The 144,179-nt window shown below is 44.1% G+C and overlaps 24 non-coding genes across 24 annotated transcripts; all 24 read right to left on the bottom strand.

The window, feature by feature from the left end:
• Nucleotides 1-19,181: 19,181 nt before the first annotated feature.
• On the bottom strand, nt 19,182-19,263 carry TRNAS-AGA (transfer RNA serine (anticodon AGA)). The gene has a single exon. It is a non-coding gene; the product is annotated as a tRNA-Ser (tRNA).
• Nucleotides 19,264-51,305: 32,042 nt separating this feature from the next.
• Nucleotides 51,306-51,387, bottom strand: TRNAS-AGA (transfer RNA serine (anticodon AGA)). Its single transcript has one exon. It is a non-coding gene; the product is annotated as a tRNA-Ser (tRNA).
• A 2,691-nt stretch (nt 51,388-54,078) lies between these two features.
• TRNAQ-UUG (transfer RNA glutamine (anticodon UUG)) lies at nt 54,079-54,150 on the bottom strand. Its single transcript has one exon. It is a non-coding gene; the product is annotated as a tRNA-Gln (tRNA).
• Nucleotides 54,151-54,878: 728 nt separating this feature from the next.
• Nucleotides 54,879-54,960, bottom strand: TRNAS-AGA (transfer RNA serine (anticodon AGA)). The gene has a single exon. It is a non-coding gene; the product is annotated as a tRNA-Ser (tRNA).
• Nucleotides 54,961-58,234: 3,274 nt separating this feature from the next.
• On the bottom strand, nt 58,235-58,316 carry TRNAS-AGA (transfer RNA serine (anticodon AGA)). Its single transcript has one exon. It is a non-coding gene; the product is annotated as a tRNA-Ser (tRNA).
• Nucleotides 58,317-59,221: 905 nt separating this feature from the next.
• TRNAQ-CUG (transfer RNA glutamine (anticodon CUG)) lies at nt 59,222-59,293 on the bottom strand. The gene has a single exon. It is a non-coding gene; the product is annotated as a tRNA-Gln (tRNA).
• Nucleotides 59,294-61,808: 2,515 nt separating this feature from the next.
• On the bottom strand, nt 61,809-61,890 carry TRNAS-AGA (transfer RNA serine (anticodon AGA)). Its single transcript has one exon. It is a non-coding gene; the product is annotated as a tRNA-Ser (tRNA).
• Nucleotides 61,891-71,499: 9,609 nt separating this feature from the next.
• On the bottom strand, nt 71,500-71,581 carry TRNAS-AGA (transfer RNA serine (anticodon AGA)). Its single transcript has one exon. It is a non-coding gene; the product is annotated as a tRNA-Ser (tRNA).
• A 904-nt stretch (nt 71,582-72,485) lies between these two features.
• TRNAQ-CUG (transfer RNA glutamine (anticodon CUG)) lies at nt 72,486-72,557 on the bottom strand. The gene has a single exon. It is a non-coding gene; the product is annotated as a tRNA-Gln (tRNA).
• Nucleotides 72,558-73,283: 726 nt separating this feature from the next.
• TRNAS-AGA (transfer RNA serine (anticodon AGA)) lies at nt 73,284-73,365 on the bottom strand. Its single transcript has one exon. It is a non-coding gene; the product is annotated as a tRNA-Ser (tRNA).
• Nucleotides 73,366-74,269: 904 nt separating this feature from the next.
• TRNAQ-CUG (transfer RNA glutamine (anticodon CUG)) lies at nt 74,270-74,341 on the bottom strand. The gene has a single exon. It is a non-coding gene; the product is annotated as a tRNA-Gln (tRNA).
• A 2,493-nt stretch (nt 74,342-76,834) lies between these two features.
• TRNAS-AGA (transfer RNA serine (anticodon AGA)) lies at nt 76,835-76,916 on the bottom strand. The gene has a single exon. It is a non-coding gene; the product is annotated as a tRNA-Ser (tRNA).
• A 904-nt stretch (nt 76,917-77,820) lies between these two features.
• TRNAQ-CUG (transfer RNA glutamine (anticodon CUG)) lies at nt 77,821-77,892 on the bottom strand. Its single transcript has one exon. It is a non-coding gene; the product is annotated as a tRNA-Gln (tRNA).
• Nucleotides 77,893-89,379: 11,487 nt separating this feature from the next.
• On the bottom strand, nt 89,380-89,461 carry TRNAS-AGA (transfer RNA serine (anticodon AGA)). Its single transcript has one exon. It is a non-coding gene; the product is annotated as a tRNA-Ser (tRNA).
• An 888-nt stretch (nt 89,462-90,349) lies between these two features.
• Nucleotides 90,350-90,421, bottom strand: TRNAQ-CUG (transfer RNA glutamine (anticodon CUG)). The gene has a single exon. It is a non-coding gene; the product is annotated as a tRNA-Gln (tRNA).
• Nucleotides 90,422-91,149: 728 nt separating this feature from the next.
• Nucleotides 91,150-91,232, bottom strand: TRNAS-AGA (transfer RNA serine (anticodon AGA)). The gene has a single exon. It is a non-coding gene; the product is annotated as a tRNA-Ser (tRNA).
• Nucleotides 91,233-92,935: 1,703 nt separating this feature from the next.
• On the bottom strand, nt 92,936-93,017 carry TRNAS-AGA (transfer RNA serine (anticodon AGA)). The gene has a single exon. It is a non-coding gene; the product is annotated as a tRNA-Ser (tRNA).
• A 902-nt stretch (nt 93,018-93,919) lies between these two features.
• Nucleotides 93,920-93,991, bottom strand: TRNAQ-CUG (transfer RNA glutamine (anticodon CUG)). The gene has a single exon. It is a non-coding gene; the product is annotated as a tRNA-Gln (tRNA).
• Nucleotides 93,992-102,218: 8,227 nt separating this feature from the next.
• TRNAQ-CUG (transfer RNA glutamine (anticodon CUG)) lies at nt 102,219-102,290 on the bottom strand. The gene has a single exon. It is a non-coding gene; the product is annotated as a tRNA-Gln (tRNA).
• A 15,870-nt stretch (nt 102,291-118,160) lies between these two features.
• TRNAQ-CUG (transfer RNA glutamine (anticodon CUG)) lies at nt 118,161-118,232 on the bottom strand. The gene has a single exon. It is a non-coding gene; the product is annotated as a tRNA-Gln (tRNA).
• Nucleotides 118,233-118,960: 728 nt separating this feature from the next.
• TRNAS-AGA (transfer RNA serine (anticodon AGA)) lies at nt 118,961-119,042 on the bottom strand. The gene has a single exon. It is a non-coding gene; the product is annotated as a tRNA-Ser (tRNA).
• A 905-nt stretch (nt 119,043-119,947) lies between these two features.
• TRNAQ-UUG (transfer RNA glutamine (anticodon UUG)) lies at nt 119,948-120,019 on the bottom strand. The gene has a single exon. It is a non-coding gene; the product is annotated as a tRNA-Gln (tRNA).
• A 728-nt stretch (nt 120,020-120,747) lies between these two features.
• On the bottom strand, nt 120,748-120,829 carry TRNAS-AGA (transfer RNA serine (anticodon AGA)). The gene has a single exon. It is a non-coding gene; the product is annotated as a tRNA-Ser (tRNA).
• A 13,937-nt stretch (nt 120,830-134,766) lies between these two features.
• TRNAS-AGA (transfer RNA serine (anticodon AGA)) lies at nt 134,767-134,848 on the bottom strand. Its single transcript has one exon. It is a non-coding gene; the product is annotated as a tRNA-Ser (tRNA).
• Between the last annotated feature and the right edge of the window lie 9,331 nt (nt 134,849-144,179).

The raw sequence follows: 144,179 nt of genomic DNA, 5'->3' as shown, positions 1-144,179 counted from the left end.
CATTGACAATATGGAAAGGAGTCTGCTGCTCACTGAGCAGCAGCTCACTGGGGTAGATGTGGGGGAGGGTGGTAGTCGGGAGCTGCAGGACAGTGAGGTCGCTAGTTGGGTGACAGTTAGAAGGGGTGGTAGAGGGAAGAGTGCCAGGGAGGCTAGTCCTGATCTGGCACACCCCAATAAGTTTGCAAAGTTGGCAGATGAGGGGAGTGACGGTACAGGGGTAGCACTACTGCAGCAAGGCATGTCCTCTGAAAGCCGGAGGAGTGTCAGCTCCAGTAAGGGGGGGAATAGGAGAGCAGGGCAGGCCAGGCAGGTGCTGGTAGTGGGGGACTCAATTATCAGGGGAACAGATAGGGCAATCTGTCACAAAGACAGGGATCATCGAACAGTGTGCTGCCTACCTGGCGCTCGAGTCCGGCACATCGCTGATCGGGTTCACAGATTACTGGGAGGGGCTGGTGAGGACCAAGCGGTCATGGTGCACATTGGCACAAATGACAAAGTGAGAGGTAGGTGGAACGTCCTTAAAGATGATTTCAGGGAATTAGGCTGCAAGCTGAAAGCAAGGACCTCCAAGGTGGTATTCTCTGAAATACTACTGGTACCAGGTGCCACGCCAGAGAGGCAACTGATAGTGGTTTGTTATAAGTCTCCAAAAATAATGGAAGTAGCGAAGAATATCCTCGTAAAGCAAATAGATGAAGCAGCGACTCAAGGAGAAGTCATTATTATGGGAGACTTCAACTACCCAGAAATACATTGGGGGACAGAAACATGTAGTTCAAGCAAAGGAAATAGGTTTTTGACTACTATGAGAGACAATTACCTTTCACAACGGTTCATGACCCAACAAGAAGGGGGGCACTGCTAGACCTAAGATTAACCAATAGGCCAGACCGCATATCAAATATACGAGTTGGGGGTCACTTGGGTAATAGTGATCACAAAATAATACGTTTTCATGTAACCTTTAATAAGATGTGTAGTAGAGGGGTTACAAGGACACTAAACTTCAGGAAGGCAAATTTCCAACAGTTAAGATATGATCTTAGTGCAATAAACTGGGACAATATCCTGAGACATAAAGCTACACAAAGCAAATGGGAGACATTTATTAACATCCTGAATAGGACCTGTGCACAATATATACCCCTTGGGAATAAACATGCTAGAAATAGGAGGAAACCACTATGGCTAAATAGAGCTGTAAGAGGCGCAATAAGTGACAAAAAGAAAGCATTTAGAGAACTAAAGCAAGTAGGTAGTGATGAGGCATTAAATAAATATAGAAAATTAAATAAATTATGTAAAAAACAAATCAAGGCAGCAAAGATTGAGGCAGAGAGAATCATTGCCAAAGAAAGTAAAAATAATCCCAAAATATTCTTTAACTACATAAATAGTAAAAAACTAAATAATGATAGTGTTGGCACCCTTAAAAATAGTCTGGGTGAAATGGTGGATGAGGATGAGGAAAAAGCCAATATGCTAAATGATTTTTTTTCAACCGTATTTACACAAGAAAATCGCATGACAGAAACCATGATTAGTGATAACAAAAATTCTCCAGTAAATGTCACTTGCTTAACCCAGCAGGAAGTACGGCGGCGTCTAAAAATCACTAAAGTTGACAAATCCCCGGGCCAGGATGGGATACACCCACAAGTACTGCAGGAATTAAGTAATGTCATAGATAGACCATTATTTTTAATCTTTAAAGATTCCATAATAACAGGGTCTGTACCACAGGACTGGCGTATAGCAAATGTGGTGCCCATATTCAAAAAGGGGACAAAAAACGAACTTGGAAGTTATAGGCAGGTAAGCTTAACCTCTACTGTGGGTAAAATCCTGGAGGGTTTCCTAAGAGATGCTATACTAGAGTATCTGAAGAAGAATAATCTCATGACCCAATATCAACATGGGTTTACGAGGGACCGTTCTTGTCAAACTAATCTGATCAGCTTTTATGAGGAGGCAAGTTCTGGACTGGACCAAGGAACTGCAGTGGATGTTGTGTATATGGACTTTTCAAAAGCTTTTGATACGGTTCCACACAAAAGGTTGATACATAAAATGAGAACAATGGGGATAGGGGAAAATATATGTATGTGGGTTAAGAATTGGCTCAGTGATAGGAAACAAAGGGTGGTTATTAATGGAACACACTCAGACTGGGTCTCAGTTAACAGTGGGGTACCACAGGGGTCAGTATTGGGCCCCCTTCTTTTTAACATATTTATTAATGACTTTGTAGGGGGCATACAGAGTAATATTTCAATATTTGCAGATGACACTAAACTCTGCAGGGTAATCAATACAGAGGAGGACAATTTTATATTGCAGGAGGATCTATGTAAACTAGAAGCTTGGGCTGATAAATGGCAAATGAGTTTTAATGGGGATAAATGTAAGGTAATGCACTTGGGCAGAGGAAATAAAATGTATAATTATATGCTTAATTGTAAAACACTGGGCAAAACTGTAACTGAAAAAGACCTGGGTGTATTGGTGGACGACAAGCTCACGTTTTGTGGCCAGTGTCAGGCTGCTGCTACAAAGGCAAATAAAATAATGGGATGCATTAAAAGAGGCATAGATGCTCATGAGGAGAACATAATTTTACCTCTATACAAGTCATTAGTGCGACTACACTTAGAATACTGTGTACAGTTCTGGTCTCCGGTGTATAAGAAAGACATAGCTGAACTAGAGCGGGTGCAAAGAAGAGAGACCAAGGTTATTAGAGGACTGGGGGGTCTGCAATACCAAGACAGGTTATTACAGTTGGGGTTATTTACTGTGGAAAAAAGAAGGCTTAGGGGTGATTTTATTACTATGTACAAGTATATGAGGGAACAGTACAAAGACCTTTCTACTGATATTTTTACTCTGAGGCCTGAGACGGGGACAAGGGGGCATCTTCTACGTCTGGAGGAAAGAAGGTTTAATCATAATCACAGATGGGGATTCTTTACTGTAAGAGCAGTGAGTCTATGGAACTCTCTGCCGCATGATGTTGTAATGAGTGATTCACTGTTAAAATTTAACAAGGGCATGGATGCCTTTCTTGAAAAGTATAATATTACAGGTTATAAATACTAGATTCCTTGATAGGGCGTTGATCAAGGGAACTAGTCTGATTGTCGTATGGAGTCGGGAAGGAATTTTTTTCCCCAATGTGGAGCTTAGTGTTTGCCACATGGGTATTTTTTGCCTTCCTCTGGATCAACAAGTTAGGCTATGGGTTGAATTAGATGGATTTAGTCTTCCTTCAACCTTAAATACTATGTTACTATGTTCCTCCTTCTCTTTCTCCTTTGCCACCACCTTATCCATCATTCATCACCTGAAGCTTTGTTTTAACAGGAGTCATAGAACTGGGATAGTAGCAGGAAAACATCCAGCAATCCTTGGAGGAGGTAGGATATGCGCCCAAACGCTGACCACCTCAGGCCTCGCCGCTACTACATACCTGCGCTTGCATTCCAAGGAACAGAAAGCTAAGGAGATGGATGGCCTCATGATCATGAATAATTTACTCATTATGTAGGAGGCTGACCACTGCTGCTGTCTACCTTCTGAACTTTGTGTTGAAGCCTGATTGACCCAGGACCCGCCATCCTCTATGTCTGGAGGATGTGTTGCATCCCAGTATCCAACTGTGTCCCGGCTTCCACAATATTAACCCAGTGTGAAGGAGTAAGTGAGATGGACCATCCCTTTCCACATTCACTTGTTCACATGTTTGTGGTTAGGCTGTCCTTCCCACTAAATGCACTGGGGAGGGCACAGGTAATGTTTTGGTATGCGCGCTTGTGTATAAGGCGCACCGGGACAAATAGGGGCGGCTGGGGACCGTTTATGGACACCCGGCCGCCCCCAGGCGACTGGGGACCGAGTGTGGACACACGGCCGCCGGGCGGCTGGGGACTGAGTATGGATAACAGGCCGCCGACGTAGCCATGACATGGTGGCCGGCGTCTGCCTCCACAAGCATAAAAAGCCTCATTTAAAGTGCAAGCAAGCTAGCAGTATGGTATTGCAGCCTGGGGGTGGGTGGGTGGCAGGCTGCACACTTACGCTTGCATTCTAAGAAAACAAAGCAGATGCTAACTTCTATCATCATCATCATGCTCCTCACCTTGGCACTCTCAACTCCCTTGATGGAGAAGCCAGGGTCCACCGGAGGAGTCTCTAGGTGTCTGGTGGGCTCATCCAATGCTGCCCTAAAGCAGGCCAGACTAAGAAAAGTGTGGGGAAGGTTACCGGGACAAATAGTGGTGGCTGGGGACTGAGTATGGAGACCTCACCGCCGACGCAGCCATAAGGTAGTGGCCAGCTTCGGCCTCTCCAAACTAAAAGGCCCCATTTCAAGTGCAAGCTAGCAGTATAGTATTGCAGCCTGCGGTTGGATGGGTGGTTGGCTGCATATTTGCGCTTGCATTGCAAGGAATGGGGGAGGTACAATTGAACACTGCCCTGTGACAAGGACTTGCACGGGGATAGTTGCAAGTCTGCATCTTCTGATGCGACAAGGAACACTTCTGATGGGCACACTATTAGGCAGTGACCTGGGTGTCAGAGATGCCTCCAGGGGTCTTCCCCATGCTGTTCCCATGTCTTTTCAGCACTGCATGCATGTGTCACACAGCACATGGCCAGATAAGGTTGTAAAATGTTAAAATGACATTTCCCGGTGAATGCATTTGTCACGGTTGAAAGCAATGCAAAAGTGCAAAAACGCATAAAAAATGCTACTTGTGAACATAGCCCAAGGTGTGGAGGAGTATTTTTGTTCTTGGTTATTCATTTTACCTTATACACAAGTCTTTAACCTGGAAAGGATGCTCCTTAACATATTTCACAGGAAAACAGTTTCAGTTTCATTTTTGTATGTTTTATTGTGAGCCTGTAAAAGTGGCTCAATACCTCTGACCACGTTGTTGACAGCAGTGACCTGGGTGTAAGAAATGCTTCCTGGGGCGATCCCTATGCTGTCCCCATATCAATTGAGCACTGTCACTATCGTTTTGGGCACTTGTTAGGCTTTTAAAAAACTGCCGGAGGTGCCACCCCAAAAATGCTCGGGTCTCCCATAGACTAACATTGGGCTCGTTGCTCGGGTCGAGCACATGAGTATCACGGCGAGCTCGGCCCGAGCTTCGAGCACCCGAGCATTTTAGTGCTTGATCAACACAAGTGATTATCCTTCTGGAAGACATTTTAGAAAATGGAAGATTTCAATTGGAAACAAAATTCCAGGCCTCACTGAAATGTCAAAATCTGATTTAAAGGTATCATCAATTGGAACCTTGTACAGTTCAAGATTTTTTAAAATTCATAAGGTGGATTTCGAGTGACTTTGTTCCAAACACGTCCTGAAAAAGGCTTTGAAAATGCTCAAAAGTTTGAACAGATTCATTTCCATGCAAAAAGACTTGCTGTTCATATAATCAGGTATTAAGCATCTTTTAACCTCATCAAGTTTCCCAAAACGCCAAGCCGTTAACAGAAGTGAGCATATCATTTTAAGGTATATTTTGCTTGTTTTATACTTGCAATACAAGTCAATGAGAAGGTTAGAAAGACCCCTGGAAGGTTCCTGAGTGACGTTCGCAGCATTTTGCGAGCAAAAAAAATTGTCAGTTTCAACCACCTGGAAAAAGTGTCATGCGAACATTGGCACAAGTCATAGAGTACGGTTGCTTGGTATGGCATAGATGGTTTGAGTTTTGCTTCATGAAGTTAAGATTCAGCGTCCAGAGTGCTAACCATTGCATCATGGAACCATATGACCAATAGAGCTGGCTGGATTTTCTTTTGAAAATGGTGAAAGACCATGTATAAAATGTGGAAATGTGAAAAATTCCCTCTGAATTCAGTGATCTGAGTTCAAATCTCAGTGGAACCTGGGAAATGAATGCATTATGATGAAAACAGGTTCTAAAGCTGTTCTGCAAATGTATATCTAATTCGCAGTGGTAAAATAATATCTCCTCCCTTTTTATTCCACAAGTGTGCTTAAAGTTCCATGATATCACAAGGACAGTTTTAAAATGTTGATGAAATATGGCTAATAATTAGCGTGCTGGATCTATTAGCTGGAAAAAGGGTGAGAAAAAAAGAAATTGCAAAACTTCTGCTCATCCAGAAGTCACTAAAGATTTTTCATGGTGTGCTAAAAGGTTCCTTCAGAAAGATAATTCAAGTAGAGTTGCACCATGACAAAATTCCAGGCCTCAATAAAATGTAAAAATCTGATTTAAAGGTATCATCAATTGGAACCTTGTACAGTTCAAGGTTTTTAAAATTCATAAGGTGGATTTCGAGTGACTTTGTTCCAAACACCTCCTGAAAAAGGCTTTGAAAATGCTCAAAAGTTTGAACAGATTCATTTCCATGCAAAAAGACTTGCTGTTCATATGATCAGGTATTGAGCGTCTTTTAACCTCATCAAGTTTCCCAAAATGCCAAACGGTTAACAGAAGTGAGCATATCATTTTTCAGGTATTTTTTGCTTGCTTTATACTTGGAATACAAGTCAATGAGAAGGTTAGAAAGACCCCTGGAAGGTTCCTGAGTGACATTCGCAGCATTTTGCGAGCAAAAAAAAAACGAAAACAAACTCAATCGATGCCCAAAACAATTCTTAGAAAACATCACCAAACTATGTTTACAAAAATGCTGGAAAACACTAAAAATGGTGATTCAGGAAAAGAATCGCTGTCGTTTCTTGAAGCCGTTTCGGCTTGAAATCCTTGTCAGTTTCAAAAACCAGGAAAAAGTTTCATGCAAGCATTGGTACAAGTCATAGAGTACGGTTGGTAGGTGTGACATAAATGGTGTGAGTTTTGCTTCATGAAGTCAAGTTTAACTTTTAAGTTAAACTTTTTTGATAGATCTTTTTTGCCATGTGGATTTTAACTTTCTCTTTTTATGTTAAACCATGTGCATTGGCAAATTGAGAGTGAGCAGAAAATATAATACCACTGTGCACAAATAATTTCTCAGGTCCCACTGAGATTTGAACTCTGATCACTGGGTTCAGAGTCCAGCTAGCTAACCAATACACCATGGAACAATATGATCAGTGTAGCTGGCTGGATTTTCTTTTGAAAACGGTAAAAGAGCATGTGTAAATTGTGGAAATGTGAGAAATTCCCTCTGAATCCAGTGATCTGAGTTCAAATATCAGTGGAACCTGGAAAATTCATGCATTATGATGAAAACAGGTTCTAAAGCTGTTCTGCAAATGTACATAGTTACATAGTTTATAAGTTTATAAGGCCGAAAAAAGACAAGCGTCCATCCAGTTCAGCCTATTTCTTGTGCACTGCAGCTATTCCGCAGCGTTGATCCAGGGGAAGGCAAAAAAAAAAACATGCTGTATAGGCCAATTTACATCATTGAGGAAAAATTCACTTCCCGACACCAATCTGGCAGTCAGATTATATCCCTGGATTAATTAACTAAGCATAAGATGTAAATGTATATCTAATACACAGTTGTAAATTAATATCTCTTCCCTTTTTATTCCACAAGTGTGCTTAAAGTTCCATGATATCACAACAAGGACAGTTTTAAAATGTTGATGAAATCTGGCTAATAATTAGCGTGCTGGATCTATTAGCTGGAAAATGGGTGAGAAAAAAAGAAATTGCAAAACTTCTGCTCATCCAGAAGTCACTAAAGATTTTTCATGGTGTGCTAAAAGGTTCCATTGGAAAGATAATTCAAGTAGAGTTAGTGCAAATCAAAGTTCATATCCCAGTCCATCAGTCACGGCAGTGGTCTGTGTTTGCTGGAAAAAAGGAGGAGTTGCACCACATACCTGATGGCACCCTCTGAGCTTTTTTTGATTGGTGGTGTGACGCACAAGTGAAATCGCACCAGGCTGAAAAATCAATAGAAGATCTACAAATGCTGTTAAGCTGGTTCTACCAATCCGATCCAAAGATTACAGACCATTTCCATGGGGGACAGACTTGGGAAAGTGAAAATTGATCTACTCAGATAATTAGTCAAAATTTTTCATGAAGTTAGATGCAGTCGGCAGGATTTGAACCTGTGCGGGGAGACCCAAATAGATCTCTAGTCCATCGCCTTAACCACTCAGCCACAACTACTCAGACACTGTTTCATCCTTATAAGTTTCACTCCTTTTCTTATTGCACCATGATCAATATCAGTGATTATCCTTCCGGAAGACATTTCAGAAAATGGAACATTTCAATTCGAAACAAAATTCCAGGCCTCACTGAAACGTAAAAATCTGATTTAATGGTATCATCAATTGGAACCTTGTACAGTTCAATGTTTTTTAAAATTCATAAGGTGGATTTCGAGTGACTTTGTTCCAAACACCTCCTGAAAAAGTCTTTGAAAATGCTCAAAAGTCTGAACAGATTCATTTCCATGCAAAAAGACTTTCTGTTCATATGATCAGGTATTGAGCGACTTTTAACCTCATCAAGTTTCCCACAATGCCAAGCGGTTAACAGAAGTTTGCATATCATTTTTCAGGTATATTTTGCTTGCTTTATACTTGCACTACAAGTCAATGAGAAGGTTAGAAAGACCCCTGGAAGGTTCCTGAGTGAAGTTCGCAGCATTTTGCGAGCAAAAAAAACTTGAAAATAAACTCAATCGATGCCCAAAACAATTCTTAGAAAAACATCACCAAACTATGTTTACAAAAATGCTGGAAAACACTAAAAAGGGTGATTCAGGAAAAGAATCACTGTCATTTCTTGAAGCCGTTTTGGCTTGAAAAAATTGTCAGTTTCAACCACCTGGAAAAAGTGTCATGCGAACATTGGCACAAGTCATAGAATACGCTTGCTTGGTGTGACATAGATGTTATGAGTTTTGCTTCATGAAGTCAAGTTTAACTTTTGAGTTAAACTTTCTTGATAGATAGTTCTTTTTTTCCATGTGGATTTTAACTTTCTCTTTTTATGTTAAACCATGTGCATTGGCAAATTGAGAGTGAGCAGAAAAGATAAAACCGCTGTGCACAAAGAATTTCTCAGGTTCTATTGAGATTTGAACTCATATCACTGGAATCAGAGTCCAAAGTGCTAACCATTACACCATGGAACCATAAGACCAATAGAGGTGGCTGGATTTTCTTTTGAAAATGTTAAAAGACAATGTGTAAAATGTGGAAATGTGAGAAATTCCCTCTGAATTCAGTGATCTGAGTTCAAATCTCAGTGGAACCTGGGAAATTAATGCATTATGATGAAAACAGGTTCTAAAGCTGTTCTGCAAATGTATATCTAATACACAGTGGTAAATTAATATCTCCTCCCTTTTTATTCCACAAGTGTGCTTAATGTTCCATGATATCACAACAAGGACAGTTTTAAAATGTTGATGAAATCTGGCTAATAATTAGCGTGCTGGATCTATTAGCTGGAAAAAGGGTGAGAAAAAAAGAAATTGCAAAACTTCTGCTCATCCAGAAGTCAGTAAAGATTTTTCATTGTGTGCTAAAAGGTTCCTTCAGAAAAATAATTCAAGTAGAGTTGGTGCAAATCAAAGTTCATATCCCGGTCCATCAGTCATGACAGTGGTCTGTGTTCGCTGGAAAAAAGGAGGAGTTGCACCACATACCTGATGGCACCCTCTGGGCTTTTTTTGATTGCTGGTGTGACGCACAAGTGACATCGCACCAGGCTGAATAATCAAAAGAAAATCTACAGATGCTGTTAAGCTGGTTCTACAAATCCAATACAAAGATTACAGACTATTTCCATGAGGGATAGACTTGGGAATGTGAAAATTGATCTACTCAGATAATTAGTAGTGTTGAGCGAGCACTAAAATGTTCGGGTGCTCGAAGCTCGGGCCGAGCTCGCCGTGATACTCGGGTGCTCGACCCGAGCAACGAGCCCAATGTTAGTCTATGGGAGACTCGAGCATTTTTGCGGTAGCACCCCCGGCAGTCTTTTAAAAGCCTAACAAGTGCCCAAAACGATAGTGACAGTGCTCAAATGACATGGGGATAGCATGGGGATCGCCACAGGAAGCATTTATGACCCCCAGGTCACTGCTGTCAACAACGTGGTCAGAGGTATTAAGCCACTTTTACAGGCTCACAATAAAATGAAAGTGAAACTTTTTTCCTGTGAAATATGTTAAGGAACATCCTTTCCAGGGAAAAGACTTGTGTATAAGTTAAAATAAATGACCAAAAACAAAAATACTCCTCCACACCTTCGGCTATGTTCACAAGTAGCATTTTTTATGCGTTTTTGCACTTTTGTATTGCTTTCAAGAATGACAAATGCATTCACCGGGAAATGTCATTTTAACATTTTACAACCTTATCTGGCCATGTGCTGTGTGACACATGCATAAAGTGCTGAAAAGACATGGGAACCGCATGGGGAAGACCCGTGGAAGCATCTCTGACTCCCAGGTCACTGTCTAAAAGTGTGCCCATCATAAGTGATCCTTGCCGCATCAGAAGATGCAGACTTGCAACTATCCCCATGCAAGTTCTAGTCCCAGGGCAGTGTTCAATTGTACCTCCCCCATTCCTTGCAATACAAGCGCAAGCATGCAGCCTGCCACCCACCCACCCCAGGCTGCAATACCATACTGCTTGCTTGCTTGAACTTGAAATTGGGCCTTTTAGGCATGCGGAGGCAGAATCTGGCCACCACGTCATGGCTGTGATGGCGGCCTGGAATCCATACTCAGTCCTCAGCCGCCCTGCGGCCGGGTGTCCATACTCAGTCCCCAGCTGCCCCGCGGCCGAGTGTCCACAAGGTCCCCAGCCGCCTGGGGGCAGTGGGGTGTCCATAAACGGTCCCCAGCCGCCCCCATTTCTCCTTGGAACATCCCCCCACACACTTTTCTTAGCCCGGCCTGCTTTAGGCAGCATTGGACGAGCCCACCAGAGAACCAGACTCCTCGGGGGGCCCTGACTTCTCCATCAGTGGAGTTGAGAGTGCCAAGGTGAGGAGCATGATGATGATGACAGAAGTTAGCATCTGCTATGTTTTCTTTTAATGCAAGTGTAAGTGTGCAGCCTGCCACCCACCCACACCCAGACTGCAATTCATACTGCTAGCTTGCACTTGAAATGCGGCCTTTTAGTTTAGAGGAGGCCGAAGCTGGCCACTACCTCATGGCTGCTTCGGCAGCGAGGTATCCATACTCAGTCCCCAGCCGCCCCTATTTGTCCTGGTGTGCCTTATACATAAGATTAAGCGCGTATACTAAAAGATTACCTGTGCCCTCCCCAGTGCATTTAGTGGGAAGGAGTGTAGTGTGTGCATGTAGTGTAGTGTGTGCATGCCAAACCCCTGTTAATGGTACATGCGAAGATGCCTCCCACCTTGCACCTGTTGTTGCAGACTTGCAACTATCCCCATTCAAGTCCTTGTCCCAGGGCAGTGTTCAATTGTACCTCTCCCATTCCTTGCAATGCAAACGCAAGTATGCAGCCTGCCACCCACCCACCCCCAGGCTGCAATACCATACTGCTTGCTTGCTTGCACTTTAAATTGGGCCTTTTAGGCATGTGGAGGCGGAATCTGGCCACCACGCCATGGCTGTGTCGGCGGCCTGGTATCCATACTCAGTCCCCAGCTGCCTGGTGGCCGGGTGTCCCCGCTTGCTCCCCAGCCTCCAAGGGGTGGCCGGGTGGCCATACTCGGTCCCCAGCCACCCCTATTTGTCCCGGTAACCTTTCCCACACTTTTCTTAGCCTGGCCTGCTTTAGGGCAGCATTGGCCGAGCCCACCGGACTATCAGACTCCTCCGGTGGGCCCTGGCTTCTCCATCAGGGGAGTTGAGAGTGCCAAAGTGAGGAGCATGATGAGGATGATAGAAGTTAGCATCTGCTTTGTTTTGTTGTAATGCAAGCGCATGTATGTAGTAGCGGCTAGGCCTGAGGAGGTCAGCGTTTTGGCGCATATCCTACCTCCTCCGAGGATTGCTGGATGTCTTCCTGCTACTATCCAAGTTCTATGACTCCCGTTAAAACAAAGCTTCAGGTGTTAAATGATGGATGAGGTAGTGGCAAAGGAGAAAGAGCAGGAGGAACAGGGACCATTCACATCAATATCAGGCCAGTCTACCAGATATATCTTGTAGCATATGTTTCTGTAACAAAAGGAGCGGTTCGGCTACACAGTTATAGGGCATACAGTGAGTGCAATGCCTACCAAAAATTTCGAGGCTCTCCAATGCCCCTTGGAAATGACATGGAGGTCAGAGGGCGTTAACTGAACCATTTTTTCCATTTATAGCAACTGGGTCTCCTGTGCACTGTTGGCCTAAGCAGTGAATGGAATGCTTTCCAAAAACTATGAGGTACTGCAATGCCCCTTACAAGAGCCATGTGTGGCACCCCAGGGGTCTGGTCACCACAGTAATAGTCATTACATCGGAGAGCAAGTGGGAGATTTCCTGGTCAGGATCCCTTAAACATGCAACATCCTCCTGCCCCAGTCCTGGGAGGGGAGAATTCTGCCCTTATAAACTGGATCTGGGGTGGGGTTGAGTGAGTCAGAGAACAGAGAACAGTCAGAGTCAGAGTGAGAGCTTGGGAAAGTAACAGCAAGGAGCTCTGTAGGAGCTAGGAGCTAAAGATGAGGGGCTGGAAGCTGAGCAGAGCTCGCCATGGCAGAATACAATAGGAACCGGACACAGGAGTCCGAAGCTGTGAGGACTTATATATCCAGCAGCAGAAACCAGCCGGCAGGGGATTTCAGGTCCTCTGGCCATAGAAGCCCGGAGGCTCAGTCACAAGCAAGGGACCAGCACCGCCGTCATGGAGCGGAGGCTAACAGAAGGCCCCAAGTCACCAGCCATACGGGTGAGCACTACACGGAACACTCAGGGACGTGGGATACTTCTACCCGCTTACAGCAAGGTAGCCAGGAAGAGTGCAGACAGACGGGGAGGCCTACAACTCCACCTGGCCAGGGGAACTCCTGCTTGCTCACAGACTGACCAGGCCTCTTATGCTAGCCAGTACTCCCGGGAGGGTCTACCTTATAATCATCAATAAAGACCCTGAACTGCAGTGCAAAGACTCTGAGTCATTCCTGCTGCGCTCGTGCACCATCACCCCCATCATCCACACTCACTACCCTGAGGCTATTCTCCTCCCGAGGGGAGTTATCCCATTTTATGCTGCGCACACAACACCAGCCTCAGCGGTCTTCCTCGCAGCGGTGGTACTCCCTGACCGCAATCCACGGGTGGCGCAGTCGGACAATTAACCTCAAAACCTAAGAAAGATTGCCACTGGTTTGACCAGCCTGAGCCACGGGACCGGGTCACCGCCACGGAGACCACAGACCCCAGAGACCCGGCACCGGGTATCCCACACAGTGTACACACGGCCCAGGGGGCGCGTCACATGCAGTACAGCATATTACAAACATAAGTCGCATTATTGGGGAGTGGGTGTCCCATAGTATTTGCTTATGCCTTGCAAGCAAAAGCTGCCAAAAATTAGGACAGAGGAACTTGCAATGCCCCTTACAAGAGCCATGCAGTACAGCATATTACAAACATAAGTCCCATTATTGGGGAGTGGGTCTCCCATAGTATTTGCTTATTCTTTCCCAGCAAAAGCTGCCAAAAATTAGGACGGAGCAACTTGCAATGCCCCTTACAAGAGCCATGCAGTACAGCATATTACAAACATAAGTCCCATTATTGGGGAGTGGGTCTTCCATAGTATTTGCTTATGCTTTCCCAGCAAAAGCTGCCAAAAATTAGGACGGAGCAACTTGCAATGCCCCTTACAAGAGCCATGCAGTACAGCATATTACAAACATAAGTACCATTATTGGGGAGTGGGTCTCCCATAGTATTTTCTTATGCTTTCCCAGCAAAAGCTGCCAAAAATTAGGACGGAGCATCTTGCAATGCCCCTTACAAGAGCCATGCAGTACAGCATATTACAAACAGAAGTCCCATTATTGGGGAGTGGGTGTCCCATGGTATTTGCTTATGCTTTCCCAGCAAAAGCTGCCAAAAATTAGGACGGAGGAACTTGCAATGCTGGCACCCTGGTGGTATAGTCGTGGTGGAGGCTGAGGATAAGGAGAAGAAGATTAAACAGCCGAAAAGAGGAAGCGTATACCCTTGTGTGGGTGTGAAGCGGTGCATGTGAATACACCTCCCGAAATAACACAGTGGATTCGACTTTATATTACTCTGCTGTCATTTGGTGGTGATGAGAAGTCTGGCCCAATCCAGCCCTTGTTCATTTTGATAAGGGTCAGCTTGTCAGCATTGTCAGTTGACAGGCGAGTGCGCTTATCAGTTATAATTCCCCCAGCGGCACTAAAAACACGCTCCGATAACACACTAGCGGCAGGGCAGGCCAGGACCTCCAAGGCGTACAGAGCGAGTTCATTCCAAGTGTCCAGCTTGGATACCCAATAATTAAAAGGCACAGAGGAATCACGGAGGACGCTGGTACGATCGGCAAGGTACTCCCTCACCATCTTTTGAAACTTTCCACTCCTTGTGAGAGTACCCCGCGCCTCAGGGCCTGTAAGCTGGGCGGGTGTCAGAAAACTGTCCCAGAACATTGACAGTGTTCCCCTGCCTCTGCTGGATTGGAGTTGCATCTCTCTCGCCTGTACGCCTTGGTTGGGCAACGAACTGTGACCTCTGCCGCTAGCGTGTTCAGATGGGAATTTTTTTAAGAGTTCCGCAGCAAGGGCCTTCTGGTATTGCCCCATTTTTGTAGACCTCTACACCTCAGGAATAAGAGAGTGAAAGTTCTCCTTGTAGCGGGGGTCTACAAGTGTCACCAACCAGTAATGACTGTCACCCAACATTTTGACAACGCTAGGGTCACGGTTAAGGCAGCGTAGCATAAAGTCAGCCATGCGTGCCAGACTGGTAACGGGCAAGATTTCCGTGTCCTCACCAAGATGACGACTGACCATGCTCTCCTCCTCCTCCTCCTCTTCCTCCTCCCCCCTGTCCTCAGGCCACCCATGCTGAACCGACGGTATGACAATTGTACAGGTACTAACGTCTACAACGCATGATAGCAGCTCCTGTTCTTCCTCCTCCTCCTCTCCCTCATTGTCCCCCAATGCACGTTGGGATGAGATGAGGCTGGGCTGTGTGTAATCGCCCGCTACGACTTCTTGATCCATCTCATCATACTCTGGCTGCAATGCCTCCTCTTTAATTCTCTGCAGAGAGCGTTGCAAAACTCGGGGTACGATTTAAGAAACCGCTGAACCACGAGGTTAAGCACATGAGCCAGGCATGGTACGTGTGTGATCCCACCTCACCTCAGAGCCGCCACCAGGTTACGGCCATTGTCACACACGACCATGCCGGGATGTAGGTTCAGCGGTCTCAGCCACAGATCTGCCTGCTCTTTCACAGCTGTCCACAACTCACAAGTAGTGTGAGGTTTATCACCTAAGCTTATGAGTTTCAGCACAGCCTGTTGCCGCTTGGTGGAGGCAGTACTGCAATGCTTCCAGCTTGCAACTGATGTGGTGATATCTGAGATGGAGGCTGAACATGAGGAGGAGGAGGAGGAGGAGGAGGATGCGCAGGAGCTGTACACTGTGGGGGCAACTCTGACTGACATAGGCCCGCAATCCTCGGTGTGGGGAGGATTTGTTCCGTCCCAAGGTCCGACTGGGTCCCGGCTTCCACTATGCTTACCCAGTATGCCGTCAGAGAGATGTACCGTCCATGGCCACAAGCACTTGTCCACGTGTCCGTTGTCAGGTGGACTCTCCCAGTAACTGCGTTGTTGAGGGCACGGCAGATGCTTTGGGACACGTGCTTGTGTAGTGCGGAGATGGCACACCGGGCAAAATAGTGTCGGCTGGGGACCGAGTACCGAGGGACGGCCACCGCCATAAGATTGCGGAAGGATTCCGTCTCCACCAGCCTAAAAGTCAGCATTTCCAATGCAAGCAGTCGAGAAATGTGCAAATTTAGAACTGTGGCCTGTGGGGCGTTAGCTGCGAATTTCCGCTTTCGTTCAAAGGTCTGGGATATGGACAATTGAACGCTGCGGTGGGACGTGGACGTGGACGTTGATGCTGTTTCTTGAGAAACTGCCATAACAAGTGAAGACTGAGAGGAGGGGGCATCTTTACATGCAGTATGGACAGGGGATTGCCTTGCACACACAACAGGGGGTTCTATTGCACGCACAACAGTGGAAGAAGCAGTGGTGACACCCGCTGACACTAGTCGTGGACCCTGGGTTTCGCCCCACAAAGTCAGGTGCTTTGCTGCCATGTGCCTGATCATGCTGGTGGTGGTCAGGCTGGTAGTTTTGTCACCCCTGCTGATGCTGGCATGGCAGGTGGAACATATGGCCTTTTTGGGGTTATCAGTAGAGTCTTTAAAAAAATTCCAGACTCTGGAAGACCTACCGCTTGTACTGGCAACGTCCCTCGTGTTGGTGTTACGGGGAACGGTTACCTGCCTTCTGTCTGCGGCCGCCACACTTCTTCTTCCTGCCTGTTGGGGTACTCTGCCTCCCTCCCCCTGTGTGCTGCTGGCCTCACTCTGCATGTCCTCCTTCCACATTGGGTCAGTTACTAGATCATCCACCACCTCCTCCTCTTCCACTTGCGCACCACGATCCTCCTCCTCCCTTCGTGGCAATTGTGTCTCGTCATCGTCCACCTCTTGTGACAGATTGCCAACGTCGACTTCCTGTGGCCGTGGCTGTTCAAATATTTGGGCATCGCAACATGGGATCTCCTCTTCCACCACTTCAAGCGTATCAGGCGAGGGGCCCAAATATGGAAATGGACCAGTGAACAGCTCTTCAGAGTGTCCAAGTGTGGGATCACTTGCTGTCTGACGACACTCGGCATGGTGGGAGGAAGGAGCATCAGGGTGAGGAGGAGTATGCGGTCGAGACTCACGGCTACTAAGAGTTGACCGTGTGGAAGACAGACCGGAGATGGTGGTGCCCAGGTAACTGGAAGTATTGTCTGCTATCCAATTAATAGCCTGTTCACACTGATCAGTTCTCAATACTGGTGTTGTTCTGTGCTTCCCTAGTAATTCGGTCAAGAAGTGGGAGCGAGAAGATGTGGCTGTTGGTTGTGGCACATTTTCACCTTGGCCACGGCCCCGTCCTCTGCACGAACCATCACCAGAACGTCCACTTCCACGTCCCTTGCCACGCGCCTTGCCCATTGTAAATGAAGTAAAATAGCTTACACTTGCACTATCAATGGAAAAAGGGTAATAAAGAGTAGATTAGAACCGTGGAAGAGGTAAACCACAGTTATTGTTTACTGGGGTATACCACACTTTTTTAAATAGAGATATTTGCGGCTGAACAGTGAGCGACACACTCAAACTGCTTTTTTTTTTAGATACCAAAGGCCCAAAACTGGATAGTACAGCGATTTGACCCGTGGAACTGCGAAACCACACTGGGATGTCTGGCCTACACAAGACTATTTTCAACAGATATATTTTTGTGTCACAACAGTCAGGAGAAACTACTGTTTTTCTTTACGGAAAAAACTACCAAAACCTGAATAATAGAGATTTTTTACCGTGGAACAGCAAAACCACAGTTATAATTTACTGGTGTATACCAGGCTTTTTAAAATATATATATATTTGCGGCTGAACAGTGAGCGACACACTCAAACTGTTTTTTTTAGATACAAATGGCCCAAAAGTGGATAATACAGAGGTTTGTACCGTGGAACTGCAAAACCACACTTGTATTTCTTGGGCCTACACCAGACTATTTTCAACAGATATATTTGTGTCTGAAAAATCAGGGAGACACTATTTTTTTTTTTTTTTACAGCAAAAAATGCAAAAAGCAGGATAATAGAGATTTTTTACCGTGGAACAGCAAAAGCACACTTCTGTCTCTCTGGCCTACACCAGACTATTTTCAACAGATATATTTGTGTCTGAAAAGTCAGAGGGACACTTTTTTTTTTTGGGGGGGGGACACCAAAAGGTTAATAAGATGGGTATTTGTACATTGTGAAGGAGGAAAAAAAAAAGAGGATTTATATAAAAAAAAAAAGATTTTTCCTGGCCCCCGGGACCTGGAGCTAAGTCCAGCAATTTCAGCAACAGGAGCAGCACACAGGACTGTAATGCAGCGTTTGCTGGTATAACCACTGTGTCTCCTATACAGCCTGCCTGCCTGCCTGATATACCTGGGATGGATTTAAGTCCTGAGAAGGACTGTTTGTTTGATCTGGCAGCCTTTACAGACCCTACACTAACTATTTTGCAGGGTATATCTCTCCCTAAATCAGCAGCGCTGTCCTACACTGTCTGATCCGGAGCGACTGCGTCCAAGATGGCGGCGCCCGGTTTTAAATACTCGAGGTGACGCTGTGCGGCCAGCCAATACTGTAATGCCCACAAACAACAAGGCTGTGGCATTACAGTGACTGGCTGGCAATCCCTGCATGTTCATTGGCTCTGTAAAGAGCACCAAACATTCAGGGCGGAGACCCGAGCTCCCGCCTGAGTAACCCGGAAATGCTCGGTGCTTGCCGAACATCCCGAGTAGCGTGATGCTCGGGCGAGTACCGAGCAGTGTCGAGCATGTTCGCTCAACACTAATTATGATGAAAACAGGTTTTAAAGCTGTTCTGCAAATGTATATCTAATACACAGTGGTAAATTAATATCTCCTCCCTTTTTATTACAAAAGTGTGCTTAAAGTTCAATGATATCAAAACAAGGACAGTTTTAAAATGTTGATGAAATATGGCTAATATTAACGTGCTGGATCTATTAGCTGGAAAATGGGTGAGAAAAAAGAAATTGCAAAACTTCTGCTCATCCAGAAGTCACTAAAGATTTTTCATGGTGTGCTAAAAGGTTCCATCGGAAAGATAATTCAAGTACAGTTGGTGCAAATCAAAGTTCATATCCCAGTCCATCAGTCACCGCAGTGGTCTGTGTTCGTTGCAAAAAAGGAGGAGTTGCATCACATACCTGATGGCACACTCTGGGCTTTTATTGATTGGTGGTGTGACGCAAAAGTGGCATCGCACCAGGCTGAATAATCAAAAAAGATCTACAGATGCTGTTAAGCTGGTTCTACAAATCTGATCCAAAGATTACAGACCATTTCCGTGACGGATAGACTTGAGAATGTTAAAATTCATCTACTCAGATAATTAATCAAATTGTTGCATGAAGTTAGATGTATTTGGCGGGATTTGAACCTGCGTGGGGAGACACCAATGGATTTCTAGTCCATCGCCTTAACCACTCGGCCACAACTACTCAGACACTGTTTCAGCCTTATGCGTTTCACTCCTTTTTCTATAGCACCATGATCAATATCAGTGATTATCTTTCTGGAAGACATTTCAGAAAATGGAAGATTTCAATTGGAAACAAAATTCTAGGCCTCACTGAAATGTAAAAATCTGATTTAAAGGTATTATCAATTGGAACCTTGTTCAGTTCAAGGTTTTTAATATTCATAAGGTGGATTTCGAGTAACTTTGTTCCAAACACCTCCTGAAAAAGGCTTTGAAAATGCTCTAATGTCTGAACAGATTCATTTCCATGCAAAAAGTCTTGCTGTTCATATGATCAGGTATTGAGCGTCTTTTAACCTCATCAAGTTTCCCAAAACGGCAAGCGGTTAACAGAAGTGAGCATATTATTCTTTAGTTATATTTTGGTTGCTTTATACTTGCAATACAAGTCAATGAGAAGGTTAGAAATACTCCTGGAAGGTTCCTGAGTGACGTTCGCAGCATTTTGCGAGCAAAAAAAAAACGAAAACAATCTCAATCGATGCCCAAAACAATTCTTAGAAAAACATCACCAAACTATGTTTACAAAAATGCTGGAAAACACTTAAAAGGGTGATTCAGGAAAAGAATTGCTGTCGTTTCTTGAAGCCGTTTCGGCTTGAAATCCTTGTCAGTTTCAACCACCTGGAAAAAGTGTCATGTGAACATTGGCACAAGTCATAGAGTACGGTTGCTTGGTGCGACATAGATGGTATGAGTTTTGCTTTATGAAGTCAAGTTTAACTTTTGCGTTAAACTTTCTTGATAGATACACTCCCTGACAGAAGTTATGTCGCTTATCCATGTTATGTAAATGAAAGCTTATAACCTGACGTTAAATTCATCCATTGGTTTTATAAATTACTCTCTTGTAAGCTGAAACCCTCCCAAATTTGGTATAGGTTAAGAAAATAAATTGGCATCAATGCTGAAATATTGATCATTTAATGAACACAGAATGGTCAGATTTTGGCAAGATAAAAGTTTTGTCGCCTGGTCATTTAATGCACCCAATTCTAGTTTACGTCCTCACCATTGCTCAGTAAATGATCGTTTAATTTGTGTGTGTGTATGAAAAGAAACTCAGCACCCCAGACCTTCACTTGAACAGCAACTTGAGCTCTGACAACATGCCAAATAATCACCCTGTGACCAAAGAATTGATTATCAAGAGGCTGAAGACCAGATCCACTTCAGAGGTGGCTGGTGTTAGAACTAGTGTTGAGCCACCCCCGTAGTGTTCGAGTTCGGTTCGTCGAACACCCGTGTGTTCACCGAACTGTTCGTCGAACACCTTCGAACACCGTTAAAACCAATGGCAGGCAAACAAAAACACATAGAAACACATAGAAAACACCTTCAAAGGTGTCCAAAAGCTGACAAACTGCTCAGAAGACACAACTAACACATGGAAAAGTGACAAGTACATATAGTCATGCGAAAATAAAAGAGGTGGAGGAGTAAAAGGAGGGGGAGACACAGATATAGGCATGTCATGCCCTTCTAAAATCCAAAAAGTGAGAAGCCGACACGGCCAGTCCGCTCCTGCCCGTGCCACCTCCGTGTCGCCGGGTTTGTGCCAGAGCCGCGGTGAACCCTGATGGCCAGCCCCCCTCTCCCAATACTGGTGCCTGTCCGCTGGTGGGTCGAGCGAGCCCCCCTGTGGTGGAGGCAGCTCTAAGCTTTTTAATTTAAATTGTCTCTCTAATTTGAATGAATACACTTTAAATCCATTTACAAGGATCTATTGGAGGGCAAGTCTCATGCCAGCAGCCGCGTAATTCCAGCTCCAGTAGCGTCCACTAAAACTGCTGCAGTTAAAAAGCTTTTATAAGGATCGAGCTCGGCTGTCCACCGCAAGGCATCCTACTGCCAGTCCCAGCCCCTATGCCTTGGGGTGCCTCCTGATGCTCTTCACTGAGTATCCCATGGTCCCGAAGCATTTCCCTTGAAAAAATGAAGTGTCTAAACTATTGGTGGTGTAGCTTGCTTAACAGCCGGGATAATCCGCTGACTAGCAGACACTGCTACTAGGCACAAAGTATTTCCCGGGCTAGATGCAGTTAAAAATTTGTAATTAGATACTCTCGTTGGATGCTGAGAAAGCATTCCATAGAGTCTCCTGGCACGCCATATATGATTCTCTTAAAAAGCTTGGGGTAGGGGTCTAGGGGACCCTTTTATAGCCAAAATCACGGCCCTGTATCGCAATACGTCACCTAGGCTGAAGATAAATGGAACTGTAGCACCCTGAGGGCTCGGTTGCTACAGACGTATTGCACCTCACCCAGAGGTGTGATATCTCACTCTCAGGTAAGGATGGAGTGTGGATCAGGACCCGACACCTGCATGCATTACACCACATTGCCGTGGGGCAGGGCGACCAATATGCCCCTGAGATGGGCACGACAGTCCCTGTCCCTGGCTGGAGTGGGGGGAGGGAACACTGAGGAAGGGGAACCCTGTAGTGCAGGAGCAGGGAGGAAGCAGTTCTTGGGTGCATTGAGAAGGGAGTATAAAAGGTGGGCACCATCTTAGTTCAGTGCAGAGAAGTCTGAGCAGAAGTGTCAGGGAGCAGGGGCTCTGCATGAGCTCTGCTCCGGAGGCGGGCCTAGTAACAGAGGCCCAGGCCTGGAAGAGGGAGAAGGAAGGAAGAGGAGCGGAGATGGCTCCAGGAACGAGGAATGAAGGGATCCCAGGGGTGCGGACGGGCGAGTCGCCACCGCACGCCCGAATCCACCTGCGTGGAGGGGTCAGGCCAAAGGGGGAGACCGGTCCCCGAACTAGTGGAGGCAGGAAACGACCCTCAGCTAGAAACTGGAGGCTCTGACATTTTATGTGGCGCAGCCCCTCGCTACACCCGCTAGGAAGGCACCACATAGGGTCAGGGAAACTGGCGCCAAGTTTACCAAGAGGAGGCCCGAGGCAGCCGGACAGAAGTGTTGGTAAGAAAGGCCAGACAAAGGACACACAAAGGGGGTCCTGTGAAGTGCTCCAAAGTTATCTGGGAGTTGTCTGAGCCCCTCACCTGGTGAGCACAGTACGACGTGGGCAGCCGTTACCTGCAGACGTGGTCTGGATAATAAGAACTGTGAGTAAAGGCCCTGGACTGCATCACTGACTCCGTGTCGTTACTGCTGCTGCCCTGCACCATCACCCCCATCCTCCGCATACACTGCCCTGAGGCTATACTCCTCCCGTGGGGAGTTATGCTATGCTCTGCTGCACCCACAACACCAGCCTCAGCGGTCTGCCCTGTAGCGGCGGTTCACTCTGACCGCAATCCACGGGTGGCGTAGTCGGACATTTAAACATCAAAACCACATAAATAGTTCCGCCACTGGTTTGACCGCCCTGAGCCACGGAACCGGGTCGCCGCCACGAAGACTACAACCACCAGCATCCACCAAAAAGGGTCCGGCTCCGGGTGTCCCAAGGCCCAGGGGGTGCGTCAGAACATTTTCATCACCTTTCACAATCACCAATGGGACAAGGCAGGGATGTCCTCTGTCCCCTCTCTTATACATCCTAGTGATGGAGCACCTGCTCTCATCAATTCGCCATAACCCCAATATTAGGTGGATTGAGGTGGGAGGCACCGAGTACAAGTGCTCTCTATTTGCTGATGATGTCCTAGTATATATCACTCAATCACATATATCCATCCATGCTGTTATGGCTGAAATAGATCACTTTGTTACATGGTAAAATTTTAAAATCAATGCAGCGAAGTCTGAGGCCCTCGATGTCTCCCTCCCCAAATCCATATAGGATTCCATCCAGTCCAACTTTCCCTTTGCCTGGCCCTCACAGGGTATCAAAGACTTAGGAATTCCTATTCATAGAGACCTCTCCCATCTATGTTATCTTAATTTTGGGCCCTTTATTGAACAATTCCATACAGACCACGGTTGGCAAGTTAGAACTGTAAGATTCACTACGTGAACCGCTGGTGTTTTGTGGAAAAGCACATGTACACCGCGTTCCAAATTATTATGCAAAAAGTGTTTAGGAGTGATAAGGGAAGAATATGTTTGTTTGTCAGTTAAACTCATTGATGGTGATGTGTGCCAGGGCTCTTTATATCACTGTAAGCAATTGCAGACACCTGTGCTAATTAGTTTGGCAGGTGTGTCCAATGAAAGGCAAGACTACTTAAGAAGGCTCTCTCACATTATTAAGCAGCCTACATTTTCTGCCAAAATGGGAAAGAAAAAGGATGTGTCGGCTGCTGAGAAGCAACAAATTGTGGAGTGTTTAGGTTAAGGCATGACTACAATCAACATTGTGCGATGATCAGGATGAAGTGTCTTGGCAATCAAGAAGTATGTAGCTGATTCACAGTACACATGTGTGCGTGCTGATAAGGGCAAATTGAGGACTCTTTCCTACAGGCAATTACGTCAGGTTGAAAGAGCAGCGGCAAAAAAGCCTTGTCATAGCAGCAGACAAGTTTTTGAAGCTGCTTGTGCCTCCAACGTCCCCCGAACAACAAGATGCAGGGTCCTTCAGAGGTTTGCAGCTGTGCATACGCCATCCTGTCGACCTCCTCTATCCACTTCACACAAGCAGAAACGGCTCCAGTGGGCCAAACATTACATGAAGACTGATTTCAAAACTGTTTTGTTCACGGATGAGTGCCGTGCAGCGCTCGATGGTCCAGATGGATGGAGTGGAGGATGGCTGGTTGATGGACACCCCACGCAAACACGGCTACAGCGCCAACAAGGAGGAGGTGGAGTAATGTTTTGGGCTGGAATCATGGGGAGAGAGATTGTCGGCCCCTTTAGGATCCCTGAAGGCGCTAAAGATGAACTCCATAATGTATGTGGATTTTCTCAAACAGCACTTGCTGCCATGGTTCAAGAAGAAGAACCGTGTATTTCACAGCAAGATCATTTTTCTGCATGATAATGCACCATCTCATGCTGCACATAAAACATCTGCATCTCTGGCTGATATGGGCATAAAAGGGGACAAACTTATGGTGTGACCCCCATGCTCCCCTGACCTCTACCCCATTCAGAACCTTTGGAGCATCATTAAAAGGAGTGTCTATGATGGCGGGAGGCAGTTCACATCTAAGCAACAGCTCTGGGAGGGTATTCTGTCCTCATGCAAAACAATTGAAGCAGAAACCATCCAAAACCTGACAAATTCAATGGACGAGAGAGTTCAGAAGCTCCTTTCGAACAAGGGGTCCTATGTGAAAATGTAACATCACCTAGAATAAAGTTTTGAGTTGAAAACTGTTTGATTTCAGTTTCTAACAACCTGCTAATGCTTATAATTTCAAAAATGACCATTTTTTTGGTCTTTATTAAAATGAAAAGGTTGATCGAAAAGTTTGGGGGATCTAAGAGTGTGGCAACCCAGTAGTCATGACTACTTCGAATTCTGACAATATGAGGGTCATGCTGCAGGTAGTGCAGCAAGAAGGCACTTAAGTGTCTTGCGCATCTCGGAGCCCCAAAATTATTTTCCGGGCTAGATTCAGCTAAAAATTATTTTTAATTTTAAATCTGGTGGAGCTTATTATAGATGGCCTAATAGGATCAGTGCTGCACACTGCTACAAAGCCCAAATTATTTTCCAGTCAACATAGAGATAAACATAATTAGTAATTTGAAAGCTTAAAACGTTTGGTAGGGTGATTTTAACCAATCATCAAGCTTTTACTCTCCCCAGGATGACACAGGGGTAGAAAAGTCGTTTCGGATCCATGATTTGTTCATCTTTATGAACGTGAGTCTGTCTACATTATCAGTGGAGAGCCGCGTGCGCTTATCTGTCAGCACACCACCAGCAGCGCTGAACACACGTTCAGACAGAACGCTGGCTGCGGGGCATGACAAGATCTCCAAGGCGTAAGTGGCTAGCTCCGGCCATTTATCCAGATTGGAAGCCCAAAAAGAGCAAGGGTCCAGTGACACAGTCGTGGCTTCAATGTTTACTTGGAGATACTCCTGTACCATCGTCTCTAGGCGTTGACTATGTGTCAGACTTCTTGACTCCTGTGGCCTTGCAAAGGATGGGCTAAAAAAGTGGTGAAATGATTCCGCAAAATTGATGTTACCAGCAGATACTGTGGTTCTGTTACGGTTTGAGTGCTGAACACTTGACGGTCCCACGGTTGGCAAGTTGGAACTGTGAGATTCACTACGTGCACCACTGGTATTTTGTGGAAAAGCACATGTAAGATTCTGCAACAGTCTCTGCTGATACTCCTGCATGCGTGCATCCCTTTCTATGGCAGGAATAATTTCTGCAAATTTACTTTTGTACCGGGGATCTAACAGTGTGGCAACCCAGTAGTCAGGATTATTTCTAATTCTCACAATTCGAGGGTCATGTTGCAGGTAGTGCAGCAAGAAGGCACTCATGTGTGTTGCGCATCCAGGAGCACCAAGTCCCTGTTGTGTTGGTGGCGAGGTAACAATCATGCTTCCTTCCTCTGTCCTCTCCCCCCAACCTCGCACAACAGAAATGTGATCAAGGTCTCCCTCATCTGATGAGTCTTCCATCAGTTCGTCCTCCACTTCTTCCTGGGCTCCTGCACCTTCCTCACTAGTTTGGCTGCTACCATGCGCCCTGGTAAAACCATCTCCCCCACCCTCACATGCCTGCCGCCTTGGTGCTGCCGACCTTCTGGACCTTGCAGATGTTAGCCCTTCCGCATACAACTCCTCCTCCTCTACTTCCTCCACCTCCTCTTGTGCCACCACCTGACTCCGAATTCTGTTTAACATGTGCTCCAGCATGTAAATCACCGGAATAGTCATGCTGATAATGGCATCGTCAGCACTAAACATCTTCGTCGCCATTTCAAAACTGTGCAGAAGGGTGCATAGGTCCCTGATCTGAGACCACTCCTCCAGCGTGATTTGCCCCACCTCTGAATCTCGTTGGCCCAGGCTATACGTCAGAACGTATTGCACCAGGGCTTGTCGGTGCTGCCACAGTCGCTGCAACATGTGCAGAGTTGAATTCCACCGGGGAGGCACATCGCATTTTAGCCGGTGAAGTGGCAGGCCCAACGACTTCTGTAGAGATGTAAGTCGCTGAGCTGCGGGATGCGAACGGCGGAAGTGAGCACACAGCGACCGTGCCCTCTGCAGAAGGCCATCTAGTCTGGGATAGTGGGCTAAAAATTGCTGGACAACCAGGTTCAACACGTGAGCCATACAAGGCACGTGTGTGACATTGCCCCGGCGAAGGGCCGCACCCAGGTTTGCAGCATTGTCGCACACGGCCTTCCCTGGTTTCAGGTCCAGTGGAGACAACCATTCATGAAATTGGTTCTCCAGAGCTGACCACAACTCCTCAGCTGTGTGACTCACATTTCCCAGACATTTCAATGTAAAAACCGCCTGATGACGTTGAGCCCTACTGCCAGCATAGTAAGGAGGTGTGCAGGATCCCTTCTGCGCAGTTAGAAAGCTTGTGGCATGACCAGACAGGCTTTGGGTGCAGGTGGAAGACCGAGAGGAGGTTGAGGAGGCAGAAGCAGTGGAGGAACTTTGACATAAAGAGGATTGACGCACAACTCGTGGGGACGGCAAGACTTGGACAGCAGCCCCTTGTCCTGCTGTCACCATAGTTACCCAGTGCCCAGTCAACGACATGTAACGCCCCTGTCCATGCCTACTCGTCCAAGTGTCTGTGGTGAAATGCACCCTGTCACACACAGAGTTTCTCAAAGAAGCGGTGATGTTGTGTGCGACATGCTGGTGGAGCGCAGGCACACCTTTCTTTGAGAAGTAGTGCCGACTGGGCATCTGGTACTGGGGCACTGCGACGGACATAAGGTCTCGAAAATCCTCTGTGTCCACCAGGCGGAAAGGCAGCATTTCTGTAGCCAAGAGCTTGCAGATGGTGAAATTCAACCTCTTAGCTTTCTCATGGCTAGGAGGAAATGGTCTTTTACTTGTCCACATCTGAGGGACCGAGGGCTGGCTATTGTGCTTAGACGGGGTTGATAAGGGTGTCCCCGGCAAACTGCCGGTCTGTGAGGAAGATGCAGGCGGACATGTTAGGTTGCCTTCATCCAAAGGTGGTGCTATCGATGTCGGACAGCGCTCAACACCAGCTGGTGTTACCACCTCCAAAGAAAATGATGACCTGCCAATCACGCTGGCTGTTGCGGGTAAAGAGGTGGCAGGTCTGCGCCCCAAAACAGGTGTGACTGCTGTCCCCCCAGTCACAGAGGATGAAGAGGCCGCGGATGCACAAGATATGGCAGACGGTGGTTGGCCCGGCCGGCTAGGCCGCATTGTAGCACACTGAGCTTCCCACTGCAACTTATGCTTCATGTCCATGTGCCGGTTCATGCATGAAGTACTCAAACTATGTATTTTTTGGCCTCTACTTAGCTTTTGCTGACAAATGTTACAGATAACACGAGTTGGGTCATCTTTATCGATCTGAAAAAATGCCCAGGCTATGCAAGGCTTAGCACCCATGCGACCTGAAGAGCCACCACGACTTGTGGTGAGAGGCAGAGTTGTGTTTGAGGATGCAGTTGTTGACGTGCTTCCAGTACTACGTCTCTGTCCAGGAAGGCGCAACCTGACCTCGTCGTCACTAGCATCTTCCTCCACCTCCTCTGCTGACCTCATCTCTTGGCTGACTGTGGGTTGACAGTAAGTGGGATCTCCGACCTCATCATCATCACCCTGTGCGTTATCACACCCGTCGTCCTCAGAGCCAACCTGTTCCTGCCCTGACAAAAAACTAAAGTTGTCGCTCCAATCAGGTATTTGAGTCTTATCATCGTCTTCCTCATTGTCTCCACCAACAGGAGTTACAGTTTGGGAATGAGGGTCTACATTATGGTCAGAACCTTCTGCGTCTGGTCCTGGATCCGACTCATAAAGATTCTGGGCATCAGTGCAGATCATTTCCTCGTCTGGATTCACAGAAGCGCTGGAGTCGACCTCTGATTCCCAGGCTATAGTATGAGTAAACAGCTCTGCAGACTCAACCATCTGTTCTACCTCATACTCAGACGGGCAGCTGGAGATTTGGGAGCTGTGAGGAAGCAAGTGCGATTTGGGTGACACCTTTGAGGACTGGAGTATTTGTGATGTTGAAGTTGATGTGGAGGAGAGCCCACTTAAAGGAGCACTTGATATCCGTTGAAGCACCTGCTGTTTTTGTGCCTCATCTGGAATTTGTAGCGATTGGCGTGGCCGTAAGAAAGTGATCTTATCACATTGTCCGCTAAAAGAAGTAGACATTTTAGTTTGGCTGGAAGATGGTCTTTCTTCTGCAGATGTTACTGATGCTTTAACACCTACCCCACGGACACAACCTTTTTTCCCCTTCCCAACACGCCTATTCCCCTTTCCACCAGCAGCAGGCCTTTTTCCACTCATTTTGGTGGTTAACTAATTCACAACTCTGGAGTTGTTTGCACAAAAAAACAATGGATGGTAACCGAGCAGAGCTGAGTGGCCAAACTGTGGTATTAGGCGAAACTATTGGCTGGGTTAGATGCAGAAAAAAATTATTTTGAATTTGCAACCTGATGGAGGTCAGTATAGATAGACTAATAGAGAAAGTCCGACACACTACTAGAAGGCCAAATATTTTTTCAGAGGTAGATGCAGAAAAAAATATATTCAGTTTGCAACCTGATGGAGGTCAGTATAGATGGACTAATACAACAAGTCCCACACACAGCTAGAAGCCCAAATATTTTTTCAGAGGTACTGTAGATGCAGATAAAAATTAGTTTTAATTTGCAACCTGATGGAGGTCAGTATAGATGGACTAATAGAGAAAGTCCGACACACTACTAGAAGGCCAAATATTTTTTCAGAGCTAGATGCAGAAAAAAATTATATTCAGTTTGCAACCTGATGGAGGTCAGTATAGATGGACTAATAGAGAAAGTCCGACACACTACTAGAAGGCCAAATATTTTTTCAGAGGTAGATGCAGAAAAAAATATATTCAGCTTGCAACCTGATGGAGGTCAGTATAGATGGATTAATAGAACAAGACCCACACACAGCTAGAAGCCCAATATTTTTTCAGAGGTAGATGCAGAAAAAACTATATTCAGTTTGCAACCTGATGGAGGTCAGTATAGATGGACTAATAGAACAAGTCCCACACACTGCTAGAAGCCCAAATATATTTTCAGAGGTACTGTAGATGCAGATAAAAATTAGTTTTAATTTGCAACCTGATGGAGGTCAGTATAGATGGACTAATAGAGAAAGTCCGACACACTACTAGAAGGCCAAATATTTTTTCAGAGCTAGATGCAGAAAAAAATTATATTCAGTTTGCAACCTGATGGAGGTCAGTATAGATGGACTAATAGAGAAAGTCCGACACACTACTAGAAGGCCAAATATTTTTTCAGAGGTAGATGCAGAAAAAAATATATTCAGCTTGCAACCTGATGGAGGTCAGTATAGATGGATTAATAGAACAAGACCCACACACAGCTAGAAGCCCAATATTTTTTCAGAGGTAGATGCAGAAAAAACTATATTCAGTTTGCAACCTGATGGAGGTCAGTATAGATGGACTAATAGAACAAGTCCCACACACTGCTAGAAGCCCAAATATATTTTCAGAGGTACTGTAGATGCAGATAAAAATTACTTTTAATTTGCAACCTGATGGAGGTCAGTATAGATGGACTAATAGAGAAAGTCCGACACACTACTAGAAGGCCAAATATTTTTTCAGAGCTAGATGCAGAAAAAAATATATTCAGTTTGCAACCTGATGGAGGTCAGTATAGATGGACTAATACAACAAGTCCCGCACACAGCTAGAAGCCCAAATATTTTTTCAGAGGTACTGTAGATGCAGATAAAAATTATTTTTAATTTGCAACCTGATGGAGGTCAGTATAGATGGACTAATAGAGAAAGTCCGACACACTACTAGAAGGCCAAATATTTTTTCAGAGGTAGATGCAGAAAAAAATATATTCAGTTTGCAACCTGATGGAGGTCAGTATAGATGGACTAATACAACAAGTCCCACACACAGCTAGAAGCCCAAATATTTTTTCAGAGGTACTGTAGATGCAGATAAAAATTAGTTTTAATTTGCAACCTGATGGAGGTCAGTATAGATGGACTAATAGAGAAAGTCCGACACACTACTAGAAGGCCAAATATTTTTTCAGAGCTAGATGCAGAAAAAAATTATATTCAGTTTGCAACCTGATGGAGGTCAGTATAGATGGATTAATAGAACAAGACCCACACACAGCTAGAAGCCCAATATTTTTTCAGAGGTAGATGCAGAAAAAAATATATTCAGTTTGCAACCTGATGGAGGTCAGTATAGATGGACTAATAGAACAAGTCCCACACACTGCTAGAAGCCCAAATATTTTTTCAGAGGTACTGTAGATGCAGATAAAAATTAGTTTTAATTTGCAACCTGGTGGAGGTCAGTATAGATGGACTTATAGAATGATGCTATGCCCAAAAGATTTTACTTCACTAGGTGCAGTAAAAAAATTGGTATTCTATACACAGGTGGTATATCTTGCAACACAGATAGGCTACTCCACTGACTAACACACTCTGCAATAGGCCAAAAAGGATTAGCTTTGCTAGATTCAGCCAAATGCTGTGAAAAAAACTTGCACAGCACTGGCACAGACCTGCCTGGCAAAAACTGATAGGAACTCATGTAACCTAGTCCTGAAAAGGACTCCAATTACAATTAGTCTTTACTCCCACAACCTATCTATTTAAGAGCACAGACCTCCCTGATAAAAGTCGTAGGAAATGCTGTAACCTAGTCCTTAAAAGGACTGCAATCACAACTATTCCCTACTCCCAAGCTATCTGTATATTTGTGCGAAAATTGGCTTGAAATTAACAAGGTATAGCGCACACAGCAACAGCGGTGCCGTCTAACACGCAGCTGCAGCAGTGAGAAAATGGTGGCGACGGGGAAAATGGCTTGGTCTTATAGGGCAAGGACATGTGACATACACTGCCAATGACACATGCCCTTGTTTGTGTGAAAAAAAGCACTTCGCTCCATGTGTGCGCTGCTGATAGGCTGACAGATTGCACCTTCCCACTGTAAATGCGGGAAAGAGAAAAAAAAATGGAGATCTTCATTGTTCCTGCAGAGATCCATCCCCTGCCCCTCCCCCCACCCCGCTGTACACTCAAACTGCGTATTAACATTAATTTTCATCATTACTGAGAAAAAATCCAGTTATGATTTTGGTGCACGAACAGTTATCGAACATAACCTCGAACAGCCGAATTTTTCTCAAATTGTTCGTGTTCGTCGAACGGCTCGAACACCGCCCAAAACAGCTCGAATTTGAGATTGGCGAACAGTTCGAGTAGAACAACGCTCATCTCTAGTTAGAACCCTCCTGTTAGTTTTTTTCTATTTTGTGGTCACGTGACCTGCTGCCTCTATATTCCAGCTCTGCCCTTCTGGCTTTGCTGGACTTCAGTGTTACTTTGACTCTTAATCTAGCCAGGTGCTTTGTACCTATCTCTATAGCTTGCTTGGTCCTTGGACCTCTAAGTACTTATTGTCTGTTTGTCTTTTTGCTCTGCTACAACTTCTGCTAGGAGGTGTCCAATTTTGTCTCAGTCCTTAGTAGAGATGAGCGGTGTTCGACTAGAACTGTTCGCCAATCTCAAATTCGAGCTGTTTTGGGCGGTGTTCGAGTTGTTCGACGAACCCGAACGATTTGCAAAAAATTCGGCTGTTCGAGGTTATGTTCGATAACTGTTCGTGCACCAAAAGCGTGTCCTGCATGTCTGGCGCTATTTAGAGCACCAATCATGCAGGGATTGTCTGCCACTCACTGTAATGCCACAGCCATGGTGGTTGTGGCATTACAGTGATTGCCCAAAACGATGAGAACAGTGCCAACAGTGAAACATGAAAAGCCGGCAATTCAGCAGCGGCATACACCTGTACCCGACAATTTAGAACCGAAAGATTAGAGCTTCACACATAGATTAGATAGATATAAACATGTCAGCCACATATATACGAAGTACAGTGAAAGTGCGGCTTACTGTACTTGTCATTTAGCGTAAAGGATTTATCAAAAAAAATAATAGTGTTTTCATGCACCGTCTCTTTAAAAAAGCCGGCCGGCAATTCAGCAGCGGTACCCGACAATTTATAACAGACAGAATAGAGCTTCACACATAGATTAGATAGATAGAAACATGTCAGCCACATATATACGAAGTACAGTGACAGTGTTGCTTACTGTACTTGTCATTTAGCGTAAAGGATTTATCAAAAAAAATAATAGTGTTTTCATGCACCGTCTCTTTACAAAAGCCGGCCGGCAATTCAGCAGCGGTACCCGACAATTTCTAACAGACAGAATAGAGCTTCACACATAGATTAGATAGATAGAAACATGTCAGTCACATATATATGAAGTACAGTGATAGTGTTGGTTACTGTACTTGTCATTTAGTATTAAAATAAAGGATTTATTATTAAAAAAATTGGCGTGGGGTTCCCCTTAATTTTAGGCTCTAGCGGAGGTTAAGCAGACGGCTGGGGCAGATGTTTGAAGCCTGGGAAGGGGGTAATACCCACGGAGCTTCCCAGGCTACTAATATCAGCCCCCAGCTGAATACATAGCCTTTACTAGCTATTAAAATGGGGGACCCCCCAAAAAAAATGACGTGGGGTCCCCCCTAATTTAATAGCTAGCAAAGGCTAGGCAGACAGCTGGGGGCTGATATTAATAGCCCAGGAAGGGTGCCATGAATATTGGCCCCCTCCCAGGCTAGAAACACCAGCCGTCAGCAGCCCCAGAAATGGCGCATTCATAGGATGCGCCAATTCTGGCACTTAGCCTCGCTCTTCCACGCTGCCCTGGTGCGGTGGCAGGGGGTAATAGGGTTGGGGTTGATGTCAGCTTATAATGCCAGCTGACATCAAGCCCAGGTTAGTAATGGAGAGGCGTCTATAAGACACCCCCATTACTAACCCCATAGTCAAAGTTAAAAAAAACACAAACACACAGAATAAAGTCCTTTAATTGAAATAAAGACACAATCCTTTATTGTTCTAAATTAAACCATACTTACCGTCACGCCCATTCCAGCTGAAGCCAACGATCTCCTGCAATAAAAGAAAAATAATAAAGCAACCTCATCCTTACCTTTCCATGGTTCCCACGACAGCTTCAGCTCTGCTACATCGAGATGACAGGCTGGACCACAGCAGAACGCTGCCATCCAGCCTCTCATCCCGCAGACACTGAGAAGCGCAGGCTTGCTTGCGCTGCTCAGCGTCTCTCTGTGACGACATCCAGATGAGCCGAGTTCATGTCCAATGAACTCGGCTCACCTCATGCACGTCACTGACAGCGTGGGAAAATTCTCACGCTGAAGCGGTGAGTGCAGGAGAATTCTCCCACGCTGTCAGTGACGTGCATAAGGTGAGCTCATGTCCAATGAACTCAGCTCACCTCCTGCACGTCACTGACAGCGTGGGAGAATTCTCCTGCACTCAGCGCTTCAGCGTGAGAATTCTCCCACGCTGAAGCGCTGAGTGCAGGAGAATTTTCCCACGCTGTCAGTGACGTGCATAAGGTGAGCTCATGTCCAATGAACTCAGCTCACCTCCTGCACGTCACTGACAGCGTGGGAGAATTCTCCTGCACTCAGCTCTTCAGTGTGAGAATTCTCCCACGCTGTCAGTGACGAGCATGAGGTGAGCCGAGTTCATTGGACATTAACTCGGCTCATCTGGATGCCCTCACAGAGAGACACTGTGGAGCGCAAGCAAGCCTGCGCTTCTCAGTGTCTGCGGGATGACAGGCTGGATGGCAGCGTTCTGCTGCGGTCCAGCCTGTCATCTCGATGTAGCAGAGCTGAAGCTGTCATGGGAACCATGGAAAGGTAAGGATGATGTTGCTTTATTATTTTTCTTTTATTTCAGGAGATCGTTGGCTTCAGCTGGAATGGGCGTGATGGTAAGTATGGTTTAATTTAGAACAATAAAGAATTGTGTGTTTATTTCAATTAAAGGACTTTTTTCTGGGTGTTGTGTTTTTTTTAAATACTTTACTAGAAATTCATGGTGGTCATGTCTAATATTGGCGTGACCCCATGAATTTCGGGCTTAGGGCCAGCTGATAATGCCAAGCTGGCCCTAACCCCTTTATTACCCAGTGAGCCACCGCATCAGGGCCCTGGATGAGTTGGGTACAGCGCCAGAAGATGGCGCTTCTATGAACGCGCCATTTTCCGGGGTGGCTGCGGACTGCAATTTGCAGTGGGGGTGGCCCAGAAAGCTTGGGCCTCCCTGCGCTGCGGATTCCAGCCCCCAGCTGCCTAGTTGTACCTGGCTGGACACAAAAACAGGGCGAAGCCCCACGTCAATTTTCTTTAAATTATTTCATGAAATAATTAAGAAAAAAAGGGCTTCCCTATATTGTTGTGTCCGGCCAGGTACAAATAGGCAGCTGGTGGTTGGGGGCAGCCCGTTCCTGCCTGCTGTACCTGGCTGGACACAAATATAGTGCGAAGCCCCACGTCAATTTTTTTTAAATTATTTCATGAATTTCCTGAAATAATTTAAAAAAATTGAAGTGGGGCTTCGCACTATATTTGTGTCCAGCCAGGTACAGCAGGCAGGAACGGGCTGCCCCCATCCACCAGCTGCCTATTTGTACCTGACCGGACACAACAATATAGGGAAGCCCTTTTTTTCTTAATTATTTCATGAATTTCATGAAATAATTAAAAAAAATTGAAGTGGGGCTTCGCACTATATTTGTGTCCAGCCAGGTACAGCAGGCAGGAACGGGCTGCCCCCATCCACCAGCTGCCTATTTGTACCTGGCCGGACACAACAATATAGGGAAGCCCTTTTTTTCTTAATTATTTCATGAATTTCATGAAATAATCAAAAAAAATTGAAGTGGGGCTTCGCACTATATTTGTGTCCAGCCAGGTACAGCAGGCAGGAACGGGCTGCCCCCAACCACCAGCTGCCTATTTGTACCTGGCCGGACACAACAATATAGGGAAGGCCTTTTTTTCTTAATTATTTCATGAATTTCATGAAATAATTAAAAAAAAAGTACGTGGGGCTTCGCCCTATTTTTGTGTCCAGCCAGGTACAACTAGGCAGCTGGGGGCTGGAATCTGCAGCGCAGGGAGGCCCAAGCTTTCTGGGCCCCCCCCCGCTACAAATTGCAGTCCGCAGCCACCCCGGAAAATGGCGCGTTCATAGAAGCGCCATTTTCTGGCGCTGTACCCAACTCATCCAGGGCCCTGGTGCGGTGGCTCACTGGGTAATAAAGGGGTTAGGGCCAGCTTGGTATTATCAGCTGGCCCCAAGCCCAAAATTCATGGGGTCACGCCAGTATTAGACATGACCGCCATGAATTTCTAGTAAAGTATTTAAAAAAAACACAACACCCAGAATAAAGTCCTTTAATTGAAATAAAGACACAATTCTTTATTGTTCTAAATTAAACCATACTTACCATCACACCCATTCCAGCTGAAGCCAACGATCTCCTGCAATAAAAGAAAAATAATAAACCAACCTCATCCTTACCTTTCCATGCTTACCACGACAGCTTCAGCTCTGCTACATCGAGATGACTGGCTGGACCGCAGCAGAACGCTGCCATCCAGTCTGTCATCCCGCAGACACTGAGAAGCGCAGGCATGCTTGCGTTCCTCACTGTCTCGCTGTGACGGCATCCAGATGAGCCGAGGTCATGTCCAATGAACTCGGCTCACCTCATGCACGTCACTGACAGCGTGGGAAAATTCTCACGCTGAAGTGCTGAGTGCAGGAGAATTCTCCCACGCTGTCAGTGATGTGCATGAGGTGAGCTCATGTCCAATGAACTCAGCTCACCTCCTGCACGTCACTGACAGCGTGGGAAAATTCTCCTGCAATCAGCGCTTCAGCGTGAGAATTTTCCCACGCTGTCAGTGACGTGCATGAGGTGAGCCGAGTTCATTGGACATGAACTCGGCTCATCTGGATGTCGTCACAGAGAGACGCTGAGCAGCGCAAGCAAGCCTGCGCTTCTCAGTGTATGCGGGATGACAGGCTGGATGGCAGCGTTCTGCTGCGGTCCAGCCTGTTATCTCGATGTAGCAGAGCTGAAGCTGTCGTGGGAACCATGGAAAGGTAAGGATGAGGTTGCTTTATTATTTTTCTTTTATTGCAGGAGATCGTTGGCTTCAGCTGGAATGGGCGTGATGGTAAGTATGGTTTAATTTAGAACAATAAAGAATTGTGTCTTTATTTCAATTAAAGGACTTTATTCTGGGTGTTTGTGTTTTTTTTAACTTTGACTATGGGGTTAGTAATGGGGGTGTCTTATAGACGCCTCTCCATTACTAACCTGGGCTTGATGTCAGCTGGCATTATAAGCTGACATCAACCCCAACCCTATTACCCCCTGCCACCGCACCAGGGCAGCGTGGAAGAGCGAGGCTAAGTGCCAGAATTGGCGCATCCTATGAATGCGCCATTTCTGGGGCGGCTGACGGCTGGTGTTTCTAGCCTGGGAGGGGGCCAATATTCATGGCTCCCTTCCTGGGCTATTAATATCAGCCCCCAGCTGTCTGCCTAGCCTTTGCTAGCTATTAAATTAGGGGGGACCCCACGTCATTTTTTTTGGGGGGTCCCCCATTTTAATAGCTAGTAAAGGTTATGTATTCAGCTGGGGGCTCATATTAGTAGACTGGGAAGCTCCGTGGGTATTACCCCCTTCCCAGGCTTCAAACATCTGCCCCAGCCGTCTGCTTAACCTCCGCTAGAGCCTAAAATTAAGGGGAACCCCACGCCAATTTTTTTAATAATAAATCCTTTATTTTAATACTAAATGACAAGTACAGTAACCAACACTATCACTGTACTTCATATATATATATGACTGACATGTTTCTATCTATCTAATCTATGTGTGATGCTCTATCTTTCTGTTCTAAATTGTCGGGTACCGCTGCTGAATTGCCGGCCGGCTTTTTTAAAGAGACAGTGCATGAAAACACTATTATTTTTTTTAATAAATCCTTTACACTAAATGACAAGTGCAGTAACCAACACTGTCACTGTGCTTCTTATATGTGTGACTGACATGTTTCTATCTATCTAATCTATGTGTGATGCTCTATTCCTTCTTGTCTAAATTGTCGGGTACCGGTGTATGCCGCTGCTGAATTTGCCGGCCGGCTTTTTTAAAGAGAGTGTCTTCTGAGCAGTTTTTCAGCTTTTGGACACCATTGCAGGTGTTTTCTATGTGTTTCTATGTGTTTTTGTTTGCCTGCCATTGGTTTTAACGGTGTTCGACGGTGTTCTAAGGTGTTCTGACGAACAGTTCGACGAACAGTTCCTCGAACATCCCGGTGTTCGACGAACCCGAACACTACGGGGGTGGCTCAACACTAGTCCTTAGTTCTTTTAGGGACCCCTTCCTTATATCTATAGGTCTGCGTTCAGACTAGCTGAGGACAAAGGAGGGTCTGTTCACAAGGAACAGGTTGCCCGCTGCATCGTAGAGAATCAGCTTAGTCCTATTGTAGGGACAGTTTTCCTTTCTTTCCTTAGTTCTTGTAGCAGATCATAACAGCTGGCACCTTTAATGTGTCTCAGCATCAAGTACAAAGAATTAAAAAAAAGATTTGAAGAGACTGGAGATGTGTTTGACAAGCCCAGGTCCAGCAGACCCCGCAAGACAACTGCTCAGGAGGAACATTTGTTGGTTAGAAAATCCAAACTAAGCCCCTCTTCCACTGCAGGAGAGCTCCAACAGGCCTGGTCACCTCAAGTCCCTGTGTCAACTAGAACAGTTTGTAGGATTCTGTCTCGAAATGGCCTCCATGGTGGAATCAGTGCCCAGAAGCCAGCATTAAGCAAAAGGTAAATAAAAAAACTTGTGGCATTTGCAATGTCCCACAGACTGCTAAACAGATGGAAGCTGGAAAAGTGGCAGAAGGTGGATTTCTCTGATGAATCTTCAGTAGAATTACACCACAGCCGCTGCAAATACTGCACGAGATCTACTGGACCCCGCATGGATCCAAAATACTCCCAGAAAACAGTTACATTTGGTGGTGGAAATTTCATGGTCTGGGGTTACATTCAGTAAGGGGGTGTGCGACACATTTGCAAGGTGGAAGGCAATATCAATAGCCTAAAATATAAAGAAGTATTAGCTACCTCTTACATTCCAAATCTTAAAAGGGGTCAAATTCTGCAGCAGTATTGTGCTCCATCTGATACATCCATCTCTACAAAAGTTCCTCCAGGCAAAAAAGATCAAGGTGCTCAAGGACTGGCCAGCCCAGTCACCAGACATGAACATCATTGACCATGTTTGGGGTAGGATGAAACAGGAAGCTTGGAAGACAAAACCAAATAATCTAGATGAACTCTGGAGGCATGTAAGACTGCATTCTTTGCTACTCCTGATGACTTCATTAATAAATTGTATGAATCATTGTTGAACCACATGGATGCAGTCCTTCAAGCTCATAGAAGTCACAAAAAAATCTTAAATATGACTCTAATAGCACCACAACTTCATTCACAAATGTTATGCAACATAAATTTTTATTTTAAGATAATTATTTGTTTGAATATCACATTACTTTCTGTGGGCGACAAAACTTTTGTCTTGCCAAAATCTGACCATTCTGGGTTCATTAAATGATCAATATTTCAACATTGATGCCAATTTATTTTCTTGATCTAAACCAAATTTGGGAGGGTTTCAGCTTTCAAAAGAGTAATTTATAAAACCAATAGATGAATTTAACGTCAGGTTATAAGCTTTAATTTACATAACATGGATAAGCGACATAACTTCTGTCAGGGAGTGTAGATCTTTTTTGCCATGTGGATTTTAACTTTCTCTTTTTATGTTAAACCATGTGCATTGGCAAATTGAGTGTGAGAAGAAAATATAAAACTGATGTGCACAAAGAATTTCTCAGGTTCCACTGAGATTTGAACTCAGATTGAGGGATTCAGAATCCAGAGTACTAACCATTACACCATGGAACCATATGACCAATGGAGCTGGCTGGAGTTTCTTTTGAAAACGGTAAAAGAGAATGTGTAAATTGTGGAAATGTGAGAAATTCCATCTGAATCCAGTGATCTGAGTTCAAATCTCAGTGGAACCTGGGAAATTCATGCATTATGGTGAAAACAGGTTCTAAAGCTGTTCTGCAAATGTATATCTAATACACAGTGGTAAATTAATATCTCCTCCCTTTTTATTCCACAAGTGTGCTTAAAGTTCCATGATATCACAACAAGGACAGTTTTAAAATGTTGATGAAATATGGCTAATAATTAGCTTGCTGGAACTATTAGCTGGAAAAAGGGTGAGAAAAAAAGAAATTGCAAAACTTCTGCTCATCCAGAAGTCACTAAAGATTTTTCATGGTGTGCTTAAAGGTTCCATCGGAAAGATAATTCAAGTAGAGTTGGTGCAAATCAAAGCTCATATCCCGGTCCATCAGTCACGGCAGTGGTCTGTGTTCACTGGAAAAAAGGAGGAGTTGCACCACATACCTGATGGCACCCTCTGAGCTTTTTTTGATTGGTGGTGTGAGGAACAAGTGACATCTCACCAGGCTGAATAATCAGAAAAAGATATACCGATGCTGTTAAGCTGGTTCTACAAATCCGATACAAAGATTACAGACCATTTCCGTTGGGGATAAACTTGGTAATATGCAAATAGATATACTCAGATAATTAGTAGTGTTGAGCGAGCACTAAAATGCTCAGGTGCTCGAAGCTCGGGCCGAGCTCACTGTGATACTCGGGTGCTCGACCCGAGCAACGAGCCCAATGTTAGTCTATGGGAGACCCGAACATTTTTGCGGTGGCTTCCCCGGCAGTCTGTAGAAAGCCTAAAAAGTGCCCAAAACGATAGTGACAGTGCTCAAATGACATGGGGACAGCATGGGGATCGCCCCTGGAAGCATTTCTGACCCCCAGGTCACTGCTGTCAACAACGTGGTCAGAGGTATTAAGCCACTTTTACAGGCTCACAATAAAACGTTCAAAAATGAAAGTGAAAGTGCTTTCCTGTGAAATATGTTAACCCCTTAACGATCATGGGTCTTTCGGTTTTTGTGTTTTCCTTTTTTGCTCCCCTTCTTCCCAGAGCCAGAACTTTTTTAATTTTTGTTCAATATGGCCATGTGAGGGCTTATTTTTTGCGGGACGAGTTGTAGTTTTAAACACCATCACTGGTTTTACCATATCTTGTGCTGGAAAATGGGAAAAAAATTCCAAGTGCAGTGAAACTGCAAAAAAAATGCAATTCCACAGTTGTTTTTTGGGTCCTTTTTTTACCACGTTCACAGATTGCTAAAACTGACCTGTCATCATTATTTTCCAGGTCGTTACGAGTTCATAGACACCAAACATGTATAGGTTCTTTTTTATTTAAGTGGTGAAAAAAAATCCAAAGCTTGCTAAAAAAAACAAAAAAAATGACGCCATTTTCCGAGACCCTTAGCTTCTCCAATTTTTGGGATCTGGGGCCAGGTGAGGGCTTATTTTTTGCGTGCCGGGCTGACGTTTTTTATTGATACCATTTTGGGGTAGATCCGATGTTTTGATCGCTCGTTATTGCATTTTATTGCAAAGTTGTAGCGACCAAAAAATTGTAATTCTGGCGTTTCAAATTTTTTTCTCGTTACGCCGTTTACTGATTGTATTAATTCTTCTTTTATATTGATAGATCGGGCGATTCTGAACACGGCGATACCAAATATGTGCATGTGGTTTTTTTTTTATATATATATATTTTATTTTGAATGGGGCGAAAGGGGGGTGACTTAAACTTTTATATATTTTTTATTTTTTTTATTTTTTTAAAAACTTTTTTTTTACACTTTCTGCTTGCTTCTATATTATCCAGAGGAGACTAGAAGCAGCAATTGTCTGATTGCTTCTACTGCATACAAGCGATGAGCAGATCGCTTGTATGCAGGAGAAATGCTCACTTGCTATGAGCGCTGACCAATAGGTAGCGCTCATAGCAATTGAGACATGACAACCACAGGCGTCTGCTGCAGACCCTGAGTTGTCATGCCCACCCATTGGTGACCCGCGATCACGTGACGGGGTCACTGATGGGCGGGGCTTAGGACTCCCGGAAGCGCGAGTTAAATGCCACTGTCAGAGATTTAACATGTTAACAGCCGCGGGTGGATTGCGATTCCAATAATCAGCTGACATGTGCTCGCTTCAGTGCGGGCTCACCGCCGGAGCCCCCGCTGAACCGGCCTTCCCGACCTGGTGCGTACTATTACTGACCAGGTCGGAAAGGTGTTAAGGAACATCCTTTCCAGGGTAAAGACTTGTGTATAAGGTAAAATAAATAACCAAAAACAAAAATACTCCTCCACACCTTGGGCTATGTTCACAAGTAGCATTTTTTATGCGTTTTTGAACTTTTGTATTGCTTTCAACTGTGACAAATGCATTCACCGGGAAATGTCATTTTAACATTTTACAACCTTATCTGGCCATGTGCTGTGTGACACATGCATACTGTGCTAAAAAGACATGGGAACAGCATGGGGAAGACCCCTGGAAGCATGTCTGACACCCAGGTCACTGCCTAAAAGTGTGGCCATCTGAAGTGATCCTTGCCGCATCAGAAGATACAGACTTGCAACTATCCCCGTGCAAGTCCTTGTCCCAGGGCAGTGTTCAATTGTACCTCCCCATAACTTGCAATACAAGCGCAAGTATGCAGCCTGCCACCCACCCACCCCCAGGCTGCAATACCATACTGCTAGCTTGCTTGCACTTGAAATTGAGCCTTTTAGGCATGTTGAGGTGGAATCTGGCCACCACGTCATGGCTGCGTCGGTAGCCTGGTATTCATACTCAGTCCCCAGCCGCCCCGCGGCTGGGTGCCCACACACAGTCCCCAGCCGCGTGGGGGTGGCCGGGTGTCCATACTCAGTCCGCAGCCGCCCCTATTTGTCCCGTTGCGCCTTATACACAAGCGCGCATACCAAAACATTACCTGTGCCCTCCCCAGTGCATTTAGTGGGAAGAACAGCCTAACCACAAACACGTGGACAAGTGAATGTGGCCAGGAGTGTGACGCCTTCACACTGGGTTAATATTGTGGAAGCCGGGACACAGTTGGACACTGGGATGCAACACGTCCTCCAGACATAGAGGATTGCGGGTCCTGGGTCAATCAGGCTTCAACACAAAGTTCAGAAGGTAGACAGCAGCAGTGGTCGGCCTCCTACACAACGAGTAAATTATTCATGATCATGAGGCCATCCACCTCCTTAGCTTTCTGTTCCTTGGAATGCAAGCGCATGTTTGTAGTAGCAGCTAGGCCTGAGGTGGTCAGCGTTTTGGCGCATATTCTACCTCCTCCGAGGATTGCTGGATGTTTTCCTGCTACTATCCCAGTTCTATGACTCTCGTTAAAACAAAGCTTCAGGTGATAAATGATGGATGAGGTGGTGGCAAAGGAGAAAGAGCAGGAGGAACAGGGAACATTCACATCAATATCAGGCCAGTCAACCAGATATGTCTTGTAGGATATGTTTCTGTAACAAAAGGAGCGGTTCGGCTACACAGTTATAGGGCATACAGTGAGTGCAATGCCTACCAAAAATTTCGAGCCACTCCAATGCCCCTTGGAAATGACATGGAGGTCAGAGGGTGTTAACTAAACCTTTTTTTCGATTTATAGCAACTGGGTCTCCCGTGCACTGTTGGCCTAAGCAGTGAATGGAAGGCTTTCCAAAAATTATGAGGAACTGCAATGCCCCTTACAAGAGCCATGTGTGGCACCCCAGGGGTCTGGTCACCACAGTAATAGAGATATTACGCCGGAGAGCAAGTGGGAGGTTTCCTGGTCAGGATCCCTTAAACATGCAACATCCTCCTGCCCCAGTCCTGGGAGGGGAGAATTCTGCCCTTATAAACTGGATCTGGGGCGGGGTTGAGTGAGTCAGAGAACAGTCAGAGTCAGAGTGAGAGCAAGGGAAAGTAACAGCAAGGAGCTCTGTAGGAGCTAGGAGCTAAAGACGAGGGGCTGGAAGCTGAGCAGAGCTCGCCCTGGCAGAAGACAATAGGAACCGGACACAGGAGTCCGAAGCTGTGAGGACTTATATATCCAGCAGCAGAAACCAGCCGGCAGGGGATTTCAGGTCCTCTGGCCATAGAAGCCTGGAGGCTCAGTCACAAGCAAGGGACCAGCACCGCTGTCGTGGAGCGGAGGCTAACAGAAGGCCCCAAGTCACCAGCCATACGGGTGAGCACTACACGGTACACTCAGGGACGTGGGCTACTTCTACCCGCTTACAGCAAGGTAGCCAGGAAGAGTGCAGACAGACTGGGAGGCCTATAACTCCACCTGGCCAGGGGAACTCCTGCTTGCTCACAGACTGACCAGGCCTCTTATGCTAGCCAGTACTCCCGGGAGGGTCTACCTTATAATCATCAGTAAAGACCCTGAACTGCACTGCAAAGACTCTGAGTCTTTCCTTCTGCGCTCGTGCACCATCACCCCCATCATCCACACTCACTGCCCTGAGGCTATACTCCTCCCGAGGGGAGTTATCCCTTTCTATGGTGCACACACAACACCAGCCTCAGCGGTCTGCCTCGCAACGGTGGTACTCCCTGACCGCAATCCACGGGTGGCGCAGTCGGACAATTAACCTCAAAACCTAAGAAAGACTGCCACTGGTTTGACCAGCCTGAGTCACGGGACCGGGTCACCGCCACGGAGACTACAGACCCGAGAGACCCGGCACCGGGTATCCGACACACGTGTACACACGGCCCAGGGGGCGCGTCACATGCAGTACAGCATATTACAAACATAAGTCCCATTATTGGGGAGCAGGTCTCCCATAGTATTTGCTTATGCTTTCCCAGCAAAAGCTGCCAAAAATTAGGACGGAGCAACTTGCAATGCCCCTTACAAGAGCCATGCAGTACAGCATATTACAAACATAAGTCCCATTATTGGGGAGTGGGTGTCCCATGGTATTTGCTTATGCTTTCCCAGCAAAAGCTGCCAAAAATTAGGACGGAGGAACTTGCAATGCTGGCACCCTGGTGGTATAGTGGTGGTGGAGGCTGAGGATAAGGAGAAGAAGATTAAACAGACGAAACGAGGAAGCGTATACCCATGTGTGGGTGTGAAGAAGTGCATGTGAATACACCTCCCGAAATAACACAGTGGATTTAACTTTATGCTACTCTGCTGTCATTTGGTGGTGATGAGAAGTCTGGCCCAATCCAGCCCTTGTTCATTTTGATAAGGGTCAGCTTGTCAGCATTGTCAGTTGACAGGCGAGTGCGCTTATCAGTTATAATTCCCCCAGCGGCACTAAAAACATGCTCTGATAACACGCTAGCGGCAGGGCAAGCCAGGACCTCCAAGGCGTACAGAACGAGTTCATTCCAAGTGTCCAGCTTGGATACCCAATAATTAAAAGGCACAGAGGAATCATGGAGGATGCTGGTACGATCGGCAAGGTACTCCCTCACCATCTTTTGAAGCTTTCCACTCCTTGTGAGAGTAACCCGCGCCTCAGGGCCTGTAAGCTGGGTGGGTGTCAGAAAACTGTCCCAGAACATTGACAGTATTCCCCTGCCTCTGCTGGATTGGAGTTGCATCTCTCTCGCCTGTACGCCTTTGTTGGGCAACGAACTGTGACCTCTGCCGCTAGCGTGTTCAGATGGGAATTTTTTTAAGAGTTCTGCATCAAGGGCCTTCTGATATTGCCCCATTTTTGTAGACCTCTCCACCTCAGGAATAAGAGAGTGAAAGTTCTCCTTGTAGCGGGGGTCTACAAGTGTCACCAACCAATAATGACTGTCACCCAACATTTTGACAACGCGAGGGTCACGGCTAAGGCAGCGTAGCATAAAGTCAGCCATGTGTGCCAGACTGGTAACGGGCAAGATTTCCGTGTCCTCACCAAGATGACGACTAACCATGCTCTCCTCCTCCTCCTCCTCTTCCTCCTCCCCCCTGTCCTCAGGCCACCCACGCTGAACCGACGGTATGACACTTGTACAGGTACTACCGTCTACAACGCATGATAGCAGCTCCTGTTCTTCCTCCTCCTCCTTCTCCTCCTCTCCCTCATTGTCCCCCAATGCACGTTGGGATGAAATGAGGCTGGGCTGTGTGTAATCGCCCGCTACGGCTTCTTGATCCATCTCATCATACTCTGGCTGCAATGCCTCCTCTTTAATTCTCTGTAGAGAGCGTTGCAAAAGACAGACAAGTGTGATGCTGATACTAATGATGGCGTCATTGCCACTCACCATCTTGGTGGCCTCCTCAAAGTTTGTCAGGATGGTACATATGTCAGACATCCAGGTTCACTCCTGAGGTCTTATGTGTGGAGTCTGACCTGAATATCGACGGCCTTGTTGCAGCTGGTACTCCACAACTGCTCTCTTCTGCTCACAATTCCTTTGCAACATGTGGAGGGTAGAGTTCCAAGGTGTGGGGACATTGTGCCGGAAGCTGCAAACACTGCTGCAACACAGCAAGGGCGGCGGAAGCTGTAGCCGACTTGCGAAAATGAGCTGACAGGCGGCGTACTTTCTCGAGCAGATCTGGCAACTCGGGGTACGATTTAAGAAACCGCTGAACCACGAGGTTAAGCACATGAGCCAGGCATGGTACGTGTGTGATCTCACCTCGCCTCAGAGCCGCCACCAGGTTACGGCCATTGTCACAGACGACCATGCCAGGATGTAGGTTCAGCGGTCCCAGCCACAGATCTGCCTGCTCTTTCACAGCTGTCCACAACTCACAAGCAGTGTGAGGTTTATCACCTAAGCTTATGAGTTTCAGCACAGCCTGTTGCCGCTTGGCGGAGGCAGTACTGCAATGCTTCCAGCTTGTAACTGATGTGGTGATATCTGAGATGGAGGCTGAACATGAGGAGGAGGATGCGCAGGAGCTGTACACTGTGGGGGCAACTCTGACTGACATAGGGCCCGCAATTCTCGGTGTGGGGAGGATGTGTTCCGTCCCAAGGTCCGACTGGGTCCCGGCTTTCACTATGTTTACCCAGTATGCCATCAGAGAGATGTACCGTCCCTGGCCACAAGCACTTGTCCACGTGTCCGTTGTCAGGTGGACTATCCCAGTAACTGCGTTGTTGAGGGCACGGCAGATGCTTTGGGACACGTGCTTGTGTAGTGCGGGGATGGCACACTGGGCAAAATAGTGTTGGCTGGGGACCGAGTACCGAGGGACGGCCACCGCCATAAGATTGCGGAAGGATTCCGTCTCCACCAGCCTAAAAGGCAGCATTTCCAATGCAAGCAGTCGTGAAATGTGCGAATTTAGGACTGTGGCCTGTGCGGCGTTAGCTGCGAATTTCCGCTTTCGTTCAAAGGTCTAGGATATGGACAATTGAACGCTGCGGTGGGACGTGGATGTGGACGTTGATGCTGTTTCTTGAGAAACTGCCATAACAAGTGAAGACTGAGAGGAGGGGGCTTCTTTACATGCAGTATGGACAGGGGATTGCCTTGCACACACAACAGGGGGTTCTATTGCACGCACAACAGTGGAAGAAGCAGTGGTGACACCCGCTGACACTAGTCGTGGACCCTGGGTTTCGCCCCACAAAGTCAGGTGCTTTGCTGCCATGTGCCTGATCATGCTGGTGGTGGTCAGGCTGGTAGTTTTGTCACCCCTGCTGATGCTGGCATGGCAGGTGGAACATATGGCCTTTTTGGGGTTATCAGTAGAGTCTTTAAAAAAATTCCAGACTCTGGAAGACCTACCGCTTGTACTGGCAATGTCCCTCGTGTTGGTGTTACGGGGAACGGTTGCCTGCCTTCTGTCTGCGGCCGCCACACTTCTTCTTCCTGCCTGTTGGGGTACTCTGCCTCCCTCCCCCTGTGTGCTGCTGGCCTCACTCTGCATGTCCTCCTTCCACATTGGGTCAGTTACTAGATCATCCACCACCTCCTCCTCTTCCACTTGCGCACCACGATCCTCCTCCTCCCTTCGTGGCAATTGTGTCTCGTCATCGTCCACCTCTTGTGACAAATTGACAACGTCGACTTCCTGTGGCCGTGGCTGTTCAAATATTTGGGCATCGCAACATGGGATCTCCTCTTCCACCACTTCAAGCGTATCAGGCGAGGGGCCCAAATATGGAAATGGACCAGTGAACAGCTCTTCAGAGTGTCCAAGTGTGGGATCACTTGCTGTCTGACGACACTCGGCATGGTGGGAGGAAGGAGCATCAGGGTGAGGAGGAGTATGCGGTCGAGACTCACGGCTACTAAGAGTTGACCGTGTGGAAGACAGACCGGAGATGGTGGTGCCCAGGTAACTGGAAGTATTGTCTGCTATCCAATTAATAACCTGTTCACAATGATCAGTTCTCAATACTGGTGTTGTTCTGTGCTTCCCTAGTAATTCGGTCAAGAAGTGGAAGCGAGAAGATGTGGCTGTTGGTTGTGGTACATTTTCACCTTGGCCACGGCCCCGTCCTCTGCACGAACCATCACCAGAACGTCCACTTCCACGTCCCTTGCCACGCGCCTTGCCCATTGTAAATGAAGTAAAATAGCTTACACTTGCACTATCAATGGAAAAAGGGTAATAAAGAGTAGATTAGAACCGTGGAAGAGGAAAACCACAGTTATTGTTTACTGGGGTATACCACACTTTTTTAAATAGAGATATTTGCGGCTGAACAGTGAGCGACACACTCAAACTGCTTTTTTTTTAGATACCAAAGGCCCAAAACTGGATAGTACAGCGATTTGACCCGTGGAACTGCAAAACCACAATGGGATGTCGGGCCTACACAAGACTATTTTCAACAGATATATTTTTGTGTCACAACAGTCAGGAGACACTACTGTTTTTCTTTACGGAAAAAACTACCAAAACCTGAATAATAGAGATTTTTTTACCGTGGGATGGCAAAACCACAGTTATTGTTTACTGGGGTATACCACACTTTTTTAAATAGAGATATTTGCGGCTGAACAGTGAGCGACACACTCAAACTGCTTTTTTTTTAGATACCAAAGGCCCAAAACTGGATAGTACAGCGATTTGACCCGTGGAACTGCAAAACCACAATGGGATGTCGGGCCTACACAAGACTATTTTCAACAGATATATTTTTGTGTCACAACAGTCAGGAGACACTACTGTTTTTCTTTACGGAAAAAACTACCAAAACCTGAATAATAGAGATTTTTTACCATGGGATGGCAAAACCACAGTTATTGTTTACTGGGGTATACCACACTTTTTTAAATAGAGATATTTGCGGCTGAACAGTGAGCGACACACTCAAACTGGTTTTTTTAGGTACAAATGGCCCAAAAGTGGATAATACAGAGGTTTGAACTGTGAAACTGCAAAGCCACACTTGTATTTCTCGGGCCTACACCAGACTATTTTCAACAGATATATTTGTGTCTGAACAATCAGGAGACACTATTTATTTTTTACGGCAAAAAATGCCAAAAGCAAGATAATAGAGATGTTTTACCGTGGAACAGCTAAACCGCAGTTATAATTTACTGGTGTATACCAGACTTTTTTGAATATATATATATTTGCGGCTGAACAGTGAGCGACACACTCAAACTGTTCTTTTTAGATACAAATGGCCCAAAAGTGGATAATACAGAGGTTTGAACCGTGAAACTGCAAAGCCACACTTGTATTTCTCGGGCCTACACCAGACTATTTTCAACAGATATATTTGTGTCTGAACAATCAGGAGACACTATTTATTTTTTACGGCAAAAAATGCCAAAAGCAAGATAATAGAGATGTTTTACCGTGGAACAGCTAAACCACAGTTATAATTTACTGGTGTATACCAGACTTTTTTGAATATATATATATTTGCGGCTGATCAGTGAGCGACACACTCAAGCTGTTTTTTTTAGATACAAATGGCCCAAAAGTGGATAATACAGAGGTTTGAACCATGGAACTGCAAAACCACACTTGTATTTCTCGGGCCTACACCAGACTATTTTCAACAGATATATTTGTGTCTGAACAATCAGGAGACACTATTTATTTTTTACGGCAAAAAATGCCAAAAGCAGGATAATAGAGATTTTTTACTATGGAACAGCAAAACCACAGTTATAATTTACTGGTGTATACCAGGCTTTTTAAAATATATATATATTTGCAGCTGAAGAGTGAGCGACACATAAACTGTTTTTTTTAGATACAAATGGCCCAAAAGTGGATAATACAGAGGTTTGTACCGTGGAACTGCAAAACCACACTTGTATTTCTCGGGCCTACACCAGACTATTTTAAACAGATATATTTGTGTCTGAAAAATCAGGGAGACACTATTTTTTTTTTTTACAGCAAAAAATGCAAAAAGGAGGATAATAGAGATTTTTTACCGTGGAACAGCAAAAGCACACTTCTGTCTCTCTGGCCTACTCCAGACTATTTTCAACAGATATATTTGTGCCTGAAAAATCAGGGAGACACTATTATTATTTTACACAGCAAAAAATGCCAAAACAGGATAATAGAGATATTTTACCGTGGAACATCAAAACCAGTTATAATTTACTGGTGTATACCAGACTTTTTTAAATATATATATTTGCGGTTAAACAGTGAGCGACACACTCAAACTGTTTTTTTTAGATACAAATGGCCAATAGAACTGCAAAACCACACTTCTATTTCTCTGGCCTACACCAGACTATTTTCAACAGATATATTTGTGTCTGAAAAATCAGAGGCACACTTTTTTTTTGGGGGGGAGGGGGGACACCAAAAGGTTAATAAGATAGGTATTTGTACATTGTGAAGGAGGAAAAAAAACAGAGGATTTAGATAAAAAAAAAGGATTTTTCCTGGCCCCCGGGACCTGGAGCTAAGAACAGCAATTTCAGCAACAGGAGCAGCACACTGGACTGTAATGCAGCGTTTGCTGGTATAACCACTGCGTCTCCTATACAGCCTGCCTGCCTGCCTGATATACCTGGGATGGATATTAGTCCTGAGAAGGACTGCTTGTTTGATCTGGCAGCCTTTACAGACCCTACACTAACTATTTTGCAGGATATATCTCTCCCTAAATCAGCAGCGCTGTCCCTACACTGTCTGATTCGGAGCGACTGTGTCCAAGATGGCGGCGCCCGGTTTTAAATACTCGAGGTGACGCTGTGCGGCCAGCCAATCACTGTAATGCCCACAAACAACATGGCTGCGGCATTACAGTGACTGGCTGGCAATCCCTGCATATTCATTGGCTCTGTAAAGAGCGCCAAACATGCAGGACGGAGACCCGAGCTCCTGCCCGAGTAACCCGGAAATGCTCGGTGCTCGCCGAACATCCCGAGTAGAATGATGCTTGGGCGAGTACCGAGCAGTGTCGAGCATGTTCGCTCAACACTAATTATGATGAAAACAGGTTTTAAAGCTGTTCTGCAAATGTATATCTAATACACAGTGGTAAATTAATATCTCCTCCCTTTTTATTCCACAAGTGTGCCTAAAGTTCCATGATATCAAAACAAGGACAGTTTTAAAATGTTGATGAAATCTGGCTAATAATTAGCGTGCTGGATTTCTTTGCTGGAAAATGGGTGAGAAAAAAGAAATTGCAAAACTTCTGCTCATCCAGAAGTCACTAAAGATTTTTCATGGTGTGCTAAAAGGTTCCATCGGAAAGATAATTCAAGTAGAGTTGGTGCAAATCAAAGTTCATATCCCAGTCCATCAGTCACGGCAGTGGTCTGTGTTCGCTGGAAAAAAGGAGGAGTTGCACCACATACCTGATGGTACACTCTGGGCTTTTTTTGATTGGTGGTGTGACACACAAGTGACATCGCACCAGGCTGAATAATCAAAAGAAGATCTACAGTTGCTGTTAAGCTGGGTCTACAAATCCGATCCAAAGATTGCAGACCATTTCCATGGGGGGTAGACTTGGGAATGTGAAAATTAATCTACTCAGATAATTAGTCAAAATGTTACATGAAGTTAGACATAGTCAGCAGGATTTGAACCTGTGCGGGGAAACCCCAATGGATTTCTAGTCCATCCCCTTAACCACTCGGCCACAACTACTCAGACACTGTTTCATCCTTATGAGTTCCACTCCTTTTCTTATAGCACCATGATCAAAATCAGTGATTATACTTCTGGAAGATATTTCAGAAAATGGAAGATTTCAATTGGAAACAAAATTCCAGGCCTCACTGAAATGTAAACATCTGATTTAAAGGTATCATCAATTGGAACCTTGTACAGTTCAAGGTTTTTAAAAATTCATAACGTGAATTTCAAGTGACTTTGTTCCAAACACCTCCTGAAAAAGGCTTTGAAAATGATCAAAAGTTTGAACAGATTCATTTCCATGCAAAAAGACTTGCTGTTCATATTATCAGGTATTGAGCGTCTTTTAACCTCATCAAGTTTCCCAAAATGCCAAGCGGTTAACAGAAGTGAGCATATCATATTTCAGATATATTTTGCTTGCTTTATACTTGCAATACAAGTCAATGAGAAGGTTAGAAAGACCCCTGGAAGATTCCTGAATGACGTTCGCAGCATTTTGCGAGCAAAAAAAAAACGAAAACAAACTCAATCGATGCCCAAAACCATTCTTAGAAAAACATCACCAAACTATGTTTACAAAAATGCTGGAAAACACTAAAAAGGGTGATTCGGGAAAAGAATTACTGTCGTTTCTTGAAGCCGTTTCAGCTTGAAATCCTTGTCAGTTTCAACCACCTGGAAAAAGTGTTATGCGAACATTGGCACAAGTCATAGAGTACAGTTGCTTGGTGTGACATAGATGGTATGAGTTTTGCTTCATGAAGTCAAGTTTAACTTTTGAGTTAAACTTTCTTGATAGATAGATCTTTTTTGCCATGTGGATTTTAACTTTCTCTTTTTATGTTAAACCATGTGCATTGGCAAATTGAGAGTGAGCAGAAAAAACACAACTGCTGTGCACAAAGAATTTCTCAGGTTCCACTGAGTCTTGAACTCAGATTGCTGGATTCAGAGTCCAGAGTGCTAACCCTTACCCCATGGAACCATAAGACCAATAGAGCTAGCTGGATTTTCTTTTGAAAACGGTAAAAGACCTTGTGTAAATTGTGGAAATGTGAGAAATTCCCTCTGAATTCAGTGATCTGAGTTCAAATCTCAGTGGAACCTGGGAAATTCATGCATTATGATGAAAACAGGTTTTAAAGCAGTTCTGCAAATGTATATCTAATACACAGTGGTAAATTAATATCTCCTCCCTTTTTATTCCACAAGTGTGCTTAAAGTTCCATGATATCACAACAAGGACAGTTTTAAAATGTTGATGAAATCTGGCTAATAATTAGCGTGCTGGATCTATTAGCTGGAAAAAGGGTGAGAAAAAAAGAAATAGCAAAACTTCTGCTCATTCAAAAGTCACTAAAGATTTTTCATGGTGTGCTAAAAGGTTCCATCGGAAAGATAATTCAAGTAGAGTTGGTGCAAATCAAAGTTCATATCCCAGTCCATCAGTCACGGCAGTGGTCTGTGTTCGCTGGAAGAAAAGAGGAGTTGCACCACATACCTGATGGCACCCTCTGGGCTTTTTTTGATTGGTGGTGTGACGCACAAGAGACATCGCACCAGGCTGAATAATCAAAAGAAGATCTACAGTTGCTGTTAAGCTGGGTCTACAAATCCGATCCAAAGATTGCAGACCATTTCCATGGGGGATAGACTTGGGAATGTGAAAATTTATCTACTCAGATAATTAGTCAAAATGTTACATGAAGTTAGATGTAGTCGGCAGGATTCGATCCTGTGCAGAGAGACCCCAAAGGATTTCTAGTCCATTGCCTTAACCACTTGGCCACAACTACTCAGATGCTGCTTCATCCTTATGAGTTTCACTCCTTTTCTTATAGCACTATCATCAATATCAGTGATTATCCTTCTGGAAGACATTTCAGAAAATGGAAGATTTCAATTGGAAACAAAAATCCAGGCCTCACTGAAATGTAAACATCTGATTTAAAGGTATCATCAATTGGAACCTTGTACAGTTCAAGGTTTTTTAAAATTCATAAGGTGGATTTCGAGTGACTTTGTTCCAAAAACCTCCTAAAAAAGGCTTTGAAAATGCTCAAAAGTTTGAACAGATTCATTTCCATGCAAAAGGACTTGCTGTTCATATGATCAGGTATTGAGCGTCTTTTAACCTCATCAAGTTTCCCAAAATGCCAAGCGGTTAACAGAAGTGAGCATATCATTTTTCCGGTATATATTGCTTGTTTTATACTTGCAATACAAGTCAATGAGAAGGTTAGAAAGACCCCTGGAAGGTTCCTGAGTGATGTTCTCAGCATTTTGCGAGCAAAAAAAAAGCAAAAAACAAATCAATCAATGCCCAAAACAATTCTTAGAAAAACATCACCAAACTATGTTTACAAAAATGCTGGAAAACACTAAAAAGCGTGATTCAGGAAAACAATCGCTGTTGTTTCTTGAAGCCGTTTCGGCTTGAAATCCTTGTCATTTTCAACCACCTGGAAAAAGTATCATGCGTACATTAGCACAAATCATTGAGTACAGTTGCTTGGTGTGACATAGATGGTATTAGTTTTGCTTCATGAAGTCTAGTTTAACTTTTAAGTTAAACTTTCTTGATAGATAGATCTTTTTTGCCATGTGGATTTTAACTTTCTCTTTTTATGTTAAACCATGTGCATTGGCAACTTGAGAGTGAGCAGAAAAGACACAACTGCTGTGCACAAAGAATTTCTCAGGTTCCACTGAGTCTTGAACTCAGATTGCTGGATTCAAAGTCCAGAGTGCTAACCATTACACCATGGGACCATAAGACCAATAGAGATGGCTGGATTTTCTTTTGAAAACGGTAAAAGACCACGTTCAAATTGTGGAAATGTGAGAAATTCCCTCTGAATTCAGTGATCTGAGTTCAAATCTCAGTGGAACCTGGGAGATTCATGCATTATGATGAAAACAGGTTTTAAAGCTGTTCTGCAAATGTATATCTAATACACAGTGGTAAATTAATATCTCCTCCCTTTTTCATTCCACAAGTGTGCTTAAAGTTCCATGAAATCACAACAAGGACAGTTTTAAAATGTTGATGAAATCTGGCTAATAATTAGCATGCTGGATCTATTAACTGGAAAAAGGTTAGAAAAAAAGAAATTGCAAAACTTCTGCTCATCCAGAAGTCACTAAAGATTTTTCATGGTGTGCTAAAAGGTTCCATCGGAAAGATAATTCAAGTAGAGTTGGTGCAAATCAAGTTCATATCCCAGTCCATCAGTCACGGCAGTGGTCTGTGTTTGCTGGAAAAAAGGATGAGTTGCACCACATACCTGATGGCACCCTCTGGGCTTTTTTTGATTGGTGGTGTGACGCACAAGTGACATCGCACAAGGCTGAATAATCAAAAGAAGATCTACAGTTGCTGTTAAGCTGGGTCTGCAAATCCGATCCAAAGATTGCAGACCATTTCCATGGGGAAAAGACTTGGGAATGTGAAATTTGATCTACTCAGATAATTAGTCAAAATGTTACATAAAGTTAGACGTAGTCGGCAGGAATTGAATCTGCACGGGCAGACCCCAATGGATTTCTAGTCCATCGCCTTAACCACTCGGCCACAACTACTCAGACACTGTTTCATCCTTATGAGTTTCACTCCTTTTCTTATAGCACCATCATCAATATCAGTGATTATCCTTCTGGAAGACATTTCAGAAAATGGAAGATTTCAATTGGAAACAAAAATCCAGGTCTCACTGAAATGTAAACATCTGATTTAAAGGTATCATCAATTGGAACCTTCTACAGTTCAAGGTTTTTTAAAATTCATAAGGTGGATTTCGAGTGACTTTGTTCCAAACACCTCCTGAAAAAGGCTTTGAAAATGCTCAAAAGTTTGAACAGATTCATTTCCATGCAAAAGGACTTGCTGTTCATATGATCAGGTATTGAGCGTCTTTTAACCTCATCAAGTTTCCCAAAATGCCAAGCGGTTAACAGAATTGAGCATATCATTTTTCCGGTATATATTGCTTGTTTTATACTTGCAATACAAGTCAATGAGAAGGTTAGAAAGACCCCTGGAAGGTTCCTGAGTGATGTTCTAAGCATTTTGCGAGCAAAAAAAAAACAAAAAACAAATCAATCAATGCCCAAAACAATTTTTAGAAAAACATCACCAAACTATGTTTACAAAAATGCTGGAAAGCACTAAAAAGGGTGATTCAGGAAAAGAATCGCTGTCATTTCTTGAAGCCGTTTCGGCTTGAAATCCTTGTCAGTTTCAACCACCTGGAAAAAGTATCATGCGAACATTAGCACAAGTCATAGAGTACAGTTGCTTGGTGTGACATAGATGGTATGAGTTTTGCTTCATGAAGTCTACAGTCATGGCCAAAAGTAATGAGAATGAGACAAATAGTAATTTTTCCAAAGTTTACTGCTTCATTTTTTGTAATGGCAATTTGCATATACTCCTGAATGTCAAAGAGTGATCAGCTTAACAGCAATTACTGTACTTGCAGAGTCTATATTTGTCCAGAAAATGAACTTTAACCCCCAAAACACATTTCAACATCATTGCAGTCCTGCCTTAAAAGGAGCAGCTAACATCGTTTTAGTGATTGATCCATTAACACAGGTGTGGGTGTTGATGAGGACAGGGCTGGCGATCAATCAGTCATGATTAAGTAAGAATGACATCACTGGACACTTTAAAAGGAGGCTGGTTCTTGGTATCATTGTTTTTCTTCAGTTAACCATGGTTATCTCTAAAGAAACACATGCAGCCATCCTTGCACTGCACAAAAATGGCATAACAGGGAAGAGTATCGCAGCTACAAAGATTGCACCTCAGTCAACAATCTATCGCATCATCAAGAACTTCAAGGTGAGAGCTTCCATTGTTGTCAAAAAGGCTCCAGGGCGCCCAAGAAAGACCAGCAAGCGCCAGGACCGTATCTTAAAACAGTTTCAGCTGCGGGATCGAACTACCAGCAGTGCCGAGCTTGCTCAGGAATGGCAGCAGGCTGGTGTGAGTGCTTCTGCACGCACTGTGAGGCGGAGACTCTTTGAGCAAGGGCTGGTTTCAAGGAGGGCAGCAAAGAAGCTACTTCTCTCCAGAAAAAACATCAGGGACCGACTGATATTCTGCAAAAGGTACAGGGAGTGGACTGCTGAGGACTGGGGCAAAGTCATTTTCTCTGATGAATCCCCTTTTCGATTGTTTGGGACATCTGGAAAATAGCTTATTCGGAGAAGAAGAGGTGAGCGCTACCACCAGTCTTGTCTCATGCCAACTGTAAAGCATCCTGAAACCATTCATGTGTGGGGTTGCTTCTCAGCCAAGGGAATCGGCTCACTCACAGTCTTGCCTAAAAACACAGCCATGAATAAAGAATGATACCAGAATGTCCTCCAAGAGCAACTTCTCCCAACCGTCCAAAAGCAGTTTGGCGCCCAAAAATGCCTTTTCCAGCATGATGGAGCACCTTGCCATAAAGCAAAGGTGATAACAAAATGGCTCATGGACCAAAACATAGAGATTTTGGGTCCATGGCCTGGAAACTCCCCAGATCTTAATCCCATTGAGAACTTGTGGTCAATAATCAAGAGACGGGTGGACAAACAAAAACCAACAAATTCTGGCAAAATGCAAGCATTGATTATGCAAGAATGGACTGCTATCAGTCAGGATTTGGTCCAAAAGTTGATTGAGAGCATGCCAGGGAGAATTACAGAGGTCTTGAAGAAGAAGGGGCAACACTGCAAATATTGACTTGCTGCATTAACTCATTCTATCTGTCAATATAACCTATTGGTACTCATAATATGATTGCAATTATATTTCTGTATGTGATATAAACATCAGACAAACACTAATAAATACCAGAGGCCAGCAGATCATGTGAAAATATAATTTTGGTGTCATTCTCAAAACTTTTGGCCATGACTGTAGTTTAACTTTTAAGTTAAACTTTCTTGATAGATAGATCTTTTTTGCCATGTGGATTTTAACTTTATCTTTTTATGTTAAACCATGTGCAATGGCAAATTGAGAGTGAGCAGAAAAGACACAACTGCTGTGCACAAAGAAATTCTCAGATTCCACTAAGACTTGAACTCAGATTGCTGGTTTCAGAGTCCAGAGTGCTAACCATTACACCATGGAACCATAAGACCAATAGAGATGGCTGGATTTTCTTTTGAAAATGGTAAAAGACCACATGCAAATTGTGGAAATGTGAGAAATTCCCTCTGAATTCAGTGATCGGAGTTCAAATCTCAGTGGAACCTGGGAGATTCATGCATTATGATGAAAACAGGTTTTAAAGCTGTTCTGCAAATGTATATCTAATACACAGTGGTAAATTAATATCGCCTCCCTTTTTATTCCACAAGTGTGCTTAAAGTTCCATGATATCACAACAAGGACAGTTTTAAAATGTTGATGAAATCTGGCTAATAATTAGCATGCTGGATCTATTAACTGGAAAAAGGTTAGAAAAAAAGAAATTGCAAAACTTCTGCTCATCCAGAAGTCACTAAAAATTTTTCATGGTGTGCTAAAAGGTTCCATCGGAAAGATAATTCAAGTAGAGTTGGTGCAAATCAAGTTCATATCCCAGTCCATCAGTCACGGCAGTGGTCTGTGTTTGCTGGAAAAAAGGAGGAGTTGCACCACATACCTGATGGCGCCCTCTGGGCTTTTTTGATTGGTGGTGTGCCGCACAAGTGACATCGCACAAGGCTGAATAATCAAAAGAAGATCTACAGTTGCTGTTAAGCTGGGTCTACAAATCCGATCCAAAGATTGCAGACCATTTCCATGGGGTAAAGACTTGGGAATGTGAAAATTGATCTACTCAGATAATTAGTCAAAATGTTACATGAAGTTAGACGTAGTCAGCAGGAATTAAATCTGCGTGGGCAGACCCCAATGGATTTCTAGTCCATCGCCTTAACCACTCGGCCACAACTACTCAGACACTGTTTCATCCTTATGAGTTTCACTCCTTTTCTTATAGCACTATCATCAATATCAGTGATTATCCTTCTGGAAGATATTTCAGAAAATGGGAAGATTTCAATTGGAAACAAAAATCCAGGTCTCACTGAAATGTAAACATCTGATTTAAAGGTATCATCAATTGGAACCTTCTACAGTTCAAGGTTTTTTAAAATTCATAAGGTGGATTTCGAGTGACTTTGTTCCAAACACCTCCTGAAAAAGGCTTTGAAAATGCTCAAAAGTTTGAACAGATTCATTTCCATGCAAAAGGACTTGCTGTTCATATGATCAGGTATTGAGCGTCTTTTAACCTCATCAAGTTTCCCAAAATGCCAAGCGGTTAACAGAAGTGAGCATATCATTTTTCATGTACATATTGCTTGCTTTATACTTGCAATACAAGTCAATGAGAAGGTTAGAAAGACCCCTGGAAGGATCCTGAGTGATGTTCGCAGCATTTTGCGAGCAAAAAAAAAACGAAAACCAAATCAATCAATGACCAAAACAATTCTTAGAAAAACATCACCAAACTATGTTTACAAAAATGCTGGAAAACACAAAAAAGGGTGATTCAGGAAAAGAATCGCTGTAGTTTCTTGAAGCCGTTTCAGCTTGAAATCCTTGTCAGTTTCAACCACCTGGAAAAAGAGTCAAGCGAACATTAGCACAAGTCATAGAGTACAGTTGCTTGGTGTGACATAAATGGTATGAGTTTTGCTTCATGAAGTCTAGTTTAACTTTTAAGTTAAACTTTCTTGATAGATAGATCTTTTTTGCCATGTGCATTTTAACTTTCTCTTTTTATGTTAAACCATGTGCATTGGCAAATTGAGAGTAAGCAGAAAAAATTAAACTGCTGTGCACAAAGAATTTCTCAAGTTTCACTGAGATTTGAACTCAGATCACTGGATTCAGAGTCCAGAGTGCTAACCATTACACCATGGAACCATAAGATCAATAGAGCTGGCTGGATTTTCTTTTGAAAACGGTAAAAGACAAAGTGTAAATTTTGGAAATGTGAGAAATTCCCTCTGAATTCAGTGATCTGAGTTCAAATCTCAGTGGAACCTGGGAAATTCATGCATTATGATGAAAACAGGTTTTAAAGCAGTTCTGCAAATGTATATCTAATACACAGTGGTAAATTAATATCTCCTCCCTTTTTATTCCACAAGTGTGCCTAAAGTTCCATGATATCAAAACAAGGACAGTTTTAAAATGTTGATGAAATCTAGCTAATAATTAGTGTGCTGGATCTATTAGCTGGAAAATGGGTGAGAAAAAAGAAATTGCAAAACTTCTGCGCATCCAGAAGTCACTAAAGATTTTTCATGGTGTGCTAAAAGGTTCCATCAGAAAGATAATTCAAGTAGAGTTGGTGCAAATCAAAGTTCATATCCCAGTCCATCAGTCACGGCAGTGGTCTGTGTTCACTGGAAAAAAGGAGGAGTTGCACCACATACCTGATGGTACCCTCTGGGCTTTTTTTGATTGGTGGTGTGACGCACAAGTGACATTGCACCAGGCTGAATAATCAAAAGAAGATCTACAGTTGCTGTTAAGCTGGGTCTACAAATCCGATCCAAAGTTTGCAGACCATTTCCATGGGGGATAGACTTAGGAATGTGAAAATTGATATACTCAGATAATTAGTCAAAATGTTCCATGAAGTTAGACATAGTTGGCAGGATTTGAATCTGTGCAGGGAGACCCCAATGGATTTCTAGTCCATCGCCTTAACCACTTGGCCACAACTTATCAGACGCTGTTTCATCCTTATGAGTTTCACTCCTTTTCTTATAGCACTATCATCAATATCAGTGATTATCCTTCTGGAAGATATTTCAGAAAATGGAAGATTTCAATTGGAAACAAAAATCCAGGTCTCACTGAAATGTAAACATCTGTTTTAAAGGTATCAACAATTGGAACCTTGTACAGTTCAAGGTTTTTTAAAAATCATAAGGTGGATTTCGAGTGACTTTGTTCCAAACACCTCCTGAAAAAGGCTTTGAAAATGCTCAAAAGTTTGAACAGATTCATTTCCATGCAAAAGGACTTGCTGATCATATGATCAGGTATTGAGCGTCTTTTAACCTCATCAAGTTTCCCAAAACGCTAAGCGGTTAACAGAAGTGAGCATATCATTTTTCAGGTATATTTTGCTTGCTTTATACTTGCAATACAAGTCAATGAGAAGGTTAGAAAGACCCCTGGAAGATTCCTGAGTGACATTCGAAGCATTTTGCGACGAAATAAAAAACAGAAACAAACTCAATCGATGCCCAAAACAATTCTTAGAGAAACATCACCAAACTATGTTTACAAAAATGCTGGAAAACACTAAAAAGGGTGATTCAGAAATAGAATCGCTGTTGTTTCTTGAAGCCGTTTCGGCTTGAAATCCTTGTCAGTTTCAACCACCTGGAAAAAGTGTCATGCGAACATTGGCACAAGTCATAGAGTACAGTTGCTTGGTGTGACATAGATGGTATGAGTTTTGCTTCATGAAGTCAAGTTTAACTTTTGAGTTAAACTTTCTTGATAGATAGATCTTTTTTGCCATGTGGATTTTAACTTTCTCTTTTTATGTTAAACCATGTGCATTGGCAAACTGAGAGTGAGCAGAAAAGACAAAACCGCTTTGCACAAAAAAATTTCTCAGGTTCCACTGAGATTTAAACTCAGATCACTGGATTCTAGAGTCCAGAGTGCTAACCATTACACCATGGAACCATAAGACTAATAGAGCTGGCTGGATTTTCTTTTGAAAACGGTAAAAGACCACTTGTAAATTGTGGAAATGTGAGAAATTCCCTCTGAATTCAGTGATCTGAGTTCAAATCTCAGTGGAACCTGGGAAATTCATGCATTATGATGAAAACAGGTTTTAAAGCTGTTCTGCAAATGTATATCTAATACACGGTGGTAAATTAATATCTCCTCCCTTTTTATTCCACAAGTGTGCTTAAAGTTCCATGATATCACAACAAGGACAGTTTTAAAATGTTGATGAAATCTGGCTAATAATTAGCGTGCTGGATCTATTAGCTGGAAAAAGGTTAGAAAAAAAGAAATTGCAAAACTTCTGCTCATCCAGAAGTCACTAAAGATTTTTCATGGTGTGCTAAAAGGTTCCATCGGAAAGATAATTCAAGTAGAGTTGGTGCAAATCAAAGTTCATATCCCAGTCCATCAGTCACGGCAGTGGTCTGTATTCGCTGGAAAAAACGAGGAGTTGCACCACATACCTGATGGCACATTCTGGGCTTTTTTTATTGGTGGTGTGATGCACAAGTGACATCGCTCCAGGCTGAATAATCAAAAGAAGACCTACAGTTGCTGTTAAGCTGGGTCTGCAAATCCGATCCAAAGATTGCAGACCATTTCCATGGGGGATAGACTTGGGAATGTGAAAAATTATCTACTCAGATAATTAGTCAAAATATTACATGAAGTTACACGTAGTTGGCAGGATTTGAACCTGCGCGGGGTGATCCCAATGGATTTCTAGTCCATCGCCTTAACCACTCGGCCACAACTACTCAGACACTGTTTCCTCCTTATGAGTTGCACTCCTTTTCTTATAGCACCATGATCAATATCAGTGATTATCCTTCTGGAAGATATTTCAGAAAATGGAAGATATCAATTGGTAACAAAATTCCAGGTCTCACTGAAATGTAAATGTGGCACCCCAGGGGTCTGGTTTCCACAGTAATGTAATGTTATGTCTGAGAGCAGGTGGGAGGTCCTTTGGTCAGGGATCCTGTGCATGCCACACCTCCTGCCCAGTCTTGGGAGGGGAAGAACTTCCCCTATATAAACCCGGGGCTGAGGCAGGGTTAGGAGTCAAGGAGAGTAGAGACGAGAAACAGTCATAGGAAGAAACAGCAGAAGCTCAGTGGGAGCAATACTACTACGAGTCAGGGGCTGGCAGCTGCAGAGCTCGCCCTGACTGAGAAGCTTTCTTACCGGACCCGGCGTCCGAGGCTGTGGGGACTAACTCTTACCCAGCAGCAGAAGCCGACCGGCAGGGGATTTCAGGTCCTCAGGCCCAGAAACCCGAAGGCAAGGTCACACGCGTGGGACCAGCACCGCCATCGTGGAGCGGAAGCCATTAGAAGGCCCCGAGTCACCGGCCATACGGGTGAGCACCACACGGGACACTCAGGGACGTGGGCTACTTATATCCGCTTCTAGCAAGGTAGCCAGAAGAGTACAGTCAGTTTGGGAGGCCTACAACTCCGCCTGGCCAGGGGAGATCCCATCTGCTCAAGGACTGACCAGGCCCCGTTCGCTAGCAAGTACTCCGGGAGGGTCTATTGTTGTTACCAGTAAAGACCCTGAATTACACCGCACCGTCTCTGAGTGGTTCCTGCTACCCCCATCTTCCACGTCGGCTGCCCTGAGGCCATACCCCTCCCGTTGGGGGTTATACTATCACGCTGCACAATTCTACACCGGCCTCAGCGGTCTGCCCTGCAGCGGCAGCTCCATAGCTGCAAATCAACGGGTGGCGTAGTCGACACTCAAATAACACCTATCAAGACTGCCACACACTGAGTTTGACTCCCTGGGCACGGACCGGGTCCCCGCCATTCGGAGACTACAACCATCATCTGATCCGGTTCCGGGTAAGCCCCGTGCGCGAGACGCTGCGCGACACAGCAGGCCCAGGGGCGCGTCAACTTTGGCGTAGTCGGCAGGATTTCGTGCCCGCAACCACCGGGTACTGCGTGCCTGAAAAAGAGACTTTCAAACTCACCTGTGGTGAAGATTCCCGCCATCCGGCGCCATTTTCAGCCTTCTTCTCGCCATCTGTGAAGATTCCCGCCATCCGGCGCCATCTTCAGCCTTCTTCCCGCCATCCGTGGAGTTTTCCCGCCGTTGGACGCCATCTTGAGGACGCCGCGCGGGAAGAAGAGGGGCGTGGACTCCGAAAAGCCCGCGAGAACTGAAGCCCCGCCTCACGTCCGGACGTTGCATAACGTCCTGGAAGGAGCCCAGCAGACGCTGACGTCACCGGAGCACGACGGAAGGTCCTCAACCCTGACGATCCACTGCGGAGCCGCGGCCTACAGAAGAGGATCATCGCAAGGTAGGCCACGGTCCACTAGGGGGGAGAAGGATGTCGGATACGGAGGTGAGCTTCACCGCTTCAACCCCCGCCAGCGCCACCGCTGTCGCGGTCATGCCTTTCACCATGCCCTATATCCCGGGGGCAGCCTGGCTACCTCAGTACTCAGGGGAGTCACATACCCTGCAGGACTTTAGAGAAAGGCTGGATAGCCTCTTCCAGGTGTACCCCCTCACAGAAGTGCAAAAAGTGAGCATCCTGGTGGCCCAATTAACCGGAGCAGCCCGAAGGGAGGTAAAGTCCTGGCCACCTGGGGGGAGGACTGTCGCAGGGATACTAACCCAGCTGAGGGACACCTTTGATACCCGCACCTCAGCCGTGATCAAGCTTAGATTCTACGGGTGCAAACAGCTGGCCCATGAGAGTATAAGGGACTATGCCCTGAACCTACAAGAGGCCCTGAGAGCCGTTAAGCAGACCGACCCTGACGGCGTGGGAGACGAGGACAGGCTGCTGACTGAACAATTTATAGAGGGTTTATATTGCAATGCCCACCGAACCCAGTTGCGGGCAATGGCCCTACAGGACCCTCATCTGGGATTTGCACAGTTCAAGGATAGAGCCATCCGGGTGCTCCGAGAACCGGCACCGGATGGCGTTGTGACCCACAGGCGCCCAGCTATCACTTACCACCAGGAGGCGGCGCCCTTGTCGGCAGGGCCTGTAGGGGCTGATGCGCAGGCTTTGAACAATGACCCGGCTCCAGACCTGCACCATCAGGTCCAAGAGCTAGCTAAAAGCGTTGCTGCGTTAACCTGAACTGTGCAGTCTTTACAGGCTTCCACTCCAGGGAAGATCCAGCTGGCATCCAGACCGGAGAACATCCCGTGGCGTCGACCAAGGAGGACGCCACCAGCCAGAGGAAGACCCAGTGACCGGTACAACGAGGACGGACGACCCATCTGCCGCCGCTGCAATCAACCCGGACATATGGCAAGGTACTGTCCTTTAAACTGGCACAACCTGGGGGTAGAGGGCCAACCCCCAGGAAAAAGACCACCAGGCCCATCGAACTGGCGCGACAAATATGTCGGAGGGCGTCCAGTCTTGCCTGTGGTACTGGATGGCATCCCTATGAGTGCCCTACTGGACACCGGGTCACAGGTCACCACCATCCCGTACGTGCTCTTCAAGCAGTACTGGAATGACTCGGATATAACCCGCTACCCTGACGACGACTTGAGTATCATCGCCAGCAATGGTCAGCCCGTGCCACAGATCGGATTTAAAGAGGCGACCATTAAAATTGGTAGAGTCGAACTGGCAGCACAGGGACTGATTATTGTAGACATTGACAAACACGAGAGTCACCCAAAGATAACGCTAGGAACTAATGTAATTGAAAATTGTCTTGCAGAGGTGATTTTCCTTTTACAACAGGTTGCCAAGAACGCCAGCTCCGGCGAGCAGCGAGTGCTCCAGAAAGAGATCCGGGCACTGATGCAACGGCAACAGGTGGAACTCTCCGGCGGTGAGATTGGTAGCGTAAGAATGTGTGACCCTTTCCCTATTGCCATGCCCCCAAAAAGTGAAATGATGATTTGGTGCCGGGCAGCTATTGGTCCGAGAGGTAGGGATTACCAGGCAATGGTAGAACCAGTTTACTCAGACAGTAGGCCCACCATTTTGACAGCACGGGGGTTGGTTAATGTACGCCATGGGAGGGTGCCCGTTCGCCTAATAAATATCGGGAAGAGGGAAGTATACCTACCCCGGTATGCCACGCTAGCCAAATTATATACCATCAACCAAAACTCTATACAGTCTGTGGAACCCTTGCCTCCATCTCACCCGGAGGAAGGTATCGGCTCTAAGAAAGTAATGGAGGATTGGTGTCAGCAACTACACTTGGGAACTGACTCCACTCCCTCCCACCAGAAACAGGGAGTCTACCGGGTGGTTCAAGAGTATGAGAGAGTGTTTAGTAAACACCCGTTAGACTTCGGGCGAGTTAAGGGGGTAGAACACCGCATCCCCACGGGAGATCATCCTCCCATAAAAGAGAGGTATTGACCCGTACCCCCTGCACATTACCAACACGCCAAGGGGATGCTTAGAGACATGAAGGAGGCTGGGGTAATCCGGGATAGCTGTAGCCCCTGGGCAGCCCCACTAGTTTTAGTCAAAAAGAAAGACAACACTATGAGGATGTGTGTAGATTACCGGAAAATCAATCGTATCACACACAAGGATGCGTACCCTTTACCAAGGATAGAGGAGTCTTTGGCTGCTTTAAGATCTGCTAACTTCTTCTCTACCTTGGATCTCACTAGCGGGTACTGGCAGGTTCCTGTAGCAGAGGCGGACCGGGAGAAGACCGCATTCACCACCCCGATGGGACTTAGCGAGTTTACCTGTATGCCGTTTGGACTTTGTAACGCACCCGGAACCTTCCAACGATTAATGGAGTGCTGTCTGGGACACAAAAACTTCGAGACGGTCCTGTTGTACCTGGACGATGTCATCGTATATTCCAAGACTTATGAGGACCACCTGAAACATCTGGCGGAAGTGTTCGAAGCCCTGGCAAGTTACGGCCTGAAGGTGAAACCCTCTAAGTGTCACCTCCTGAAGCCAAAGGTGCAGTACCTGGGACACGTGGTGAGCGCTGACGGAGTGGCTCCCGACCCTGATAAGATCACCGCAATTAAGGAATGGCCAAGTCCCTCCAGTATAAAGGAAGTGCGGCAGTTCCTTGGGTTGGTAGGCTATTACCGCAGATTCATCCCCGGTTTCTCCAAAAAGGCAGCTCCTATGCAGAACCTCCTGATAGGCCAGTCCCGGAAGGCCAAGAACCAGAAGCCGCCCTTCAGATGGGAGAAGTTAGAAGAAGAGTCCTTCCGCCAGCTGAAGATGGCCCTCACGGGGGATGAAATCCTGGCGTACCCCGATTACAGCCAGCCCTTTATCCTCTACACTGACGCAAGTAACATCGGGCTAGGAGCTGTGCTGTCCCAGATCCAGCAGGGGAAAGAACGAGTAATCGCTTACGCCAGCCGAAAACTGCGACCCACCGAGAGAAACCCGGAGAATTACAGCTCCTTTAAGCTAGAGTTCCTGGCAGTGGTGTGGGCAGTCACCGAACGCTTTAAGCACTACCTCGCTTCTTCCCGGTTCATCGTGTACACGGATAACAACCCGTTGACACACCTGGACACAGCAAGACTCGGTGCCCTAGAGCAGAGATGGATGGCTCGTCTGTCCAACTACGAGTTCACAATCAAATACCGGGCAGGACGCTCCAATACCAACGCGGACGCCCTGTCCAGGATGCCAAATCTACCGGACGTAGGAGAAGATCCAGAGGAACTGGAAGAAGTCGAACTCCCTGCGTTCCACTGTCATGGGACTATCCAGTGTTCCCACCGGGTAGGGAGTAAGCAAGCCGCTACGTTTAACCCCTTGCCTCACTACAACTGGGCGGAAACGCAAGACAGCGACCCTGCCGTCCGGCTGGTAAAGGAGATGCTGACTCGGCCAGAGGCTCGCCTTGACCCAGACGCTCCGGAGGAAGCCAAGCAACTGTGGGCAGAAAAGAGTAGACTGTTCCTTTACAAGGGGAAGTTGTGCCGCAGAATGGTTAACTCCCGGACGCATGAACTAATCTGGCAAGTAGTGGTGCCACGAAGAGACGCAGCCATGGTGATGGAGGCATACCATGACGGGGCTGGACACTTCGGATGGAAGAAGCTGGAGTTCCTGCTGCGCGAGCGGTTCCACTGGGTAGGCATGAGGGGAACCATCGAGAGGTGGTGCAGAGACTGTGGCCCGTGCAACCTAAGAAGGAAGGACCGTGCCAGCCAGAAGACTCCCCTGCAGTCCATCGACACCCGGCAGCCGTTGGAACTGGTAGCCTTGGATCATGTAAAACTGACCCCAAGCAGAAGTGGCTACATCTACGCACTAACCATCGTGGATCACTACTCCCGGTTCTTGGTTGTCGTCCCCGTCAAGGACTTAACAGCTCGAACAGCAGCTAGAGCCTTCCAGCAGCATTTCTGCCGTCCACACGGGTACCCGGACCAAGTGTTGACAGACCAGGGACCTGCCTTTGAAGCGGAGGTCTTCCAAGAATTCTGCACTCTGTATGGCTGCCGGAAGATAAGGACGACACCCTATCATCCGCAAACTAATGGACTTTGTGAGAAAATGAACCAGGTGGTAATGGATCTTCTGAAAACGTTGCCCCTGGAAGAACGCGGTCTGTGGCCTGAGAAGCTGCCCGATCTGGTGGACCTATACAACCACATCCCGGTAGGTTCCACCAACTGTACCCCGGCTTACCTAATGAGGGCGAGACCTGGTAAGTTACCTGTTGACCTGGAAATGGGAGTCCTGACACCCGAGGACACTTCACCAGAAGCAGACTGGGACACAGAGAGGCAGCAGCAGTACCGGAGAGTACAGGAGAGCGTGGAGCGAAGTCTCTGTCAGGCTAGGGAAAGACAAGAGAAAACTTACAACCAGTATGCTCCCGCTGTTCCCCTGGTACCCGGAGAGCAGGTCTTGAAGAGAAAAAGACGGCTCCACAAGTTGGACGACCAGTGGGAGAAGGACCCGTACACCGTACTGCCCTCAAGCCACGACAACCCAAAGGTCTGTACCATCAGTAAAGACGGAGGTGAAACCACAACCATTGTATCCCGGGATCACCTGAAGAAGTGTCCCGAACAGCTACGGAACCCTGAAGAGGAACAAGAAGACCCTCAACCCGTAGAGGAAAGGAAAGACATGGTTAGTACTGTGCTCGGAGACTTCCCTCGGTCTTGGACTCAAGTCAATGGCGCAGTTGTGGTACCCGTACTCGCCTTCCTCCAACCCGCATCCCAAGCACCTACGGAGCGACAGGTAGAGCTGGAAGAGCAGCCGGTCCAGGAGGCAGAAGACTCCACACAAGCAGAACACGAGGATCAACCCTCTGCTTATAGTGAGCCTGCCGTACCCCTAGTGAGCCAAAGAGCCGGTAGACAGCTGCCCAGTTTACCCTTGACAGCTCCTACACCCTGTAGTTCAGGGCTAGACAGTCAGCTCCGTAGGTCCACTAGGGCCACTAGAGGCCAGTTACCCGCACGTTGGAGGATTTGAAATGTATAAGTTGTTTTATTTGTGGTTACCTGCTTTTCTTATTGCTTGTGTATAATTATGTGTTTCTAGTTGTTTATACGAGTCTTTGGTGGATTTACCGGGAATCCTGTGTACATAGTTGGAGCGTAACCCAGGACGGACTAAAGACTGTTAAGGACTCGGGGCAGAACAGACCCCTACCTGGTTACGTCTCCCTGTTTTGGTGAAATGGACACCTTGCTTTCTTCAAAGACTGCACCCGGTTACGGATATCCGTGACCACCTTTATGTGTTTATTCTTATTGTACTATTATTGTTGTTATATCTTGTTATGTTTTTCTAAAATATGTTTAGTCCCGGAGTACTAAATTTCACTAGGGGGGAATGTGGCACCCCAGGGGTCTGGTTTCCACAGTAATGTAATGTTATGTCTGAGAGCAGGTGGGAGGTCCTTTGGTCAGGGATCCTGTGCATGCCACACCTCCTGCCCAGTCTTGGGAGGGGAAGAACTTCCCCTATATAAACCCGGGGCTGAGGCAGGGTTAGGAGTCAAGGAGAGTAGAGACGAGAAACAGTCATAGGAAGAAACAGCAGAAGCTCAGTGGGAGCAATACTACTACGAGTCAGGGGCTGGCAGCTGCAGAGCTCGCCCTGACTGAGAAGCTTTCTTACCGGACCCGGCGTCCGAGGCTGTGGGGACTAACTCTTACCCAGCAGCAGAAGCCGACCGGCAGGGGATTTCAGGTCCTCAGGCCCAGAAACCCGAAGGCAAGGTCACACGCGTGGGACCAGCACCGCCATCGTGGAGCGGAAGCCATTAGAAGGCCCCGAGTCACCGGCCATACAGGTGAGCACCACACGGGACACTCAGGGACGTGGGCTACTTATATCCGCTTCTAGCAAGGTAGCCAGAAGAGTACAGTCATTTTGGGAGGCCTACAACTCCGCCTGGCCAGGGGAGATCCCATCTGCTCAAGGACTGACCAGGCCCCGTTCGCTAGCAAGTACTCCGGGGGGGTCTATCGTTGTCACCAGTAAAGACCCTGAATTACACAGCACCGTCTCTGAGTGGTTCCTGCTACCCCCATCTTCCACGTCGGCTGCCCTGAGGCCATACCCCTCCCGTTGGGGGTTATACTATCACGCTGCACAATTCTACACCGGCCTCAGCGGTCTGCCCTGCAGCGGCAGCTCCATAGCTGCAAATCAACGGGTGGCGTAGTCGACACTCAAATAACACCTATCAAGACTGCCACACACTGAGTTTGACTCCCTGGGCACGGACCGGGTCCCCGCCACTCGGAGACTACAACCATCATCTGATCCGGTTCCAGGTAAGCCCCGTGCGCGAGACGCTGCGCGACACAGCAGGCCCAGGGGCGCGTCATAAACATGTGATTTAAAGGTATCATCAATTGGAACCTTCTACAGTTCAAGGTTTTTCAAAATTCATAAGGTGGATTTCAAGTGACTTTGTTCCAAACACCTCCTGAAAAAGGCTTTGAAAATGCTCAAAAGTTTGAACAGATTCATTTCCATGCAAAAAGACTTGCTGTTCATATGATCAGGTATTGAGCGTCTTTTAACCTCATCAAGTTTCCCAAAACGCCAAGCGGTTAACAGAAGTGAGCATATCATTTTTCAGGTATAATTTGATTGCTTTATACTTGCAATACACGTCAATGAGAAGGTTAGAAAGACCCCTGGAAGATTCCTGAGTGACGTTCGCAGCATTTTGCGAGCAAATAAAAAACAAAAACAAACTCAATCGATGCCCAAAACAATTCTTAGAGAAACATCACCAAGCTATGTTTACAAAAATGATGGAAAACACTAAAAAGGGTGATTCAGAAATCGAATCGCTGTTGTTTCTTGAAGCCGTTTCGGCTTGAAATCCTTGTCAGTTTCAACCACCTGGAAAATGTGTCATGCGAACATTGGCACAAGTCATAGAGTACAGTTGCTTGGTGTGACATAGATGGTATGAGTTTTGCTTCATGAAGTCAAGTTTAACTTTTGAGTTATACTTTCTTGATAGATAGATCTTTTTTGCCGCGTGGATTTTAACTTTGTCTTTTTATGTTAAACCATGTGCATTGGCAATTTGTGAGTGAGCAGAAAAGATAAAACCGCTGTGCACAAAAAAATTCTCGTTTTTCACTGAGGTTTGAACTCAGATCACTGGATTCAGAGTGCAGAGAGCTAACCATTACACCATGGAACCATAAGACTAATAGAGCTGGCTGCATTTTCTTTTGAAAACGGTAAAAGACCACTTGTAAATTGTGGAAATGTGAGAAATTCCCTCTGAATTCAGTGATCTGAGTTCAAATCTCAGTGGAACCTGGGAGATTCATGCATTATGATGAAAACAGGTTTTAAAGCTGTTCTGCAAATATATATCTAATACACAGTGGTAAATTAATATCGCCTCCCTTTTTATTCCACAAGTGTGCTTAAAGTTCCATGATATCACAACAAGGACAGTTTTAAAATGTTGATGAAATCTGGCTAATAATTAGCATGCTGGATCTATTAACTGGAAAAAGGTTAGAAAAAAAGAAATTGCAAAACTTCTGCTCATCCAGAAGTCACTAAAGATTTTTCATGGTGTGCTAAAAGGTTCCATCGGAAAGATAATTCAAGTAGAGTTGGTGCAAATCAAGTTCATATCCCAGTCCATCAGTCATGGCAGTGGTCTGTGTTTGCTGGAAAAAAGGAGGAGTTGCACCACATACCTGATGGCGCCCTCTGGGCTTTTTTGATTGGTGGTGTGCCGCACAAGTGACATCGCACAAGGCTGAATAATCAAAAGAAGATCTACAGTTGTTGTTAAGCTGGGTCTACAAATCCGATCCAAAGATTGCAGACCATTTCCATGGGGAAAAGACTTGGGAATGTGAAAATTGGTCTTCTCAGATAATTAGTCAAAATGTTACATGAAGTTAGACGTAGTCAGCAAGAATTGAATCTGCGCGGGCAGACCCCAATGGATTTCTAGTCCATCGCCTTAACCACTCGGCCACAACTACTCAGACACTGTTTCATCCTTATGAGTTTCACTCCTTTTCTTATAGCACTATCATCAATATCAGTGATTATCCTTCTGGAAGATATTTCAGAAAATGGAAGATTTCAATTGGAAACAAAAATCCAGGTCTCACTGAAATGTAAACATCTGATTTAAAGGTATCATCAATTGGAACCTTGTACAGTTCAAGGTTTTTTAAAATTCATAAGGTGGATTTCGAGTGACTTTGTTCCAAACACCTCCTGAAAAAGGCTTTGAAAATGCTCAAAAGTTTGAACAGATTCATTTCCATGCAAAAGGACTTGCTGTTCATATGATCAGGTATTGAGCGTCTTTTAACCTCATCAAGTTTCCCAAAATGCCAAGCGGTTAACAGAAGTGAGCATATCATTTTTCATGTACATATTGCTTGCTTTATACTTGCAATACAAGTCAATGAGAAGGTTAGAAAGACCCCTGGAAGGATCCTGAGTGATGTTCGCAGCATTTTGCGAGCAAAAAAAAAACGAAAACCAAATCAATCAATGACCAAAACAATTCTTAGAAAACCGTCACCAAACTATGTTTACCAAAATCCTGGAAAACACAAAAAAGGGCGATTCAGGAAAAGAATCGCTGTAGTTTCTTGAAGCCATTTCAGCTTGAAATCCTTGTCAGTTTCAACCACCTGGAAAAAGAGTCAAGCGAACATTAGCACAAGTCATAGAGTACAGTTGCTTGGTGTGACATAAATGGTATGAGTTTTGCTTCATGAAGTCTAGTTTAACTTTTAAGTTAAACTTTTTTGATAGATAGATCTTTTTTGCCATGTGGATTTTAAATTTCTCTTTTTATGTTAAACCATGTGCATTGGCAAATTGAGAGTAAGCAGAAAAAATTAAACTGCTGTGCACAAAGAATTTCTCAGGTTTCACTGAGATTTGAACTCAGATCACTGGATTCAGAGTCCAGAGTGCTAACCATTACACCATGGAACCATAAGATCAATAGAGCTGGCTGGATTTTCTTTTGAAAACGGTAAAAGACAAAGTGTAAATTGTGGAAATGTGAGAAATTCCCTCTGAATTCAGTGATCTGAGTTCAAATCTCAGTGGAACCTGGGAGATTCATGCATTATGATGAAAACAGGTTTTAAAGCTGTTCTGCAAATATATATCTAATACACAGTGGTAAATTAATATCGCCTCCCTTTTTATTCCACAAGTGTGCTTAAAGTTCCATGATATCACAACAAGGACAGTTTTAAAATGTTGATGAAATCTGGCTAATAATTAGCATGCTGGATCTATTAACTGGAAAAAGGTTAGAAAAAAAGAAATTGCAAAACTTCTGCTCATCCAGAAGTCACTAAAGATTTTTCATGGTGTGCTAAAAGGTTCCATCGGAAAGATAATTCAAGTAGAGTTGGTGCAAATCAAGTTCATATCCCAGTCCATCAGTCATGGCAGTGGTCTGTGTTTGCTGGAAAAAAGGAGGAGTTGCACCACATACCTGATGGCGCCCTCTGGGCTTTTTTGATTGGTGGTGTGCCGCACAAGTGACATCGCACAAGGCTGAATAATCAAAAGAAGATCTACAGTTGTTGTTAAGCTGGGTCTACAAATCCGATCCAAAGATTGCAGACCATTTCCATGGGGAAAAGACTTGGGAATGTGAAAATTGGTCTTCTCAGATAATTAGTCAAAATGTTACATGAAGTTAGACGTAGTCAGCAAGAATTGAATCTGCGCGGGCAGACCCCAATGGATTTCTAGTCCATCGCCTTAACCACTCGGCCACAACTACTCAGACACTGTTTCATCCTTATGAGTTTCACTCCTTTTCTTATAGCACTATCATCAATATCAGTGATTATCCTTCTGGAAGATATTTCAGAAAATGGAAGATTTCAATTGGAAACAAAAATCCAGGTCTCACTGAAATGTAAACATCTGATTTAAAGGTATCATCAATTGGAACCTTGTACAGTTCAAGGTTTTTTAAAATTCATAAGGTGGATTTCGAGTGACTTTGTTCCAAACACCTCCTGAAAAAGGCTTTGAAAATGCTCAAAAGTTTGAACAGATTCATTTCCATGCAAAAGGACTTGCTGTTCATATGATCAGGTATTGAGCGTCTTTTAACCTCATCAAGTTTCCCAAAATGCCAAGCGGTTAACAGAAGTGAGCATATCATTTTTCATGTACATATTGCTTGCTTTATACTTGCAATACAAGTCAATGAGAAGGTTAGAAAGACCCCTGGAAGGATCCTGAGTGATGTTCGCAGCATTTTGCGAGCAAAAAAAAAACGAAAACCAAATCAATCAATGACCAAAACAATTCTTAGAAAACCGTCACCAAACTATGTTTACCAAAATCCTGGAAAACACAAAAAAGGGCGATTCAGGAAAAGAATCGCTGTAGTTTCTTGAAGCCATTTCAGCTTGAAATCCTTGTCAGTTTCAACCACCTGGAAAAAGAGTCAAGCGAACATTAGCACAAGTCATAGAGTACAGTTGCTTGGTGTGACATAAATGGTATGAGTTTTGCTTCATGAAGTCTAGTTTAACTTTTAAGTTAAACTTTTTTGATAGATAGATCTTTTTTGCCATGTGGATTTTAAATTTCTCTTTTTATGTTAAACCATGTGCATTGGCAAATTGAGAGTAAGCAGAAAAAATTAAACTGCTGTGCACAAAGAATTTCTCAGGTTTCACTGAGATTTGAACTCAGATCACTGGATTCAGAGTCCAGAGTGCTAACCATTACACCATGGAACCATAAGATCAATAGAGCTGGCTGGATTTTCTTTTGAAAACGGTAAAAGACAAAGTGTAAATTTTGGAAATGTGAGAAATTCCCTCTGAATTCAGTGATCTGAGTTCAAATCTCAGTGGAACCTGGGAAATTCATGCATTATGATGAAAACAGGTTTTAAAGCTGTTCTTCAAATGTATATCTAATACACAGTGGTAAATTAATATCTCCTCCCTTTTTATTCCACAAGTGTGCCTAAAGTTCCATGATATCAAAACAAGGACAGTTTTAAAATGTTGATGAAATCTGGCTAATAATTAGTGTGCTGGATCTATTAGCTGGAAAATGGGTGAGAAAAAAGAAATTGCAAAACTTCTGCTCATCCAGAAGTCACTAAAGATATTTCATGGTGTGCTAAAAGGTTCCATCGGAAAGATAATTCAAGTAGAGTTGGTGCAAATCAAAGTTCATATCCCAGTCCATCAGTCACGGCAGTGGTCTGTGTTCACTGGAAAAAAGGAGGAGTTGCACCACATACCTCATGGTACCCTCTGGGCTTTTTTTGATTGGTGGTGTGACGCACAAGTGACATTGCACCAGGCTGAATAATCAAAAGAAGATCTACAGTTGCTGTTAAGCTGGGTCTACAAATCCGATCCAAAGTTTGCAGACCATTTCCATGGGGGATAGACTTAGGAATGTGAAAATTGATATACTCAGATAATTAGTCAAAATGTTACATGAAGTTAGACATAGTCGGCAGGATTTGAATCTGTGCAGGGAGACCCCAATGGATTTCTAGTCCATCGCCTTAACCACTTGGCCACAACTTCTCAGACGCTGTTTCATCCTTATGAGTTTCACTCCTTTTCTTATAGCACTATCATCAATATCAGTGATTATCCTTCTGGAAGATATTTCAGAAAATGGAAGATTTCAATTGGAAACAAAAATCCAGGTCTCACTGAAATGTAAACATCTGATTTAAAGGTATCATCAATTGGAACCTTGTACAGTTCAAGGTTTTTTAAAATTCATAAGGTGGATTTCGAGTGACTTTGTTCCAAACACCTCCTGAAAAAGGCTTTGAAAATGCTCAAAAGTTTGAACAGATTCATTTCCATGCTAAAGGACTTGCTGATCATATGATCAGGTATTGAGCGTCTTTTAACCTCATCAAGTTTCCCAAAACGCCAAGCGGTTAACAGAAATGAGCATATCATTTTTCAGGTATATTTTGCTTGCTTTATACTTGCAATACAAGTCAATGAGAAGGTTAGAAAGACCCCTGGAAGATTCCTGAGTGACATTCGAAGCATTTTGCGACCAAATAAAAAACAGAAACAAACTCAATCGATGCCCAAAACAATTCTTAGAGAAACATCACCAAACTATGTTTACAAAAATGCTGGAAAACACTAAAAAGGGTGACTCAGAAATAGAATCGCTGTTGTTTCTTGAAGCCGTTTCGGCTTGAAATCCTTGTCAGTTTCAACCACCTGGAAAAAGTGTCATGCGAACATTGGCACAAGTCATAGAGTACAGTTGCTTGGTGTGACATAGATGGTATGAGTTTTGCTTCATGAAGTCAAGTTTAACTTTTGAGTTAAACTTTCTTGATAGATAGATCTTTTTTGCCATGTGGATTTTAACTTTCTCTTATTATGTTAAACCATGTGCATTGGCAAATTGAGAGTGAGTAGAAAAAATTTCTCAGGTTCCACTGAGATTTAAACTCAGATCACAGGATTCTAGAGCCCAGAGTGCTAACCATTACACCATGGAACCATAAGACTAATAGAGCTGGCTTGATTTTCTTTTGAAAACGTTAAAAGACCACTTGTAAATTGTGGAAATGTGTGAAATTCCCTCTGAATTCAGTGATCTGCGTTCAAATCTCAGTGGAACCTGGGAAATTCATGCATTATGATGAAAACAGGTTTTAAAGCTGTTCTGCAAATGTATATCTAATAAACAGTGGTAAATTAATATCTCCTCCCTTTTTATTCCACAAGTGTGCTTAAAGTTCCATGATATCACAACAAGGACAGTTTTAAAATGTTGATGAAATCTGGCTAATAATTAGCGTGCTGGATCTATTAGCTGGAAAAAGGTTAGAAAAAAAGAAATTGCAAAACTTCTGCTCATCCAGAAGTCACTAAAGATTTTTCATGGTGTGCTAAAAGGTTCCATCGGAAAGATAATTCAAGTAGAGTTGGTGCAAATCAAAGTTCATATCCCAGTCAATCAGTCACGGCAGTGGTCTGTGTTCGCTGGAAAAAAGGAGGAGTTGCACCACATACCTGTTGGCACCCTCTGAGCTTTTTTTGATTGGTGGTGTGACGCACAAGTGACATTGCACCAGGCTGAATAATCAAAAGAAGATCTACAGTTGCTGTTAAGCTGGGTCTGCAAATCCGATCCAAAGATTGCAGACCATTTCCATGGGGGATAGACTTGGGAATGTGAAAAATTATCTACTCAGATAATTAGTCAAAATATTACATGAAGTTACACGTAGTCGGCAGGATTTGAACCTGCGCAGGGTGACCAAAATGGATTTCTAGTCCATCGCCTTAACCACTCGGCCACAACTACTCAGACACTGTTTCCTCCTTATGAGTTTCACGCCTTTTCTTATAGCACCATGATCAATATCAGTGATTATCCTTCTGGAAGATATTTCAGAAAATGGAAGATATCAATTGGAAACAAAATTCCAGGCCTCACTGAAATGTAAACATGTGATTTAAAGGTATCATCAATTGGAACCTTCTACAGTTCAAGGTTTTTCAAAATTCATAAGGTGGATTTCAAGTGACTTTGTTCCAAACACCTCCTGAAAAAGGCTTTGAAAATGCTCAAAAGTTTGAACAGATTCATTTCCATGCAAAAAGACTTGCTGTTCATATGATCAGGTATTGAGCGTCTTTTAACCTCATCAAGTTTCCCAAAACGCCAAGCGGTTAACAGAAGTGAGCATATCATTTTTCAGGTATATTTTGATTGCTTTATACTTGCAATACACGTCAATGAGAAGGTTAGAAAGACCCCTGGAAGATTCCTGAGTGACGTTCGCAGCATTTTGCGAGCAAATAAAAAACAAAAACAAACTCAATCGATGCCCAAAACAATTCTTAGAGAAACATCACCAAACCATGTTTACAAAAATGATGGAAAACACTAAAAAGGGTGATTCAGAAATCGAATCGCTGTTGTTTCTTGAAGCTGTTTTGGCTTGAAATCCTTGTCAGTTTCAACCACCTGGAAAATGTGTCATGCGAACATTGGCACAAGTCATAGAGTACAGTTGCTTGGTGTGACATAGATGGTATGAGTTTTGCTTCATGAAGTCAAGTTTAACTTTTGAGTTAAACTTTCTTGATAGATAGATCTTTTTTGCCGTGTGGATTTTAACTTTCTCTTTTTATGTTAAACCATGTGCATTGGCAATTTGTGAGTGAGCAGAAAAGATAAAACCGCTGTGCACAAAAAAATTCTCAGGTTTCACTGAGATTTGAACTCAGATCACTGGATTCAGAGTCCAGAGAGCTAACCATTACACCATGGAACCATAAGACTAATAGAGCTGGCTGGATTTTCTTTTGAAAACGGTAAAAGACCACTTGTAAATTGTGGAAATGTGAGAAATTCCCTCTGAATTCAGTGATCTGAGTTCAAATCTCAGTGGAACCTGGGAAATTCATGCATTATGATGAATACAGGTTTTAAAGCTATTATGCAAATATATATCTAATACACGGTGGTAAATTAATATCTCCTCCCTTTTTATTCCACAAGTGTGCTTAAAGTTCCATGATATCACAACAAGGACAGTTTTAAAATGTTGATGAAATCTGGCTAATAATTAGTGTTGAGCCACCCCCGTAGTATTCGAGTTCGGTTCGGTTCGTCGAACACCCGTGTGTTCGTCGAACTGTTCGTCGAACACCTTCGAACACCATTAAAACCAATGGCAGGCAAACAAAAACACATAGAAACACATAGAAAACACCTTCAAAGGTGTCCAAAAGCTGACAAACTGCTCAGAAGACACAACTAACACATGGAAAAGTGGCAAGTACATATAGTCATGCGAAAAGAAAAGAGGTGGAGGAGTAAAAGGAGGGGGAGACACAGATATAGGCATGTCATGCCCTTCTAAAATCCAAAAAGTGAGAAGCCGACACGTTCAGTCCGCTCCTGCCCGTGCCACCTCCGTGTCGCCGGGTTTGTGCCAGAGCCGCGGTGAGCCCTGACGGCCAGCCCCCCTCTCCCAATACTGGTGCCTGTCCGCTGGTGGGTCGAGCGAGCCCCCCTGTGGTGGAGGCAGCTCTAAGCTTTTTAATATAAATTGTCTCTCTAATTTGAATGAATACACTTTAAATCCATTTACAAGGATCTATTGGAGGGCAAGTCTCATGCCAGCAGCCGCGTAATTCCAGCTCCAGTAGCATCCACTAAAGCTGCTGCAGTTAAAAAGCTTTTATAAGGATCGAGCTCGGCTGTCCACCGCAAGGCATCCTACTGCCAGTCCCAGCCCCTATGCCTTGGGGTGCCTCCCGATGCTCTTCACTGAGTATCCCGTGGTCCCGAAGCATTTCCTTTGAAAAAATTAAGTGTCCAAACTACAGGTGGTGTAGCTTGCTTAACAGCCGGGATAATCCGCTGACTAGCAGACACTGCTACTAGGCACAAAGTATTTCCTGGGCTAGATGCAGTTAAAAATTTGTAATTAGATACTCTCGTTGGATGCTGAGAAAGCATTCCATAGAGTCTCCTGGCACGCCATATATGATTCTCTTAAAAAGCTTGGGGTAGGGGTCTAGGGGACCCTTTTATAGCCAAAATCACGGCTCTGTATCACAATACGTCACCTAGGCTGAAGATAAATGGAACTGTAGCAACCTGAGGGCTCGGTTGCTACAGAGGTATTGCACCTCACCCAGAGGTGTGATATCTCACTCTCAGGTAAGGATGGAGTGTGGATCAGGACCCGACACCTGCATGCATTACACCACATTGCCGTGGGGCAGGGCGACCAATATGCCTTTGAGAAGGGCACGACAGTCCCTGTCCCTGGCTGGAGTGGGGGGAGGGAACACTGAGGAAGGGGAACCCTGTAGTGCAGGAGCAGGGAGGAAGCAGTTCCTGGGTGCATTGAGAAGGGACTATAAAAGGTGTGCACCATCTTAGTTCAGTGCAGAGAAGTCTGAGCAGAAGTGGCAGGGAGCAGGGGCTATGCATGAGCTCTGCTCCGGAGGCGGGCCTAGTAACAGAGGCCCAGGCCTGGAAGAGGGAGAAGGAAGAAAGAGGAGCGGAGAAGGCTCCAGGAACGAGGAATGAAGGGATCCCAGGGGTGCGGACGGGCGAGTCGGCACCGCACGCCCGAATCCACCTGCGTGGAGGGGTCAGGCCAAAGGGGGAGACCGGTCCCCGAAACTAGTGGAGGCAGGAAACGACCCTCAGCTAGAAACCGGAGGCTGTGACATTTTATGTGGCGCAGCCCCTCGCTACACCCGCTAGGAAGGCACCACATAGGGTCAGTGAAACTGGCGCCAAGTTTACCAAGAGGAGGCCCGAGGCAGCCAGACAGAAGGGTTGGTAAGAAAGGCCAGACAAAGGACACACAAAGGTGGTCCTGTGAAGCGCTCCAAAGTTATCTGGGAGTTGTCTGAGCCCCTCACCTGGTGAGCACAGTACGACGTGGGCAGCTGTTACCTGCAGACATGGTCTGGATAATAAGAACTGTGAGTAAAGGCCCTGGACTGCATCACTGACTCCGTGTCGTTACTGCTGCTGCCCTGCACCATCACCCCCATCCTCCGCATACACTGCCCTGAGGCTATACTCCTCCCGTGGGGAGTTATGCTACGCTCTGCTGCACCCACAACACCAGCCTCAGCGGTCTGCCCTGTAGCGGCGGTTCACTCTGACCGCAATCCACGGGTGGCATAGTCGGACATTTAAACATCAAAACCACATAAATAGTTCCGGCACTGGTTTGACCACCCTGAGCCACGGAACCGGGTCGCCGCCACGAAGACTACAACTACCAGCATCCACCAAAAAGGGTCCGGCTCCGGGTGTCCCAAGGCCCAGGGGGTGCATCAGAACATTTTCATCACCTTTCACAATCACCAATGGGACAAGGCAGGGATGTCCTCTGTCCCCTCTCTTATACATCCTAGTGACGGAGCACCTGCTCTCATCAATTCGCCATAACCCCAATATTAGGTGGATTGAGGTGGGAGGCACCGAGTACAAGTGCTCTCTATTTGCTGATGATGTCCTAGTATATATCACTCAATCACATATATCCATCCATGCTGTTATGGCTGAAATAGATCACTTTGTTACATGGTCAAATTTTAAAATCAATGCAGCGAAGTCTGAGGCCCTCGATGTCTCCCTCCCCAAATCCATATAGGATTCCATCCAGTCCAACTTTCCCTTTGCCTGGCCCTCACAGGGTATCAAATACTTAGGAATTCCTATTCATAGAGACCTCTCGCATCTATGTTATCTTAATTTTGGGCCCTTTATTGAACAACTGCATACAGACCACGGTTGGCAAGTTAGAACTGTAAGATTCACTACGTGAACCACTGGTGTTTTGTGGAAAAGCACATGTACACTGTGTTCCAAATTATTATGCAATAAGTGTTTAGGAGTGATAAGGTAAGAATTTTTTTGTTTGTCAGTTAAACTCATTGATGGTGATGTGTGTCAGGGCTCTTTAAATCACTGTAAGCAACTGCAGACACCTGTGCTAATTAGTTTGGCAGGTGTGTCCAATGAAAGGCAAAACTACTTAAGAAGGCTGTCTCACATTATTAAGCAGCCTACATTTTCTGCCAAAATGGGAAAGAAAAAGGATGTGTCGGCTGCTGAGAAGCAACAAATTGTGGAGTGTTTAGGTCAAGGCATGACTACAATCAACATTGTGCGATGATCAGGATGAAGTGTCTTGGCAATCACGAAGTATGTAGCTGATTCACAGTACACACGTGTGCGTGCTGATAAGGGCAAATTGAGGACTCTTTCCTACAGGCAATTACGTCAGGTTAAAAGAGCAGCGCCAAAAAGCCTTGTCATAGCAGCAGACAAGTTTTTGAAGCTGCTGGTGCCTCCAACGTCCCCCGAACAACAAGATGCAGGGTCCTTCAGAGGTTTGCAGCTGTGCATACGCCATCCTGTCGACCTCCTCTATCCACTTCACACAAGCAGAAACGGCTCCAGTGGGCTAAACATTACATGAAGACTGATTTCAAAACTGTTTTGTTCACGGATGAGTGTCGTGCAGCGCTCGATGGTCCAGATGGATGGAGTGGAGGATGGCTGGTTGATGGACACCCCACGCAAACATGGCTACAGCGCCAACAAGGAGGAGGTGGAGTAATGTTTTGGGCTGGAATCAAGGGGAAAGAGATTGTCGGCCCCTTTAGGATCCCTGAAGGCGCTAAAGATGAACTCCATAATGTATGTGGATTTTCTCAAACAGCACTTCCTGCCATGGTTCAAGAAGAAGAACAGTGTATTTCACAGCAAGATCATTTTTTTGCATGATAATGCACCATCTCATGCTGCACATAAAACATCTGCATCTCTGGCTGATATGGGCATAAAAGGGGACAAACTTATGGTGTGACCCCCATGCTCCCCTGACCTCTACCCCATTCAGAACCTCTGGAGCATCATCAAAAGGAGTGTCTATGATGGCGGGAGGCAGTTCACATCTAAGCAACAGCTCTGGGAGGGTATTCTGTCCTCATGCAAAACAATTGAAGCAGAAACCATCCAAAACCTGACAAATTCAATGGACGAGAGAGTTCAGAAGCTCCTTTCGAACAAGGGGTCCTATGTGAAAATGTAACATCACCTAGAATAAAGTTTTGAGTTTAAAACTGTTTGATTTCAGTTTCTAATAACCTGCTAATGCTTATAATTTCAAAAATGACAAATTTTTTGGTCTTTATTAAAATGAAAAGGTTGATCGAAAAGTTTGGGGGATCTAAGAGTGTGGCAACCCAGTAGTCATGATTACTTCGTATTCTAACAATATGAGGGTCATGTTGCAGGTAGTGCAGCAAGAAGGCACTTATGTGTCTTGCCCATCTCGGAGCCCCAAAATTATTTTCCGGGCGAGATGCAGCTAAACATGATTAGTAATTTTAAATCTGGTGGAGCTTATTATAGATGGCCTAATAGAATCAGTGCTGCACACTGCTACAAAGCCCAAATTATTTTCCAGCCAAGATACAGATAAACATGATTAGTAATTTGAAAGCATAAAACGTTTGGTAGGGTCATTTTAACCAATCATCAAGCTTTTACTCTCCCCAGGATGACACAGGGGTAGAAAAGTCGTTTCGGATCCATGATTTGTTCATCTTTATGAACGTGAGTCTGTCTACATTATCAGTGGAGAGCCGCTTATCTGTCAGTACACCACCAGCAGCGCTGAACACACGTTCAGACAGAACGCTGGCTGCGGGGCATGACAAGATCTCCAAGGCGTAAGTGGCTAGCTCCGGCCATTTATCCAGATTGGAAGCCCAAAAAGAGCAAGGGTCCAGTGACACAGTCATGGCTTCAATGTTTACTTGGAGATACTCCTGTACCATCGTCTCTAGGCGTTGACTATGTATCAGACTTCTTGTCTCCTGTGGCCTTGCAAAGGATGGGCTAAAAAAGTGGTGAATTGATTCCGCAAAATTGATGTTACCAGCAGATACTGTGGTTCTGTTACGGTTTGAGTGCTGAACACTTGACGGTCCCACAGTTGGCAAGTTGGAACTGTGAGATTCACTACGTGCACCACTGGTGTTTTGTGGAAAAGCACATGTAAGATTCTGCAACAGTCTCTGCTGATACTCCTGCATGCGTGCATCCCTTTCTATGGCAGGAATAATTTCTCCAAATGTACTTTTGTACCGGGGATCTAACAGTGTGGCAACCCAGTAGTCAGGATTATTTCTAATTCTCACAATTCGAGGGTCATGTTGCAGGTAGTGCAGCAAGAAGGCACTCATGTGTGTTGCGCATCCAGGAGCATGAAGTCCCTGTTGTGTTGGTGGCGAGGTAACAATCATGCTTCCTTCCTCTGTCCTCTCCCCCCAACCTCGGACAACAGAAATGTGATCAAGGTCTCCCTCATCTGATGAGTCTTCCATCAGTTCGTCCTCCACTTCTTCCTGGGCTCCTGCACCTTCCTCACTAGTTTGGCTGCTACCATGCGCCCTGGTAAAACCATCTCCCCCACCCTCAGATGCCTGCCGCCTTGGTGCTGCCGACAGTCTGGACCTTGCAGATTTTAGCCCTTCCGCATACAACTCCTCCTCCTCTACTTCCTCCACCTCCTCTTGTGCCACCACCTGACTCCGAATTCTGTTTAACATTGTGCTCCAGCATGTAAATCACCGGAATAGTCATGCTGATAATGGCATCGTCAGCACTAAACATCTTCGTCGCCATTTCAAAACTGTGCAGAAGGGTGCATAGGTCCCTGATCTGAGACCACTCCTCCAGCGTGATTTGCCCCGCCTCTGGATCTCGTTGGCCCAGGCTATACGTCAGAACGTATTGCACCAGGGCTTGTCGGTGCTGCCACAGTCGCTGCAACATGTGCAGAGTTGAATTCCACCGGGTAGGCACATCGCATTTTAGCCGGTGAAGTGGCAGGCTCAACGACTTCTGTAGAGATGTAAGTCGCTGAGCTGCGGGATGCAAACGGTGGAAGTGAGCACACAGCGACCGTGCCCTCTGCAGAAGGTCATCTAGTCTGGGATAGTGGGCTAAAAATTGCTGGACAACCAGGTTCAACACGTGAGCCATACAAGGCACGTGTGTGACATTGCCCCGGCGAAGGGCCGCACCCAGGTTTGCAGCATTGTCGCACACGGCCTTCCCTGGTTTCAGGTCCAGTGGAGACAACCATTCATGAAATTGGTTCTCCAGAGCTGACCACAATTCCTCAGCTGTGTGACTCACATTTCCCAGACATTTCAAAGTAAAAACCGCCTGATGACGTTGAGCCCTACTGCCAGCATAGTAAGGAGGTGTGCAGGATCCCTTCTGCGCAGTTAGAAAGCTTGTGGCATGACCAGACAGGCTTTGGGTGCAGGTGGAAGACTGAGAGGAGGTTGGGGAGGCAGAAGCAGTGGAGGAACTTTGGCATAAAGAGGATTGACGCACAACTCGTGGGGACGGCAAGACTTGGACAGCAGCCCCTTGTCCTGCTGTCACCATAGTTACCCAGTGCCCAGTCAGCGACATGTAACGCCCCTGTCCATGCCTACTCGTCCAAGTGTCTGTGGTGAAATGCACCCTGTCACACACAGAGTTTCTCAAAGAAGCGGTGATGTTGTGTGCGACATGCTGGTGGAGCGCAGGCACACCTTTCTTTGAGAAGTAGTGCCGACTGGGCATCTGGTACTGGGACACTGCGACGGACATAAGGTCTCGAAAATCCTCTGAGTCCACCAGGCAGAAAGGCAGCATTTCTGTAGCCAAGAGCTTGCAGATGGTGAAATTCAACCTCTTAGCTTTCTCATGGCTAGGAGGAAATGGTCTTTTACTTGTCCACATCTGAGGGACCGAGGGCTGGCTATTGTGCTTAGACGGGGTTGATAAGGGTGTCCCCGGCAAACTGCCGGTCTGTGAGGAAGATGCAGGCGGACATATTAGGTTGCCTTGATCCAAAGGTGGTGCTATCGATGTCGGACAGCGCTCAACACCAGCTGGTATTACCACCTCCAAAGAAAATGATGACCTGCCAATCACGCTGGCTGTTGCGGGTAAAGAGGTGGCAGGTCTGCGCCCCAAAACATGTGTGACTGCTGTCCCCCCAGTCACAGAGGATGAAGAGGACGCGGATGCACAAGATATGGCACACGGTGGTTGGCGCGGCCGGCTAGGCCGCATTGTAGCACACTGAGCTTCCCACTGCAACTTATGCTTCAAGTCCATGTGCCGGTTCATGCATGAAGTACTCAAACTATGTATTTTTTGGCCTCTACTTAGCTTTTGCTGACAAATGTTACAGATAACACGAGTTGGGTCATCTTTATCGATCTGAAAAAATGCCCAGGCTATGCAAGGCTTAGCACCCATGCGACCTGAAGAGCCACCACGACTTGTGGTGAGAGGCAGAGTTGTGTTTGAGGATGCAGTTGTTGACGTGCTTCCAGTACTACGTCTCTGTCCAGGAAGGCGCAACCTGACCTCGTCGTCACTAGCATCTTCCTCCACCTCCTCTGCTGACCTCATCTCTTGGCTGACTGTGGGATGACAGTAAGTGGGATCTCCAACCTCATCATCATCACCCTGTGCGTTATCACACCCGTCGTCCTCAGAGCCAACCTGTTCCTGCCCTGACAAAAAACTAAAGTTGTCGCTCCAATCAGGTGGTCTACATTATGAGGGTCTACATTATGGTCAGAACCTTCTGCGTCTGGTCCTGGATCCGACTCATAAAGATTCTGGGCATCAGTGCAGATCATTTCCTCGTCTGGATTCACAGAAGCGCTGGAGTCGACCTCTGATTCCCAGGCTATAGTATGAGTAAACAGCTCTGCAGACTCAACCATCTGTTCTACCTCATACTCAGACGGGCAGCTGGAGATTTGGGAGCTGTGAGGAAGCAAGTGCGATTGGGGTGACACCTTTGAGGACTGGAGTATTTGTGATGTTGAAGTTGATGTGGAGGAGAGCCCACTTAAATGAGCACTTGATATCCGTTGAAGCACCTGCTGTTTTTGTGCCTCATCTGGAATTTGTAGCGATTGGTGTGGCCGTAAGAAAGGGATCTTATCACATTGTCCGCTAAAAGAAGTAGACATTTTAGATTGGCTGGAAGATGGTCTTTCTTCTGCAGATGTTACTGTTGCTTTAACACCTACCCCACGGACACAACCTTTTTTCCCCTTCCCAACACGCCTATTCCCCTTTCCACCAGCAGCAGGCCTTTTTCCACTCATTTTGGTGGTTAACTAATTCACAACCCTGGAGTTGTTTGCACAAAAAAACAATGGATGGGAACCGAGCAGAGCTGAGTGGCCAAACTGTGGTATTAGGCCAAAACTATTGGCTGGGTTAGATGCAGAAAAAAATTATAGTCGATTTGCAACCTGATGGAGGTCAGTATAGATGGACTAATAGAAAAAGTCCCACACACAGCTAGAAGCCCAAATATTTTTTCAGAGGTAGATGCAGATAAAAATTATTTTTAATTTGCAACCTGATGGAGGTCAGTATAGATGGACTAATAGAGAAAGTCCCACACACTGCTAGAAGGCCAAATATTTTTTCAGAGCTAGATGCAGATAAAAATTATTTTTAATTTGCAACCTGATGGAGGTCAGTGTAGATGGACTAATAGAGAAAGTCCCACACACTGTTAGAAGGCCAAATATTTTTTCAGAGCTAGATGCAGATAAAAATTATTTTTAATTTGCAACCTGATGGAGGTCAGTATAGATGGACTAATAGAGAAAGTCCCACACACTGCTAGAAGGCCAAATATTTTTTCAGAGCTAGATGCAGAAAAAAATTATATTCAGTTTGCAACCTGATGGAGGTCAGTATAGATGGACTAATAGAACAAGTCCCACACACAGCTAGAAGGCCAAATATTTTTTCAGAGGTAGATGCAGATAAAAATTATTTTTAATTTGCAACCTCATGGAGGTCAGTATAGATGGACTAATAGAGAAAGTCCCACACACTGCTAGAAGGCCAAATATTTTTTCAGAGCTAGATGCAGATAAAAATTATTTTTAATTTGCAACCTGATGGAGGTCAGTATAGATGGACTAATAGAGAAAGTCCCACACACTGCTAGAAGGCCAAATATTTTTTCAGAGCTAGATGCAGAAAAAAATTATATTCAGTTTGCAACCTGATGGAGGTCAGTATAGATGGACTAATAGAACAAGTCCCACACACAGCTAGAAGCCCAAATATTTTTTCAGAGGTAGATGCAGAAAAAAATTATATTCAGTTTGCAACCTGATGGAGGTCAGTATAGATGGACTAATAGAACAAGTCCCACACACAGCTAGAAGCCCAAATATTTTTTCAGAGGTAGATGCAGATAAAAATTATTTATAATTTGCAACCTGATGGAGGTCAGTATAGATGGACTAATAGAGAAAGTCCCACATACTGCTAGAAGGCCAAATATTTTTTCAGAGGTAGATGCAGATAAAAATTATTTTTAATTTGCAACCTGATGGAGGTCAGTATAGATGGACTAATAGAGAAAGTCCCACACACTGCTAGAAGGCCAAATATTTTTTCAGAGCTAGATGCAGAAAAAAATTATATTCAGTTTGCAACCTGATGGAGGTCAGTATAGATGGACTAATAGAACAAGTCCCACACACAGCTAGAAGCCCAAATATTTTTTCAGAGGTAGATGCAGATAAAAATTATTTTTAATTTGCAACCTGATGGAGGTCAGTATAGATGGACTAATAGAGAAAGTCCCAAACACTGCTAGAAGGCCAAATATTTTTTCAGAGCTAGATGCAGAAAAAAATTATATTCACTTTGCAACCTGATCGAGGTCAGTATAGATGGACTAATAGAACAAGTCCCACACACTGCTAGAAGCCCAAATATTTTTTCAGAGCTAGATGCAGAAAAAAATTATATTCAATTTGCAACCTGATGGAGGTCAGTATAGATGGACTAATAGAATGATGCTATGCCCAAAAGATTTTACTTCACTAGGTGCAGTAAAAAAATTGGTATTCTATACACAGGTGGTATATCTTGCAACACAGATAGGCTACTCCACTGACTAACACACTCTGCAATACTCCAAAAAGGATTAGCTTTGCTAGATTCAGCCAAATGCTGTGAAAAAAACTTGCACAGCACTGGCACAGACCTGCCTGGCAAAAACTGATAGGAACTGATGTAACCTAGTCCTGAAAAGGACTGCAATTACAATTAGTCTTTACTCCCACAATCTATCTATTTAAGAGCACAGACCTGCCTGATAAAAGTCGTAGGAAATGCTGCAACCTAGTCCTTAAAAGGACTGCAATCACAACTATTCCCTACTCCCAAGCTATCTGTAGATTTGTGCGAAAATTGGCTTGAAATTAACAAGGTATAGCGCACACAGCAACAGAGGTGCCGTCTAACACGCAGCTGCAGCAGTGAGAAAATGGTGGCGATGGGGAAAATGGCTTGGTCTTATAGGGCAAGGACATGTGACATACACTGCCAATGACACATGAACATGCTTGTGTGAAAAACAGCAGTTCGCTCCGTGTGTGCGCTGCTGATAGGCTGACAGACTGCACCTCCCCACTGCAAATGCGGGAAAGAGAAAAAAAAATGGAGATCTTCATTATTCCTGCAGAGATCCATCCCCTGCCCCTCCCCCCACCCCGCTGTACACTCAAACTGCATATTAACATTAATTTTCATCATTACTGAGAAAAAATCCAGTTATGATTTTGGTGCACGACCAGTTATCGAACATAACCTCGAACAGCCGAATTTTTCTCAAATCGTTCATGTTCGCCGAACGGCTCGAACACTGCCCAAAACAGCTCGAATTTGAGATTGGCGAACAGTTAGAGTAGAACAACGCTCATCTCTACTAATAATTAGCGTGCTGGATCTATTAGCTGGAAAAAGGTTAGAAAAAAAGAAATTGCAAAACTTCTGCTCATCCAGAAGTCACTAAAGATTTTTCATGGTGTGCTAAAAGGTTCCATCGGAAAGATAATTCAAGTAGAGTTGGTGCAAATCAAAGTTCATATCCCAGTCCATCAGTCACGGCAGTGGTCTGTGTTCGCTGGAAAAAAGGAGGAGTTGCACCACATACCTGATGGCACCCTCTGGGCTTTTTTTGATAGGTGGTGTGACGCACAAGTGACATCGCACCAGGCTGAATAATCAAAAGAAGACCTACAGTTGCTGTTTAGCTGGGTCTACAAATCCGATCCAAAGATTTCAGACCATTTCCATGGGGGATAGACTTAGGAATGTGAAAAATTATCTACTCAGATAATTAGTCAAAATGTTACATGAATTTATACATAGTCGGCAGAATTTGAACCCGCGCGGGGAGACCCCAATGGATTTCTAGTCCATCGCCTTAACCACTCAGCCACAACTACTCAGACACTGTTTCCTCCTTTTCTTATAGCACCATGATCAATATCAGTGATTATCCTTCTGGAAGATATTTCAGAAAATGGAAGATATCAATTGGAAACAAAATTCCAGGCCTCACTGAAATGTAAACATCTGATTTAAAGGTATCATCAATTGGAACCTTCTACAGTTCAAGGTTTTTCAAAATTCATAAGGTGGATTTCAAGTGACTTTGTTCCAAACACCTCATGAAAAAGGCTTTGAAAATGCTCAAAAGTTTGAACAGATTCATTTCCATGCAAAAAGACTTGCTGTTCATATGATCAGGTATTGAGCATCTTTTAACCTCATCAAGTTTCCCAAAACGCCAAGCGGTTAACAGAAGTGAGCATATCATTTTTCAGGTATATTTTGCTTGCTTTATATTTGCAATACAAGTCAATGAGAAGGTTAGAAAGACCCCTGGAAGATTCCTGAGTGACGTTCGTAGCATTTTGCGAGCAAATAAAAAACAAAAACAAACTCAATCGATGCCCAAAACAAATCTTAGAGAAACATCACCAAACTATGTTTACAAAAATGATGGAAAACACTAAAAAGGGTGATTCAGAAATCGAATCGCTGTTGTTTCATGAAGCCGTTTTGGCTTGAAATCCTTGTCAGTTTCAACCACCTGGAAAAAGTGTCATGCGAACATTGGCACAAGTCATAGAGTACAGTTGCTTGGTGTGACATAGATGGTATGAGTTTTGCTTCATGAAGTCAAGTTTAACTTTTGAGTTAAACTTTCTTGATAGATAGATCTTTTTTGCCATGTGAATTTTAACTTTCTCTTTTTATGTTAAACCATGTGCAATGGCAAATTGAGAGTGAGCAGAAAAGATAAAACCGCTGTGCACAAAAAATTTCTCAGGTTCCACTGAGATTTGAACTCAAACCACTGGATTCAGAGTCCAGAGTGCTAACCATTACACCATGGAACCATAAGACTAACAGAGCTGGCTGGATTTTCTTTTGAAAACGGTAAAAGACCACTTGTAAATTGTGGAAATGTGAGAAATTCCCTCTGAATTCAGTGGTCTGAGTAAAAATCTCTGTGGAACCTGGGAAATTCATGCATTATGATGAATACAGGTTTTAAAGCTGTTCTGCAAATGTATATCTAATACACAGTGGTAAATTAATATCTCCTCCCTTTTTATTCCACAAGTGTGCTTAAAGTTCCATGATATCACAACAAGGACAGTTTTAAAATGTTGATGAAATCTGGCTAATAATTAGCGTGCTGGATCTATTAGCTGGAAAAAGGTTAGAAAAAAAAAAAATGCAAAACTTCTGCTCATCCAGAAGTCACTAAAGATTTTTCATGGTGTGCTAAAAGGTTCCATCGGAAAGATAATTCAAGTAGAGTTGGTGCAAATCAAAGTTCATATCCCAGTCCATCAGTCATGGCAGTGGTCTGTGTTCGCTGGAAAAAATGAAGAGTTGCACCACATACCTGATGGCACCCTCTAGGCTTTTTTTGATTGGTGGTGTGACGCACAAGTGACATCGTACCAGGCTGAATAATCAAAAGAAGACCTACAGTTGCTGTTAAGCTGGGTCTACAAATCCGATCCAAAGATTGCAGACCATTTCCATGGGGGATAGACTTGGGAATGTGAAAAATTATCTACTCAGATAATTAGTCAAAATGTTACATGAAGTTAGACGTAGTCAGCAGGATTTGAACCTGCGCGGGGAGACCCCCAATGGATTTCTAGTCTATCGCCTTAACCACTCGGCCACAACTACTCAGACACTGTTTCATTCTTATGAGTTTCACTCCTTTTCTTATAGCACCATGATCAATATCAGTGATTATCCTTCTGGAAGATATTTCAGAAAATGGAAGATTTCAATTGGAAACAAAATTCCAGGCCTCACTGAAATGTAAACATCTGATTTAAAGGTATCATCAATTGGAACCTTCTACAGTTCAAGGTTTTTCAAAATTCATAAGGTGGATTTCGAGTGACTTTGTTCCAAACACCTCCTGAAAAAGGCTTTGAAAATGCTCAAAAGTTTGAACAGATTCATTTCCATGCAAAAATACCTGCTGTTCATATGATCAGGTATTGAGCATCTTTTAACCTCATCAAGTTTCCCAAAACGCTAAGCGGTTAACAGAAGTGAGCATATCATTTCTCAGGTATATTTTGCTTGCTTTATACTTGCAATACAAGTCAATGAGAAGGTTAGAAAGACCCCTGGAAGGTTCCTGAGTGACGTTCGCAGCATTTTGCGAGCAAAAAAAAAACGAAAACAAACTCAATCGATGCCCAAAACAATTCTTAGAAAAACATCACCAAACTATATTTACAAAAATGCTGGAAAACACTAAAAAGGGTGATTCAGAAATAGAATCGCTGTTGTTTCTTGAAGCCGTTTCGGCTTGAAATCCTTGTCAGTTTCAACCACCTGGAAAAAGTGTCATGCGAATATTGGCACAAGTCATAGAGTACAGTTGCTTGGTGTGACATAGATGGTATGAGTTTTGCTTCATGAAGTCAAGTTTACAATTTGAGTTAAACTTTCTTGATAGATAGATCTTTTTGCCATGTGGATTTTAACTTTCTCTTTTTATGTTAAACCATGTGCATTGGCAAATTGAGAGTGAGCAGAAAAGCTAAAACCGCTGTGCACAAAAAATTTCTCAGGTTCCACTGAGATTTGAACTCAAATAAATGGATTCAGAGTCCAGAGTGCTAACCATTACACCATGGAACCATAAAACTAATAGAGCTGGCTGGATTTTATTTTGAAAACGGTAAAAGACCACGTGTAAATTGTGGAAATGTGAGAAATTCCCTCTGAATTCAGTGATCTGAGTTCAAATCTCAGTGGAACCTGGGAAATTCATGCATTATGATGAAAACAGGTTTTAAAGCTGTTCTGCAAATGTATATCTAATACACAGTGGTAAATTAATATCTCCTCCCTTTTTATTCCACAAGTGTGCTTAAAGTTCCATGATATCACAACAAGGACAGTTTTAAAATGTTGATGAAATCTGGCTAATAATTAGCGTGCTGGATCTATTAGCTGGAAAAAGGTTAGAAAAAAAGAAATTGCAAAACTTCTGCTCATCCAGAAGTCACTAAAGATTTTTCATGGTGTGCTAAAAGGTTCCATCGGAAAGATAATTCAAGTAGAGTTGGTGCAAATCAAAGTTCATATCCCAGTCAATCAATCACGGCAGTGGTCTGTGTTCGCTGGAAAAAAGGAGGAGTTGCACCACATACCTGATGGCACCCTCTGGGCTTTTTTTGATTGGTGGTGTGACGCACAAGTGACATCGCACCAGGCTGAATAATCAAAAGAAGATCTACAGTTGCTGTTAAGCTGGGTCTACAAATCCGATCCAAAGATTGCAGACCATTTCCATGGGGAATAGACTTAGAAATATGAAAATTGATCTACTCAGATAATTAGTCAAAATGTTACATGAAGTTAGATGTAGTCGGCAGGATTTGAACCTGCGTGGGGAGACCCCAATGGATTTCTAGTCCATAGCCTTAACCACTCAGACACAACTACTCAGAGGATGTTTCATCCTTATGAGTTTCACTCCTTTTCTTATAGCACCATGATCAATATCAGTGATTATGCTTCTGGAAGATATTTCAGAAAATGGAAGATTTCAATTGGAAACAAAATTCCAGGCCTTACTGAAATGTAAACTTCTGTTTTAAAGGTATCATCAATTGGAACCTTCCACAGTTCAAGGTTTTTCAAAATTCATAAGGTGGATTTCGAGTGACTTTGTTCCAAACACCTCCTGAAAAAGGCTTTGAAAATGCTCAAAAGTTTGAACAGATTCATTTCCATGCAAAAGGACTTGCTGTTCATATGATCAGGTAATGAGCGTCTTTTAACCTCATCAAGTTTCCCAAAACGCCAAGCGGTTAACAGAAGTGAGCATATCATTTTTCAGGTATATTTTGCTTGCTTTATACTTGCAATACAAGTCAATGAGAAGGTTAGAAAGACCCCTGGAAGATTCCTGATTGACAATCCCAGCATTTTGCGAGCAAAAAAAACCCGAAAACAAACTCAATCGATGCCCAAAACAATTCTTAGAAAAACATCACCAAACTATGTTTACAAAAATGCTGGAAAACACTAAAAAGGTGATTCAGAATTTGAATCGCTGTTGTTTCTTGAAGCCGTTTTGGCTTGAAATCCTTGTCAGTTTCAACCACCTGGAAAAAGTGTCATGCGAACATTGGCACAAGTCATAGAGTACAGTTGCTTGGTGTGACATAGATGGTATAATTTTTGCTTCATGAAGTCAAGTTTAACTTTTGAGTTAAACTTTCTTGATAGATAGATCTTTTTTCCATGTGGATTTTAACTTTCTCTTTTTATGTTAAACCGTGTGCATTGGCAAATTGAGAGTGAGCAGAAAAGATTAAACCGCTGTGCACAAAGAATTTCTCAGTTTCCACTGAGATTTGAACTCAGATCACTGGATTCAGAGTCCAGAGTGCTAACCATTACACCATGGAACCATAAGACCAATAGAGCTGGCTGGATTTTCTTTTGAAAACGGTAAAAGACCACTTGTAAATTGTGGAAATGTGCGAAATTCCCTCTGAATTCAGTGATCTGAGTTCAAATCTCAGTGGAACCTGGGAAATTCATGCATTATGATGAAAACAGGTTTTAAAGCTGTTCTGTAAATGTAAATCTAATACACAGTGGTAAATTAATATCTCCTCTCTTTTTATTCCACAAGTGTGCCTAAAGTTCCATGATATCACAACAAGGACAGTTTTAAAATGTTGATGAAATCTGGCTAATAATTAGCGTGCTGGATCTATTTGCTGTAAAAAGGGTGAGAAAAAAAGAAATTGCAAAACTTCTGCTCATCCAGAAGTCACTAAAGATTTTTCATGGTGTGCTAAAAGGTTCCATCGGAAAGATAATTCAAGTAGAGTTGGTGCAAATCAAAGTTCATATCCCAGTCCATCAGTCACGGCAGTGGTCTTTGTTCACTGGAAAAAAGGAGGAGTTGCACCACATACCTGATGGCACCCTCTGGGCTTTTTTTGATTGGTGGTGTGACGCACAAGTGGCATCGCAACAGGCTGAAAAATCAAAAGAAGATCTACAGTTGCTGTTAAGCTGGGTCTACAAATACGATCCAAAGATTGCATATCATTTCCATGGGGGATAGAGTTGGGAATGCAAAAATTGATCTACTCAGATAATTAGTCAAAATGTTACATGAAGTTAGACATAGTCAGCAAGATTTGAACCTGCGTGGGGAAACCCCAATGAACTTCTAGTCCATTGCCTTAACCACTCGGCCACAACTACTCCAACACTGTTTCTGAGAAGTAACATAGTTTTTAAGGTTGAAGGAAGACTAAGTCCATCTAGTTCAACCCATAGCCTAACATGTTGATCCAGAGGAAAGCAAAAAAACCCATGCGGCAAACACTAAGCTTCACATTGGGGAAAAAAATTCCTTCCCGACTTCATACGACAATCAGACTAGTTCCCTGGATCAACGCCCTATCAAGAAATATATTATATATAACTTGTAATATTATACTTTTCAAGAAAGGCATCCATGCCCTTCTTAAATTTTAATAGTGAATCACTCATTACAACATCATGCGGCAGAGAGTTCCATAGTCTCACTGCAATTACAGTAAAGAATCCCCGTCTGTGATTATGATTAAACCTTCTTTCCTCCAGACGTAGAAGATGCCCCTTTGTCCCCGTCTCAGGCCTCAGAGTAAAAAGATCAGTAGAAAGGTCTTTTTACTGTCCCCTCATATACTTGTACATAGTAATAAGATCACCCCTAAGCCTTCTCTTTTCCACAGTAAATAACCCCTAAGTAATAACCTGTCTTGCTATTGCAGACCCCCCAGTCCTCTAATTACCTTGGTCGCTCTAGTTCAGCTGTGTCTTTCTTATACACCGGAGACCAAAACTGTGCACAGTATTCTAAGTGGGGTCGCACTATTGACTTGTATAGAGGTAAAATCATGTTCTCTTCATGAGCATCTATGCCTCTTTTAATGCATCCCATTATTTTATTTGCCTTTGCAGCAGCTGCCTGACACTGGCCACTAAACGTGAGCTTGTCGTCCACCAATACCCCCAGGTCTTCTTCAGTTACAGTTTTGCCCAGTGCTTTACAATTAAGCATATAATTATACATTTTATTTCCTCTGCCCAAGTGCATTACCTTACATTTATCCCCATTAAAGATCATTTGCCATTTATCAGCCCAAGCTTCTAGTTTACATAGATCCTCTTGTAATATAAAATTGTCCTCCTCTGTATTGATTACCCTGCAGAGTTTAGTGTCATCTGCAAATATTGAAATATTACTCTGTATGCCCCCTACAAGGTCATTAATAAATATGTTAAAAAGAAGGGGGGCCAATACTGACCCCTGTGGTTCCCCACTGTTAACTGAGACCCAGTCTGAGTGTTTTCCATTAATAACCACCCTTTGCTTCCTATCACTGAGCCAATTCTTAACCCACATACATATATTTTCCCCTATGTCCATTGTTCTCATTTTATGTATCAACTTTTTGTGTGGAACCGTATCAAAAGCTTTTGAAAAGTCCATATACACAATATCCACTGCATTTCCTTGGTCCAGTCCAGAACTAGCCTCCTCATAAAAACTGATCAGATTAGTTTGACAGGAACGGTCCCTCGTAAACCCATGTTGATATTGGGTCATGAGGTTGTTCTTCTTCAGATACTTTAGTATAGCATCTCTTAGGAAACCCTCCAGGATTTTATCCACATTAGAGGTTAAGCTTACTGGCCTATAATTTCCAAGTTCAGTTTTTGTCCCCTTTTTGAATATTGGCACCACATTTGCTATACGCCAGTCGTGTGGTACAGACCCTGTTATTATGGAATCTTTAAAGATTAAAAATAATGATCTATCTATGACGTTACTTAATTCCTGCAGTACTCGCGGGTGAATCCCATCCAGGCCCGGGGATTTGTCAACTTTAGTGATTTTTAGACGCCGCTGCACTTCCTGCTGGGTTAAGCAAGTGACACTTAATTGAGAATTTTTGTTATCACTAATCATGTTTTCTGTCATGCGATTTTCTTGTGTAAATACGGTTGAAAAAAAATCATTTAGCATATTGGCTTTTTCCTCATCCTCATCCACCATTTCACCCAGACCATTTTTAAGGGGGCCAACACTATCATTTTTTAGTTTTTTACTATTTATGTAGTTAAAGAATATTTTGGGGTTATTTTTACTTTCTCTGGCAATGATTCTCTCTGCCTCAGTCTTTGCTGCCTTGATTTGTTTTTTACATAATTTATTAAATTTTCTATATTTATTTAATGCCTCATCACTACCTTCTTGCTTTAGTTCTCTAAATGCTTTCTTTTTGTCACTTATTGCGCCCCTTACAGCCCTATTTAGCCAAAATGGTTTCCTCTTATTTCTAGCATGTTTATTCCCAAAGGGTATATATTGTGCACAGGTCCTATTCAGGATTTTAATAAATGTCTCCCATTTGCTTTGTGTAGCTTTATGTCTCAGGATATTGTCCCAGTTTATTGCACTAAGATCATCTCTCAACTGTTGGAAATTTGCCTTCCTGAAGTTTAGTGTCCTTGTAACCCCTCTACTACGCATCTTATTAAATGTTACATGAAAACGTATTATTTTGTGATCATTATTACCCAAGTGACCCCCAACTCGCATATTTGATATGTGGTCTGGCCTATTGGTTAATATTAGGTCTAGCAGTGCCCCTCTTCTTGCTGGGTCATGAACCAGTTGTGAAAGGTAATTGTCTCTCATAGTTGTCAAAAACCTATTACTTTTGCTTGAACTACATGTTTCTGTCCCCAATGTATTTCAGGGTAGTTGAAGTCTCCCATAATAATGACTTCTCCTTGAGTCGCTGCTTCATCTATTTGCTTTACGAGGATATTTTCAGCTACTTCCATTATTTTTGGAGACTTATATCAAACTCCTATCAGTAATTTATTATTTTTTCCCCCTCCCCTTATCTCCACCCACAGGGACTCTACATTTTCATTAGATTCACATATATCCTCCCGCAAGACAGGTTTTAAGGATGATTTTACATATAAACACCCCCCCCCCATCGCTTGTTTGTATGGTGATTTCTGAACAGACAATAGCCCTGTAAATTAATTGCCCAGTCATGGCTCTCGTCCAGCCACGTCTCAGATATCCCTACCATGTCATAATTATTTTCCAACAAAATTAATTCTAATTCCTCCATTTTGTTGGTGAGGCTTCTGGCATTTGTGTACATGCATTTTATGTATCTCTCGGTACCTCTATTCCTTCTTACTTTATTGACTGTTCTAACCCCACCCCCAATTTCTTTATTTGGGCCCAGGTCACTATCTGCACTATCTTCCCCACCTATAAAATGAATACCCTTCCCGCCCAATCCCTAGTTTAAACACTCCTCCAACCTTCTAGCCATTTTCTCCCCTAGCACAGCTGCACCCTCCCCATTGAGGTGCAGCCAGTCCCTAGCATAGAGTCTGTAGCCAACTGAGAAGTCGGCCCAGTTTTCCAGGAACCCAAATCCCTCCTTCCTACACCAGTTCTTGAGCCACTTATTTATTTCCGTAATCTACCGTTGCCTCTCTGGCGTGGCACGTGGTACCGGTAGTATTTCAGAGAATACCACCTTGGAGGTCCTTGCTCTCAGCTTGCAGCCTAATTCCCTGAAATCTTTAAGGACCTTCCACCTACCTCTAACTTTGTCATTTGTGCCAATGTGCACCATGACCGCTGGGTCCTCACCAGCCCCTCCCAGTAATCTGTCAACCCGATCAGCGATGTGCCGGACTCGAGCGCCAGGTAGGCAGCACACTGTTCGACGATCCCTGTCTTTGTGACAGATTGCCCTATCTGTTCCTCAAATAATTGAGTCCCCCACTACCAGCACCTGCCTGGCCTGCCCTGCTCTCCTATTTGCCTCTTTACTGGAGCTGACTCTCCTCCGGCTTTCAGGGGACATGCTTTGCTGCAGCAGTGCTACCCCTGTACCAACACTCCACTCAACTGCCAACTTTGCAAACTTATTGGGGTGTGCCAGATCAGGACTAGCCTCCCTGGCACTCTTCCCTCTACCCCCCTTCTAACTGTCACCCAACTAGCGGCCTCACTATCCTGAAGCTCCCGACTACCACCCTCCCCCACATCTACCCCAGTGGGCTGCTGCTCAGTGAGCAGCAGACTCCTTTCTATATTGTCAATGGATCTCAGTGCTGCTAGCTGCTCATTTAGATCCAGTACCTGGGCTTCCAAACGCACAACGTGCACACATCTTGCGCAGCAGTAAGCAACCCCGACCGGCTGTTCAAGGAATGCATACATGTGGCAAGATGTACACTGCATAGCATTGTCAATTATGGAGCTCATTTCCTAATGGGGATTGCAATAGACAGAATGTTAAGTAAAAAGAAAAGTAAAGAATTAATAAAATACAGACAGCAATTCAGTCCAAAGTCCTCCCTTCCAAACTCCCTGAATCCAAAGTCACTGAAAAACAAGTCACACACTTACTTTCGTTCGCACTTACGCTCCGGTCACACTCGCAAACTAAGATATTTAAAGAGTTTTCTTTTTTACCCTTTTCCATTTCCAGCAATGCACCCTACAGCTCAATGCAATTCCAAACGACTGGATGCCCAACCAGCTGGCCCTTATAAACCCTTAATTATGACCCCTCCCCCTTAATTAATCCCTTGTGTGTATAGCTACACCTCAGGATTTTAGTGCAATGTAGTTAACCCTTAAATACACAGGTAGTAAACTAAGAAACTATAAAACTGTAGCGAGAAAATAGGTTTTAAAAAGCCCAATAAAACTAAACAGGTAGAAAAGCACTCAGCAGGTCACAATGCAGCAACTCACCGCAATTCACACAGGTATTTTCTGCAGGATTCCCAAATACCTCTTCACTGAAAAACAAGTCACACACATACTTTCGTTCGCACTTACGCTCCGGTCACACTCAGCTCGTTCACACTCGCAAACTAAGAGATTTCAAGAGTTTTTTTTTTTTTTTTTCCCCTTTTCCAGCAATGCAACCTACAGCTCAATGCACTTCCAAAGTGAGCATATTATTCATCAGGTATATTTTGCTTGCATCATACTTGCAATACAAGTCAATGAGAAAGCTAGAAAGACTCCTGGAAGGTTCCTGAGTGACATTTTGCGAGCAAAAAAAAATGAAAACAAACTCAATCGATGCCCAAAACAATTCTTAGAAAAACATCACCAAACTATGTTTACAAAAATGCTGGAAAACGCTAAAAAGGGTGATTCAGAAAAAGAATCGCTGTCTTTTCTTGAAGCCGTTTCGGCTTGAAATCCTTGTCAGTTTCAACCACCTGGAAAAAGTGTCATGTGAACATTGGCACAAGTCATAGAGTACGGTTGCTTGGTGTGACATAGATGGTATGAGTTTTGCTTTATGAAGTCAAGTTTAACTTTTGCGTTAAACTTTCTTGATAGATACACTCCCTGACAGAAGTTATGTTGCTTATCCATGTTATGTAAATAAAAGCTTATAACCTGACGTTAAATTCATCCATTGGTTTTATAAATTACTCTCTTGTAAGCTGAAACCCTCCCAAATTTGGTATAGGATAAGAAAATAAATTGGCATCAATGCTGAAATATTGATCATTTAATGAACACAGAATGGTCAGATTTTGGCAAGACAAAAGTTTTGTCGCCTGGTCATTTAATGCACCCCATCCTAGTTTACGTCCTCACCATTGCTCAATAAATGATCGGTTAATTAGTATGTGTGTATGAAATGAAACTCAGCACCCCAGACCTTCACTTGAACTGCAACTTGAGCTCTAACAACATGCCAAATAATCACCCTGTGACCAAAGCCTTGATTATCAAGAGGCTGAAGACCAGATCCACTGCAGAGGTGGCTGGTGTTAGAACCCTCCTGTTAGTTTTTTTCTATTTTGTGGTCACGTGACCTGCTGCCTATATATTTCAGCTCTGCCCTTCTGGCTTTGCTGGACTTCAGTGTTACTTTGACTCTTAATCTAGCCAGGTGCTTTGTACCTATCTCTATAGCTTGCTTGGTCCTTGGACCTCTAAGTACTTATTGTCTGTTTGTCTTTTTGCTCAGCTACAACTTCTGCTAGGAGGTGTCCAATTTTGTCCCAGTCCTTAGTTTTTTTAGGGACCCCTTCCTTATATCTATAGGTCTGCGTTCAGACTAGCTGAGGACAAAGGAGGGTCTGTTCACAAGGAACAGGTTGCCCGCTGCATCGTAGAGAATCAGCTTAGTCCTATTGTAGGGACAGTTTTCCTTTCTTTCCTTAGTTCTTGTAGCAGATCATAACAGCTGGCACCTTTAATGTGTCTCAGCATCAAGTACAAAGAATTAAAAAAAAGATTTGAAGAGACTGGAGATGTGTTTGACAAGCCCAGGTCCAGCAGACCCCGCAAGACAACTGCTCAGGAGGAACATTTGTTGGTTAGAAAATCCAAACTAAGCCCCTCTTCCACTGCAGCAGAGCTCCAACAGGCCTGGTCACCTCAAGTCCCTGTGTCAACTAGAACAGTTTGTAGGATTCTGTCTCGAAATGGCCTCCATGGTGGAATCAGTGCCCAGAAGCCAGCACTAAACAAAAGGTAAATAAAAAAACATGTGGCATTTGCAAAGTCCCACAGACTGCTAAACAGATGGAAGCTGGAAAAGTGGCAGAAGGTGGATTTCTCTGACGAATCTTCAGTAGAATTACACCACAGCCACTGCAAATACTGCACGAGACCTACTGGACCCCGTATGGATCCAAAATACACCCAGAAAACAGTTACATTTGGTGGTGGAAATTTCATGGTCTGGGGTTACAATCAGTAAGGGGGTGTGCGACACATTTGCAAGGTGGAAGGCAATATCAATAGCCTAAAATATCAAGAAGTATTAGCTACCTCTTACATTCCAAATCATAAAAGGGGTCAAATTCTGCAGCAGGATTGTGCTCCATCTGGTACATCCATCTCTACAAAAGTTCCTCCAGGCAAAAAAGATCAAGGTGCTCAAGGACTGGCCAGCCCAGTTACCAGACATGAACATCATTGAGCATGTTTGGGGTAGGATGAAAGAGGAAGCTGGGAAGACAAAACCAAAGAATCTAGATGAACTCTGGAGGCATGTAAGACTGCATTCTTTGCTACTCCTGATGACTTCATTAATAAATTGTATGAATCATTGTTGAACCACATGGATGCAGTCCTTCAAGCTCATAGAAGTCACAAAAAATCTTAAATATGACTCTAATAGCACCACAACTTCATTCACAAATGTTATGCAACATAAATTTGTATTTTAAGATAATTATTTGTTTGAATATCACATTACTTTCTGTGGGCGACAAAACTTTTGTCTTGCCAAAATCTGACCATTCTGAGTTCATTAAATGATCAATATTTCAACATTGATGCCAATTTATTTTCTTGATCTAAACCAAATTTGGGAGGGTTTCAGCTTTCAAAAGAGTAATTTATAAAACCAATAGATGAATTTAACGTCAGGTTATAAGCTTTAATTTACATAACATGGATAAGCGACATAACTTCTGTCAAGGAGTGTAGATATTTTTTGCCATGTGGATTTTAACTTTCTTTTTTTATGTTAAACCATGTGCATTGGCAAATTGAGTGTGATCAGAAAAGATAAAACCGTTGTGCACAAAGAATTTCTCAGGTTCCACTGAGATTTGAACTCAGATTAAGGGATTCAGAGTCCAGAGTGCTAACCATTACACCATGGAACCATATGACCAATGGAGCTGGCTGGAGTTTCTTTTGAAAATGGTAAAAGAGCATGTGTAAATTGTGGAAATGTGAGAAATTCCATCTGAATCCAGTGATCTGAGTTCAAATCTCAGTGGAACCTGGGAAATTCATGCATTATGGTGAAAACAGGTTCTAAAGCTGTTCTGCAAATGTATATCTAATACACGGTGGTAAATTAATATCTCCTCCCTTTTTATTCCACAAGTGTGCTTAAAGTTCCATGATATCACAACAAGGACAGTTTTAAAATGTTGATGAAATCTGGCTAATACTTAGCGTGCTGGATCTATTAGCTGGAAAAAGGATGAGAAAAAAAGAAATTGCAAAACTTCTGCTCATCCAGAAGTCACTAAAGATTTTTCATGGTGTGCTAAAAGGTTCCATCGGAGAGATAATTCAAGTAGAGTTGGTGCAAATCAAAGTTCATATCCCAGTCCATCAGTCACGGCAGTGGTCTGTGTTCACTGGAAAAAAGGAGGAGTTGAACCACATACCTGATGGCACCCTCTGAGCTTTATATTGATTGGTGGTGTGAGGCACAAGTGACATCTCACCAGACTGAATAATCAAAAAACGATATACCGATGCTGTTAAGCTGGTTCTACAAATTCGATCCAAAGATTACAGACCATTTCCGTGGGGGATAAACGTGGGAATGTGCAAATAAATATACTCAGATAATTAGTAGTGTTGAGTGAGCACTAAAATGCTCGGGTGCTCGAAGCTCGGGCCGAGCTCACTGTGATACTCGGGTGCTCGACCAGAGCAACGAGCCCAATGTTAGTCTAAGGGAGACCTGAACATTTTTGCGGCGGCTCCCCCGGCAGTCTGTAGAAAGCCTAAAAAGTGCCCAAAACGATAGTGACAGTGCTCAAATGACATGGGGACAGCATGGGGATCGCCCCTGGAAGCATTTCTGACCCCCAGGTCACTGCTGTCAACAACGTGGTCAGAGGTATTAAGCCACTTTTACAGGCTCACAATAAAACGTTCAAAAACGAAAGTGAAAGTGCTTTCCTGTGAAATATGTTAACCCCTTAACGACCATGGGTCTTTCTGTTTTTGTGTTTTCCTTTTTTGCTCCCCTTCTTCCCAGAGCCAGAACTTTTTTAATTTTCGTTCAATATGGCCATGTGAGGGCTTATTTTTTGGGGGACGAGTTGTACTTTTAAACACCATCACTGGTTTTACCATATCTTGTACTGGAAAATGGGAAGAAAAATCCAAGTGCAGTGAAACTGCAAAAAAAATGCAATTCCACAGTTGTTTTTCGTGTCCTTTTTTTACCACGTTCACAGATTGCTAAAACTGACCTGCCATCATTATTTTCCAGGTCGTTACGAGTTCATAGACACCAAACATATATAGGTTCTTTTTTATTTAAGTGGTGAAAAAAAAAATCCAAAGCTTGCAAAAAAAAAAAAAAAAAATTGACGCCATTTTCCGAGACCCTTAGGTTCTCCATTTTTCGGGATCTGGGGCCAGGTGAGGGCTTATTTTTTGCGTGCTGGGCTGATGTTTTTATTGATACCATTTTGGGGTAGATCTGATGTTTTGATCGCCCGTTATTGCATTTTATTGCTAAGTTGTAGCGACCAAAAAAACTTAATTCTGGCGTTTAAAATTTTTTTCTCGCTACGCTCTTTACTGATTGTATTAATTCTTCTTTTATATTGATAGATCGGGCGATTCTGAATGCGGCGATACCAAATATGTGTATGTGTTTTTTTTTTTACATATATATATTTTAGTTTGAATGGGGCGAAAGGGGGGTGACTTAAACTTTTATATATTTTTTATTTTTTTTATTTTTTTAAAAAAATTTTTTTTACACTTTCTGCTTGCTTCTATAGTCTCCAGAGGAGACTAGAAGCAGTAGTTGTCTGATTGCTTCTATGAGCAGATCGCTTGTATGCAGGAGAAATGCTCACTTGCTATGAGCGCTGACCACTAGGTGGCGCTCATAGCAATTGCGACATGACAACCACAAGCGTCTGCTGCAGACCTTGAGTTGTCATGCCCACCCATTGGTGACCCGCGATCACGTGACGGGGTCACTGATGGGCAGGGCTTAGGACTCCCGGAAGCGCGAGTTAAATGCCACTGTCAGAGATTTAACATGTTAACAGCCGCGGGTGGATTGCGATTCCAATAATCAGCTGACATGTGCTCGCTTCAGTGCGGGCTCACCGCCGGAGCCCCCGCTGAACCGGCCTTCCCGACCAGGTGCGTACTATTACTGACCAGGTCGGAAAGGGGTTAAGGAACATCCTTTCCAGGGTAAAGACTTGTGTATAAGGTAAAATAAATAACCAAAAACAAAAATACTCCTCCACACCTTGGGCTATGTTCACAAGTAGCATTTTTTATGTGTTTTTGCACGTTTATATTGCTTTCAACCGTGACATATGCATTTACCGGGAAATGTCATTTTAACATTTTACAACCTTATCTGGCCATGTGCTGTGTGACACATGCATACAGTGCTAAAAAGACATGGGAACCGCATGGGGAAGACCCCTGGAAGCATCTCTGACACCCAGGTCACTGCCTAAAAGTGTGCCCATCAGAAGTGATCCTTTCCGCATCAGAAGATGCAGACTTGCAACTATCCCCGTGCAAGTCCTTGCCCCAGGGCAGTGTTCAATTGTACCTCCCCCATTCCTTGCAATGCAAGCGAAAATATGCAGCCAACCACCCACCCACCCGCAGGCTGCAATACCATACTGCTAGCTTTCACTTGAAAAGGGGCCTTTTAGTTTGGAGGAGGCCGAAGCTGGCCACTACCTCATGGCCGCTTCGGCAGCGAGGTAACCATACTCTGTCCCCAGCCGCCCGGCAGCCGGGTGTCCACGCTCGGTCCCCAGCCGCCAGGTGGCGGCCAGGTGTCCATACTCGGTCCCCAGCCGCCCTGATTTCTCCTGTCACCTTCTCCCACACTTTTCTTAGCCTGGCCTGCTTTAGGGCAGCATTGGACGAGCCCACCAGAGAACCAGACTCCTCCGGTGGGCCCTGGCTTCTCCATCAGGGGAGTTGAGAGTGCCTAGGTGAGGAGCATGATGATGATGATAGAAGTTAGCATCTGCTTTGTTTTCTTGGAATGCAAGCGCATGTATGTAGTAGCGGCTAGGCCTGAGGTGGTCCGCGTTTTGGCGCATATTCTACCTCCTTCGAGGATTGCTGGAAGTTTTCCTGCTACTATCCCAGTTCTATGACTCCCGTTAAAACAAAGCTTCAGGTGATGAATGATGGATGAGGTGGTGGCAAAGGAGAAAGAGCAGGAGGAACAGGGACCATTCACATCAATATCAGGCCAGCCAACCACACATGTCTTGTAGGATATGTTTCTGTACCAAAAGGAGCGGTTCAGCTACACAGTTATAAGGCATACAGTGAATGCAATGCCTACCAAAAATTTCGAGGCACTCCAATGCCCCTTGGAAGTGACATGGAGGTCAGAGGGCCTTAACTAAACCGTTTTTTCCATTTATAGCAACTGGGTCTCCTGTACACTGTTGGCCTAAGCAGGGAATGGAAGGCTTTCCAAAAATTATTAGGCACTGCAATGCCCCTTGAAACAGACGTGGATTACAGGGTATTAAAAACCTTCTACCCATTATTGGTGAGTGGGTCTCCCTTAGTGTTTGCCTATGCATTGAAAAGCAAAAGCTGACAAAAATTAGGAGGAAATGCAATGCCCGTTGCAAGAGTCGTGGAGGTTAGAGGTAATTAAAAACAACATGTCAATGCCCCTTGGAAGAGCTGTGGAGTTCAGAGTGGTTTAACAAGACGGTTTTAATGCCCCTTAGAAGAGACGTGGAGTTCAGAGTGGTTTAACAAGACAGTTTTAATGCCCCTTGGAAGAGATGTGAAGGTCGCAGTAGCTTTTCAAGATGGTTTTAATGCCCCTTGGAAGAGTGATGGAGGTCGTAGTGGAATAAAAAGACAATATCAATGCCCCTTGGAAGAGTGGTGGAGGTTACAGTGGAATAAAAAGACAACATCAACGCCCTGGGGAAGAGACGTGGAGGTCACAGTAGCTTAACAAGACGCTTTTAATGCCCCTTGGAAGAGTGGTGGAGGTCGCAGTGGAATAAAAAGACAATATTAACGACCCTTGGAAGAGACGTGGAGGTCACAGTAGCTTAACAAGACGATTTTAATGCCCCTTACAAGAGCCATGCAGTACAGCATATTAAAAACATTATTCCCATTATTGGGGAGTGGGTCTCCCATAGTCTTTGCCTATGCCTTCCAAGCAAAAGCTGCCAAAAATTAGGAAGGGGGAACTTGCAATGTCCCTTACAAGAACCATGCAGTACAGCATATTAAAAACATTATTCCCATTATTGGGGAGTGGGTCTCCCATAGTCTTTGCCTATGCCTTCCAAGCAAAAGCTGCCAAAAATTAGGACAGAGGAACTTGCAATACTGGCAACATGGACCACAGTCACCCTGGTAGTATAGTGGTCGTGGAGGCTGAGGATAAGGAGAAGAGCAAAAAACAGCCGAAATGAGGAAGCGTATACCCATGTGTGGGTGTGAAGCGATGCATGGGAATACACCTCCGAAATAACACAATGGATTTGACTTTATGTTACTCTGCTGTCATTTGGTGGTGATGAGAAGTCTGGTCCAATCCAGCCCTTGTTCATTTTGATAAGGGTCAGCTTGTCAGCATTGTCAGTTGACAGGCGAGTGCGCTTATCAGTTATAATTCCCCCAGCGGCACTAAAAACACGCTCTGATAACACGCTAGCGGCAGGGCAGGCCAGGACCTCCAAGGCGTACAGAGCGAGTTCATTACAAGTGTCCAGCTTGGATACCCAATAATTAAAAGGCACAGAGGAATCACGAAGGATGCTGGTACGATCGGCAAGGTACTCCCTCACCATCTTTTGAAACTTTCCACTCCTTGTGAGAGTACCTCGCGCCTCAGAGCCTGTAAGCTGGGCGGGTGTCAGAAAACTGTCCCAGAGAGTTGACAGTGTTCCCCTGCCTCTGCTGGATTGGAGCCGCTAGCGTGTTCAGATGGGAATTTTTTTAAGAGTTCTGCAGCAAGGGCCTTCTGGTATTGCCCCATTTTTGTAGACCTCTCCACCTCAGGAATAAGAGAGTGAAAGTTCTCCTTGTAGCGGGGGTCTACAAGTGTCACCAACCAGTGATGACTGTCACCCAACATTTTAACAACGCGAAGGTCACGGTTAAGGCAGCGTAACATAAAGTCAGCCATGCGTGCCAGACTGGTAACGGGCAAGATTTCCGTGTCCTCACCAAGATGACGACTGACCATGCTCTCCTCCTCCTCCTCCTCTTCCTCCTCAGGCCACCCACGCTGAACCGACGGTATGACACTTGTACAGGTACTACCGTCTACAACGCATGATAGCAGCTCCTGTTCTTCCTCCTCCTCCTTCTCCTCCTCTCCCTCATTGTCCCCCAATGCACGTTGGGATGAGATGAGGCTGGGCTGTGTGTAATCGCCTGCTACGGCTTCTTGATCCATCTCATCATACTCTGGCTGCAATGCCTCCTCTTTAATTCTCTGCAGAGAGCGTTGCAAAAGACAGACAAGTGGGATGCTGACACTAATGATGGCGTCATCGCCACTCACCATCTTGGTGACCTCCTCAAAGTTTGTCAGGATGGTACATATGTCAGACATCCAGGTCCACTCCTGAGGTCTTATGTGTGGAGTCTGACCTGAATATCGACGGCCTTGTTGTAGCTGGTACTCCACAACTGCTCTCTTCTGCTCACAAATCCTTTGCAACATGTGGAGGGTAGAGTTCCAACGTGTGGGGACATCACACACCAGTCGGTGTGCCGGAAGCTGCAAATGCTGCTGCAACACAGCAAGGGCGGCAGAAGCTGTAGCCGACTTGCGAAAATCAGCTGACAGGTGGCGTACTTTCACAAGCAGATCTGGCAACTCGGGGTACGATTTAAGAAACCGCTGAACCACGAGGTTAAGCACATGAGCCAGGCATGGTACGTGTGTGATCTCACCTCGCCTCAGAGCCGCCACCAGGTTACGGCCATTGTCACACACGACCATGCCGGGATGTAGGTTCAGCGGTCTCAGCCACAGATCTGCCTGCTCTTTCACAACTGTCCACAACTCACAAGCAGTGTGAGGTTTATCACCTAAGCTTATGAGTTTCAGCACAGCCTGTTGCCGCTTGGCGGAGGCAGTACTGCAATGCTTCCAGCTTGTAACTGATGTGGTGATATCTGAGATGGAGGCTGAACATGAGGAGGAGGAGGAGGATGCGCAGGAGATGTACACTGTGGGGGCAACTCTGACTGACATAGGGCCCGCAATCCTCGGTGTGGGGAGGATGTGTTCCGTCCCAAGGTCCGACTGGGTCCCGGCTTCCACTATGTTTACCCAGTGTGCCGTCAGAGAGATGTACCGTCCCTGGCCACAAGCACTTATCCACGTGTCCGTTGTCAGGTGGACTCTCCCAGTAACTGCGTTGTTGAGGGCACGGCAGATGCTTTGGGACACGTGCTTGTGTAGTGCGGGGATGGCACACCGGGCAAAATAGTGTCGGCAGGGGACTGAGTACCTAGGGACGGCCACCGCCATAAGATTGCGGAAGGATTCCGTCTCCACCAGCCTAAAAGGCAGCATTTCCAATGCAAGCAGTCGTGAAATGTGCGAATTTAGGACTGTGGCCTGTGGGGCGTTAGCTGCGTCTGGGATATGGACAATTGAACGCAGCGGTGGGCCGTGGACGTGGACGTTGATGCTGTTTCTTGAGAAACTGCCATAACAAGTGAAGACTGAGAGGAGGGGGCATCTTTACATGCAGTATGGACAGGGGATTGCCTTGCACACACAACAGGGGGTTCTATTGCACGCACAACAGTGGAAGAAGCAGTGGTGACACCCGCTGACACTGGTCGTGGCCCCTGGGTTTCGCCCCACAAAGTTGGGTGTTTTGCTGCCATGTGCCTGATCATGCTGGTGGTGGTCAGGCTGGTAGTTTTGTCACCCCTGCTGATGCTGGCATGGCAGGTGGAACATATGGCCTTTTGGGGGTTATCAGCAGAGTCTTTAAAAAAATTCCAGACTCTGGAAGACCTACCGCTTGTACTGGCAACGTCCCTCGTGTTGGTGTTACGGGGAACGGTTGCCTGCCTTCTGTCTGCGGCAACCACACTGCTTCTTCCTTCCTGGTGGGGTACTCTGCCTCCCTCCCCCTGTGTGCTGCTGGCCTCACTCTGCATGTCCTCCTTCCATGTTGGGTCAGTTACTAGATCATCCACCACCTCCTCCTCTTCCACTTGCGCACCACGATCCTCCTCCTCACTTCCTGGCAATTGTGTCTCGTCATCGTCCACCTCTTGTGACAGATTGCCAACGTCGACTTCCTGTGGTCGTGGCAGTTCAAATATTTGGGCATCGCAACATGGGATCTCCTCTTCCACCACTTCAAGCGTATCAGGTGAGGGGCCCAAATATGGAAATGGACCAGTGAACAGCTCTTCAGAGTGTCCAAGTGTGGGATCACTTGCTGTCTGACGACACTCGGCATGGTGGGAGGAAGGAGCATCAGGGTGAGGAGGAGTATGCGGTCGAGACTCACGGCTACTAAGAGTTGACCGTGTGGAAGACAGACCGGAGGTGGTGGTGCCCAGGTAATTGGAAGTATTGTCTGCTATCCAATTAATAACCTGTTCACACTGATCAGTTCTCAATACTGGTGTTGTTCTGTGCTTCCCTAGTAATTCGGTCAAGAAGTGGGAGCGAGAAGATGTGGCTGTTGGTTGTGGCACATTTTCACCTTGGCCACGGCCCCGTCCTCTGCACGAACCATCACCAGAACGTCCACTTACACGTCCCTTGCCACGCGCCTTGCCCATTGTAAATGAAGTAAAATAGCTTTCACTTGCATTATCAATGGAAAAAGGGTAATAAAGAGTAGATTAGAACCGTGGAAGAGGAAAACCACAGTTATTGTTTACTGGGGTATACCACACTTTTTTAAATAGAGATATTTGAGGCTGAACAGTGAGCGACACACTCAAACTGCTTTTTTTTTAGATACCAAAGGCCCAAAACTGGATAGTACAGCGATTTGACCCGTGGAACTGCGAAACCACACTGGGATGTCGGGCCTACACAAGACTATTTTCAACAGATATATTTTTGTGTCACAACAGTCAGGAGACACTACTGTTTTTCTTTACGGAAAAAACTACCAAAACCTGAATAATAGAGATTTTTTTACCGTGGGATGGCAAAACCACAGTTATTGTTTACTGGGGTATACCACACTTTTTTAAATAGAGATATTTGCGGATGAACAGTGAGCGACACACTCAAACTGTTTTTTTTAGATACAAATGGCCCAAAAGTGGATAATACAGAGGTTTGAACCGTGAAACAGCAAAGCCACACTTGTATTTCTCGGGCCTACACCAGACTATTTTCAACAGATATATTTGTGTCTGAACAATCAGGAGACACTATTTATTTTTTGCGGCAAAAAATGCCAAAAGCAAGATAATAGAGATTTTTTACTGTGGAACAGCAAAACCACAGTTATTATTTACTGGTGTATACCAGGCTTTTTAAAATATATATATATTTGCGGCTGAACTGTGAGCGACACACTCAAACTGTTTTTTTTAAATACAAATGGCCCAAAAGTGGATAATACAGAGGTTTGAACCGTGAAACTGCAAAGCCACACTTGTATTTCTCAGGCCTACACCAGACTATTTTCAACAGATATATTTGTGTCTGAACAATCAGGAGACACTATTTATTTTTTACGGCAAAAAATGCCAAAAGCAGGATAATAGAGATGTTTTACCGTGGAACAGCAAAACCACAGTTATAATTTACTGGTGTATACCAGACTTTTTTGAATATATAAATATTTGCGGCTGAACCATGAGCGACACACTCAAACTGTTTTTTTTAGATACAAATGGCCCAAAAGTGGATAATACAGAGGTTTGAACCGTGAAACTGCAAAGCCACACTTGTATTTCTCGGGCCTACACCAGACTATTTTCAACAGATATATTTGTGTCTGAACAATCAGGAGACACTATTTATTTTTTACGGCAAAAAATGCCAAAAGCAGGATAATAGAGATGTTTTACCGTGGAACAGCAAAACCACAGTTATAATTTACTGGTGTATACCAGACTTTTTTGAATATATATATATTTGCGGCTGAACAGTGAGCGACACACTCAAACTGGTTTTTTTAGATACAAATGGCCCAAAAGTGGATAATACAGAGGTTTTAACCGTGAAACTGCAAAGCCACACTTGTATTTCTCGGGCCTACACCAGACTATTTTCAACAGATATATTTGTGTCTGAACAATTAGGAGACACTATTTATTTTTTACGGCAAAAAATGCCAAAAGCAGGATAATAGAGATGTTTTACCGTGGAACAGCAAAACCACAGTTATAATTTACTGATGTATACCAGACTTTTTTGAATATATATACATTTGCGGCTGAACCACGAGCGACACACTCAAACTGTTTTTTTTAGATACAAATGGCCCAAAAGTGGATAATACACAGGTTTGAACCGTGAAACTGCAAAGCCACACTTGTATTTCTCGGGCCTACACCAGACTATTTTCAACAGACATATTTGTGTCTGAACAATCAGGAGACACTATTTATTTTTTACGGCAAAAAATGCCAAAAGCAGGATAATAGAGATGTTTTACCGTGGAACAGCAAAACCACAGTTATAATTTACTGGTGTATACCAGACTTTTTTGAATATATATATATTTGCGGCTGAACAGTGAGCGACACACTCAAACTGTTTTTTTTAGATACAAATGGCCCAAAAGTGGATAATACAGAGGTTTGAACCGTGAAACTGCAAAACCACACTTGTATTTCTCGGGCCTACACCAGACTATTTTCAACAGATATATTTGGGTCTGAACAATCAGGAGACACTATTTATTTTTTGCGGCAAAAAATGCCAAAAGCAGGATAATAGAGATTTTTTACTGTGGAACAGCAAAACCACAGTTATAATTTACTGGTGTATACCAGATTTTTTTGAATATATATATATTTGCGGCTGAACAGTGAGCGACACACTCAAACTGTTTTTTTTTAGATACAAATGGCCCAAAAGTGGATAATACAGAGGTTTGAACCGTGAAACTGCAAAGCCACACTTGTATTTCTCGGGCCTACACCAGACTATTTTCAACAGATATATTTGGGTCTGAACAATCAGGAGACACTATTTATTTTTTACGGCAAAAAATGCCAAAAGCAGGATAATAGAGATGTTTTACCGTGGAACAGCAAAACCACAGTTATAATTTACTGGTGTAAACCAGACTTTTTTGAATATATATATATTTGTGGCTGAACCATGAGCGACACACTCAAACTGCTTTTTTTAGATACAAATGGCCCAAAAGTGGATAATACAGAGGTTTGAACCGTGAAACTGCAAAGCCACACTTGTATTTCTCGGGCCTACACTAGACTATTTTCAACAGATATATTTGTGTCTGAACAATCAGGAGACACTATTTATTTTTTACGGCAAAAAATGCCAAAAGCAGGATAATAGAGATGTTTTACCATGGAACAGCAAAACCACAGTTAAAATTTACTGGTGTATACCAGACTTTTTTGAATATATATATATTTGCGGCTGAACAGTGAGCGACACACTCAAACTGTTTTTTTTAGATACAAATGGCCCAAAAGTGGATAATACAGAGGTTTGAACCGTGGAACTGCAAAACCACACTTGTATTTCTCGGGCCTACACCAGACTATTTTCAACAGATATATTTGTGTCTGAACAATCAGGAGACACTATTTATTTTTTATGGCAAAAAATGCCAAAAGCTGGATAATAGAGATTTTTTACTGTGGAACAGCAAAACCACAGTTATAATTTACTAGTTTATACCAGGCTTTTTAAAATATATATATAATTGCGGCTGAACAGTGAGCGACTCACTCAAACTGTTTTTTTTAGATACAAATGGCCCAAAAGTGGATAATACAGAGGTTTGAACCGTGAAACTACAAAGCCACACTTGTATTTCTCGGGCCTACACCAGACTATTTTCAACAGATATATTTGTGTCTGAACAATCAGGGAGACACTATTTATTTTTTACGGCAAAAAATGCCAAAAGCAGGATAATAGAGATGTTTTACCGTGGAACAGCAAAACCACAGTTATAATTTACTTGTGTATACCAGATTTTTTTGAATATATATATATTTACGGCTGAACAGTGAGCGACACACTCAAACTGTTTTTTTTAGATACAAATGGCCCAAAAGTGGATAATACAGAGGTTTGAACCGTGAAACTGCAAAGCCACACTTGTATTTCTCGGGCCTACACCAGACTATTTTCAACAGATATATTTGGGTCTGAACAATCAGGAGACACTATTTATTTTTTACGGCAAAAAATGCCAAAAGCAGGATAATAGAGATGTTTTACCGTGGAACAGCAAACCACAGTTATAATTTACTGGTGTATACCAGACTTTTTTGAATATATATATATTTGCGGCTGAACAGTGAGCGACACACTCAAACTGTTTTTTTTAGATACAAATGGCCCAAAAGTGGATAATACAGAGGTTTGAAATATGGTACTGCAAAACCACACTTGTATTTCTCGGGCCTACACCAGACTATTTTCAACAGATATATTTGTGTCTGAACAATCAGGAGACACTATTTATTTTTTACGGCAAAAAATGCCAAAAGCAGGATAATATAGATGTTTTACCATGGAACAGCAAAACCACAGTTATAATTTACTGGTGTATACCAGACTTTTTTGAATATATATATATTTGCGGCTGAACAGTGAGTGACACACTCAAACTGTTTTTTTTAGATACAAATGGCCCAAAAGTGGATAATACAGAGGTTTGAACCGTGGAACTGCAAAACCACACTTGTATTTCTCGGGCCTACACCAGACTATTTTCAACAGATATATTTGTGTCTGAACAATCAGGAGACACTATTTATTTTTTACGGCAAAAAATGCCAAAAGCTGGATAATAGAGATTTTTTACTGTGGAACAGCAAAACCACAGTTATAATTTACTAGTTTATACCAGGCTTTTTAAAATATATATATAATTGCGGCTGAACAGTGAGCGACTCACTCAAACTGTTTTTTTTAGATACAAATGGCCCAAAAGTGGATAATACAGAGGTTTGAACCGTGAAACTGCAAAGCCACACTTGTATTTCTCGGGCCTACACCAGACTATTTTCAACAGATATATTTGTGTCTGAACAATCAAGGAGACACTATTTATTTTTTACGGCAAAAAATGCCAAAAGCAGGATAATAGAGATGTTTTACCGTGGAACAGCAAAACCACAGTTATAATTTACTTGTGTATACCAGATTTTTTTGAATATATATATATTTACGGCTGAACAGTGAGCGACACACTCAAACTGTTTTTTTTAGATACAAATGGCCCAAAAGTGGATAATACAGAGGTTTGAACCGTGAAACTGCAAAGCCACACTTGTATTTCTCGGGCCTACACCAGACTATTTTCAACAGATATATTTGGGTCTGAACAATCAGGAGACACTATTTATTTTTTACGGCAAAAAATGCCAAAAGCAGGATAATAGAGATGTTTTACCGTGGAACAGCAAACCACAGTTATAATTTACTGGTGTATACCAGACTTTTTTGAATATATATTTATTTGCGGCTGAACAGTGAGCGACACACTCAAACTGTTTTTTTTAGATACAAATGGCCCAAAAGTGGATAATACAGAGGTTTGAAATATGGTACTGCAAAACCACACTTGTATTTCTCGGGCCTACACCAGACTATTTTCAATAGATATATTTGTGTCTGAACAATCAGGAGACACTATTTATTTTTTACGGCAAAAAATGCCAAAAGCAGGATAATAGAGATTTTTTACTGTGGAACAGCAAAACCACAGTTATAATTTACTGGTGTATACCAGGCGTTTTAAAATATATATATATTTGCGGCTGAACAGTGAGCGACATACTCAAACTGTTTTTTTTAGATACAAATGGCCCAAAAGTGGATAATACAGAGGTTTGTACCGTGGAACTGCAAAACCACACTTGTATTTCTCGGGCCTACACCAGACTATTTTCAACAGATATATTTGTGTCTGAAAAATCAGGGAGACACTATTATTTTTTTTTTTACAGCAAAAAATGCAAAAAGCAGGATAATAGAGATTTTTTACCGTGGAACAGCAAAAGCACACTTCTGTCTCTCTGGCCTACACCAGACTATTTTCAACAGATATATTTGTGTCTGAAAAATCAGGGAGACACTATTATTATTTTTATACAGCAAAAAATGCCAAAAACAGGATAATAGAGATGATTTACCGTGGAACATCAAAACCACAGTAATAATTTACTTGTGTATACCAGACTTTTTTAAATATATATATTTGCGGCTGAACAGTGAGTGACACACTCAAACTGTTTTTTTTAGATACAAATGGCCAATAGAAATGCAAAACCACACTTCTGTTTCTCTGGCCTACACCAGACTATTTTCAACAGATATATTTGTGTCTGAAAAATCAGAGGAACACTTTTTTTTTTTTGGGGGGGGGGGACACCAAAAGGTTAATAAGATGGGAATTTGTACATTGTGAAGGAGGAAAAAAAAAGAGGATTTAGATAAAAAAAGGAATTTTCCTGGCCCCTGGGACCTGGAGCTAAGAACAGCAATTTCAGCAACAGGAGCAGCACACAGGACTGTAATGCAGCGTTTGCTGGTATAACCACTGCGTCTCCTATACAGGCTGCCTGCCTGCCTGCCTGATATACCTGGGATGGCTATTAGTCCTGAGAAGGACTGTTTGTTTGATCTGGCAGCCTTTACAGACCCTACACTAACTATTTTGCAGGATATATCTCTCCCTAAATCAGCAGCGCTGTCAATACACTGTCTGATCCGGAGCGACTGTGTCCAAGATGGCGGCGCCCGGTTTTAAATACTCGAGGTGACCCTGTGTGGCCAGCCAATCACTGTAATGCCCACAAACAACATGGCTGCGGCATTACAGTGACTGGCTGGCAATCCCTGCATGTTCATTGGCTCTGTAAAGAGCGCCAAACATGCAGGGCGGAGACCCGAGCTCCCGCCCGAGTAACAAGGAAATGCTCGGTGCTCGCCGAACATCCCGAGTAGCGTGATGCTCGGGCGAGTACCGAGCAGTGTCGAGCATGTTCGCTCAACACTAATTATGATGAAAACAGGTTTTAAAGCTGTTCTGCAAATGTATATCTAATACACAGTGGTAAATTAATATCTCCTCCCTTTTTATTCCACAAGTGTGCCTAAAGTTCCATGATATCAAAACAAGGACAGTTTTAAAATGTTGATGAAATCTCGCTAATAATTAGCTGGATCTCTTTGCTGGAAAATGGGTGAGAAAAAAGAAAATGCAAAACTTCTGCTCACCCAGAAGTCACTAAAGATTTTTCATGGTGTGCTAAAAGTTTCCATCGGAAAGATAATTCAAGTAGAGTTGGTGCAAATCAAAGTTCATATCCCAGTCCATCAGTCACGGCAGTGGTCTGTGTTCGCTGGAAAAAAGGAGGAGTTGCACCACATACCTGATGGTACCCTCTGGGCTTTTTTTGATTGGTGGTGTGACGCACAAGTGACATCGCACCAGGCTGAATAATCAAAAGAAGATCTACAGTTGCTGTTAAGCTGGGTCTACAAATCCGATCCAAAGATTGCTGACCATTTCCATAGGGGATAGACTTGGGAATGTGAAAATTAATCTACTCAGATAATTAGTCAAAATGTTAGATGAATATAGACATAGTCGGCAGGATTTGAACCTGCGTGGAGAGACCCCAATGGATTTCTAGTCCATCCCCTTAACCACTCAGCCACAACTACTCAGACGCTGTTTCATCCTTATGAGTTTTACTCCTTTTCTTATAACACCATGATCAATATCAGTGATTATCCTTCTGGAAGATATTTCAGAAAAAGGAAGATTTCAATTGGAAACAAAATTCCAGGCCTCACTGAAATGTAAACATCTGATTTAAAGGTATCATCAATTGGAACCTTCTACAGTTCAAGGTTTTTCAAAATTCATAAGGTGGATTTCAAGTGACTTTGTTCCAAACACCTCCTGAAAAAGGCTTTGAAAATGCTCAAAAGTTTGAACAGATTCATTTTCATGCAAAAAGACTTGCTGTTCATATGATCAGGTATTGAGCGTCTTTTAACCTCATCAAGTTTCCCAAAACGCCAAGCGGTTAACAGAAGTGAGCATATCATATTTCAGATATATTTTGCTTGCTTTATACTTGCAATACAAGTCAATGAGAAGGTTAGAAAGACCCCTGGAAGATTCCTGAGTGACGATCGCAGCATTTTGCGAGCAAAAAAAGAACGAAAACAAACTCAATCAATGCCCAAAACAATTCTTAGAAAAACATCACCAAACTATGTTTACAAAAATGCTGGAAAGCACTAAAAAGGGTGATACATAAATAGAATGGCTGTTGTTTCTTGAAGCCGTTTCGGTTTGAAATCCTTGTCTGTTTCAACGACCTGGAAAAAGTGTCATGCGAACATTGGCACAAGTCATAGAGTACAGTTGCTTGGTGTGACATAGATGGTATGAGTTTTGCTTCATGAAGTCTAGTTTAACTTTTGAGTTAAACTTTCTTGATAGATAGATCTTTTTTGCCATGTGGATTTTAACTTTCTCTTTTTATGTTAAACCATGTGCATTGGCAAATTGAGAGTGAGCAGAAAAGATAAAACTGCTGTGCACGAAGAATTTCTCAGGTTCCACTGAGACTTGAACTCAGATCACTGGATTCAGAGTCCAGAGTGCTAACCATTACACCATGGAACCATAAGACCAATAGAGCTGGCTGGATTTTCTTTTGAAAACGGTAAAAGACCACGTGTAAATTGTGGAAATGTGAGAAATTCCCTCTGAATTCAGTGATCTGAGTTCAAATCTGAGTGGAACCTGGGAAATTCATGCATTATGATGAAAACAGGTTTTAAAGCTGCTCGGCAAATATATATCTAATACACATAGGTAAATTAATATCTCCTCCCTTTTTATTCCACAAGTGTGCTTAAAGTTCCATGATATCACAACAAGGACAGTTTTAAAATGTTGATGAAATCTGGCTAATAATTAGCGTGCTGGATTTATTAGCTGGAAAAAGGTTAGAAAAAAAGAAGTTGCAAAACTTCTGCTCATCCAGAAGTCACTAAAGATTTTTCATGGTGTGCTAAAAGGTTCCATCGGAAAGATAATTCAAGTAGAGTTGGTGCAAATCAAAGTTCATATCACAGTCCATCAGTCACGGCAGTGGTCTGTGTTCGCTGGAAAAAAGGAGGAGTTGCACCACATACCTGATGGCAGCCTCTGGGCTTTTTTTGATTGGTGGTGTGACGCACAAGTGACATCGCACCAGGCTGAATAATCAAAAGAAAATCTACAGTTGCTGTTAAGCTGGGTCTACAAATCCGATACAAAGATTGCAGACCATTTCCATGGGGGATAGACTTGGGAATGTGAAAATTGATCTACTCAGATAATTAGTCAAAATGTTACATGAAGTTAGATGTAATCAGCGGGATTCGATCCTGCGCGGGGAGACCCCAATGGATTTCTAGTCCAATGCCTTTACCACTCGGCCACAACTACTCAGACGCTGTTTCATCCTTATGAGTTTCACTCCTTTTCTTATAGCACTATCATCAATATCAGTGATTATCCTTCTGGAAGACATTTCAGAAAATGGAAGATTTCAATTGGAAACAAAAATCCAGGTCTCACTGAAATGTAAACATCTGATTTAAAGGTATCATCAATTGGAACCTTGTACAGTTCAAGGTTTTTTAAAATTCATAAGGTGGATTTCGAGTGACTTTGTTCCAAACACCTCCTGAAAAAGGCTTTGAAAATGCTCAAAAGTTTGAACAGATTCATTTCCATGCAAAAGGACTTGCTGTTCATATGATCAGGTATGGAGCGTCTTTTAACCTCATCAAGTTTCCCAAAATGCCAAGCGGTTAACAGAAGTGAGCATATCATTTTTCAGGTATTTTTTGCTTGCTTTATACTTGGAATACAAGTCAATGAAAATGTTAGAAAGACCCCTGGAAGGTTCCTGAGTGACGTTCGCAGCATTTTGCGAGCAAAAAAAAAAACGAAAACAAACTCAATCGATGCCCAAAACTATTCTTAAAAAAACATCACCAAACTATGTTTACAAAAATGCTGGAAAACACTAAAAAGGGTGATTCGGGAAAAGAATGGCTGTTGTTTCTTGAAGCCGTTTCGGCTTGAAATCCTTGTCAGTTTCAACCAACTGGAAAAAGTGTCATACGAACATTAGCACCAGTCATAGAGTACAATTGCTTGGTGTGACATAGATGGTATGAGTTTTGCTTCATGAAGTCTAGTTTAACTTTTGAGTTAAACTTTCTTGATAGATAGATCTTTTTTGCCATGTGGATTTTAACTTTCTCTTTTTATGTTAAACCATGTGCATTGGCAAATTGAGAGTGAGCAGAAAAGATAAAACCGCTGTGCACAAAGAATTTCTCAGGTTCCACTGAGACTTGAACTCAGATCACTGGATTCAAAGTCCAGCGTGCTAACCATTACACCATGGAACCATAAGACCAATAGAGCTGGCTGGATTTTCTTATGAAAACATTAAAAGACCACCTGTAAATTGTGGAAAAGTGAGAAATTCCCTCTGAATTCAGTGATCTGAGTTCAAATCTCAGTGGAACCTGGGAGATTCATGCATTATGATGAAAACAGGTTTTAAAGCTTTTCTGCAAATGTATATCTAATACACATTGGTAAATTAATATCTCCTCCCTTTTTATTCCACAAGTGTGCTTAAAGTTCTATGATATCACAACAAGGACAGTTTTAAAATGTTGATGAAATCTGGCTAATAATTAGCGTGCTGGATCTATTAGCTGGAAAATGGGTGAGAAAAAAGAAATTGCAAAACTTCTGCTCATCCAGAAGTCACTAAAGATTTTTCATGGTGTGCTAAAAGGTTCCATCGGAAAGATAATTCAAGTACAGTTGGTGCAAATCAAAGTTCATATCACAGTCCATCAGTCACGGCAGTGGTCTGTGTTCGCTGGAAAAAAGGAGGAGTTGCACCACATACCTGATGGTACCCTCTGGGCTTTTTTTGATTGGTGGTGTGACGCACAAGTGACATCGCACCAGGCTGAATAATCAAAAGAAGATCTACAGTTGCTGTTAAGCTGGGTCTACAAATCCGATCCAAAGTTTGCAGACCATTTCTATGGAGAATAGACTTGGGAATGTGAAAAATGATCTACTCAGATAATTAGTCAAAATGTTACATGAAGTTAAACATAGTTGGCAGGATTTGAACCAATGCGGGGAGACCCCAATGGATTTCTAGTCCATTGCCTTAACCACTCGGCCACAACTACTCAGACGCTGTTTCACTCCTTTTCTTATAGCACCATGATCAATATCAGTGATTATCCTTCTGGAAGATATTTCAGAAAATGGAAGATTTCAATTGGAAACAAAATTCCAGGCCTCACTGAAATGTAAACATCTGATTTAAAGGTATCATCAATTGGAACCTACTACAGTTCAAGGTTTTTCAAAATTCATAAGTTGGATTTCAAGTGACTTTGTTCCAAACACCTCCTGAAAAAGGCTTTGAAAATGCTCAAAAGTTTGAACAGATTCATTTCCATGCAAAAAGACTTGCTGTTCATATGATCAGGTATTGAGTAGAGATGAGCGTTGTTCTACTCGAACTGTTCGCCAATCTCAAATTCGAGCTGTTTTGGGCGGTGTTCGAGCCGTTCGGCGAGCATGAACAATTTGAGAAAAATTCGGCTGTTCGAGGTTATGTTCGATAACTGTTCGTGCACCAAAATCATAACTGGATTTTTTCTCAGTAATGATGAAAATTAATGTTAATACGCAGTTTGAGTGTACAGCGGGGTGGGGGGAGGGGCAGGGGATGGATCTCTGCAGGAACAATGAAGATCTCCATTTTTTTTTCTCTTTCCCGCATTTACAGTGGGGAGGTGCAATCTGTCAGCCTATCAGCAGCGCACACACGGAGCGAAGTGCTTTTTTTTCACACAAGCAAGGGCATGTGTCATTGGCAGTGTATGTCACATGTCCTTGCCCTATAAGACCAAGCCATTTTCCCCGTCGCCACCATTTTCTCACTGCTGCAGCTGCGTGTTAGACGGCACCGCTGTTGCTGTGTGCGCTATACCTTGTTAATTTCAAGCCAATTTTCGCACAAATATACAGATAGCTTGGGAGTAGGGAATAGTTGTGATTGCAGTCCTTTTAAGGACTAGGTTACAGCATTTCCTACGACTTTTATCAGGGAGGTCTGTGCTCTTAAATAGATCGGTTGTGGGAGTAAAGACTAATTGTAATTGCAGTCCTTTTCAGGACTAGGTTACATGAGTTCCTATCAGTTTTTGCCAGGCAGGTCTGTGCCAGTGCTGTGCAAGTTTTTTTCACAGCATTTGGCTGAATCTAGCAAAGCTAATCCTTTTTGGCCTATTGCAGAGTGTGTTAGTCAGTGGAGTAGCCTATCTGTGTTGCAAGATATACCACCTGTGTATAGAATACCAATTTTTTTACTGCACCTAGTGAAGTAAAATCTTTTGGGCATAGCATCATTCTATTAGTCCATCTATACTGACCTCCATCAGGTTGCAAATTAAAACTAATTTTTATCTGCATCTACAGTACCTCTGAAAAAATATTTGGGCTTCTAGCAGTGTGTGGGACTTGTTCTATTAGTCCATCTATACTGACCTCCATCAGGTTGCAAACTGAATATAGTTTTTTCTGCATCTACCTCTGAAAAAATATTGGGCTTCTAGCTGTGTGTGGGTCTTGTTCTATTAATCCATCTATACTGACCTCCATCAGGTTGCAAACTGAATATATTTTTTTCTGCATCTACCTCTGAAAAAATATTTGGCCTTCTAGTAGTGTGTCGGACTTTCTCTATTAGTCCATCTATACTGACCTCCATCAGGTTGCAAATTAAAACTAATTTTTATCTGCATCTACAGTACCTCTGAAAAAATATTTGGGCTTCTAGCAGTGTGTGGGACTTGTTCTATTAGTCCATCTATACTGACCTCCATCAGGTTGCAAACTGAATATAGTTTTTTCTGCATCTACCTCTGAAAAAATATTGGGCTTCTATCTGTGTGTGGGTCTTGTTCTATTAATCCATCTATACTGACCTCCATCAGGTTGCAAACTGAATATATTTTTTTCTGCATCTACCTCTGAAAAAATATTTGGCCTTATAGTAGTGTGTCGGACTTTCTCTATTAGTCCATCTATACTGACCTCCATCAGGTTGCAAACTGAATAAAATTTTTTTCTGCATCTAGCTCTGAAAAAATATTTGGCCTTCTAGTAGTGTGTCGGACTTTCTCTATTAGTCCATCTATACTGACCTCCATCAGGTTGCAAATTAAAACTAATTTTTATCTGCATCTACAGTACCTCTGAAAAAATATTTGGGCTTCTAGCAGTGTGTGGGACTTGTTCTATTAGTCCATCTATACTGACCTCCATCAGGTTGCAAACTGAATATATTTTTTTCTGCATCTACCTCTGAAAAAATATTGGGCTTCTAGCTGTGTGTGGGTCTTGTTCTATTAATCCATCTATACTGACCTCCATCAGGATGCAAACTGAATATAATTTTTTTCTGCATCTAGCTCTGAAAAAATATTTGGCCTTCTAGTAGTGTGTCGGACTTTCTCTATTAGTCCATCTATACTGACCTCCATCAGGTTGCAAATTAAAACTAATTTTTATCTGCATCTACAGTACCTCTGAAAAAATATTTGGGCTTATAGCTGTGTGTGGGACTTGTTGTATTAGTCCATCTATACTGACTAGAGATGAGCGTTGTTCTACTTGAACTGTTCGCCAATCTCAAATTCGAGCTGTTTTGGGCGGTGTTCGAGCCGGTCGGCGAACACGAACAATTTGAGAAAAATTCGGCTGTTCGAGGTTATGTTCGATAACTGTTCGTGCACCAAAATCATAACTGGATTTTTTCTCAGTAATGATGAAAATTAATGTTAATACGCAGTTTGAGTGTACAGTGGGGCGGGGGGAGGGGCAGGGGATGGATCTCTGCAGGAACAATGAAGATCTCCATTTTTTTTTCTCTTTCCCGCATTTGCAGTGGGGAGGTGCAATCTGTCAGCCTATCAGCAGCGCACACACGGAGCGAAGTGCTTTTTTTCACACAAGCAAGGGCATGTGTGATTGGCAGTGTATGTCACATGTCCTTGCCCTATAAGACCAAGCCATTTTCCCCGTCGCCACCATTTTCTCACTGCTGCAGCTGCGTGTTAGACGGCACCGCTGTTGCTGTGTGCGCTATACCTTGTTAATTTCAAGCCAATTTTCGCACAAATATACAGATAGCTTGGGAGTAGGGAATAGTTGTGATTGCAGTCCTTTTAAGGACTAGGTTACAGCATTTCCTACGACTTTTATCAGGCAGGTCTGTGCTCTTAAATAGATAGATTGTGGGAGTAAAGACTAATTGTAATTGGAGTCCTTTTCAGGACTAGGTTACATCAGTTCCTATCAGTTTTTGCCAGGCAGGTCTGTGCCAGTGCTGTGCAAGTTTTTTTCACAGCATTTGGCTGAATCTAGCAAAGCTAATCCTTTTTGGCCTATTGCAGAGTGTGTTAGTCAGTGGAGTAGCCTATCTGTGTTGCAAGATATACCACCTGTGTATAGAATACCAATTTTTTTACTGCACCTAGTGAAGTAAAATCTTTTGGGCATAGCATCATTCTATTAGTCCATCTATACTGACCTCCATCAGGTTGCAAACTGAATATAATTTTTTTCTGCATCTAGCTCTGAAAAAATATTTGGGCTTCTAGCAGTGTGTGGGACTTGGTCTATTAGTCCATCTATACTGACCTCCATCAGGTTGCAAATTAAAAATAATTTTTTTCTTCATTTAGCTCTGAAAAAATATTTGGGCTTCTAACAGTGTGTGGGACTTGTTCTATTAGTCCTTCTATACTGACCTCCAGCAGGTTGCAAATTGAATATAATTTTTTTCTGCATCTAGCTCTGAAAAAATATTTGGGCTTCTAGCGGTGTGTGGGACTTGGTCTATTAGTCCATCTATACTGACCTCCATCAGGTTGCAAATTAAAAATAATTTTTTTCTGCATCTAGCTCTGAAAAAATATTTGGGCTTCTAGCAGTGTGTGGGACTTGGTCTATTAGTCCATCTATACTGACCTCCATCAGGTTGCAAATTAAAAATAATTTTTTTCTTCATTTATCTCTGAAAAAATATTTGGGCTTCTAGCAGCGTGTGGGACTTGTTCTATTAGTCCATCTATACTGACCTCCATCAGGTTGCAAATTAAAAATAATTTTTTTCTGCATCTAGCTCTGAAAAAATATTTGGGCTTCTAGCAGTGTGTGGGACTTGGTCTATTAGTCCATCTATACTGACCTCCATCAGGTTGCAAATTAAAAATAATTTTTTTCTGCATCTAGCTCTGAAAAAATATTTGGGCTTCTAGCAGTGTGTGGGACTTGGTCTATTAGTCCATCTATACTGACCTCCATCAGGTTGCAAATTGAATAAAAAAATTTTCTGCATCTAGCTCTGAAAAAATATTTGGGCTTCTAGCGGTGTGTGGGACTTGGTCTATTAGTCCATCTATACTGACCTCCATCAGGTTGCAAATTAAAAATAATTTTTTTCTGCATCTAACCCAGCCAATAGTTTTGGCCTAATACCACAGTTTGGCCACTCAGCTCTGCTCGGTTACCATCCATTGTTTTTTTGTGCAAACAACTCCAGAGTTGTGAATTAGTTAACCACCAAAATGAGTGGAAAAAGGCCTGCTGCTGGTGGAAAGGGGAATAGGCGTGTTGGGAAGGGGAAAAAAGGTTGTGTCCGTGGGGTAGGTGCAGAAGAAAGACCATCTTCCAGCCAAACTAAAATGTCTACTTCTTTTAGCGGACAATGTGATAAGATCCCTTTCTTACGGCCACGCCAATCGCTACAAATTCCAGATGAGGCACAAAAACAGCAGGTGCTTCAACGGATATCAAGTGCTCCTTTAAGTGGGCTCTCCTCCACATCAACTTCAACATCACAAATACTCCAGTCCTCAAAGGTGTCACCCAAATCGCACTTGCTTCCTCACAGCTCCCAAATCTCCAGCTGCCCGTCTGAGTATGAGGTAGAACAGATGGTTGAGTCTGCAGAGCTGTTTACTCATACTATAGCCTGGGAATCAGAGGTCGACTCCAGCGCTTCTGTGAATCCAGACGAGGAAATGATCTGCACTGATGCCCAGAATCTTTATGAGTCGGATCCAGGACCAGACGCAGAAGGTTCTGACCATAATGTAGACCCTCATTCCCAAACTGTAACTCCTGTTGGTGGAGACAATGAGGAAGACGATGATAAGACTCAAATACCTGATTGGAGCGACAACTTTAGTTTTTTGTCAGGGCAGGAACAGGTTGGCTCTGAGGACGACGGGTGTGATAACGCACAGGGTGATGATGATGAGGTCGGAGATCCCACTTACTGTCAACCCACAGTCAGCCAAGAGATGAGGTCAGCAGAGGAGGTGGAGGAAGATGCTAGTGACGACGAGGTCAGGTTGCGCCTTCCTGGACAGAGACGTAGTACTGGAAGCACGTCAACAACTGCATCCTCAAACACAACTCTGCCTCTCACCACAAGTCGTGGTGGCTCTTCAGGTCGCATGGGTGCTAAGCCTTGCATAGCCTGGGCATTTTTTCAGATCGATAAAGATGACCCAACTCGTGTTATCTGTAACATTTGTCAGCAAAAGCTAAGTAGAGGCCAAAAAATACATAGTTTGAGTACTTCATGCATGAACCGGCACATGGACATGAAGCATAAGTTGCAGTGGGAAGCTCAGTGTGCTACAATGCGGTCTAGCCGGCCGGGCCAACCACCGTCTGCCATATCTTGTGCATCCGCGGCCTCTTCATCCTCTGTGACTGGGGGGACAGCAGTCACACCTGTTTTGGGGCGCAGACCTGCCACCTCTTTACTCGCAACAGCCAGCGTGATTGGCAGGTCATCATTTTCATTGGAGGTGGTAACACCAGCTGGTGTTGAGCGCTGTCCGACATCGATAGCACCACCTTTGGATGAAGGCAACCTAACATGTCCGCCTGCATCTTCCTCACAGACCGGCAGTTTGCCGGGGACACCCTTATCAACCCCGTCTAAGCACAATAGCCAGCCCTCGGTCCCTCAGATGTCGACTAGTAAAAGACCATTTCCTCCTAGCCATGAGAAAGCTAAGAGGTTGAATTTCACCATCTGCAAGCTCTTGGCTACAGAAATGCTGCCTTTCCGCCTGGTGGACACAGAGGATTTTCGAGACCTTATGTCCGTCGCAGTGCCCCAGTACCAGATGCCCAGTCGGCACTACTTCTCAAAGAAAGGTGTGAATGCGCTCCACCAGCATGTCGCACACAACATCACCGCTTCTTTGAGAAACTCTGTGTGTGACAGGGTGCATTTCACCACAGACACTTGGACGAGTAGGCATGGACAGGGGCGTTACATGTCGCTGACTGGGCACTGGGTAACTATGGTGACAGCAGGACAAGGGGCTGCTGTCCAAGTCTTGCCGTCCCCACGAGTTGTGCGTCAATCCTCTTTATGTCATTTTTCCTCCACTGCTTCTGCCTCCTCAACCTCCTCTCGGTCTTCCACCTGCACCCAAAGCCTGTCTGGTCATGCCACAAGCTTTCTAACTGCGCAGAAGGGATCCTGCACACCTCCTTACTATGCTGGCAGTAGGGCTCAACGTCATCAGGCGGTTTTTACATTGAAATGTCTGGGAAATGTGAGTCACACAGCTGAGGAGTTGTGGTCAGCTCTGGAGAACCAATTTCATGAATGGTTGTCTCCACTGGACCTGAAACCAGGGAAGGCCGTGTGCGACATTGCTGCAAACCTGGGTGCGGCCCTTCGCCGGGGCAATGTCACACACGTGCCTTGTATGGCTCACGTGTTGAACCTGGTTGTCCAGCAATTTTTAGCCCACTATCCCAGACTAGATGGCCTTCTGCAGAGGGCACGGTTGCTGTGTGCTCACTTCCGCCGTTCGCATCCCGCAGCTCAGCGACTTACATCTCTACAGAAGTCGTTGGGCCTGCCACTTCACCGGCTAAAATGCGATGTGCCTACCCGGTGGAATTCAACTCTGCACATGTTGCAGCGACTGTGGCAGCACCGACAAGCCCTGGTGCAATACGTTCTGATGTATAGCCTGGGCCAACGAGATTCAGAGGTGGGGCAAATCACGCTGGAGGAGTGGTCTCAGATCAGGGACCTATGCACCCTTCTGCACAGTTTTGAAATGGCGACGAAGATGTTTAGTGCTGACGATGCCATTATCAGCATGACTATTCCGGTGATTTACATGCTGGAGCACATGTTAAACAGAATTCGGAGTCAGGTGGTGGCACAAGAGGAGGTGGAGGAAGTAGAGGAGGAGGAGTTGTATGCGGAAGGGCTAACATCTGCAAGGTCCAGAAGGTCGGCAGCACCAAGGCGGCAGGCATGTGAGGGTGGGGGAGATGGTTTTACCAGGGCGCATGGTAGCAGCCAAACTAGTGAGGAAGGTGCAGGAGCCCAGGAAGAAGTGGAGGACGAACTGATGGAAGACTCATCAGATGAGGGAGACCTTGATCACATTTCTGTTGTGCGAGGTTGGGGGGAGAGGACAGAGGAAGGAAGCATGATTGTTACCTCGCCACCAACACAACAGGGACTTGGTGCTCCTGGATGCGCAACACACATGAGTGCCTTCTTGCTGCACTACCTGCAACATGACCCTCGAATTGTGAGAATTAGAAATAATCCTGACTACTGGGTTGCCACACTGTTAGATCCCCGGTACAAAAGTAAATTTGCAGAAATTATTCCTGCCATAGAAAGGGATGCACGCATGCAGGAGTATCAGCAGAGACTGTTGCAGAATCTTACATGTGCTTTTCCACAAAATGCCAGTGGTGCACGTAGTGAATCTCACAGTTCCAACTTGCCAACCGTGGGACCGTCAAGTGTTCAGCACTCAAACCGTAACAGAACCACAGTATCTGCTGGTAACATCAATTTTGCGGAATCATTTCACCACTTTTTTAGCCCATCCTTTGCAAGGCCACAGGAGACAAGAAGTCTGACACATAGTCAACGCCTAGAGACGATGGTACAGGAGTATCTCCAAGTAAACATTGAAGCCACGACTGTGTCACTGGACCCTTGCTCTTTTTGGGCTTCCAATCTGGATAAATGGCCGGTGCTAGCCTCTTACGCCTTGGAGATCTTGTCATGCCCCGCAGCCAGCGTTCTGTCTGAACGTGTGTTCAGCGCTGCTGGTGGTGTGCTGACAGATAAGCGCACGCGGCTCTCCACTGATAATGTAGACAGACTCACGTTCAAAAAGATGAACAAATCATGGATCCGAAACGACTTTTCTACCCCTGTGTCATCCTGGGGAGAGTAAAAGCTTGATGATTGGTTAAAATCACCCTACCAAACGTTTTAAGCTTTCAAATTACTAATCATGTTTATCTGTATCTTGACTGGAAAATAATTTGGGCTTTGTAGCAGTGTGCAGCACTGATCCTATTAGGCCATCTATAATAAGCTCCACCAGATTTAAAATTAAAAATAATTTTTAGCTGCATCTAGCCCGGAAAATAATTTTGGGGCTCCGAGATGCGCAAGACACATAAGTGCCTTCTTGCTGCACTACCTGCAGCATGACCCTCATATTGTCAGAATTCGAAGTAATCATGACTACTGGGTTGCCACACTCTTAGATCCCCCAAACTTTTCGATCAACCTTTTCATTTTAATAAAGACCAAAAAAATGGTCATTTTTGAAATTACAAGCATTAGCAGGTTGTTAGAAACTGAAATCAAACAGTTTTCAACTCAAAACTTTATTCTAGGTGATGTTACATTTTCACATAGGACCCTTTGTTCGAAAGGAGCTTCTGAACTCTCTCGTCCATTGAATTTGTCAGGTTTTGGATGGTTTCTGCTTCAATTGTTTTGCATGAGGACAGAATACCCTCCCAGAGCTGTTGCTTAGATGTGAACTGCCTCCCGCCATCATAGACACTCCTTTTAATGATGCTCCAAAGGTTCTGAATGGGGTAGAGGTCAGGGGAGCATGGGGGTCACACCATAAGTTTGTCCCCTTTTATGCCCATATCAGCCAGAGATGCAGATGTTTTATGTGCAGCATGAGATGGTGCATTATCATGCAGAAAAATGATCTTGCTGTGAAATACACGGTTCTTCTTCTTGAACCATGGCAGGAAGTGCTGTTTGAGAAAATCCACATACATTATGGAGTTCATCTTTAGCGCCTTCAGGGATCCTAAAGGGGCCGACAATCTCTCTCCCCATGATTCCAGCCCAAAACATTACTCCACCTCCTCCTTGTTGGCGCTGTAGCCGTGTTTGCGTGGGGTGTACATCAACCAGCCATCCTCCACTCCATCCATCTGGACCATCGAGCGTTGCACGGCACTCATCCGTGAACAAAACAGTTTTGAAATCAGTCTTCATGTAATGTTTGGCCCACTGGAGCCGTTTCTGCTTGTGTGAAGTGGATAGAGGAGGTCGACAGGATGGCGTATGCACAGCTGCAAACCTCTGAAGGACCCTGCATCTTGTTGTTCGGGGGACGTTGGAGGCACAAGCAGCTTCAAAAACTTGTCTGCTGCTATGACAAGGCTTTTTTGCCGCTGCTCTTTCAACCTGACGTAATTGCCTGTAGGAAAGAGTCCTCAATTTGCCCTTATCAGCACGCACACGTGTGTACTGTGAATCAGCTACATACTTCTTGATTGCCAAGACACTTCATCCTGATCATCGCACAATGTTGATTGTAGTCATGCCTTGACCTAAACACTCCACAATTTGTTGCTTCTCAGCAGCCGACACATCCTTTTTCTTTCCCATTTTGGCAGAAAATGTAGGCTGCTTAATAATGTGAGAGAGCCTTCTTAAGTAGTCTTGCCTTTCATTGGACACACCTGCCAAACTAATTAGCACAGGTGTCTGCAATTGCTTACAGTGATATAAAGAGCCCTGACACACATCACCATCAATGAGTTTAACTGACAAACAAACAAATTCTTCCCTTATCACTCCTAAACACTTTTTGCATAATAATTTGGAACGCGGTGTACATGTGCTTTTCCACAAAACACCAGCGGTTCACGTAGTGAATCTTACAGTTCTAACTTGCCAACCGTGGTCTGTATGGAATTGTTCAATAAAGGGCCCAAAATTAAGATAACATAGATGGGAGAGGTCTCTATGAATAGGAATTCCTAAGTATTTGATACCCTGTGAGGGCCAGGCAAAGGGAAAGTTGGACTGGATGGAATCCTATATGGATTTGGGGAGGGAGACATCGAGGGCCTCAGACTTCGCTGCATTGATTTTAAAATTTTACCATGTAACAAAGTGATCTATTTCAGCCATAACAGCATGGATGGATATATGTGATTGAGTGATATATACTAGGACATCATCAGCAAATAGAGAGCACTTGTACTCGGTGCCTCCCACCTCAATCCACCTAATATTGGGGTTATGGCGAATTGATGAGAGCAGGTGCTCCGTCACTAGGATGTATAAGAGAGGGGACAGAGGACATCCCTGCCTTGTCCCATTGGTGATTGTGAAAGGTGATGAAAATGTTCTGACGCACCCCCTGGGCCTTGGGACACCCGGAGCCGGACCCTTTTTGGTGGATGCTGGTGGTTGTAGTCTTCGTGGCGGCGACCCGGTTCCGTGGCTCAGGGCGGTCAAACCAGTGGCGGAACTATTTATGTGGTTTTGATGTTTAAATGTCCGACTACGCCACCCGTGGATTGCGGTCAGAGTGAACCGCCGCTACAGGGCAGACCGCTGAGGCTGGTGTTGTGGGTGCAGCAGAGCGTAGCATAACTCCCCACGGGAGGAGTATAGCCTCAGGGCAGTGTATGCGGAGGATGGGGGTGATGGTGCAGGGCAGCAGCAGTAACGACACGGAGTCAGTGATGCAGTCCAGGGCCTTTACTCAGAGTTCTTATTATCCAGACCACGTCTGCAGGTAACGGCTGCCCACGTCGTACTGTGCTCACCAGGTGAGGGGCTCAGACAACTCCCAGATAACTTTGGAGTACTTCACAGGACCCCCTTTGTGTGTCCTTTGTCTGGCCTTTCTTACCAACACTTCTGTCCGGCTGCCTCGGGCCTCCTCTTGGTAAACTTGGCGCCAGTTTCCCTGACCCTATGTGGTGCCTTCCTAGCGGGTGTAGCGAGGAATGTCAGAGCCTCCGGTTTCTAGCTGAGGGTCGTTTCCTGCCTCCACTAGTTCGGGGACCGGTCTCCCCCTTTGGCCTGATCCCTCCACGGAGGTGGATTCGGGCGTGCGGTGGCGACTCGCCCGTCCGCACCCCTGGGATCCCTTCATTCCTCGTTCCTGGAGCCTTCTCCGCTCCTCTTCCTTCCTTCTCCCTCTTCCAGGCCTGGGCCTCTGTTACTAGGCCCGCCTCCGGAGCAGAGCTCATGCAGAGCCCCTGCTCCCTGCCACTTCTGCTCAGACTTCTCTGCACTGAACTAAGATGATGCCCACCTTTTATACTCCCTTCTCAATGCACCCAGGAACTGCTTCCTCCCTGCTCCTGCACTACAGGGTTCCCCTTCCTCAGTGTTCCCTCCCCCCACTCCAGCCAGGGACAGGGACTGTCGTGCTCATCTCAGGGGCATATTGGTCGCCCTGCCCCACGGCAATGTGGTGTAATGCATGCAGGTGTCGGGTCCTGATCCACACTCCATCCTTACCTGAGAGTGAGATATCACACCTCTGGGTGAGGTGCAATACGTCTGTAGCAACCGAGCCCTCAGGGTGCTACAGTTCCATTTATCTTCAGCCTAGGTGACGTATTGCGATACAGGGCCGTGATTTTGGCTATAAAAGGGTCCCCTAGACCCCTACCCCAAGCTTTTTAAGAGAATCATATATGGCATGCCAGGAGACTCTATTGAATGCTTTCTCAGCATCCAAAGAGAGTATCTAATTACAAATTTTTAACTGCATCTAGCCCAGGAAATACTTTGTGCCTAGTAGCAGTGTCTGCTAGTCAGCGGATTATCCCGGCTGTTAAGCAAGCTACACCACCTGTAGTTTAGACACTTAATTTTTTCAAAGGAAATGCTTCGGGACCATGGGATACTCAGTGAAGAGCATCAGGAGGCACCCCAAGGCATAGGGGCTGGGACTGGCAGTAGGATGCCTTGCGGTGGACAGCCGAGCTCGATCCTTATAAAAGCTTTTTAACTGCAGCAGCTTTAGTGGACGCTACTGGAGCTGGAATTACGCGGCTGCTGGCATGAGACTTGCCCTCCAATAGATCCTTGTAAATGGATTTAAAGTGTATTCATTCAAATTAGAGAGACAATTTAAATTAAAAAGCTTAGAGCTGCCTCCACCACAGGGGGGCTCGCTCGACCCACCAGCGAACAGGCACCAGTATTGGGAGAGGGGGGCTGGCCATCAGGGTTCACCGCGGCTCTGGCACAAACCCGGCGACACGGAGGTGGCACGGGCAGGAGCGGACTGGCCGTGTCGGCTTCTCACTTTTTGGACTTTAGAAGGGCATGACATGCCTATATCTGTGTCTCCCCCTCCTTTTACTCCTCCACCTCTTTTATTTTCGCATGACTATATGTACTTGTCACTTTTCCATGTGTTAGTTGTGTCTTCTGAGCAGTTTGTCAGCTTTTGGACACCTTTGAAGGTGTTTTCTATGTGTTTCTATGTGTTTTTGTTTGCCTGCCATTGGTTTTAACGGTGTTCGAAGGTGTTCGACGTACCGAACCGAACTCGAACACTACGGGGTGGCTCACCACTAGTATTGAGCGCCTTTTAACCCCATCAAGTTTCCCAATACGCCAAGCGGTTAACAGAAGTGAGCATATAATTTTTCAGGTATATATTGCTTGCTTTATACTTGCAATACAAGTCAATGAGAAGGTTAGAAAGACCCCTGGAAGGATCCTGAGTGATGTTCGCAGCATTTTGCGTGCAAAAAAAAAACGAAAACCAAATCAATCAATGACCAAAACAATTCTTAGAAAAACATCACCAAACTATGTTTACAAAAATGCTGGAAAACACTAAAAAGGGTGATTCAGGAAAAGAATCGCTGTCGTTTCTTGAAGCCGTTTCGGCTTGAAATCCTTGTCAGTTTCAACCACCTGGAAAAAGTGTCATGCGAACATTGGCACAAGTCATAGAGTACAGTTGCTTGATGTGACATAGATGGTATGAGTTTTGCTTCATGAATTCAAGTTTAACTTTTGAGTTAAACTTTCTTGATAGATAGATCTTTTTTGCCATGTGAATTTTAACTCTCTCTTTTTATGTTAAACCATGTGCATTGGCAAATTGAGAGTGAGCAGAAAAGATTAAACCGCTGTGCACAAAGAATTTCTCAGGTTCCACTGAGATTTGAACTCAGATCACTTGATTCAGAGTCCAGAGTTCTAACCATTACAACATGGAACCATAATACCAATAGAGCTGGCTGGATTTTCTTTTGAAAACGGTAAAAGACAAAGTGTAAATTGTGGAAATGTGAGAAATTCCCTCTGAATTCAGTGATCTGAGTTCAAATCTCAGTGGAACCTGGGAAATTCATGCATTATGATGAAAACAGGTGTTAAAGCTGTTCTGCAAATGTATATCTAATACGCAGTGGTAAATTAATATCTCCTCTCTTTTTATTCCACAAGTGTGCCTAAAGTTCCATGATATCAAAACAAGGACAGTTTTAAAATGTTGATGAAATCTGGCTAATAATTAGCGTGCTGGATCTTTTAGCTGGAAAATGGGTAAGAAAAAAGAAATTGCAAAACTTCTGCTCATCCAGAAGTCACTAAATATTTTTCATGGTGTGCTAAAAGGTTCCATCGGAAAGATAATTCAAGCAGAGTTGGTGCAAATCAAAGTTCATATCCCAGTCCATCAGTCACGGCAGTGGTCTGTGTTCGCTGGAAAAAAGGAGGAGTTGTACCATATACCTGATGTCACCCTCTGGGCTTTTTTTGATTGGTGGTGTGACGCACAAGTGACATCGCACCAGGCTGAATAATCAAAAGAAGATCTACAGTTGCTGTTAAGCTGGGTCTACAAATCCGATCCAAAGATTGCAGACCATTTCCATGGGGGATAGACTTGGGAATATGAAAATTGATCTACTCAGATAATTAGTCAAAATGGTACACGAAGTTAGACATAGTCAGCAGGATTTGAACCTGCACGGGGAGACCCCAATGGATTTCTAGTCCATTGCCTTAACCACTCAGCCACAACTACTCAGATGCTGTTTCATCCTTATGAGTAGAGATGAGCGTTGTTCGACTCGAACTGTTCGCCAATCTCAAATTCGAGCTGTTTTGGGCAGTGTTCAAGCCATTCGGCGAACACGAACGATTTGAGAAAAATTCGGCTGTTCGAGGTTATGTTCGATAACTGTTCGTGCACCAAAATCATAACTGGATTTTTTCTCAGTAATGATGAAAATTAATGTTAATACGCAGTTTGAGTGTACAGCGGGGCACTGGATGGATCTCTGAAGAAATAATGAAGATCTCCATTTTTTTTTCTCTTTCCCGCATTTACAGTGGGGCGGTGCAATCTGTCAGCCTATCAGCAGCGCACACACGGAGCGAAGTGCTTTTTTTCACACAAGCAAGGGCATGTGTCATTGGCAGTGTATGTCACATGTCCTTGCCCTATAAGACCAAGCCATTTTCCCCGTCGCCACCATTTTCTCACTGCTGCAGCTGCGTGTTAGACGGCACCGCTGTTGCTGTGTGCGCTATACCTTGTTAATTTCAAGCCAATTTTCGCACAAATCTACAGATAGCTTGGGAGTAGGGAATAGTTGTGATTGCAGTCCTTTAAGGACTAGGTTACAGCATTTCCTACGACTTTTATTAGACAGGTCTGTGCTCTTAAATAGATAGGTTGTGGGAGTAAAGACTAATTGTAATTGCAGACCTTAGCAGGACTAAGTTACATCAGTTCCTATCAGTTTTTGCCAGGCAGGTCTGTGCCAGTGCTGTGCAAGTTTTTTTCACAGCATTTGGCTGAATCTAGCAAAGCTAGTCCTTTTTGGCCTATTGCAGAGAGTGTTAGTCAGTGGAGTAGCCTATCTGTGTTGCAAGATATACCACGTGTGTATAGAATACCAATTTTTTTACTGCACCTAGTGAAGTAAAATCTTTTGGGCATAGCATCATTCTATTAGTCCATCTATACTGACCTCCATCAGGTTGCAAACTGAATATATTTTTTTTCTGCATCTACCTCTGAAAAAATATTTGGGCTTCTAGCTGTGTGTGGGACTTGTTCTATTAGTCCATCTATACTGACCTCCATCAGGTTGCAAACTGAATATAATTTTTTTCTGCATCTAGCTCTGCAAAAATATTTGGCCTTCTAGCAGTGTGTGGGACTTGTTCTATTAGTCCACCTATACTGACCTCCATCAGGTTGCAAATTCAAAATATTTTTTTTTCTGCATCTAGCTCTAAAAAAATATTTGGCCTTCTAGCAGTGTGTGGGACTTTTTCTATTAGTCCATCTATACTGACCTCCATCAGGTTGCAAATTGAATATAATTTTTTTCTGCATCTAGCTCTGAAAAAATATTTGGGCTTCTAGCAGTGTGTGGGACTTGTTCTATTAGTCCATCTATACTGACCTCCATCAGGTTGCAAACTGAATATAATTTTTTTCTGCATCTAGCTCTGAAAAAATATTTGGCCTTCTAGCAGTGTGTGGGACTTGTTCTATTAGTCCATCTATACTGACCTCCATCACGTTGCAAATTCAAAATAATTTTTTGTCTGCATCTAGCTCTGAAAAAATATTTGGCCTTCTAGCAGTGTGTGGGACTTTCTCTATTAGTCCATCTATACTGACCTCCATCAGGTTGCAAATGAAAAATAATTTTTATCTGCATCTACCTCTGAAAAAATATTTGGGCTTCTAGCTGTGTGTGGGACTTGTTCTATTAGTCCATCTATACTGACCTCCATCAGGTTGCAAACTGAATATAATTTTTTTCTGCATCTAGCTCTGAAAAAATATTTGGCCTTCTAGCAGTGTGTGGGACTCTCTCTATTAGTCCATCTATACTGACCTCCATCAGGTTGCAAATTAAAAATAATTTTTATCTGCATCTACCTCTGAAGAAATATTTGGGCTTCTAGCTGTGTGTGGGACTTGTTCTATTAGTCCATCTATACTGACCTCCATTAGGTTGCAAACTGAATATAATTTTTTTCTGCATCTAGCTCTGAAAAATTATTTGGCCTTCTAGCAGTATGTGGGACTTTCTCTATTAGTCCATCTATACTGACCTCCATCAGGTTGCAAATTAAAAATAATTTTTATCTGCATCTAGCTCTGAAAAAATATTTGGCCTTCTAGCAGTGTGTGGGACTTTCTCTATTAGTCCATCTATACTGACCTCCATCAGGTTGCAAATTAAAAATAATTTTTATCTGCATCTACCTCTGAAAAAATATTTGGCCTTCTAGCAGTGTGTGGGACTTTCTCTATTAGTCCATCTATACTGACCTCCATCAGGTTGCAAATTAAAAATAATTTTTATCTGCATCTAGCTCTGAAAAAATATTTGGCCTTCTAGCAGTGTGTGGGACTTTCTCTATTAGTCCATCTATACTGACCTCCATCAGGTTGCAAATTAAAAATAAATTTTTGTCTGCATCTAGCTCTGAAAAAATATTTGGCCTTCTAGCAGTGTGTGGGACTTTCTCTATTAGTCCATTTATACTGACCTCCATCAGGTTGCAAACTGAATATATTTTTTTCCTGCATCTACCTCTGAAAAAATATTTGGGCTTCTAGCTGTGTGTGGGACTTGTTCTATTAGTCCATCTATACTGACCTCCATCAGGTTGCAAATTGAATATAATTTTTTCTGCATCTAACCCAGCCAATAGTTTTGGCCTAATACCACAGTTTGGCCACTCAGCTCTGCTCGGTTCCCATCCATTGTTTTTTTGTGCAAACAACTCCAGAGTTGTGAATTAGTTAACCACCAAAATGAGTGGAAAAAGGCCTGCTGCTGGTGGAAAGGGGAATAGGCATGTTGGGAAGGGGAAAAAAGGTTGTGTCCGTGGGGTAGGTGTTAAAGCAACAGTATCATCTGCAGAAGAAAGACCATCTTCCAGCCAAACTAAAATGTCTACTTCTTTTAGCGGACAATGTGATAAGATCCCTTTCTTACGGCCATGCCAATCGCTACAAATTCTAGATGAGGCACAAAAACAGCAGGTGCTTCAACGGATATCAAGTGTTCCTTTAAGTGGGCTCTCCTCCACATCAACTTCAACATCACAAATACTCCAGTCCTCAAAGGTGTCACCCCAATCGCACTTGCTTCCTCACAGCTCCCAAATCTCCACCTGTCTGTCTGAGTATGAGGTAGAACAGATGGTTGAGTCTGCAGAGCGGTTTATTCATACTATAGCCTGGGAATCAGAGGTCGACTCCAGCGCTTCTGTGAATCCAGACGAGGAAATGATCTGCACTGATGCCCAGAATCTTTATGAGTCGGATCCAGGACCAGACGCAGAAGGTTCTGACCATAATGTAGACCCTCATTCCCAAACTGTAACTCCTGTTGGTGGAGACAATGAGGAAGACGATGATGAGACTCAAATACCTGATTGGAGCGACAACTTTAGTTTTTTGTCAGGGCAGGAACAGGTTGGCTCTGAGGACGACGGGTGTGATAACACACAGGGTGATGATGATGAGGTTGGAGATCCCACTTACTGTCAACCCACAGTCAGCCAAGAGATGAGGTCAGCAGAGGAGGTGGAGGAGGATGCTAGTGACGACGAGGTCAGGTTGCGCCTTCCTGGACAGAGACGTAGTACTGGAAGCACGTCAACAACTGCATCCTCAAACACAACTCTGCCTCTCACCACAAGTCGTGGTGGCTCTTCAGGTCGCATGGTTGCTAAGCCTTGCATAGCCTGGGCATTTTTTCAGATCGATAAAGATGACCCAACTCGTGTTATCTGTAACATTTGTCAGCAAAAGCTAAGTAGAGGCCAAAAAATACATAGTTTGAGTACTTCATGCATGAACCGGCACATGGACATGAAGCATAAGTTGCAGTGGGAAGCTCACTGTGCTACAATGCGGCCTAGCCGGCTGGGCCAACCACCGTCTGCCATATCTTGTGCATCCGCGGCCTCTTCATCCTCTGTGACTGGGGGGACAGCAGTCACACCTGTTTTGGGGCGCAGACCTGCCACCTCTTTACCCGCAACAGCCAGCGTGATTGGCAGGTCATCATTTTCTTTGGAGGTGGTAACACCTGCTGGTGTTGAGCGCTGTCCGACATCGATAGCACCACCTTTGGATGAAGGCAACCTAACATGTCCGCCTGCATCTTCCTCACAGACCGGCAGTTTGCCGGGGACACCCTTATCAACCCCCTCTAAGCACAATAGCCAGCCCTCGGTCCCTCAGATGTGGACAAGTAAAAGACCATTTCCTCCTAGCCATGAGAAAGCTAAGAGGTTGAATTTCACCATCTGCAAGCTCTTGGCTACAGAAATGCTGCCTTTCCGCCTGGTGGACACAGAGGATTTTCGAGACCTTATGTCCGTCACAGTGCCCCAGTACCAGATGCCCAGTCAGCACTACTTCTCAAAGAAAGGTGTGCCTGCGCTCCACCAGTATGTCGCACACAACATCACCGCTTCTTCGAGAAACTCTGTGTGTGACAGGGTGCATTTCACCACAGACATTTGGACGAGTATATAGAGAACGAAGGCTGTGCTCAACCGATAAGATAGGTGCTCAGGAAAAAATAGTCTAAATATAATAAAGGTATATTCCCGGCACACATATGAAAAGGCAAAAAGTTTGATGCAAATAAAAGTATGTTTATTGATATGACATAAATAAAAGTATGTTTATTGATATGACAAATAAAAGTATGTTTATTGATATGACAGATATCAATAAACATACTTTTATTTGCATCAAACTTTCTGCCTTTTCATATGTTTGCCGGGAATATACCTTTATTATACTTGGACGAGTAGGCATGGACAGGGGCATTACATGTCTCTGACAGGGCACTGGGTAACTATGGTGACAGCAGGACAAGGGGCTGCTGTCCAAGTCTTGCTGTCCCCACAAGTTGTGCGTCAATCCTCTTTATCTCAAATTTCCTCCACTGCTTCTGCCTCCTCAACCTCCTCTCGGTCCTCCACCTGCACCCAAAGCCTGTCTGGTCATGCCACAAGCTTTCTAACTGCGCAGAAGGGATCCTGCACACCTCCTTACTATGCTGGCAGTAGGGCTCAACGTCATCAGGCGGTTTTTACTTTGAAATGTCTGGGAAATGTGAGTCACACAGCTGAGGAGTTGTGGTCAGCTCTGGAGAACCAATTTCATGAATGGTTGTCTCCACTGGACTTGAAACCAGGGAAGGCCATGTGCGACAATGCTGGAAACCTGGGTGCGGCCCTTCACCGGGGCAATGTCACACACGTGCCTTGTATGGCTCACGTGTTGAACCTGGTTGTCCAGCAATTTTTAGCCCACTATCCCAGACTAGATGGCCTTCTGCAGAGGGCACGGTCGCTGTGTGCTCACTTCCGCCGTTCGCATCCCGCAGCTCAGCGACTTACATCTCTACAGAAGTCCTTGGGCCTGAAACTTCACCGGCTAAAATGCGATGTGCCTACCCGGTGGAATTCAACTCTGCACATGTTGCAGCGACTGTGGCAGCACCGACAAGCCCTGGTGCAATACGTTCTGACGTATAGCCTGGGCCAACGAGATCCAGAGGTGAGGCAAATCACGCTGGAGTAGTGGTCTCAGATCAGGGACCTTTGCACCCTTCTGCACAGTTTTGAAATGGCGACGAAGATGTTTAGTGCTGACGATGCCATTATCAGCATGACTATTCCGGTGATTTACATGCTGGAGCACATGTTAAACAGAATTCGGAGTCAGGTGGTGGCACAAGAGGAGGTGGAGGAAGTAGAGGAGGAGGAGTTGTATGCGGAAGGGCTAACATCTGCAAGGTCCAGACGGTCGGCAGCACCAAGGCGGCAGGCATGTGAGGGTGGGGGAGATGGTTTTACCAGGGCGCATGGTAGCAGCCAAACTAGTGAGGAAGGTGCAGGAGCCCAGGAAGAAGTGGAGGACGAACTGATGGAAGACTCATCAGATGAGGGAGACCTTGATCACATTTCTGTTGTGCGAGGTTAGGGGGAGAGGACAGAGGAAGGAAGCATGATTGTTACCTCACCACCGACACAACAGGGACTTGGTGCTCCTGGATGCGCAACACACATGAGTGCCTTCTTGCTGCACTACCTGCAACATGACCCTCGAATTGTGAGAATTAGAAATAATCCTGACTACTGGGTTGCCACACTGTTAGATCCCCGGTAGAAAAGTAAATTTGCAGAAATTATTCCTGCCATAGAAAGGGATGCACGCATGCAGGAGTATCAGCAGAGACTGTTGCAGAATCTTACATGTGCATTTCCACAAAACACCAGTGGTGCACGTAGTGAATCTCACAGTTCCAACTTGCTAACCGTGGGACCGTCGAGTGTTCAGCACTCAAACCGTAACAGAACCACAGTATCTGCTGGTAACATCAATTTTGCGGAATCATTTCACCACTTTTTTAGCCCATCCTTTGCAAGGCCACAGGAGACAAGAAGTCTGACACATAGTCAACGCCTAGAGACGATGGTACAGGAGTATCTCCAAGTAAACATTGAAGCCATGACTGTGCCACTGGACCCTTGCTCTTTTTGGGCTTCCAATCTGGATAAATGGCCGGAGCTAGCCACTTTTGCCTTGGAGATCTTGTCATGCCCCGCAGCCAGCGTTCTCTCTGAACGTGTGTTCAGCGCTGCTGGTGGTGTGCTGACAGATAAGCGCACGCGGCTCTCCACTGATAATGTAGACAGACTCACATTCATAAAGATGAACAAATCATGGATCCGAAACGACTTTTCTACCCCTGTGTCATCCTGGGGAGAGTAAAAGCTTGATGATTGGTTAAAATCACCTCACCAACCGTTTTAAGCTTTCAAATTACTAGTCATGTTTATCTGTATCTTGGCTGGAAAATAATTTGGGCTTTGTAGCAGTGTGCAGCACTGATTCTATTAGGCCATCTATAATAAGCTCCACCAGATTTAAAATTACTAATCATGTTTATCTGTACCTTGGCTGGAAAATAATTTGGGCTTTGTAGCAGTGTGCAGCACTGATTCTATTAGGCCATCTATACTAAGCTCCACCAGATTTAAAATTAATAATAATTTTTAGCTGCATCTAGCCCGGAAAATAATTTTGGGGCTCCGAGATGTGCAAGACACATAAGTGCCTTCTTGCTGCACTACCTGCAACATGACCCTCATATTGTCATAATTCGAAGTAATCCTGACTACTGGGTTGCCACACTCTTAGATCCCCCAAACTTTTCGATCAACCTTTTCATTTTAATAAAGACTAGTGTTGAGCCACACCCGTAGTGTTCGGGTTCGGTTCGGTTCGTCGAACACCGGGATGTTCGAGGAACTGTTCGTCGAACTGTTCGTCGAACACCTTAGAACACCGTCGAACACCGTTAAAACCAATGGCAGGCAAACAAAAACACATAGAAACACATAGAAAACACCTGCAAAGGTGTCCAAAAGCTGACAAACTGCTCAGAAGACACTCTCTTTAAAAAAGCCGGCCGGCAAATTCAGCAGCGGCATACACCGGTACCCGACAATTTAGACAAGAAGGAATAGAGCATCACACATAGATTAGATAGATAGAAACATGTCAGTCACACATATAAGAAGCACAGTGACAGTGTTGGTTACTGCACTTGTCATTTAGTGTAAAGGATTTATTAAAAAAAATATTAGTGTTTTCATGCACCGTCTCTTTAAAAAAGCCGGCCGGCAATTCAGCATCTGTACCCGACAATTTAGAACAGAAAGAATAGAGCTTCACACATAAATTAGATAGATAGAAACATGTCAGTCACATATATAATAAGTACAGTGATAGTGTTGCTTACTGTACTTGTCATTTAGTGTAAAGGATTTATTTAAAAAAATAATAGTGTTTTCATGCACTGTCTCTTTAAAAAAGCCGGCCGGCAATTCAGCAGCGGTACCCGACAATTTAGAACAGAAAGATAGAGCATCACACATAGATTAGAGAGATAGAAACATGTCAGTCACATATATATGAAGTACAGTGATAGTGTTGGTTACTGTACTTGTCATTTAGTATTAAAATAAAGGATTTATTATTAAAAAAATTGGCGTAGGGTTCCCCTTAATTTTAGGCTCTAGCGGAGGTTAAGCAGACGGCTGGGGCAGATGTTTGAAGCCTGGGAAGGGGGTAATACCCACGGAGCTTCCCAGGCTACTAATATCAGCCCCCAGCTGAATACATAGCCTTTACTAGCTATTAAAATGGGGGACCCCCCAAAAAAAATGAAGTGGGGTCCCCCCTAATTTAATAGCTAGCAAGGGCTAGGCAGACAGCTGGGGGCTGATATTAATAGCCCAGGAAGGGAGCCATGAATATTGGCCCCCTCCCAGGCTAGAAACACCAGCCGTCAGCCGCCCCAGAAATGGCGCATTCATAGGATGCGCCAATTCTGGCACTTAGCCTCGCTCTTCCACGCTGCCCTGGTGCGGTGGCAGGGGGTAATAGGGTTGGGGTTGATGTCAGCTTATAATGCCAGCTGACATCAAGCCCAGTTTAGTAATGGAGAGGCGTCTATAAGACACCCCCATTACTAACCCCATAGTCAAAGTTAAAAAAAACACAAACACCCAGAATAAAGTCCTTTAATTGAAATAAAGACACAATCCTTTATTGTTCTAAATTAAACCATACTTACCATCACGCCCATTCCAGCTGAAGCCAACGATCTCCTGCAATAAAAGAAAGATAATAAAGCAACCTCATCCTTACCTTTCCATGGTTCCCACGACAGCTTCAGCTCTGCTACATCGAGATGACAGGCTGGACCGCAGCAGAACGCTGCCATCCAGCCTGTCATCCCGCAGACACTGAGAAGCGCAGGCTTGCTTGCGCTGCTCAGCGTCTCTCTGTGACGACATCCAGATGAGCCGAGTTCATGTACAATGAACTCGGCTCACCTCATGCACGTCACTGACAGCGTGGGAAAATTCTCACGCTGAAGCGCTGATTGCAGTAGAATTTTCCCACGCTGTCAGTGACGTGCAGGAGGTGAGCTGAGTTCATTGGACATGAGCTCACCTCATGCACATCACTGACAGCATGGGAGAATTCTCCTGCACTCAGCACTTCAGCGTGAGAATTTTCCCACGCTGTCAGTGACGTGCATGAGGTGAGCCGAGTTCATTGGACATGACTTCGGCTCATCTGGATGCCGTCACAGCGAGACAGTGAGGAGCGCAAGCATGCCTGCGCTTCTCAGTGTCTGCGGGATGACAGACTGGATGGCAGCGTTCTGCTGCGGTCCAGCCAGTCATCTCGATGTAGCAGAGCTGAAGCTGTCGTGGGAACCATGGAAAGGTAAGGATGAGGTTGGTTTATTATTTTTCTTTTATTGCAGGAGATC

The sequence above is a fragment of the Phyllobates terribilis genome, unplaced genomic scaffold (genome assembly GCF_046119375.1).
Source record: "Phyllobates terribilis strain yellow unplaced genomic scaffold, ASM4611937v1 Scaffold_13__5_contigs__length_258822181, whole genome shotgun sequence".
Taxonomy (NCBI): Eukaryota; Metazoa; Chordata; class Amphibia; order Anura; family Dendrobatidae; genus Phyllobates; species Phyllobates terribilis.
Note: the sequence above shows the minus strand (reverse complement) of the source record. Positions and strands in the feature narration are given on the sequence as shown.